General features: G+C 33.4%; 3 protein-coding genes across 3 annotated transcripts; 1 reads left to right on the top strand and 2 right to left on the bottom strand.

Annotated features, from left to right (window-relative positions):
- The first annotated feature begins 44,563 nt into the window (after positions 1-44,563).
- On the top strand, positions 44,564-68,511 carry LOC121410447 (synapsin-3-like). The gene is made up of 8 exons (XM_041602539.1): positions 44,564-44,575; positions 52,915-53,538; positions 54,021-54,251; positions 55,246-55,519; positions 58,210-58,267; positions 64,711-64,802; positions 65,763-65,919; positions 66,843-68,511. Exons 4-8 carry the CDS (start codon positions 55,278-55,280, stop codon positions 66,963-66,965), a joined length of 672 nt encoding a protein of 223 aa, XP_041458473.1. The 5' UTR covers positions 44,564-44,575; positions 52,915-53,538; positions 54,021-54,251; positions 55,246-55,277; the 3' UTR covers positions 66,966-68,511.
- Positions 68,512-70,587: 2,076 nt separating this feature from the next.
- Positions 70,588-86,390, bottom strand: LOC121410446 (metalloproteinase inhibitor 3-like). The gene is made up of 4 exons (XM_041602538.1): positions 85,356-86,390; positions 74,609-74,866; positions 74,054-74,175; positions 70,588-72,591 (listed from the first exon to the last, which is right to left on the bottom strand). The coding sequence occupies exons 1-4, from the start codon at positions 85,510-85,512 to the stop codon at positions 72,409-72,411; spliced, it is 720 nt and encodes a 239-aa protein (XP_041458472.1). The 5' UTR covers positions 85,513-86,390; the 3' UTR covers positions 70,588-72,408.
- A 6,063-nt stretch (positions 86,391-92,453) lies between these two features.
- LOC121410445 (metalloproteinase inhibitor 3-like) lies at positions 92,454-103,920 on the bottom strand. Its single transcript, XM_041602537.1, has 4 exons — positions 103,701-103,920; positions 103,048-103,252; positions 95,523-95,647; positions 92,454-93,697 (listed from the first exon to the last, which is right to left on the bottom strand). The coding sequence occupies exons 1-4, from the start codon at positions 103,839-103,841 to the stop codon at positions 93,482-93,484; spliced, it is 687 nt and encodes a 228-aa protein (XP_041458471.1). The 5' UTR covers positions 103,842-103,920; the 3' UTR covers positions 92,454-93,481.
- Between the last annotated feature and the right edge of the window lie 40,259 nt (positions 103,921-144,179).

The following is a 144,179-nucleotide window of genomic DNA, read 5'->3' as shown; positions in this document are numbered from 1 at the left end:
GAGCTCCCTACATTTGGTGATCTGTATGAAAAACAGATTCTTCTGAAGATTCATAAAATAATGCAAGACTCATCTCATACACTCCATGATCTGTTTAAGTTCAATCGATCTGGTGTACGTCTTACAGTGCCTAAAACAATACGATGCAGGTTCAGACAATCTTTTGTCCCTAATGCCATACATATTTTTGATAGACATGTGAAACGATAAATTATCTTTGCCATCACTCTTCTCTTCTATCTTTTTTTTCTGACTCTGCATCTCTTGTTATGGATACAATGATATTGGAAATAATAATAAATAATACTATGATTTGCAACATAAATTAAGTGCAATATTATATGCATAACTTAGGAAGTTATTACAGTTTACATGTAAGTTATTCCCAATTCAAATTCTAAGATTGTGAACATGGTGAAGCAGTGGTGTTCCCAATAAATGATGTACATGTACTTTAAATAACTTATGATCATAGAACTTAAATACTGTCCATTCTGCATACACTTGCAATTTATTTATATATATAGATAAAATAGTATAGATAAAATAGTATTTAGATTTTGCATGCATCATGCCGGATTGCCGGTTCAATTTACTTTCACTGACTTGCCATCCATACAATACAATATAATGTTTTTAAAAATTGCTCCTATCACAGTCAGCTGTAGGACTTGCATGTTTTATAAGGCTTATTTCTGGTACTTTTTTTTGTTTAAGGAATTCTGTCACTGTCCCATGACTTTCTGTTCCTGTGCCAGTTACAGGTTCTAAAAACTATTATCTCCATCTTTTGAGTGAAATACATACAAACATTTAAACACGACTTTAACTCTTGATAGGTTGTAACTATGTGTAATGTTGAATGATCAGATTTTCCATTCCTTATAAACAAGCGATTCACGTATCCTTGACTTCTCTGGCCCTTGATGACAAGATATGCTGTCTAAGATAAATGTAAAGCAAGTATTATCTCTTTTTGAAAATTATCTTTGAAAAAAAATCTTAATTGATTTGAAGTAACTGATTTCTGTGAGAGTATAGTGCACATTATATTTTGAAAGCAAAAAATAATGTAACTCGTAGTCTGTACTAGTACCCAGGTTGCCAATCATTTTGATAAAGAGATGGTAATTGTGAACTGGTTTTGTTACATTAGAATCTGCCAGATTACTTCATTGATATTTCTGAAGTACTTGTAAAGGAGGGATGTTGTTGTCAGAGGGCATGGTATTGAATCATCTGTAGTCCCTAGTGCCCCATCAACACATTCTGGTTGTTTAAGTTTGAATCAATATATCTCTTAACCTTGGTTTATCTATCCTTCCTGGTCCCTCTGCATAGAAGGGGTTAAGTATGGGACCAGAGGGATAGTGATGTGGCAATCTATGAAAGAAAGAGAAAGAGAGAGAGGGGGCAGGGGTAGAGAAAATTTGAATTTGCACACACACACACACGCACTCCCACAAAGACACTTTCACACAAACACAACCCCTTTTCAACCTCTCACATGCATACTTATAGACTTAATGCACTCGTTTGCATTCTGTTTTGGTATGGGTCATGTAGAAGGCCACTCACGTGGCATGTCTATCTGAGGCATCAGTGCGCTATGCTTAAGCGATGAGTTTACAGCATTTATTGATTATTAGTCAATTAGCAGTCACCGGGTGGAATCGGGTGGTTGGATGTAAGAAAGTGAAGGAGTAGGAGGGAGAGAAATAGGGTTCATGCAAGTGTATTATTGTACATGTGTGTGTGTGTGCATAAGGGTAAGAGAGATAGGGAGAGAGAAAGAGTGAAGGAGAGCAGAGAGATGAAATATTGTTTAGGATTGATGGATCAAGGAAGGATAATTGAAGAATTTTATAATAAGAAAAAAAAAATGATTGAGGAACAAAAACTTGAATTTGTATAGATCTAATGAATATGGAAATGGAATATATTAGGAATAGGTTAGTTAGTACCTTAGGAGAAATGTTATCAAAACAATAATTAGAAAATGAAAAAAAAATCATTGTAGATTGGTATGAAGATAGAAGCAAGCAAGGACATGTATTTAAAAAGTAGTTGATATGTAAAGAGAGAAATTGAGAGAGAGAGAGACAGAGTCTGATGTATTTGTATTTTAAAAGCCATTCATAATATCGAGGAGAAAATGTGATTGTATTTTGAAGGTGCCTAAAATGTCATTGTTTTACAAGTCAAAATAAAAGACAGGTGAATTACATAGAAAAGAAAATGACAAAAAGATAAAGAGAATTAGGGAGAGAGAAAAACAGGGAGAGGGAGAGAGAGAGCGAGGGATGTGTTAATAGCGTGTAAGGCTTTGTGCTAAATATAGTGTAAGGGGCATAGTAAGAGATGCTATACTCTATGAGATCCTACTCATAGCAGTGGCTGTAATGCAATTCATCCCACAGTAGTTTTTGGAGGTGGTGGCGTCGTCATCCCCCAATCGCTGAAAAGCAATTTACTCTTTTTTTCCTTTGGTGGCCGGTGTATGAGCATCAGAGTGTGACACAGCATTAGCTTCATAGTAGTATTGTACCGGTTCTCATGGACGCATGCTGGATAGTATAGTTTCATTGCATTCTGCTCATTTGAGGTTTCTCTTGGAGTCTGGTTGCACTATAAGTGTAGGTTCATATTGCCTTGGAATTCATTATTTTTATTCTGTGGATATATCATACAGCAGCTGAATATATTTCAAAGTGAGTGAGTATATATGAAGTGATGGAGTATTGTAGCGTTGTAGAAATTTGTATTATTATGGTTGAATTTTAAATTTTGTTTAATTTCAAAGGCCATGTAGAGCAATTTTTTTATGATCTTGTGTAGTGCATATACTGAAAATTTTCTAAATATTTTTTTCATTTTCACCAAATTCAAATGTCAAATAGCCCGAGTTCCCAGTTTTGTTTGTTGATATTGTTGCACCTGAAAGAACTGAAGATTTACTCATGAAAAAAATGATTGGTTTACTTTTCATGCGTTTAGTGATCACAAATATTTCAAGTGCAATCTTCATCTCACTTTTTCATTTTATTTATCTCCTTTTTCTCTCTGAAAAATCGATTGATTGACAGGTATGGATGAATTTCCCTGATGGTTTTCAATTGATTTCTGTTGTAATTCCTACAGATATTTGATTGTTGTCCCTTGCCAAGGTAATGAAAAATAGTGAAAAAACAAGTTGACATCTATAACTTAATTTGATCTCTAACTGGGTTACGTGATGTATGTCCTCTGGCGGGTTTACAGTCTCGATTCAGCTTGTACTGGAGTAAAGGCCAGCTTAATATGTATTGCTTGTCTTTTTTTAATGTTCCTCAAGAGTTTTAGGAAATTGTCTTTAGAAGTTGTAAATATTGGTTATTGTTATCTACTTACATTTTTAAAGAATAATGAAAATTATAAAAAATATTAGTGATAAGGGATACAATGTTATCGGTATGTCTATTGTTGATATTAGTATCATAATTGTTTTTCATCTTATAGACTGATAATCATTTGATATAAAGCAGTTTTGAAATGATATGACTAGGGCTGAGTCATAACGTTTTTATTCCATCCACCAGTGATTTTTTCAGTGTAGACCAATAAAGTGGTGAAATAAAGAAAAATGTCTTGGAAACCCAGGACTTTAATTTCCTTATCTAGATCTATCTACTAAACTTTCACAGGCAGCTATATTTCAAATCTTTAATCAACCATAGAACTATGGAAATGTGAGTACAGTGCAGGATTTCTCATTTTTTTAGCTTGAATTTTCAGACCGTAATGTTATCCTGCGAAATGGGTGCAGCAATTTTGTCATGGGTAACTCCGCTACAGAATTGCAGAGGAATAACAAAGAGTCATGTTTCATGTACATGTGTGATTGGATTACTCATCCAATTTGATACCTACCCTCTTCCATCCTATGATTCACAATGCACACATTCTAACCCACCCCTCTATGATATCTGATTTAGGGGTGAACATGTCCCTACAAACCCTTATCTCGTCGAAGGGGGGGGGGGGTGGTTGTCACTCTTCATATCTACCCTCTTCTTCCATCCCAATTTGCACAATACATATACTACCTCTTTCCTTCTAACATCCAAGTTAGATGTGAACATGTTTCTACATACCCTGGGAGAATCCCTCTCCATACCTACCCTCTTCAACCCTATGATTCACAATCCACACAACCATCCCTTCTTAATAGACATTAACATGTCTTGTACTAACCCTTACCTCATTGTCCACAAAGGGACATCTAGAGAATCCCTCTCCATAACTTAATAAATAACTAACACTTTTCATCATTCACAATTCACTCATTCCCCTAATCCCATCCTAATATCTCTGGTTAGTTATGTGTGTCCCAGCTAGCACAACCCTTATATGCCAAATAAAATGGGTGTAGAAAATCTTAAAGGGCTTTCACATCGAACTTTAAATGTCCCTTTTTGTTCCAGACATACATTGTACTAGTGGCGTGAAAAAAGGGAAAGGGTGTAATGGCTCCTCAGTTCTGTACAAAAGTCATGAAAAGGTATTCTGCCTAGGGAACTTGGTATGATAATGCTGATGGACCATCAGTGGTTGACTTCCAATTAATCTATTTGCTTCATAAAACCCCATATTTTTTGTCACCAAACAAATCCCAATCTTCTGAAACTGCAATATTGAAATTAATGTTAATCACCTGATATATGAAGAAATGTGCTCTTATTCATCTCTAAAATTATGGATATTTTTAGAATAGATTTGTTGCTTCATTGCATTTCTGTAAGACAACCAGATCCTAGTTATTATGGTTTTCTGTATGGTGCATGGGTAACAGCAGATGTCTATCCATGCTTGTACCTTCCAATTAAGGGACTAAATGCTGGTATAGAATGGTTGTGACATTGTTTCACACCACTGAGAATGTGGTTCCTGCTTTTATTTGACCATAAACAACTTATAAATGCATGATTAATCCAAGGCTAGTGAGCTATATTTTCCATGCCTCAGTAAGAATCCTAATTAGTTATTCAATGTAAAAAAAAAAAACCTAAAACTCATTTATTTTTTGTAGTTGTTTGTGTTACATTTGCTGCTCTAACAAGATCATAACTGCTCCAGACCTGACCTTTTGTTTATACCAACATCCTGAATACAGCACTGTAAACATGTAAATTCTTACAAATCTTATATTGAAGGCAAAATTGAATAAGGAAAGAATTGAATTGTCAGTTTTCTGGGTACTGTTACATAAACACTTGTTAAGGTAACGTTGACATTTTAATTATAGCATGGAAATGTTTACTGTGATTGGATACTAAGCTCTTTTACTATGGTAGTTGCCTAAAAAGCATAATTTTATATGCAACAAGAATTCAGTTGATCTACTTTATCGCAAAGGTATTGGTTCATATTGTTTATTCATCCAAAATCCACTTTAAACTATTACTGGATAAACTGATTTTTTTGTTGAATATTTTTGTTTGACCTTATAATCATTGTCCGTTTGGAGCTAGAAGGGTACACCAGAAGCTCTCTTCTATATCTTAGCATATCTTATTGTATGCCTTCTTATTTATACCTTGGTCACATTTGCTCTACGACGGCCATACGGCGGGTCAAAAACTGCCATTTTGTTGATTTTTATATAAACCATTTATATGTAGCTAAAACCGCTGTTTTATTGATTTTTATTTAAACCATGTATATGTAGCTATTACCAAAAATGTCTAAATGGCTGTGTTTGGCTCGCCGTAGAGCAAATGTGACTGAGGTATTATTAGACAACGCTTATATTATTTTGGTTTAATTTCTACATTAGATGTGAAACAATTCTTATATTGCATTGGTTCACTTTCTACAATAGATGTAAGGGAGCACAACTCTTATCGCATTTGTTCACTTTCTGTGTTAAATGATAAACAACTCTGATATTGCATTTGTTCACTTTCTACATTAGCTGTGAAATAACTGTCATATCACAATGGTTTACTTTCTACATAAGATGTGAAACAACTCTTATATCACATTTGTTCACTTTCTGCATTAAATGTGAAACAACTCGTATCGTATTGGTTTACTTTCTACATTAGATGTGAAACAACTCTTACATTGAATTGGTTTACTCTCTACATTAGATGTGAAACAACTCTTATATTGCATTGGTTTACTTTCTGCATTAGATGTGAAGTAAAACAACTCTTATATTACATTTGTTCACTTTCTACATTGGAAGTGAAACAACTGAAAACAATATGGGGCGTTGTGGCCCAGTGGATTAGTATTTTGACTTTGAAACATAGGGCTGTGGGTTTGAATCCTAGCCATGGCGTAATTTCCTTCAGCAAGAAATTTATCAACATTGTGTTGCATTCAACCAGGTGAGATGAATGGGTACCTGGCAGGAATTTATTCCTTAAAATGCAACCGTGCTATAAAAAAGGCTGCGGGGCTAAAGCCAGGGTAATAATATCCAAGTCCTTTGGAAGCAAAAAGGGACGTTATGACAAAATGCGGTATACAAGAACTGCATTATTATTATTATTAACTCTTACATTTCATTGGTTTACTTTCTACATTAGATGTGAAACAACTCTCAAATTGCATTTGTTCATTATTTGTGTTTGATGAATCTTTTGTTAAATTGGTTCACTTCATCACATTGGTTCTCTGTTTACAATAGATGTGGAACAAATTCTACATCTTATCAGCTCACTTTTTGTGTCAGATGTGAAACAGCTCTTATATCATTTCTGCTCAGATTCTTTGTGAGTTGTGAACAATTATATTGCTTCGTACACACCATCTATGATTTGGAATTAAATTAGGTTTCCTGCAGAAGCTTTTAGTGGTTCACATTCTTTTTACGTAGACATCACCAGGTTAAAAGTGGTAGTGTTAAGTTTTGGTATACATTTTTAATGAATGATATATTTTATCAGGTTTCTAATGAATGAGTTTTAACACTATTTATGCCAGGCAAATTAGGCAATAGTCATTTGAATTGGCTTTGGAAGTTAATGGTTTTATTCTTGATAAACTGTTTTGCTTCAGCTGTAAGTGGAAACTTGGTTATAAAAATGAAACCTTTTTTTTCTCTGATGGTATAATTCCAATATTGAATATTGATGCATCTTTATTGGCCATTTGCCATCTTACCTTAAGATCTTGCAGGTGCATTCAAATCTTGAAGCATTTGTTGTATTCAGTATTTTGAATAGAATATTTTCATCCTTTTGATATATTAAAGTATGCTATTGACATATAATTTCAAATTGATTTTTCATCTTGGAAGCTAGCAGTCTGAAACCTTTTTCACCTGTTAGAGTTTTGTAGATATTATCTCTTTATTGATTGTTATTAGAGGTCAGTTTCTTCAAGGCTGCCTGTTGATGGCAATATTTTATGATCTTAATAATTATGCCTCACCCACAGATGAAATGTTCATATCATTCAAGGTCAAGTATATTGGATTCATTGTATTGCTTGTCCCACATTCATCACCTCTCTGTGATTGTATAAACTGTAATGTTACCACCATTACTACTATAATTATACTAATATATCACCTCTACTGATTTTTACATGTAATAAGAAATTTACAAAATCTTTCATCAATTCCAAAGAGACTAAATGATATCAGGCAGAGCTCTACTCTAGTGCATGATAACAAGCATCAAAAGAATCCTCTTTCAAATACATGCAATCAGCATATGAAATTGGCAATCATCAAGATAGCAATTTTTTATTCCTATCAAAGTGTCTCGGAAATCATGCTTTTGTTGCTTTCAATAGACAATATTTTCTATGCCATCAATGGCAAATCTTGAGTCTTTGATATAACAAGGTACCTAGCAAAGTCTAATAAAGAAATCTATAGGGTCTTCATTCACTTGGGTAGCCTTGCTCCTGCATTACATGAATGCTATCTGTGCCTGTGTATTATCTTCTGGATGGAAGTGGCATATATCAGGAGAAATAAGTTGATCCCTAATAGAAAGTAGACAGGAGGATAGACTTTGGTATATGGGGTCTTACTCTTAGCCCATGGCTAAAATTAGTCTTGCTGGATTGAACAGATTTGGTGATATTGAATCAATACTGCCCAGATTGTCTGTCATTATGGCTGTTGAAGATGTTGGAGACCCTGCTCGTTTGAAAGGGAAGGGTTGATGTAATGCCTATTGAAGTGTAGAGTATAGATGCCTTGGGGCATCACTTGTTTTGAAGGTTCCTGTGATCTTATCTAATCTGAGCTGGGCCAGGTTTCTACTTACTTTGATATAAGGCTTCAATAGGTGTCTCTTTCTGAATTGATCTTATCCTGTTTGCTGTAAAATACTTAGATTACACAAGCTAGTTTTCAAAAATAAATTCATTTTATAAGAATAACTGTTTTTTTATATATATAATTCAAGCATTATTTTTTCTTGGTGAAATCTGAGAAATGGGGGAGGGGTTGTGAAATTGTGAAATTCCTGGAGTTATAGAAGCATTTTGAACTTAACTTAATATGACACTAGCTTTAAAAATATATATCATAGTTTATATAATGCTTCAGACTGCACATTCAATCCGCACTGACAAATAATTTGCTGTGAATTGCTTAGCTTACAAAGAGAGTTCTATGCTCATGTGTACAAAAATTTGCTAATTGCAATTATTATACACCATGTCAGCCTATCCATCTTATTATGTTGCATCAATACTCTTGGTTGTAAAAGATTGTGCATCATTACGTTAAGATATAAAATAGTTATTATTCCATGGAAATATGACTGATGTAGTAGAACTTTCTGCAGAAATATTTAAAACAGTAATTCTAACCTCAAAGCAACTTTATTTCATGATCATCAACGATTAGTTACACTTCGCTTGAATGCATGACTTGAATTGAATAAGCAAATACTGATTTGTCCACTCTTCACTTACGAGTATAGCCTATTTTATGGCTCAATTTATTAGCTGTGTGTTTCTATTAGAGCTAGATTTTATGGGATGTGTAATCTCAAGGGGAAGGTGTTTTAATGAACATATTTTGATTTAGCTACCATTAACACTAAGTATTCAAATTTCCTAAATTCTTAGTAGTTGAGGATATCAATGGAATATAAGTAAATGATACTCTTCAGGAGATTGATATCTGAACTGAAATAGGTTTTAAAATATGATTTGTTGGTGCCTCCTTCATATATTTCTTTGGAATAGCATAGTCATATGCTTACCTATTATATATTCCTCTGTTGATATGAGATGAATGATAAAGTAATCCATACAAAATAGGAATATGTTTAGTGTTTTTCTTGACATAAATCAAAGATATTTCTGTAACAGAAATATATCAATTCATTTACAGATCCCAAGGCTTAAATGAGTTCATGACTATCAGGGCCCATGCCCATGGATGCTTTTTGATTTGCTATGATACCCCTTTCATAGGCATTGGTGGTTCTTCTTTCCTTTTTAAATGTTTCCATTTATGCTGTAATGTGGAAATGTCCCCTATGGAAAGTGGCTTTTGCATTAATATAGTCTTTGCGGTAGAATATTTGATCTTGTTATTTTCAACGGAATGAGGTTTTTTTTCCAATGATATTTGATTGGTAGTATATTCTTTGAGTGATCATGTTGTAATATGCACATGATATACAAAGCCTTACTTTCTCTTAGTATAGATTATGTTACTGAATGGATATGGATGGCTTATTAAATCATGAATATTTCATGAATCGATTATGACTCATCTCATTTATTTTTTTCAATAAAGAAATTTTGTTGAGATAAAGGGCAGGTTTTTGTATACTCTGTTGCATGTAGTGATGTGAGCAACTAATAGTGCAGGACTGTATATTTTGATATTATCAGAATTATGTGATAGTGACAAAATATTGAATATTCAATAATGGTTTTATGATCATTTTGATATACAGCAGTAACTCGTTGGCCAAAATATTGTCGATTATGAAAAATTGAGCACTATTTATAGACCACAAATGCTGCTCTGATATTGCTGTAAACCAAATGAAAACTTTGTAAGTTAGTACCTAAATGCCTGCTCTTCATGGACAAGCACCAATGAAACCCTTACTTTAATTTACCCTTTCCCTGCTCTCACATGAACGTAATATAGTGAACTTTCAGAGTCTGTGATATACTGTAGTAACGGCAATAGTTTGCAGGCAATAATCACCATTCTAATCAAATAAAATAATGATTTTTTTATATAGAATTGCATGAAATATTGAACTCCTTTAGTTTTGAGATGGATAGTCATGTACTGGACATTGAATTTTATTTGCTAGTTTGTGTTTTACATTTTTGTGTTATGCTGCAATCATTCAATGCCTTCTTGCTTACATCTGTGCATAACATACACTAGCTTCACCTAAATAGCAGTGTGCATTCTTAATGTACAGATGGCATTTTTATGACTATGACCCCATCTGTACTTTCCATTGTTTATTTAAGAGGTATACTCTCCATCACTTATGATGAATAGTGATTGCAATGTTTAAGAATAATATTTTATTTGGCATTCAAGGACTGGTGAATATTTGATACATGTTTAAATCAGTCTCTACAGTTCTGAGATGTCATTGTCTGTCTTGAATTGTATGTTGATATTCTCTCGATTGATAAAGGCAATCCTATTAAAAATATAAGCAATATCGGTTTTCGACTGAGCACAGTCTAAATTTATACCTTCACCATTATTAGAAAAATTATATTACACATTACCCAACTTCTGAAATCTCTAAAAAATGACCTATATGACCTTTGAACTCATTACAAAAAAATCCTACTGGATCATCACATATAGTACATACCGTCGTATTGGTGCAAGAATGCCCTTAGCAAAACATTTTTAGTGCAGAAATGCCCTTATGCAATGCGCTTATGTGTGCTGCTAAGGGTGTTTTTGCGTGCATATGAAATGCATAAATGTGGGCTTTCTTGCACCAAGACAATGATACATTAGCCAATTCTAATGAGATCTGATTTCTTTCTGACTGTAGCTGGGAATAAAGGTTAACACCTTTCTGTTTTGCCCCTTTAAAGATGGAATTTATTATCTAGATTTCTAACACTTTGTGCAGGTATGGAAAAAGTGCAATCTTGTACGTTCCTTGTGAAGAGAGTGAAATATTGGAATGTGATCAGAATGTTAATCTATTCCTTGCCTATCCATGCATTGCTAATGGTTATTGCACAAGATTAAAATATTATCCAAGAGATCCCATGCATCACAAGAATATAGACATGAGCAACGGTACTTGCCCTTATGTATTCACAAACATGATGGGTGTGTGCTTTTATAATGTCATTTGAGGCAGAAATTGACAATTTTGTGATGTGAACTAGGTCTCATTTGATTTTTATGGTAATGGAAATATATTGAATCACTGTGCTTATTATTTATGCACTGTAAAAACTGTGGTGTTAAAACTGACACCAATTGGTGTTAATAGAGGACTACACCCTGAGGTGTCAAAATAACACCCTAGAGATTGAACATAACACTAAAGAGTGTAAATGTAACAACCATAGGTGTTGTAATAACGCCTATAGGTGTAAAACTAACACCACCAATTTAACACCGGTGTAAAATAACTGGTGTGGTCCTCTATGTACACCGGTTAACACCACAGTTTTTGCTGTGTGCTTGCCTAACAGGCATGTCACTATTATGTATGAATGCATGCCTTGCTCCAATGAGATTATCATGAATTAATCTGATGGATCAAATTAAATGCATAATGTACCTTGATAGGGGGCATGTGGTCTAGTGGAAAAATTAAGATACCTTTGGTGAGAACAGATGTAGATACTCTGCTTAAAAATATAGATTGGAGTTGGATCATATATATCCTATAATAAAACTGTTTTAGCATTTACAATTCATATTTTCTTGATTGAATATGGTTTTATTTAAAATAATTTTGGAATAATAAGTAGTGATAATTACACAATATAGAAAGGCACAAACAAAATGTGTTGTCTCAATTCTGTAGACTTTGATATCAGTATCTAATGTATCATTTAAACTTATGATATGTAGCATTTTACATGCATGTTTACCAGTCAGCTCTTCTGATTCAGGTTATTCTGACAAGTATTTAATCCAGATGATTGTGCCTTAAAAAGTAAAATTCAGAGATTAAACTGGTCTGATTTCAGATAACAGAGAACGTTCATATCTAAATCACATGCTCATGATCAAATAAGGATTACAAAAAAGGCACAAATGTTCTCACTGAAAATATCACTTTCTGCCTGTTTCTTTTCAGTTGACCAATTTATTTCACGAGAGATATAAATGACAAGACACCATACATAGGTTCTTGTAATTTAGTTAAGTGCCTTTGGTTGAGTGATTGAATAAACTCTTGTCTATATTAACCTTCTTTGGCAATTGATGTATGAGTATGATGAAAATGCATTGTAACAAACAGCGTGAACAGCACCAGTCCAAAAACAACCAGAATATTGAGATATGCTGTTTGTATTATTGGTAGAATATTATTAATAAATGATTTTAAGCCTGTCAGTACAATTGTTCTTGATGACTGGAAACCATGGGGACAAACCTATCATTCTCTGTATATATTAGGAGTTTAGAGTGAATTTGATGTCCTTGGCAGTTGACATGCTCGCAACACATTCTTTTGTAAAATATAAACTATTGAGATAAACAAAAAAAAAACTGTTCATGACTCTAAGCAAAGTGCCTCCATTACAGTATATCCCATTCTCATGTTAATACTTGTCTAGAGCAAGAAAGTATGAAGTTGCAGCATATATAGAGTGGAGCTTTCGTTTTACATCCTTTAGCAGACTAATATCTTCCCTAGAAGATAAACATACCCACTCATCTTATAGGGGTATATATGTTTCTCTCACGACTAGGCAATATATTTATCACAGCCCCAACTAATGTATATATATTACCGGTCTGCTCAAATCCAATTTGATTAAATCGCTTGACACGGTTCCTCTTCCTACGTGACCTGTCGGTTTGAAGTAAACCAGCTCCCAGAAGATGAGAAGGGAATTAAATTACAGCTTTTTTAGAGCTGAAAGGGCATATTGTACACCCAAGCATTGTGCTTTTTTAAGACAAAGATTGAGTCATGTTTATCAGGTTAATCACTTATTAAGCACTGACATATTGTTTTCTGTACGAGGGCTACCCTTTTTGTTTTGAACCCATAGTAATGTAAGGGAGTTATTATGTAAACAACTGGGGCTGTTTAAAAAGATTTTTGGTACTAAATTTCCCTCACCCCCTTATATTTTGTGCCATATTCAAATATCAATGTTGAAGATAAAATTACATGTACTTGAACAATAGGCAGTGTTTCTGCGTGAGCTTTCATGCTGAACAAATTTATGAAATTAAATGAACAAATACTTCATGATCATGTTTGTGAAGAGATAACTTTGATTGTAATTGTAAATAACCAGTTTGTAGTCTGTTTCCCATTTTCATATCGTAATAAAATGCTTAAGTGAAACTTTGTGCTGAAATAATGTCGTAATGAATTATGTCCCTCTCTGTTTTATCCCTTAGAAGTTGCAGTATGTCCGTTAGGGTTTATTGAAGGAGATTCTCTTATCTACTATCTTTATTTTAATCAATAAGTAGTTTGAAAGATCATATAAATCAAGTTATTTTTCTAGAACACTCATTACTGTGTAATTATCTGTTTATTATTTCACACATTTTAAGTAAGCACTATCAGCTTGTATATGGCAGTTGCCGAGTTTGAATGCAAGGTATTTTTAAAACTTTGCAATTCCTTGGTGAATGAGGAACTGACATGAAGTATATTATGTACAAGTGTGTAGGCTCCATTTCTATGTACGTCAAAATTGAGTCAAATCCATGAATCCCCCCATTATGTATGGTGTTCATTTATGGGTTTGTCACAAGAGATTCAGACACCAATATCCTGTTCTTTCTCTCATATATATCCCCTTCTATATCAGTGGATTTCTCGTTTTCTACATCTCTCAATGCCAAGTACAATTGCCATTCATGTTTCGTACCCATGGGGCCACATCATCGTGTCAGAAATGGTCTGGGGAAAAGAGTGAGTCATAGGGAACATTCAAACATAGATTCCACACGGATCAAAATGATATAACCATGATAATCTCTTAAGCTATCATTGCAACCTTGCCCAAGAAGTAATTACTTTGTACAACCAGATACAATGATTGAAGACACTTAATATACTGTCACCATTTCAATTTCTTTTCATTTCTCATTCTTTAACATTCTTCTTTATAAAGTTAGGGATGGTGTGTGTTGAAATGTTCTTTCAATTATCTCCATAGCCTCCTATTCAGGAAGCTTTGTTACCGTTTTCATGTAAAATTCAAGATATATACCTTAGGAATGAGGGTATCTCATAAATCTTTAATGATTAATTATCCTTTTTGTTGAATTGATTGATGCAGGGATCTGATAAATACTGCATGTAATTAGCATGATGTGAATGGATAGGGGATCAATACTGATTAGCATGACCCAGTAATAAAGACTCATTCTCACAGAGACGGTATCATGAAAGATCAAGAAAATTAAATCCAAAATGATCTACAGTATATTAGGTTCTCAAAACACTGAAGTATAATTTTACTGCAATTTGTATTGCTTCTGTCTCTTTAATTACTCTTTTTATACGCCCGTCCTATGGGACTTATTATGGTATCACATTCAGTGTCCGTCCGTCCATCTGTCTGTCTGTTCGTCAATTTATCCTGGTAAATGTTATAACTTCAATTTAACTTAACATAGGCTCATATGATACTAGCATGGATCCTAGGAAGACTTTTTATTTCGAGGTCAAAAAGTCAAAGGTAAAGGTCACATTGACATGTCATCTTACCCTTCTGCAATCCTTTCAAATGCGATGACTTAAGTTTAACCTACTAGAAACCTTGTCTCATATAGTTTGGGGTGTATGATACTAGCATGGATCCCAGAAAGTCTATTGATTTTGAGGTCAAAAGGTCAATGACACAGTGACATGTTTTCATCTTACCCTTCTGAAGTTGTAAATGCAATAACTTCAGTGTTACTTAACCAAGGCTCATATAATTTGGTGTGTATGATACTAGCATAGATTCCAGGAAGCCTCTTGATTTTGAGGTCAATAGGTCAAAGGTGAAGTTGCCACCTTCCACTTTTCTTGCTTGACCAATAGCTACACTTTCCGCATAACAGGCGGGCCTATTTTGAGCTCGCCTTAGCGACACTTGTTCATTGTTTATAGTTACCTTGATACTTTTTATGTTGCAAATTGATCATGCTATAAATAACCATTTGTGCTTAGTGTATAATATTCATTATGAAAAGTACATTTTAATGAATTAAATATGACCTGATTAATTAAGTGTTTAGGATCATGCAGGGAGATATTTGTGCAAAATTATTCAATTTTGATCATAAACCGGGGCACTTTGATTCAGGATGGCAATAACAATCATCTTGAATAAAAAATTGTTTCCCCCCTGTAGCTAATTTCGTTTCACAATTTAATATCTTCCGATTAAAAAAACAACTTCCATCAATAACATTAATTCCATGAAAATTTGCACAATAGCTTAACTTTTTGTACGCATTTTTCCTTCTATTCCCTACATTGTTCACAGCAATATTCATGAATAAATGTATGAACAATTAAAAAATATTATGCAGCCTTCTGTCTACTATGCTAGATGAAGAAAATTTGATGTGGGATGAAAGCCTTGGTGTCAGTGGGCTTTGATCTGAAGTTGATGTTAGAGGCGGGCAAGCCATTAGTAGGACTCCATTGCTTACCCCTTCAACCTATTACATGTGATATATGGCTTTCTCCTCCAATCCTTTGTCTGATCAAAAATTTCAGTACTTCTGGATGAAAAGAAAAAGTTGTTATGAAAGTAATACTGCAGAAATGGCTGGTCACACATTTATTCATTATTATATGATGACAAAATAATATGGTTAATAATGCTAGAATTTCTAAAGAATAACTTGATTTGAGTCAATGCCATGATGTATAAAGAAATATGATTAATAATCTTCGTTAGAATGTGAGTGCCTGAAAATTTTGCTTCAGAAAAAAATACAATACTATAATAAAATGTATGATATAAGCCCCTGTGGCTTTCATTAGATTGTGTGTCACAGTTATTATATTACACCATAATAAAATTGCAAGCCCCAGGTGAAAGCAAAAATAAGTGTGTTTCTATTTCATTACTTTCACTCTTAGTTACATGTCTTATCTTTCAGAATGTTCTTCAGGAATAAGCATTTGTCATTATAAAGCTTCTTGTATGGGACTTAAATATATATTTATCAACATGTTCTGTTTCCTAACAGATACTATTCCTTACTTCATGGGCTTGCTCATTATAAATCTCATTGCATGGGACTTAAATACATGTGTACATTTTCATATTCTGTTTTGTTTTCGATCATGTTTTTAAAGTTTTTATTTTAATTTACACTTAATTCTCAATAGCCTTGATTAATGCATTTCTTATGTTTAAGATCTCTAAAAGTAGTCAAATTTTATCTATCATGGATGCATGTGACATATTTCTAAGAGATGGTAGTTGAAAGATACTACTCAATGTGAAAGAATCTGAAATATTGTTTTGAAAAAAAAGTCTTCTGAAATGTCATATTTTTTTAATCAGGTATTCTATAAGTTTCAGTCAAGTCTTCATTCACTTTATTTATTAGGCTTTTTCTGTGACTTGCAGATCTGAATAGATCTTTCATATAGCATGTACTGGAATAATTCATTTGACCTGCATTTGTTAAGTCTTTATCAAATTAGGCCAAAAAATTGGAGGCAGTGGCTGAATTCTAAATGACCATTTCTGATATGGTGAGTGATACATGGTGGAGACAATGTTTTTTTTAATCATGATAGGGTAAAACTTTTTTCTAAGTCCATAGTAAATATATAAGAATTATTAAATTGATTTAAGCCAGAGTAATTCACTTAGTGGAGAATGATTAAAAATCAGTTTTTTATTGATCAATGAATTAACTGTAAATATTTTTTTACAGTATAGGCCTACTGGGTTGTCTCGGAGTCAAGATCACTATACCAGTGAACACTATATAATACCCCCATTACACCAACACTATGTCCATACAGTTCTCGCTACGTCAAAGAAAAATTGCCATGACGCAGTGGGAACTGCTGCAGCGTACTGAGAGCGTAGAGAGAACTGTTATTGACGTGGCAAAGTCTGCATGATCTCTGAAAAACAAATTTTCCGCTACGTGGACTTTGAACATGTCCAAAGTCCGTGTAGCGGAAGCGCCGTCTAAACTGAGTGTAGTAATGACGCAGTAAAGACCTACCAACAGCTTCAGAGACGTAGCAGACACCGAGAGAACATGGCAACAACTCTGTCCATGTCTACTGCACTGCCACTACGCGGCCACCACGTAAACTCGGTTGGCTCTACGTCCAAATAGAGGAAGGTACAGAAAGTCGCGCAATCTGCTGGATGTAGTCGGAACGTAGCGGGAACCGTTTTGACACAGCATGGACCGGCTCTGCACGCAGAATGAACTTTGTGGGCACACTACACACGCAGCATAAACGTCACATTAACGTGAAGCGGACGTAGCACACACGGGACAATTTCACATCTTTCGAGAAATTCAAAGTTGGCGCCACGTCCCAGGGTTTCTTCTGAACTTCGAGAACGTAGCGGGAACTTTGTCTGGTGTAAAGGGGGTATTACAAACTCTGGCATGGTTATTTTTAATATTCTGTCTGTCTATTGTAACTGGGTGGTCCATGCATAAAGCTGATATGAGAATTTCATAATAGAGTAGTCAATTGTTTAATGAATTGGAAAATAAAAAAGAGAGCTTGATTTTCTGTAAACTTGTGCAGATAACAGTACTTCAAAACATGTGAAAAACTAATTGATCATTAAAAAACGAGATTCTCTTGTTGATAACATGACCAATTTCATTTAATTTTCCAAGTGAAAAAAATGAGCTGAATGAACTCAACCTATGTTATCAGTGTGACAATCCCTTTTAATTGGCCTAGATAATTGGAACAGCGTGGAAATCAAATTCTTGCGGCAAAGAAGAAACAAAACTTGGTACATTTTAATGTAATTAGATACAACAGTGATATGTCAAAATGAAGCTTGAATTACAATAGTAGCTAATAAGATAGATTTCTGTCTGAGGAAATTGTCATGATTGCTGGATTTATTGGTGATAATGTAGAAATGTATTGAGGACAGTGAACTACCAGAATTGATACATTCATTTGCAAATGTGATGCATTCAACTACCTTCAAGGGTAGATTATAAAAAGTAGATTACATTTAGTACACTCAGATAATACAATATATCTTATTGAGAATATGATTATATGAACAATGTCATGAAAGAGCTTGTTGGTTTGGGGAATGAATGCATTTTGACAAATCTTTTGAGGCTTGTTAACAGTTTAATGGTAAAAACATGACCTAGCTTAACATGATAAGCCATTCAATACCTTCATGTTTTTTTTTCTAGATATTGTTCATAGAATAATATTGAGGCAGATGAAGTTTAGAACATAACAAAGGTAGATTATGAGCTGTTTATGAAAGTAAGGAAAACAAACTTATGGCACTTTCACTAGGAACTACAAAGATTACTCAAAGTACATCGAAGATGAATCCTTGGGGAATAAACATGCAATTTTTTTAGACGTTGACCAGGAGAATACTGGGCTTGAATGGTAGTTGTATTCTCCTCACCATTGAATCTACAGCTTAAGATTAATAAATCTTTTTCATATAAACTTGATGCATCTAGAGCACATATTGACCAAGTAATCCATACTTGCTCGTCAGCAACACTGATTCCTACTTCAGATATAAACTACCCTTTCATTGTGCTGTCAATCGATAAGAGCAAGACAATTATCAACAGGAAGTTGACCAGGAAATTGGACTACGCTGGAGTGAGAATCAGATATGATTTCAAGTCAAAGTTTGCTAAAATTATATATACCATGAAATATTTGGGAAGGTTGTGTGGATAGTATATTGTCTGCTGAGAGCTAGATAGGAGTTTGCTCTAAACGTTAACTAAACAGTTTCATTCTACTAGCTTTTACCACCTGATATCAACTCCATGTAATTCATATCAGAAGGTAAACTTATCTATATCCCTGCCCATTCATAAACATTTCATTATAAAAGTTTCACAGATTTCAGATGGACATTGAGCTCATCTTGATGCTTGCATTTGAAAAAAAAATTTACAGTCTGAAAGATATAAAATGGTGTTGGTAATATTTTGGAGATGATACATGTTAATGTAGAAGAAAGTGATGATCATAACCAGTGATGATGGGAACTGTTGAGCCAAAATTCACATAAAAGTGATTAACTATAGTCTCACATTATCCAAATTGCATGAAGTTATTATCTGAACTCTCTAGAATATTTTGGTGGCATATACTCTGAATAAATTGTATAGTATATATGATAAAATGTTCCACCCTTTGCTTTTGATAATGCCAGAATAGTGCCTGCATATTTGTCTTGGACTATGTCTGAGAGTCCAACACTTTCTGTAAGCAACTTTAACTATACATGTGAAATTGGGTTCAATTGATATAAACCCTTCCTTATTGTAGAAAAAAGAAAGAACTTGATATAAGCACAAACTAGCAAATAAATATTTATTTATTTATTCATTCTTATTTTATTTTGATTTATTTTTATTATTATTATGTATTCTGTTTCATGTTTTTTCATTTTTTATTTCATTCATTTATTATCATTTTTGTGGGGAGGGGGGGGGGGTGTAAACCAATTCCTTGCATTTTTTGATATCTGTGAGAAAGTGGTGATGGCCACAGCTTTACATTCATTGTGATTGCAGGGAAATGTAATTCTATGTTAATTGTTATGATGTTAAATTTGGTGCGTGTTATTAGATTTCAGTGGGAAAAATGAGAATAGGAATGTACTCATATGTGTATAATTCAATCATTGAAGTTGACCAGGTAGAGCCTAAAGTGGCACATAATACTTCAAAACTGAAAGTGCATTATTGGATGCAACAAGATGAGTTAATGTACTAGAAATACTCATTTGATCATTTTCAGCTTGGCTTGAGTCTGGCTACAAGTTTTTCCTGCATGGAGTAGTATTCAATATCAATCAATTAAAACAGCAGTCAGAGAGGTCAAGAATAGCAGAGGAGTTAGTTAAAGTAGTTTGATTGGATGGTGGATGGAGTAGACCTAGATGAGTTATAAGGAGGTGTGTATTATTTGAAAGAATCATTCAATGAGAATATTGATTGGAAAGTTGTTGACCATTACCCAGATGCGAACACTGGAGAAAAAATTCTGTCAATTTGATGGAAAGTAGGAAATGAATGTCAGAATATGATTGATGAAAGTTTTTGAAATGGACTGTTTTCAATCTGATGATTGAGAATGAATTGAAAAAAAATGTTAATGGAAGTTAGCAATAACTTACTGATAAAGATGGAGAAGTTTTGAAAAGAGGTTGATAAAATTAGCTGAGTGACCAAGTATGTTGACAGGAAAAGGGTACCAATTGTTAAAAGGGTTAGATTTCTATGTGAATTTGAGCAAGTAAGATTTCAGGAGTCTGTTTGTTAAAGTAGTAGGCAAAGAAATGTAGGATATTGGAGATGGCATTGATTAGTTTGCATTGCAGAGAGTTAGATGAAGGGATTTTGAAGAGATTTTCAATAAATAGGCCTAACCATTAAACAGCAATCTTAGGGACAAGGACATAGAAAAACCAAGAGAAATTGAGAGCATGGGTATGAAGTAGTTTGTTCCAACATCAATTGAAGATGGAAGGAGATGGGTCAGAGTGGATGGGGATTGGAGAGGGCTGAGAAGAGTTGGGATGGGGTGTATGTTCAATACAGATCAATGAAGCTTGGAGTCAGAGGTGGAAGGAAGCCAATAGAAGTAGAGGAGTTTGGCTGAAGTGCTTGAGATAGAGAAGAGGTTAGAGGGTTTCTCAAGGTTTAGAGGATGGAGGAGAAGTAGTTGGACATCAATTCACCAGGACTTAAAGAGTAAGATCAAGAGGAAGATTGGAAGAGTAATTTTGACCTGCAGGAGTGTTGAGGGGACAAAAAAATGTGGATTAACATTGATGATAAGAATTGGGAACTTGGATGCAAATATTCAGGATATCAGTGGATTTTGATTGAGGATCGAGGGAGAAATGCCATTGATATCGAAAAACAAACAAACAACTATGAAAAGATGTGCTCCTTTGAGACGGGTGTCACTCGGACTACTAATCGATCAGTTGGATAGAGTTAAAGAATTAGGTTTACTTTGAATTTAGAGGAATCTGTTTGAGGCATTAAATTGCATTAAATTGCCTGTTGTAATTCACTTCACAAATTGAGAAGGATCTTACTCAACCATTACAATGAAGGAAAGTATTAAATGTTTATTTAAAAAAAATTATAATTTGAATCCATTATTAGTGGTGTTTGGTATAGGTTAGGAAATGCGCCTTGTGTTGAATTCTATATACCATTATGCACCGTAAGTCATTTCTTTGCATAGGATATTCATTGCTTTTATGCAGTTTTGTTTTGTGAAACTTTCAGTGAGTAAATATATCTGATCTTTAATGCTTCCATTATGTTTTTTGGTGTCTGAAATTTTTATCTAAAACTAACAGTGATTTAAATTACAACAAATCATAATCCAATAAAATAGATAACATCAAATGAAAACAAAAGCCACAGAAGCCGCCACTTCTTGTAAGAATGTGTAAGATATACGGCAGATTGAACCTTCCATTCTACAGACAGAATATAGGCAGTCCAGTTTCATATAAATCGTAATGTCTGTAACGATTCCAGAGGGGCGCTCATTCTGTAAATTGATATCAGCAAACACCCTTTTGCATTAAACAGATAGAATGGTGATAACACTTTTCAATCTATCTGTATTGAACATTCATAGTCTAGTGTATAAACAAAATTATTTATAGATGTAATCATTTGGAAAAGGATTAAGTTGATAGAGGAAATTATGATCCAATCTCTTTTGGTAACAGCTTTATGAAAATATAAGATTCATTGTAAAAAGAGAAAGGATCTTTTTCTATGAACACTTTGTGCAGAAAGTATGTGTGCTTAAAAAAAATCATAAAATTGCATGAGCATGTATGCCACACTGTGCAGTCAATAATATTCCCTAACCATCATTGCTCAAGTGACATTACTGTATGTACATTAGTGTAGCAAGAAGTGTGACCATGGGAAGCAGGGGTGCTTGGGGTACTGCATGTGTTATTTTCCATAGGCAGCACCCCCAGCAATTCCAAACGGTGTGACAAAATGTAACCAAAGTGATTTTTTTTCAACAGAAACCTTTTTGTCTCACCTGCGAAGCAGAGTGAGACTATAGGCGCCGCTTTTCCGACGTCGGCGGCGTCAACATCAAATCTTAACCTGAGGTTAAGTTTTTGAAATGACATCATAACTTAGAAAGTATATGGACCTAGTTCATGAAACTTGACCATAAGATTAATCAAGTATTACTAAACATCCTATTAGAGTTTCATGTCACATGACTAAGGTCAAAGGTCATTTAGGGTTAATGAACTTAGACCATGTTGGGGGAATCAACATCGAAATCTTAACCTGAGGTTAAGTTTTTGAAATGTCATCATAACTTAGAAAATATATGGACCTAGTTCATTGAACTTGGACATAAGGTCAAATATGTATCACCAAATATCCTGCATGAGTTTCATGTCACTTGACCAAGGTCAAAGGTCATTTAGGGTCAATGAACTTTGGCCAATTTGTGGGTATCTTTTGAATTAAAATCAAAACTTTAGAAGTTTTTGGATCTGATTCATGAAACTTGGACATAATAGTAATCAAGTATCACTGAACATCCTGTGCAGGTTTCAGGTCACATGATCAAGGTCAAAGGTCATTTAGGGTCAATGAACTTTGGCCGAATTGGGGGTATTTGTTGAATTACCATCATAACTTGAAAGTATGTTGGTCTCGTTCATAAATCTTGGACATAAGAGTAATCAAGTATCACTGAACATCCTGTGCACATTTTAGGTTATATGACCAAGGTCAAAGGTCAATGAACTTTGGCTAAATGGGTTATCTTTTGAATTACCATCATAACTTTGCAAGTTTATTGATCTGACTTTTGAAACTTGGACATAAGTGTAATCAAGTATCACTGAATATCCTGTGCAAGTTTCAGGTCACATGATCAAGGCCAAAGGTCATGTGAAGTCAATGAATTTTGGCCACATTGGGGGTATTTGTTGAATTACCATCCTATCTCTGTAAGTGTATTGGTCTAGTACATAAAACGTGGAAATGAGAGTAACCAAGTATCACTGAACATCTTTTGCGAGTTATGGTAGTTTTCAAAGTCAGCAATGCTGCTATGTTGAATCGCGTGATGCAGGTGAGACGGCCAGAGGCATTCCACTTGTTTATTTTATTGCTTGTCGAATTGCTCTGGACGAAAAAGATTTATTTAGTGATAAAACCTTTTTTTTTTTGCATGTCAAATTTTTCGGGACAAAAATGACCTTCCTGTTGGAGTGAAACTTTTTTTTTCATGTCAAATTGACGTCAGCACCCCCAGTCAAAAAATTGTTCCCAGACCCCTGTTAAACAGGGTACTCGAGAAACATTTTTTTTCACAGTTTTTCAAGCTTGTATTTGTATCTTTGCGCTTTAATTGATCTCATTGATGAGTAAGATCTTAGAAATGAATGAAATGTAGAGTTTTGTCAAATAAATTGAGAATGATGAATCTAATTTGATGTGATTTTTATATCTGTTCATATCTACCATAGATAGGTCTGTAAGTGATCATCTATTTAGTGTCTATGATCTTCCTTGTAGTCTAATGTGTCAATGCTTTGTAGTAGTGCAAATTCTACTGTGTAAGGTGGGAATTACGATCTGGAAATCAAAAAGAATTTGAATGTTAGTGGTTAGCTATTCATTAAATAAATGAAAGATCAGGGAAAGAGAGAGAAAGGATGAAGAAAGAGAAAGGGGGAGCGATGGTTTGGTGGGAGCTTAGCATAAATATCTTATGATATTGCCCTGTTTAAGCATAATCAAGATAAAATGTATTTTCCTAGTAGCATGAAACTCCAGATATTTATGATAACATAGCTATGTTGAGATCGGTTAAGATGATTAGACAGGAAATGTTGATAATTATTTGAATCAATCTTCAATATCTTGGTTTTAAATGTCAAAGTTGTTGTCATGTTTCCTTGTATTATACTTCATTACTTATACATCCTTGACTGCAATTCATTTGTAATTTCTACATGGGCAGTTTAATTACATGAGATCAACCTTGAGTGCATTAATTGCAGTTTGGAAATTGGAATGATATCTCATGCATTCATCTCTCTATCTGATCAAACATTCCTGATAAATAATAACGCAGAGTGCATTGATATGCACCATCACACTGTTCTATTTAGGATCTTTCAAAGGCTTGTCTTAGGGATTTGAATTTCCATTAATGTATATGGACAACAAATCAATTTTTATAAAGTTATTTTTCCTTGAAGAAAATAATTTGTTTATTATTGAAGGTATATCATAGCCATTTTTGTTTGTAAAACTGAAATAAAGTAAACTGTCTTGGCTATATTGATTTAGTAGAACAATTATGAATACGGAATATCAAGGTTGATATCTTAATGCTTTAGAAATTATAATGTACAAGCAGGTGGGCTTTTAATGGTCATTACGTTAATTTGATTCTCAGCCAAGATGTTTCAAATTGAATGAGAGGGGATGGTTTATAATGAAGGATGGAAATCAAATTACAATCAGTACTTGTGATATTATGGATGTCTATAAAGTAATTGCTTTCATTCTAATTTAGGTCATAATATTAGCGTGGTCTAGGTATCCTATATTCATAATAGAATCACTCATTTACAGCAATCATAATGGCAAGAGCTTTATAACTTGATAATTACTAAAAGGAATAGATTGCTTATGTACAAACAGGAATTAAAAAAAAAGAGCAACAGCCTTTGCAATAACAAATTTATAAAATCTTGAAAATATTTTTTTTTACTTTTCCTTTTTTGCATTTAGATTTTTTTCTTCATTTCACTTTATTGGTATTTACATTAAGATATTGACCATCAGTAAAGGGTGAAGGGGTCAATGCAAAAATAAGTGGATTACAAATATTATTACAAATCAAATATTAAAAAACAATAATGGTAATGATTTAATTGTACTTAAAGATTAAACACCATTGCAACTTGTTTCCTAGGATCATCTTTGCTATTATTTTTAAGCAAAAAAAATGCTAAAATGTTGACAGTTCTATGGAAATTTCACTAGATTTGTATTCAAATTTGTGCAGAACATAAGTTATCAAAGACAAAGCTCAAATTTGAATCTTCACACTGATGTTGAAAACATATTTCTGTTCCATTATGAAACTTACTATAGACTTTGTATTACTTACTACATACACTGTCATGCTTGTTAGTGACCTTGATAGGTGCAAATTTCATAATATCAAGAAGTTCATTTCATTTGCTCCACTCTCTGGTATCTTATAACCACTTCTGCTACAACATTCAAAGAATATGTGTTGGTTAAAGTGAGTATGGGGAAAAAAAATTAGGTGAATCTTAAATGGGTCAAAGCAAGCTTGTGAGTGCAAGAAATAATTTTGGAGTGTTGAAGCATGGTTTGTTACCACTTCTGTCAACAGCTTCTATTGATAGGTGTACCGTATCCATTTCATTTTGGTTTTACAAGTCTTGTTAATTGGAGTGAGACCATACCAGACGAGTACAACCAGACAATCCTGGAAGTACAATCAGTTTTCAATTGACTGACCAAGGCCTCAGCTGGAAAAATATCTTATGATTAAGAATTAGTCTTGTCACTTTCAACATTTAAGGTACATGTGGTTTGAATGAAACTGAAACATGGGGATGGAATTTTCAGTTACTAGTAGCTACTGCAAGGGTTTTTTTTTCTTGGTTTATTGTTTAAGTCATTAGTATATACTATGAAGACTCTGTTGAATAGAAAATCAATATAATTTGTTCAATCAATTTTATTGTCTCAAAAATATTGACACATTTTTTATATCCAAGATCTATTGTAGCATTCCCTTATTTTGTTGGGTGATATTCCACTTTTGGATGAATGGAGGTTAGGTATTTATGCAGGTCAGAAAAAAATTCTCTGTCATTTTGGTTATTGCAAAATTCAGAAACAGCAAGTCATTTTCTGAGTTGCTCTGTAATTCAAATTTAGTTTTTCCCCATGAAGGCATTTCTTCAACTCTATTGACTTTCCCAATTTCATGTCAAAAGTTTTACTATTTAAAGAAAAAATATGAGAAGATTAAAATTTTGTTTGAATATTACTATCCCCCTTTTTTCTATCATGAAGTGTCCTAAACCATTGTTTCTACACTATAGCAATTTCCTGCATGTATGCATCAAGTGATTTTACCAACTTGCATCATGGATTATGCACATGAAAACTATGTGCATGATGTGTGTGGTTTTTCAGTGTGTTCTAAATCCCCTGGCTTTTCAGAAAACAGTTTATAAAATGCCTACCTCCCCTTCATTTCAAATATTGGAAATTATAAATTCGAATTGTGAGAATTTTGCACATCATAAATTGATAGAATTTCTGCATTAGAATGATATGAATTCTTTATAACTTCTTTCATTATGAGTGTCAGAATAACATCCAAACTTTGATTGAATGTCATAATAATAGTGTTTTCGAGACCAGCAGCGGTTTAAGCAGGTTCCGGTTTTGTAAAATCAGATATTTGCAGACATGGAGATGAGGCTATCATCACAAAGTAATGCAGACATGGATGATCTTATTTCATCTGCCCTAAATTGATTGATAAACCATGGAATCAATAATTAAGAATCTACTAAGCTCAACCATCTTATCTGCCATCCACACCACCATGTGAATAAATCATACTGATTAAAAATTGACCAAGTCCTCATCATATTACCATTAAAACTTCATTGTAGTCTAGATAGACATAATGGTGCTTTGCTACATGTCTAGGTGATGATGCTACATACAAAATAGATCCACTTGAAATCTCCAAGGAGTCTATCTAATGTTCATTTTAAAATTAAAGAAAATAAAAGAAAAGTGACTCAAATGACATCGTTGAGATTGGGGAAATCTTTAATTATATTCCTTACAATTTTACTCTTGTCTGGCAGATTTGTGTAAATAGACCGGGGTCCCATTGCATAAAAGTGACTATTATAGTAACTTTGCCATTCTGTGGTAAAAGGACCCAAAAGTCAATCAGAATCAAGGATTCTATGAAAGTTACCATTGGATGGCAAAGTTACTATCATATTAACTTTTATGCAATAGGACCCAGGTGCTTGTTTTATATAGTTTCAATTATTGTAACTTTGAAATAATGGTACCTATCATGGTAACAGGGCTTGGCTGTCAATCACAATCAAGGTTTCCATGGTAGTTCCCAAAATGGCAAGGTTACCATTTAGTTCTAATTCTCTATGAAATTGTCCCTAGAAGAAAAATCATTTTAAAATGATGCTCTTTCATATGAAAAGACACCATTGTGTGTTGATCAGAGAGAGAAAGAGAAAAGAGGGAAGGAATCAGTTGTATATATATATATATATTTTTTCCTGAATCATTCAATTACCGAAGCTAGAAAGCAAAACACATTCATATTTTCACAGTTGGATATTGTATCTTTATTGATTTCTGTGCTATGGAAAAAAAAACAAAGAACCTAGATATCATGGTTTGTCAAATCTTGTTGTCAAGTGTTTTCACATTTTGATCTTTTTTTAATATCAATTTCAGTTACCAAAAAAAGATGTAAAAAATGTAGCTTAGGGTCATTCCTGTATATCTTGAACCATGTTTCAAATTTTGTGTTACTCAAATTGCCTTTGTCAGTTGGCTATGTGAATGTAGCCCTATTTTTTTTTCATTGAAGCTCAGTCAACAACTGTAAAATCTATACTTGAGCCCTCTTAATTAGCATGCATTAAAGGCTATAGATGTACAGTGCCATGGCTCTTCTAATTGAGATGAAATTATCAAGCAAATACTGGCTGAGCTCTCCTGTCTACAAATCTGATCTAATTAACCAATCTGAAATGCAGGATAAAGGGGACTAATGAATATTCCAGTTAAAATCTTATTCTGGTGGAATATCTAGTCTTGTAATGCAATGAAATATATTGACTGAGGTGAGTTTGTACTTAATGGTCAAGTCCACCCCTGGAAAATGCTGACTTGAATAAATAAAGAATTTAAATCAAACTAGAATTTTAATTCGTCATGAGGACGAATTAGGTGATCTGTCTCTGATTTTATGAACATGAAGACAATCAGCATGTTTATTGAGATAAATATGATCATCATGATGAAAACTGAACTTTTCTTACGAAAAGAATATGTTGAATACTCTTGAAAAAGAGGGAAATGAGAATATGTGAAATACATGTAGGTGTAGGCGATACACATTGTACATGGTATAGGCTTATTAAAAACGATTTTAATCTACTTAATTGTGCGATATTTGAACTTATATACCTTGTAATGGTGATTAAGGAACATTTGCGAAATGTTAAAAAGAAAAAAAATTTATGTCCACTTTTGGGTTCGAACCGGGGACCCTAAGGACGCAAGTCTGATGCCTTACCCATTGAGCTACACGCTTCCCATAGACTTAACACATAAGCAAAACGAGAAGATCTGAAATCCAATTTTGCAAGTGAAATACGGGCATGATCCCGGCATCTGATCGGAAAATGGAGACCACATTTGCAATAGCTTACAATCTCAGCTACAACATACTCAAAGCTCAGAGAAAACCAACAAACAGAAATGGAGATATGGCTCGCGAAATAGAGGAATGTAAAATCCAGTTTTGAGAAAAAGTCATTTCCCATAGAGATTGCACACAAAATGAGCGAAAATGACATGCCTCTATAACTTGCCATTTTTCAGGATGATCCATTCCTTTAAAAGTGAATAAAGCCATTTAATTAGAAAGAGTTTGTCCTCAGCTACAACATATTGAAAACTGAGCGAGAATTGACCAATATTAACAGATTTAGAGTCAAATTTGCATAATTATGATGACGTCATAAGTAGCAAAATGGGAATTTTGAGTTCCGACGCCATTTTGATGACGTCATGATAAAATTTTGGGTCAAATGTGACATGAAATCACATTTCCCATCCATACTCTATTCGAATATGAAAAAAAAATGGGGGTCAACGGACTACCTTAAGAGCTATAATGAATTTTGTATAGGCATGTTTTTGCACATATATTGTCTATGGTTAGTGCGCGCGCGCGCGCGTGCTGTAAACTTTGATGGAGGCTAATTCCTTTATTACTTGTCGTAGAAGGTTGATCAAGGTATCAAATTGTTCAGAATTATATTATCGGTGCATTGATATGAAAAAAATGGCGATCCTATGTTTTATAGTGCCGTTACGCGCGGGAACGTGCGCGTAACCGTGCGCGCGCGCAAATTTTTGAAATGCTTAAAATGACCTGATTCGTACTCTGTTTTGGTCAAAAAGTGATTTTGGGCATTTTAAAATTTTGACGCGCGCATACGCGCACGTCGTGACCTTTACATGACCTTTGATGACATGGGCGGTTGACCCTTGACCTGAAGTTAATGTGATGTAAATATTGTTAATTTTCGATCATTGATAATGAAGATATGATTGATAATGTGATTTTACAAAATGGCGTCTAGATGACGTCATGATGACCTTTTGACCTTGAACTTGCTTTATACACATCACATGATAAGTCCCCATATCTGATGATATTTTGAAGATAATTGATGATGTAGATTTGGAGATTTAGTACTAACAAGAAAAGGGCGGAAAAATAAAAATAAATAAAGAAATAAAGAAAAAAGAAAATTCGTACGAAATTAATAGTTGATCTGTCAATTGACAGATCACCAAACTAGCATAGTGCTGACAATTTCATCAAAATTGGATGTAAGATAAGAAAGTTATGACATCTTAAAGTTTTGCTTAATTTTCACAAAACAGTGATATGCACAATGAGGTGAGTCAGTCGATGATGTCCATCACTCACTATTTCCTTTTTCTTTGAATTATACAATATTCATTTTTTATAGATTTGACAATAAGGACCAACTTGACTGAACCATATAGTATTGAACAATGCTAATTCTACATGTTTAGGGAGGAATTAATCGTTGTATCACTTGACAATGAGGAGAAAATTAGAAAATTTCATATAGTAAAATACAAAAGAAATAGTGAGTGGATGATGTCATCGTCTCCTCATTTGCATACCAACCAGGATGTGCATATAACTGTTTCGTGAAATTAAACAAAACTTTAAAATGTCATAACTTTCTACTTTTACATCCGATTTTGATGAAATTTTCAGTGTTATGCTTGTTGGATTTTCCTCTTTTTATTCAAATCAACTTTTTGTTGGGGTGGACTTGTCCTTTAAAGATAATTGAAAATAGTTGCAGTAAACACTGATTTCACAAGAAAGTGTGTAAAACCAAGCTTAATAGTCACTTTATCATCGAGGATCGAAATCTGGTACAGTTACATAAACTGAACTTTGTGAAATCTTGAAATCTACGCTGAAAAATGTTCCCACTGAAGATCACCAACACAGATAAGCTCACGTGGGACAGTGTGTTATTGATTTAAATGTCAGCCCGACGCTTGACCAGAATCCCATGCTTATTTGCTAATTTCTCAGCAATTACACAATTTTTTCCAGAATCCTTTGGCACATATTTTTTATTCATACAAATAGACAATTTGTGGTCATTTCATTGGATTCTGTACGAACTCATTTTAAAATCGTTACCACATCTGGCATTTATCTTTAATGTAATAATGGCAGCTAGTTTTAGAGATTGGAGATGTATCATGAGACAAGAAATTTGTTGCCTTTTGTTATATGTGATAGCTTTTATTGAGATTCCTAATCATACATGTATATGCCCAGGCATTTACACTTATTCTCTGAAGGTTTTTTTTTGTTAGGGGGGTTGTCTTAGGGTGCATTTATGTGCCATGTTTTACTCTAGAATCATGATTTCAAACATGATTCAAATCATGATTCTGCAGAATCACAGTTGTGTTTATTCAATAATGAAAATTAACGTCTTTCAAACCACAAAAATGAAACGGAAAAAAGGTCATTAGGAAAGACATTTCTTTATAATCACAAATGGAAAAAGGTTGTATAAACGCAATCGTGATTTGAATCATGATTCAATGACGTCACTGTGTCAGGCTTCTTCCAATTTGACTCTTGCCAAGCTCAAGGTATGTGCTATTAAGTGCTATGCATGCATTTCTTGTCACATGCATTTAACTTCAAGTTCTCTGTTGGTCATTGAACCGTCCACTGCTTTTCATTATTTTTTTGTCATGGCTTCAACTTCAAGTTCTAGTAAATGAACTAACTGGACAGGCAATGATCTCAGGTGTTGTTGAGTTAACAGGGTCAGTATTTAATTGGATCTTTGCTGAAATATTCTCCAAACACCGACAAAATGAATAGAAGTAAACAAAATGAGGTATAATCAGACTGATCTATGGAAGCAAAAGAGCACAAAACATGCAAGAAAATGTTGACCTTTACTTTGGGTGTTGGGTGAATCCAAGGAGAAACAGCATTAAAATGAAGGTCATCAAAATCCTAATTCTGTGGTATTGTGATTTGAATCACGATTCAAATCATAATTCTGGCTTGAGGTCACATAAATGCAGCCTTAGCAATATATATATATATTTTTACATTGGGTATCATTGGAGGAATCACCTTACAAATGAAGAAGGGCATTTACATGGTTACGGAATGACATTCAGAAACAAGTTTTTAGCATTCAAACAAAGATATCACCCATATTTAAATTGTTATTTGCAAAGAAATGGTACCTGACAGTAGTTGATGAAACCCACTTTTCAAAATGATAACATTTGTTATTTTGATCCACTGAATTAATGAGATATGAATATTCATAATCATGGTTACAAAGTGACATAAAATGGACATGCATATTTGAGGAGAAAACATATTGCTCAAACTCTGTGAACTTTAAATGGCTATCACAATGTTGAGTTATTAACTGGATTCTATGTTGTTCTAGCTTTAATATGCTGCATTACATAAAAAAATTGTGTATTTTTTCATTAATTACAACTTAAAACATAAACACATACCCGGTTACGGAGTGACATCTGAAATATTCACACACAGGCAACGTAAAATTAACTTGTATTCTAAAATTTTCTTTTGATATGATGTAAAATGAAACCTTCAGATTATCCAAAAGAAAATTCTACAAAACAAGCAATAATTTTCTGTTCAATTGAAATTAAGTAAAAAACAATATATGTAGTCCCACGTATAGAGTTTTTGTATGTTTGGGTTCTCCTACAAGGAGATGCGTAAGAAAAAAAAATTGTGGCTAATTATGTTTCCCTTTTGTATTTATGAAATCCCATATGAGTTTTAATAGAAAAATTTGATCCAGATTTAAAATAGAGGCAATATAAATTTTGGAAAATGTCCACTTTTCCTTGGAATTGCCCAGAAGTAAAGGATAACTGGAAAAATATTTACATTAAATTGAGTCTGTTAGAGCACAATTGATTCATTCTCTATTAGTTATTGAGTTTTCCACTCATATTCACTGATTTAGTTTTAAGTATTGGCACATGAATTTCTGTGATTTGTTACATTCATTTGTAATGCAGATTTTCAAATGAGTCATAAGGAACAGGTGTTTTGGGTAATGTTTTAATTTTTTTAGTTACCTCTACTTTACCAGATATTGGGTATCACAAGGAGGAACTTCCATGTTTGTTACTAGCTAAGAGCACATCAAATGATGTTCACATTTTACACTGTAATGAGTAAATAAGAATTTGCACTCAATGTCTTACCCATCTAACTTGCATGTTACCTTTTTAACCAATATTGGATCAATTCTTACTATTTTTATAGGTAGTTCATGTGTTTCTGTGATATTCAACAGATCTGTAACAGAGGTTAGTTGGGTGAGGTATGGTCTGATTTATAAGTCAGCAGAGCAGATAGTGAGGTCTACCTCAAATGTAAATCATAATAATACAGATATCTGACACTTTGCAAAAGAAAAAATTCACATTTCCAGGTATTGCCAAAGTTATGTGAAATGTATGTTTTATGCTTTCACATTTTATGAGGAAAAACTCAATTCAAATATGTAAGAAAAGGATTAAAAAAGTTACCCACATATTTTCATTTTTGTCTTATTATGAAACAAAGAATCAATTGAACTTGCAATTGAGATGGCTTTGTATCTAATGTAGATGTGAAGTAAGTTATGAAATGAGTTGATCAGAGACCATACTCTAAACTAAATGGGAAGGTATTCTGAAAGACATCATGCAGTTAAACCTTGGTTAACTTAGATCACACTTTTATGGAGTGCCACTTGTCAACTCATTTACCAATTGAAATTTAATCTTATGCTGCTACAAACAGTTGTCAGTAAATTAATTGAACTGTGAAATGGGAAGAACACGGAAATGCATTGATATAAAGAATTTTAAATAATAAATTGGTACATTACTAATTGCCACTAATATAGAAGAAATATTATGAAGCCAGCATTCTATAGAAGTATGGATTAAACTTCTAGTTTATGCTAGGATTAAACCTAGGAATAGCACCTTATATGTTCAGCAAGGTAGATAAACTTTTTGTCTTAGTGGAGTACTGTTGCAGAAATGACTAAGTTTGTCTTTCTTATCCTTATTCGAAATAAAAAAATACTTTATAACTAGAGCTCCTATAACCATTGACTCATCTGTCCTTCATATAGCTTTGGAATATATCTGCTATACAGAATATAGCTTTCAATGACTACAGACTCCATCAGACATTAAAGGTCTTTATGTTGTGTAAAAATAGAGCTGTGAATCTTCTTTCCATTTTCATCCTGTATTCTTCTGTGATGATTCAATGGTAAAGCAGCTGCAAACACAATGTTTGATTTCCATTCCATCCTGTGGCAATGGTGTATAACAACACCATAGGATGACTCCTTGGGGTAAAAAAAAAGAACCTCAACTTTTATATCTTGTTAACAGGGACATCTTATGTTGTATCACCTGAAAATTGGACTTGTAAGCACGTGACTGATGGTTGGTTTCAATTACCATTCATCACTATACATCACTGTTCTGAAAATTGTATGAAAGATTGCTGTTGGTACATTTGCATATTAAGTACATTTGACAAAATCAATAATAAAGAATGAAAAAAATAAGAACATAAAAAATGAAATAAAACTGGAAACATACATGGTAAATTTTTATTAAAAGGGTGGGAAATACGAAACATGCTAATATTTGAAAAGTTCATTTTAGTGTTAAAGAGAAAAGTAACTATCTTGATTATAGTTGTAAAGGCAGATTGTGTAGAATGTAGATAGAAGAGAAATGGGATATGTTTAGGAAAAGAAACCCTTTCAGTGATATAATAAAATATGTATATAATTAAACATCCATATACAGACTCTGGCTTTTGGTAGGTTTTCATTTGATTTGTGATAAATTTTGCTCTGTTATGAAAAAAAAAACTTATCAAATTTGAAAGGTATCTGTGCTCATGTAGTTAAATATTTCAGATTGATAGAGAACCATCTGAACAATTGTATTTTTCTGTAAATAAATTGATCAGACATACACTATCTTCATTTTCTACAATCCACTTATAAGAGAAAAGCACATGCGAACATTGTTAATAAGTATGTAATGGATAATGCTGAATGACACTCTATCAAAGAATCGTGCAGAGGGTGAAGATGTCTTTCACCCTTCACATCATGCTGTTAGAGCCATCAAGGGATATGGGATGTATAGTGAGTAAGTCACGTTGCAGATTCATACTATTCCATCCTAGGCGCCAGTCATTGCCTCAAGCATAGATCATGACCTGACATATCAAACCTTCCTTCAAAGTCTTAGCAGCATTGACTAAGGTCTAACCCTAAGATTTCAAAGTGGAATATTTCTTGTAGCTAGATGTTTGGGATGAAAGCTATCATGGAGTTATCTGGTAATTCTTTTTCATTAGATAAATTTATTTTTTTCAGGATTCTTTATTTTTTTTAGCAGTGAATATACTGAGTTGTTAGCTCAGGACCAGGAAGGGGGTTAAATTTATCATCAATGAATAGACCAGTTCATAGTTACTTCATGGGCAATTTTGGTCAAATGACCTTTCATTTCTTTCATCATGATAGGCAGATTTCAAAGCAAGATATTACGTAAGCTTGCCTTACATAGCAGGATGAAGAAATTGAATAGACCAGGTGACTAGAATAGCACACCAATGAACAAGGTATTTGTTGCACTCCTACTTTGAATGCATATCTTAGCATGTTGCACAATGTACTTGACAAACTGTGAAATACCAGTCGTTCACGGAAGCATTGTTGTTTATTTGTGGATGTAAATGAAAACAACAATTCAAAAGAATATATGAATAATCAAGACATCAAAGTTGGTGCTTATCTCATTAGATTTTAAAGCACCATGTCACTTTAGTACAAATGACCTTCTTCTGATCATGCGTAGAATCTTTTGATCATGCGCAGAAAGGAACTACGAACTGGCTTATAGGTGCGAGTCGGGAGCTGAATAAATCCTTAATAGAATTTAAAAAAAAAACATTCATGTCACTGAAAATAGTACACAATGAGTGAGTAAGGACATTGTATATGAGCAGCACATGGAAAACTGCCAACATGGCAATCATGTTGAGATCATGCGGTGTTAGCAAGCATGTTAAGGCCACCGCACACCTCACGACTGTTCGTGATCCGAATTTGGAACAAATTGCACTTTTCTAATTTTGTGAAAATGTGAATAGAACATATCATTTTATTTGAGGTTAAGATTAATTGAAAGAATACTAATATAACAATTTTGAAAGATTGCAAACCTTTATTTTGGATTAAAGGCCAAATTAGTTTCAAATCGTAGCCAATCATACGACTGCTATGACGTCATTACGACTAGATATTAAATTCGTTTTTATTCTAAGAAGGATGATAGCATAGTCACAGATTTGAACATAGATATTTGTACGATGATTTCGAACATTACACAGTAAGACATTCCAAGTCTCAATATTAGCATCAAATTCTACATTTTATTCTGAAATTGAGTCGCAGACCAATTGTAAGGTGTGTGGTCGCCTTTAGAAGCACATTGTTAGCACATACAATTCACTTGACCATGTGCTCAACATACATTGCACTGAACTTTGCAAGTCATCTGTGTTGAAGTCTGTGCACTCTGCTCTTAAGTACCCCTCCCCAAGTTGTCATTAGTGAGTTTTCGCCATCACAATGGATGGATTCTACAACATAGCAAATCTATTAAATCTTCCTGTCAAATCGCAGTGAACAGCTGAGATTACTTTGTTACAAACTGGTGAACCGGGACAACTGATCATTGTTAAATTCTGAGCTGACAGAAAATTGCAAATTGACATTAGTCCAGAGTCCAGGTCAAAATTTTTGTTTTGATTAGCCAACTTTGGATAAAGACTGCTTTGTCATGAAGGTATTTTGACAATTGATTTTCTATGTTATAGAATCTGTTCCCATCACAGTTGTGGAAACTCCTGAGAAAATTTTTTTGGTGGCTATGGCATTAAAAAAACAGATTTATGTACAACATGCACCTTGGCAGAGCTGCCAAGTAGTACAGATTTTCCGTATTTAGTACTGAAAAATGAGAAGAATACTGATGGTTTCATGCAAAATACTGATTTTTCAAGTTTCAGTTGTATGTGTTGTCCTATGGTATTTCTTTGAAAATACTGATTTCCTTGCCAAAATACTGATTTTCAGCTTTAAAAATACTGAAATGTTCTTGTTCAGGTTAGCAGCTCTGCCTTGGGTTGCGACCAGGGCTGTCACTGGATTCTTCTCTTCATTTGCTGCTTTTGAAGTTTAATTTTGATTATTATTATTATCATATCTTTGGAACAAAAAATTGCACAAATTAATTCAAAATCATGTCAATTACATCAGATTAAGAATCAAAAGAATTCTTTATTGATATATTCATGACATGCATTAAACTCCCTTTGATGTTTGTTCGCCATTTTGTGCTATTATTTCAAAAGTAGGAAATGGATCCATTACGGTATTAGAATTCAAATCTCCATTATTCATTTATTCCTTAGGGTGTTATTGAAAGCAGGCATCACTTTCAAATTTAAAACCCATAGAAATGCAATAGAACCATTGCCCCAAGCATTTTATTTCAAACTGTGTGTTGATTCTAGAGCAGCAGTGCCTGTAGGATGGAATCTAAGAAACATGTATTAAGCGCAAGAACAGTAAATTTAGACATAGTATTCTAGATTTGTGAAGAGTGTAAGGGTGTATGTAGGCATTTTCTTATTTATGAATTGTCATAGTGAACTGTTTCAATATGGCAGATGTAGGAAGAGTTGAAAGAAGATATTAGGGAGATAGATGTACACTTTACTCTAAACATATTTATACCCTCTATGGCATGGGGGTGGGGGTAGCAAGAGAGAAAAGAGAAACCGAAGACAAATTTGAGAGGGAGGGAGAGAGAGAAGGGAGAAGATGGAGAGTATTTTGAAGGAAATGCCCCTTTTAAAATAGCAGTGGCCTTTTCCATTGTGTGTTCTGCGTGCTGTGGCGGTCAATACCATGTGCCCTTGTTTTTAATCTCCAATGATGCATACGCTCTAGGGTGTTTGGTAAGTAAATGCACGATCAGTAGGAAAATCAATGCTGATTATCATGTCACTCACCCTCTTTGTGCATGAATACCATCCAAAATACTCCCTCAATAATTTATCTTTATATTTTTGAAAACCTTGAATAATTCAACTACTGGGGCAAAAATTTGGGTCTATTTGAAATGTTTAATGTGGAATACATTTCATAATTGGAAAATACAAGTATTGATAAGATTTTTTCAGTGTTAATTGCATTTGATTCACAGGGGAGTTTTACCAAATTGTGTGGTTTTAACCTGTTAAGAATGAAATGTTGGTATTGATGTTTGGTGCAAATCTGTATGATTTTTCTCTGTGTTTAATGAATGTAATTTCATATGTATGATTAAAGAATCAGATTTAATGGTGTACCAAGTCACTTATAACAAGTTTTGATCTGATCTGAAAAGTACCTGCAAGTAAATTGTAGCATTAACATCCTGTCTGGAAATACTTATTTATTTTTAGAAGGAAATTTATTTGCTTACTTTTTTAAAGCATCTTTACAGAAAAAATGTTTAACCGGGAAAGCTTTTATCAGCATCATGAATTATCTCTTGCAATACAGCTGGAGAAACCTGTTTCAATGTAAATTGATGGTTGTAGTGATTGTGACTTGTGTTCATGGGTTCAAAACTTCAGATCCCAACCTTGGGTGTTAATTTCCTTAAGTGTAATTCATCAATATTGTGCTGCACTCTCAATACAGCACTCTCAGCTGAGAGTGTTCTGAAAGACTTTTAATGAAATAAGTTTCAGTGCTGTGTAAGCAGTGTTTTCTATTATAATAGAATGTTTTTATAATTCATTAAATCATTGCATGAATTGAAATAAGAGTATTTATCAGTAGTAATTGTTACACTACCTTTTACTCTATCATGAAAATTGATATTTTGACATAGCTTGTATTTTTATAAAAATGGGTTAATTGAGAATGTGTGATTTTATCAGCTTTTATGATTTTGCTCTTCCATTTAATATAACGCGACCTTGCAGTTGAGATATTTCAACAGCCTTAATTGAATTTCAGTCTGTTTGACAATTCACCCTTATCAAGAAGGATTGGTTCATGTTGTGTCATGGGAATTTGCTTGAAGGTAAATGATTATTCACCTAAATGGGTTATTTGATCTGTCATGTAGGTGTAGAAGCATGAAATACACTCAGGAGACTATTTAAGTGCTACAAGTAGAACCTTAACAACACTCACATTCTATGAATTTTCAGTGCCTTATTTTTATATTCTCTAGGAAATACCTGCACTTAAACTGTCTTTATTAGATTTTATTGCTTGAATAGGTCATGTAATCTGTTCTGCCATTAGGAATCCATTTAGATGGTTCTAGGTAGTATATTTGTTTCCTTTATGTTTTGATGTTTAGTGTTCCTATTTCATCAAGTTCTAGGTTTTTCTACAGCAGTCATTGCATTTTGCAATACTCAACCATATTATTGAGATAGTGGGAAATATATTAAGGAAAGATTTGGAAATAATATCTAAGGGTTAAATTAATTCAGCCATGAAATATCATTCTCAGGCATAATTATTGGAAACTAACTCATCAGGCTAGACGATTAAAAAAAGAAATTCTTTATGCGTGATAAAATTAAAGGCTTTCTTACATTTTAGTCACTACTCTAGTTTATTATTATTCCATGATATGAATCTGTATATCCTTTAATATGTTATATCATATGGATTTATAACATTGAAAATCCAAGAATCACTGGTAACTTTGATCTAGGCATGAATTTGAAATGGAAATATTCTACCATAAGTATTATCTACATATTTACTTGTCCTTTTCTACCCCAATGGATTGATAACCTATGTATTTTAAGCATTTTCCCTGTGATCTAGTACTAGACATCATATCTTGGCCAATGCCAGGTAGCTATGACAACACTTTAGAAATAATTTTATGTTGGTATACTGTTTATGCATTGTTGATTTGCATTTTAAGCAGTGATCTAATAACCTCTTCATTTTTGTTGATAAATCCATCTTATATCCACTACACATTATCAATAAGACTTCTACATGATACTTGGCAACTTCAAGAATTACCAATCCACTGTGTGCAAACTGTATAAATGAACCTGCATGCTTGGCAATCTCTACAAAAGGCCAGAGCGTTTTATAGATATGAGAGTGAAGTACGTTCAAGATCTGAATCAATATTTGCTTATCCCCAAATGAGGGAGCCATATCTGTAATGTGACCAAGCCGACACACAGGAGACATTCCTTTGGTGCTTTTTATGAGGTTGTCAAATAGCAGATTATGCTGGAGATGGATCAGTGCTTTACTTAATGACAAGTGCACTTTTTCTTCAAACCATATTCACTGGTTGTATTTTGGTTGACTTTTATCTATTATCAATTTTTATCTCATTTCAGACATATGGTAAAAATGTTTTCCTACATGTATAACAATCAGTTACTTGAAGGAATCCAGTGTATTCAGGACATGTATATTATTTTCCCCTATAATTTATAATGTAACAGTTATTGGTTATATATAAGTAGTTCCCTTTATTTCATCATTCATGTTATAGTCTTCATCAGTTTGTAATCATTCTGTACAGCTCATCAATTCAATTTATGTGTTTACTTTAAAAATTATATGTGTAATAAGCCTGTGAATGACTCTTCTAAACTATTCATATCAATGTGTATGATGTTTTCTCATTAAAATATCACATAGGCTGATGAATACAGTGACGTATTCGCAGTTTGTGGTTTTGTGAGGCTTGACATTTCATTTCATATGATAACGTTTCATGAATGATTACCAGTGATCTACTGGTTGAACTTCCCCCAAATCAAAGTAATTTTTATTGATATGCAGCATTCGATTCCACTTGGATTCCTCTTGTAAGTTCTTTAAATATATCTCCTCCATCATTTCATGCATTTCATAATAAATGCACTCAAGTGGCATATTCTGAGAGATTAGTCAACCACAGTGTACTCAACACCAAACATTAATCAGTTTTTCCTTCTACATTGATTACAAATCTCATTTAGACACATTAGTTTCCCTTAGATCTCACATATAGTTTACTGATTAATACTTATTCTTCTCTGTATTTGGGATTCAACGTTTTGTTAAAATATGTATTTTTTGCATTTGAAATGCACATTTGGTAGTAAAGCCTCAATATAACAGCTCCCTATACTTCTACCACAATAAACATGTATAGTTGTTAATAACCCCCCCTTCATCCTATATTTAATTAGTCACTTATATCCGGGTAGAGGAAAGCTGTAAAGAATAATCTCTATTAAGCTTGGAGAGATCTCAACTAAGTTTTAAGTCTGAATTCATTTGACCCAGTGCTATACTTCTTTTTCCTGTAAAATGTATTCATATCTCATGAAGAAAGCATCAAGTCCCAATTCATATAGTATGATGGTGGTCTCCAAGTCTGCATACCTAACAATTTGAGTTAATATTTAACATGAATTTCTTGTTATTTCACAAAATCTTTCAGTTAAATAATGTTCTTTATATTATTTTGAGTAAGTGTTCCAAATATCTCATAAAAAGTTTAAAAGAAATACAGGATTTTCTTGGAAAAAACCTCGGGCAGTCATTGAAATTGAAAAGAAAATGGTACCCCATGTCTGCGCACCGATTCACTTTGCACTCGATTCGAGGATTTTTATGAGAAAGGCTGCATTTTGAGGTTGTCACATAAAATGCCCTAAATTCATTACTTTTCCACCATTTTGAGCCAGATTTTAGATAAATATCTGTCTATGTATTCCATGTGTAAAGTCTGTGTTCGTTGCGTATTTTCTTTTACTAGAATCTTGCAGATACGCCCTATAATTTCTTTCATGTCAATTAAAATAAATAAATATAAGCTTTATGGTATCAGCCTACTATACTGGCTTTGAGCTTGTAATGAGATCTATGAAATTTTTTTCCAACCTTATCAACTAAATTTCACTCAATCTTTTTGTATATGATTAAGCCTTGAAAATTCGATCTGCCAGATAGATTGATTGAAAATGTAGCTTTAAATATATGTTTACACAAATCAGATTTGAGGTGAAATAGTCGAGGGTTTCTCATTTGAACTTTGGAAATATGAATGTTATGAAAGGGCATTCTATGTCTCTCAGGTTTAGTTTTATGACCACCTGCGTGAGGTTATTGATTAGGAATCTCTTCTCAAGGCTCATTTTATGCTACTAGAGTAGTAGGGTTTTCTGTGATGTTTCAACCCTGTTCAGACTATTCTTAACTTGGTCTTATTTTGCTTGTTCAAGCAATTTTCCGAAAATATAAAAGCCCCTATTTTTTTTGTCTCACCTGCGAAGCAAAGTGAGACTATAGGTGCCGCTTTTCCGACGGTGGCGGCGACGGCGGCGTCAACATCAAATCTTAACCTGAGGTTAAGTTTTTGAAATGACGTCATAACTTAGAAAGTATATGGACCTAGTTAATAAAACTTGGCCGTAAGGTTAATCAAGTATTACTGAACATCCTATTAGAGTTTCATGTCACATGACCAAGGTCAAAGGTCATTTAGGGTCAATGAACTTAGACCATGTTGGAGGAATCAACATCGAAATCTTAACCTGAGGTTAAGTTTTTGAAATGTCATCATAACTTAGAAAATATATGGACCTAGTTCATGAAACTTGGACATTAGGTTAATCAAGTATCACTTAACATCCTACATGAGTTTCACGTCACATGACCAAGGTCAAAGGTCATTTAGGGTCAATGAACTTTGGCCGAATTGGGGATATCTGTTGAATTCCCATCATAACTTTGAAAGTTCATGGATCTGATTCATGAAACTTGGACACAATAGTAATCAAGCATCACTAAAAATTTTGTGCAAGTTTCAGGTCTCATGATTAAGGTCAAAGGTCATTTAGGGTCAATGAACTTTTGCCGAATCGGGGGTATCTGTTGAATTACCATCATAACTTTGAAAGTTTATTGGTCTAGTTCATTAAACTTGGACATTAGAGTAATCAAGTATCACTGAACATCCTGTGCGCGTTTCAGGTCACATGACCAAGGTCAAAGGTCAATGAACTTTGGCCGAATTGGGTGTATCTGTTGAATTACCATCATAACTTTGAAAGTTTATGGATCTGATTCATGAAACTTGTACATAAGAGTAATCAAGTATCACTGAACATCCTGTTCGAGTTTCAGGTCACATGATCAAGGTCAAAGGTCATGTAAGGTCAATGAACTTTGGCCATGTTGGGGTTTTTTGTTGAATAACCATCATATCTCTGTAAGTTTATTGGTCTAGTTCATAAAAAGTGGACATAAGAGTAACCATGTATCACTGAACATCTTGTGCGAGTTAGAGTAGTATTCAAAGTCAGCACTGCTGCTATATTGAAACGCGTGATGCAGGTGAGACGGCCAGAGGCATTCCACTTGTTTTACTATATTGTGGTTCTGTCCCTTACTTTCTTAGGTGTGGATCCAGGGGATTGAAGGAAGGTACACAGTATGTAAAATTTGAAAATTTAATAATGCATCACATAGTATGCTTTCATTGCCAACACAGTAATATGAGCGATTACTTTTGGGGGGCTTGTCAAATTTTTCAGACAAATTTGCACCCTGTAAAATTCCTACTCTCGATCCGCGCCTGTGTCTGATGACAAAAAGCAAACAGGAGAAATTGTCTTCAAATTAATCAATCTTATTTTGAATGCAAAAGGAATGATTTTGATTCTAAAAATATTTTGTTTAAGGGGAATCAAATCTGAGTGGAAAACTCTTTTTAAAAATGCAGAGCAAACAGATGTAAGTTTAAATGAAAACGGACAAAGTTGTTCATTTGTAATGTTTGTAAGAATTCGTAATGACAACATGTAATTATATGTATGTGCCACATGTATATTCATTTTCATTTTGATGTAGGGTATATAGGTGCACCTACATTTGTTCACCCAATACTCAAAATGACATCTTTAAACAAAACCTTACCCAGAATTATATTTGTTCTTCATTAAAACAGATAAAAATATTCTAAACATATTTTAATTACTGCCCCAAGGAAAAGAAGAAAACCACAAAATCCTGACAAAAAAGAACATGAATAAAACCAAATAGGGAAAAAGTTCTCATCCAGGCTCAATAAATCTATGAATTTAAATTTAAATAATTTTGTTGATTTTAATTTGTTTGAAACAGCCATAACTTCTTATCTCTGGTCCATCTATTTTCACTATTGAATAGTATTATGAATTTCTGGTCTTATTTTTCAAACTTTCATTCAAATCATTTTATAACCAAGGCTGGATTCCCATTTAAAGCACCCACATTTTGTCTTCTGGAAGAATATTGATTTCATTATTAATGTAAATGGTTTTGGTTTAATGGATGACTATTTCCTATCTATTTTTCCTATGTAGAGTAATTCCAATCAGTCAAATGCTAACATATCTTATCATCCAGACAGGATGTGCACCTGTGATACCTACTTTTACATGATGAGATGAAGAAACACTTTGATGTAATCATTTTGAGACTGGATTGATAAGTTATCAACAACACATGCACTGCTATTTTATGCTGGTTCTTTTTAAAAATGTTATATACTATTCTCAATACCTGATAATGCATTCATTAAAAAAGTATGAATACTATATATTTCAAAGTATTCCAGATTAAGAAAGCATGATCTGAGTGATAGATTCTGGAATTGCAGACATGATAAAGTAGATTAATTGCCCATTACATTTGAAATTCATGTCACATTACTGGGCACTGTCTTTTGTTGTAAAGATATTGTTAAATCATAAATGATAGTTATATGTTTGGGGGTAGTATATATCTAAAAACCCATCCAGTCTTCTTTCAATATGGCATAAATTGTAAAATGAAATAACCATGGAGTGATATTTTGGATGAGTTGATTAGTTGCTTAGCTTGCATGAAATCTGAAATGTCATCTGGTATTGGTATTAGCTTGAGGTGTTTTTATTAAAGGCCACAAGAGGTGAGAAGGGTTGGGCTTACCTTAGCCAATCTAATATTGTGCCACCTGCATTACAAAAAAGAGATTATGTATGGGCTGTTCAGAGCTGAAAGGCTACACCTACTATTTAACTGCCATTTAATTTGTATATCATACATTTTATTGAAATAAATCAATGTTAATATGTTGATTTGTGTACACTAATGCTAATGATATTGTGAAGGTAAGGGTGGTGTTTACACTCACTGAATTTCTTCAGAAGGACTTACTCACCTACTCTCCTCAATGTTATAATTTTTTCTTTAACATTATTAGGCCTGTAGACTATATTGATAAATTTCATATCAGTGGAAGGCTAATGTCCTTATAACATTCCATCAGAGGAAAGAACTCTTTTTTTCAAAATTTTATAATCATATGCTCTTTGTTGATGACAATACCTAACAATATTTAAAAAATTTCTATATAAAATGATGTCGTGATTTGCTGGGCTGCTTCACTCCCTTGTTTTTATGGTCTTGAATACTATAAATGCTTTCTTATCTATGACCAAGATGTATTGGAAGATTCAGCCCTAGAGTGAATTTAGCCTTTTGCTATACCAGTAACATAGATTTTTGAAAGCACAAAATTAAGAATATATGAAGTAAGTCCTCATGCATTTTTTTTTTTTTACAAAAGTCTTTTTAAAGCTTTTTCTTAGATGTGACTTTTTTTCTCTGGATAGCATCTTAATGGATGACTAGAGACAAAAAGAGACAGATACATTGAAAGCAGTGAATATGACAAGCCTGAAAGTATTTCACTTCTACATTCATAATCCTACTGACTCTAATGCACTGTTCTTGATCCCTGAGATGGATAGCAATCTTCCAGCCCTGTTCTAAGAAATCATCAGCAACATTTTTTATGAATTTTTTTGTGATATCTTGGTGATACTAGTGACAGACATGTAACATGGTAGCTACATACCTTTAAAACAAACGATAGTATTTAAATTTGCAGATATAGTAAAGAGTTATTCTATATTCTAGAAATGACTTTCATAGAGTTTCTCAAATTGACCTTAAAATTGGTTTAAGTAGTATGGGTGGGATCTTTTTATTAATCCTTTTACACCCAAATATTGCTGTGTACTTTAGTTTAATGGGATATGTGATATGTGAGTTTAGTTGAATATATACTTAAACAATATAGGCTTTAGAGATTTATGATAACCAAACTTCCATGCAATTTTTCTGACCATCCTGTTAGGTAACCTATTTTAATCTATTTTTCTATTTTATTGCTTTTAGTTTGTAAGACTATACGTATAAAGAGTTAAGAACATAAAGATGATACATGATCTTGAACTTATGTTCAAATTCTTCCAATGGTTAATGATGGCATTAATTTTGTTCAAGGGAGAGGTGGAAATTAACCATAATGCAAGCTTGCTTCAAATAACATTCTGAGGGTAGTGCATATTTGACTGTGTTAAAGGTGAATTTTAGCTTAACAATCACAAAATGAATTTCAACAAATTCATTCAAAATGACCACTGAAGGGTTTATGTTTATTAATAACAATGCTGTGCCAAATAATGCTAGCATGAAAATAACAATTGCTCATTAATTAGCCAATAAAACTTGCATTTTATCATTACATTGGCCTTTGCCCAAGCTATCGTAAATAATAGTATCCACACATGTGCATTAAATTCTAGATTTCATTATTTCACGGTTGGGTGCTTAAGCTATGTCAAAAGCTACTATATCTAGATCTATGATGATGTTTAAAAAGTCACCTTAATTCGAAAGACTCTCTTCCAATATTATTTCTCTTTACAACTACTCAGTTTTACTGTAATGACCATCTCTTCAATCTAACCTCACGTCCTTAACCTCATGATAGATGGCCATCTTCCTCTCCTATTCTTCTTCATTATTTCAAGTTCCTTGTTGAAATCCATTTACTCAGGTCCTGAGCAGCAGTGATTTCATTTGCCCCAGTTTATTTGCAAAGTACTCTAAAGGTAAATTTTAAGTGGTGCTTTCTTTAACCCATTGTTTACTGATTTCTCTAATACACCTATGCTTTGTATATGGACCATCCAAATTCTATGCACAATGGGTAAACTCTGACACGAGTTCAAATAAATTGGGTATATCAAGAATATTGTTTTGTTTTTAACTTTAAATATTCAAAATGTAGAGGAATATTGATTAACCACCATACTTCATTATTGTTCAGATGTGTAAGGTATTTTGCCATTGTCATAGACAAGTTTACTCTTGAAGTTTTATTTGTTGTTATATTTACAAGAAACATTTATCAGGATTTCTGTTTCTTCTCATTCCGATCATATTGCATCCTTTAATATCTAAAAATATATCCTGACAAATTCAGGCCTTAATACAGTCAATCAAATTCTTGTTGCTTAGGTATTCCTACTGAATCATCCAGAAAAAAATGAAGTATTTTTGGCATATTACAAGTTTAGTATCTATATTAAAAGAGACACACAAGAAATTACTTATAGATTATTCATATTGAAGTGCCAATGGGACTTAATTGCTCGGTCAAATTTGTGGTTACTTAAAGCACCCTGACACTCATAGGATAGTATGTAGTGATAGGGTGTATGTAGGACCTAAGGAAATGTGTAGTGAATCTGCTGTGGCCACATGGTGTATTATGTCCATGTTCATGAAATTTTTAGATAAGAAATTTATTTCTTGCATACCCCCCAAAAACGACATCATCGTATGAAATAAAATTTTAATTTTCACCAAACTGAGAACTATGATCTGTCAGATTAGTTTACTACTATGAGCCGGGGCCCCACCTTACAAAGTGTTGCAATTGATCCATCAATGTCATAATTTTTTCTTCAGAAAATTTGCTCAATGTGCTTTGAAAACAAAGAGAAGCATACTGAATTGTCCAGAAAAAACAGTGAATGTATGAATATACTTCATTTCTGAAAAATACAAGCATGTATTTTTGATGTTGACATTGCTGGCTTTCCATAGTTGCAATTGATTGGATTAATTGCAGCTCTGTAAGACCGGGCCCTGGTGTATAATACAATACCATTAGTGGAGAAAAGGCAGATTTCAAAAATAGAGAAAACATTAAGATACATTTATGATGAGAGATTTCACTTCCAAGATGTTTGACTGCGTAAGAAAAATAAAAAAAGAAAATTCCAACAGTTCAACGATAGATAACATCCAAACTTCCCCTGTTCTTGTTCAAAGTCCATTCTGCCCTAACAAAATACAAATCTTGTCACGTTTGCAAAAGACAATTTACAGAGTCAGTGACACTCTGTTTTAAACGAAGATGCCCCAAGCAGTATAAGTATAATTCATCATCTTGAGTTATATAGCCCTGTAAATAGATACAGTAGCAAGTAAATATTTAGAGGTATATAATTGGTAAAGAGAATGTAGAATATACACTAATACTATAGAGCACCCAAAGGGGTGCTTTATCTACATGATGCATTGCTGGTTGAGAGATTGATTAAAAATTGACGGAATGGTATGGACCAAGCTAGACGGATCCTGTCTGCTTCATCAGACTGTAATGAGATGATGGTTTTCTAGAAGAAACTCATTTTGTGATCCGTCTTAATAAAGCTGGCATGAAATCCCCAGAAGGCTTTAGCCTCTCACCATGCATGTGTAACTTTGATAACGTGCTTTTCTCAAAATATCTTTATTTTCTTACATGAGGCCTGAATTAAAGCTATTTTTCTTGCTGTTAAATATTTTGGATAAATCCTTTATATTTCTGTTGTTACAATCACCATAGTAGACATATTTTAGAACAGTGTATATCAATCCAAACATGTCATTTATGTAAAGTAGTTAGCATTTCTAATATTTTTCACAATGATTAACAAGTGTTTGTGCAGTGGTGTTATTTATATATTTTTTTAAATTGCTTCTAATCAAAATAATGTTTTAGGCCTCTGGTAATACTGTAAGTCTATAAAAGTCACATGTTTGCACTATTTGCAATTTTGAGTTAAATTGCTGGCAATAAGGTTGCAGATTTTTTTATTCTCAGTTGAAATTCTTTATTCCCTTTAGTCTTCTTTGAGCAAAATATGGTTTATTTATTATATAGATCATGATTCATATTGGTCTATGTCATGATGCAATAACTATTGGATTTTCTTGTCTTAGAAGACTCAATGAGTGTTAGATCTCTTCACACATTCATCTGTATATGTATTTATTATCATTGTCTTTCAATCTTTTGACTATTTTCTTTGTCTGATAAAGTACTAGCCAATGATCATTTTTTCATTCATCATCGTTGTATAGCAAGTATCATGTGCTTTGAACATAGTTGATTAAAACAACACTACTGTCTTGATAAAATGAGCAGCTGAGAATGTGTGCAATCATCTTAAACACCTCACACATTTGAATATGTACAGCCTCCCCCTGGAAATGTTGAATTATGAAATACAGCTGTCATTGTTGCACCTCTGTGAGTCATAGCGTTACATTCCACCTGCTTCTACTTTCTTCCATGTTACTGCTTGCTTTTTGTCTCGCCTGACAAAGTTTAGCAGAGACCTTGTATCACTTTCCTGTTAGTCTGTTAAAAAATGTTAGTTTTTTTTACAACTTGCTCCCATTGCTTTATTTCTGCATCAATTATATTCATACTTGATAATATGATCCTTTGGTAATACCACTTGTGAGACTATGGGAACGATTGGGTCAAATGTCATCTAGGGGTCAAATGATGAGGTCATGTTCATCTTTTTTTAAGGTTTTGTCCAATTTGCTCTCATATCATTTCTGCATCAATTATGCTCACACTGTGTACAAATAATCATCCTTGGCTAATACCACGTGTCTGCTGTTCAGAATGATGAGGTCAAAGGTCATCTAGGGGTCAAAATGTCAAGTTTTTGTTAAAACTGCTATCATTTTTTTGTATTTCTGGGTCAATTTTGTTTACACATGGTACAAATGCTCCTTGGGTAATAGCACATGCGCGCCCATGAGGGTGAGGGGTCAGAGGTCATCTAGGGGTCTAAAGGTCAAATTGCTCTCATTTCTTTATTTCTACATCAATTATGTTCACATTTGGTACAAATGATCCTTGGGTAATACAACATGTGTGTCCATGAGAATGATGGGGTCAGAGGTCATCTAGGGCTCAAAAGATCATATTGCATATTTTCTTGATTGCAAAATCAGGTGAGACTCATGCTTTGTGAACCATCATGTTTAAAGTTTAGATTATTTCAGAGATTCTGAATTATAGTTGGAAACCCTTCCAATTCGCAAATGACAGTTGTCAAATTAAATGGAATAGCATGTGTACAGTATTGTAATTTACAAAATTTGTTTCATACTTCGGATTTAGAAATCTTAAGTTTAACTAGTTGGAATGTTTATATGTAATATAAGACTGATGAATAAAATTGATGTTTTTCTAAGCCAGATTAAGAAGAACACGGTACTGCTTAACATAATGAAGGCTTTATGAAAGTTGTTGGATGTAGTAGTTTAATATCTTAGTGAGATAACACCAGCATTATTATGGATCACCTGAGACAGACTGCCCTGTTTCAACTATTCTATCATTAAGGGTCATTCACATTTGTTAAACTGCATATAACATCTAAAATAATTTGAATATAACATCAATCAATTTGCAAACAATACAGTTATTGGTGGTTATCATTCTTCTACATAATGACCAGTTTTCCAATCGCTGTCTGTATTGATTTGATATTGATACATTTCTTACCATGCCAGTCTCCATCAAACTAATTTGAATTGACGCCCTAGGAAGAAATTCTTTAATTGCAAGAAGGTTGGCATTTTGTTCCTTGTCATCATAGGTGGTTGATAGTTTAGATGTTCTTGCTACATAATCAGACTCACATACTTAATTCAGTGTTCAATGCATCTAAATAAGGTTTATAGTTGCTTATTGTGTCATGTCTGAATGGCATCATTGTAGGGGTAACTGAGGAAACCAGCGTGGGTGACAAATTACCTCATGCTTTATTGGTTAGAGAGACAAAACCCAATGGGCCATGGCAAGTTACATGCCATTTAAACATTCCATGGCTGTTATACCATGGTATATGGCCAAAGTCACACCATTTCAACTACCCATTTATACAATATGTGAAAGGTTAGGTGAAATAGAGTCATGAAGATTGGATCTCTGAGAGTATGATAGTCACTGTACTTTTTATTTCATTAATGCTTAGATGGTCTTAGGCTCTAACTAAAAAAAACCCATGAAACTACTTTGTATTATTGCATTTAGGTCACCTCCAAAGTTATCAAATGCAGCAAATATATCATATTAGAATAGCAGTGTACATCCAATCCCAACATCTAATCACATTGGATTTATAAGTTTAGGCATAATAAAGAGAATTTCTTTAAGGACAGAGTTATTCTGTGAAAACTTAGCATGGCATTTTTGTTTATTGCAAAGACTACAGACACATGTACATAATACATAAACAAGTAAAAAAAAATAAATCTTGAAATTGACAGTAAATTCTAATGCAATATCTCTGATGTGTCAGAATAATTCAGGCAATATTTGTAAATTATTTAGTTTTGCATATCTATTGTATAGTCTTATACCAAGAATATTTTAAAATCCTAGCATATTCATTTCATCTTGAATTTTGTCAGTAGAATGCCAGACTTTGCGCTAAGCATCTCATTTTCACCTCATTTCCTCCTTTCTCTCTGATAACAATATAATTGTGTAATGCAAACCTTACACACAGCCATTAACCTATATTCTACTCTCAAACAGGAGATGAATTATAAGAGATTTGGAAGAAAAATAAAGGCATCAGCTTAGAGAATCATGGAGAACAAGTATCATATGGGGCACCACACATTCCACAGGAATATGCAGGAATTGTTTTCACCCAATCAAACTAGTGCCATACAAGCCCTGTGTAACCTTGAAAGATTCATAGTGGACATTGACACTTGGTTGAAGTCAAACTCATTACTTTTGAACCATAGTAAATATGAGTTTTTATTTTTTTGCTCAAAGTTTCAACTTAACAAATTCAAAATTGATTCCATTTCTCTCTCAAGCAATGACATCCCCTTGTTAAAATCATGTCGCAATATTGGAGTTATTTTTGATTCTCACATGTCCATGTCCAACCAGATTACAAACATTTGCAGATCAGGGAAACGGGCCTTTGCACATGCAGGGCCTAGCCTGTGGAATTCTCTCCCACACAGTTTGAAAACCCAGACTTCAATGGCAACCTTCAAGGGCAACCTGAAAACATACCTGTATAAGATTGTTTTTTTGATAAACATTGACTTATTGTTCAGACATGTATTATATGTAAATAGTTTTTGTTGTTCTGCCTGAAGTGCCTTGAGCATCTAATCAAGATGGAAAGTCCGATATACAAATCTCATGTATTATTATTATTATTGTGTTTATGCTTATTTTATAGATTATAACTTTTGTTTTATCTTATATTAATTTTCATTTGTGTTTAGGTTAATATTATCATGTTTATGTTCTATAGTCTGTTTGTAAAGGTGGAGGGCTCTGATGTAAAGCAGTATCTATATCTGAATTGGACTACTCTCCACCTTATTTTATCATTTGCTATAAATAAAACGTAAATAAATAAATAAATGATTTTCATACATGAGATGGCAAGGTTTATTGCAAGCCAATGAACTTTGTCATTCCACGTATGGAAATCAATTACTGATATTTACCTTGCCTATACCTTGAATATCTATAGCTTAATTTTCCTCACATGCCATTGAATTGAAAAATCTTAATGCCACACATTAAATAAAAGAACTTATACATTTCTTTTTACAAAAAAACATAGTATACCTTTAAATAGCTTATAGGTTGATATTTGTATTTTTTGTTTACTCTGAATTTCAGCCATTTTCTTTATGAATATACATGTATATTGGAAGTATGATTCGTGTATCATATTAGACTTCATCTTGTGTATATTTTTCTCTTTTATACAGGTACCAAAGCTTTGAGGGAGGGAAAGATTCAGTCCGATGTATGTACTTCCCAAGGGTAATAATCACAGTCTTGCTTAGGACAACACTAAATTGGCAACACGTCTAGCCGATGTTTCTCTTGGAGCTCGTGAAATAGGCACATTCTCAAGCATCACATTGCCAGGCAATGAGTTGGCGATGACACACCTGTTTGCCAATGCAATGATATTGAATGATCCAGCGGTTCTAAAACTGAACTCTACCTTGCTTGTCGGTTTCTAATTTGATATGAACACATCCTAATTCATGGCATCATTGAGGAATGTCTCATGTTACAAAGAGTGAAGATATTTGATTTATGAATCAGTGTTGATTTCTTTCTTTGTGAAATCACCTCCAGCCTAATTGGTAGTCAATAGTGCACTCACATCAGAGGAGGATAAGGAAAAATCGCTTTGGGATTGCATTGAGAACCTTGAAAGAGTCTGACTGCAGATGGTCTCCAGGGACCAAAACGTCACAGATGGACAGAGATCATTGTATGCTTGCCAAGTACTTTGGATGGGAATATTAAGTGAGCATTGAATCACTCCAGGCTGTACATCCCTTTGAGATTTCTTTGTTTGAGCTGGAATACTTCAACAGGTACTTTACAAAACTTGTTTGTTTCTTGATCATTGATAGGGTCTCTTGTCTGCAATTGATTCTTCTTTCTTCATTCAGCATTTCAAATAGATTCAATTAACATAAAAAAACCTTGGGAAGGACAGCCAATTGTACAATTCCAAATATCATGAACAATATTGTTGATTTCATTTTACATTGATCAGCATATGATTACCACTATTTTTCTTTACTTGAGAACATTTGATGCACCAACAATGGTATTTTGAGCCATTAGAATCTTTAAAATCAAGTGTCTCTCCAATTGATTGGAAATAAATCTGTTTGTCTCACCATCAGTCTCCCACGCCTTACTCATTTTCCACAGGATCTCTTGGATTTACCAGGATCTATAATTTGGATATATAACAAAGGTTCTGTCACAGCTGCAAGACAATCAATTGAGAAGTCTGAAAACTTACACCAGGTAGTAGAGTGAGACAAAGTGTGATTTTTTTTGCAAGAAAAATGCTTGAAAACCTTCTGATTGATGTCTTTGTTGCTGGAAGGTTATAAGGATAAACAGAGGTGAGCTAAGATTGAATTACCTGCGTAATTGATTTGAAGAGGAGAGTTGTGATCATTGTATACATCGTACCCCCTGGCATCACTTGTAAGGAAGAACCCTGACAGCGATCCGAAGCATAGTGCATCCTGGGATTGAATTTCTTGATTGACATCTTTACATCTTAGAGGTGAGTTAGGTGTTTGTTTCTTCAATTTAATACTCAATGAGTCATCTCTAGTTGGATTAAATGATTTCCACCTCAGCAAATTTTACTAAATTAGTGGGACATTAGAAATAATGTGTTTTCTTTCAGATAAATTCTGATATAGTGTTCAACTTCAAACAGTTAAAACATTCTGTTAATGACTTAAAGAAGGTTTAACATTTCTTTGCAGCAATTGTATAGCTGTCTTAATGTAGATGAATGACTATCGTACGGAAGAATAAGATAGAGGAGAAAAACAAGAAAAAAGATGGAAAATGTAGAGGCAAATTAGGAGAAGAAAGGAAAATGATACTGATGAGAAAAAGGAGGAGGCATATGAAATGAGAGGATGATTTCTGTGAGAAAGAGAAAGAGAGAGAGTAAACATTAAAAAAATATAGAGAACAAAATAGTGAAGGAAAAATTAGAATAAAAGAATATAAATCAATTTAAATAAAAAAGCAGAAAAAAGAGGTGTAAAATCCATTAATAGCTAGACAGAAATCATGAAAGTGAGATTTTCTTGTAAAACAGAAATGTAGGGTACTGGAGAACAGTGACATATTTTCAACATTGAAAATAGGTTTGAGTGAGCGAGTAATGCATCATGAGATATTTGTTTATTGATGAAGCACTAGATTTGGACCAAAATAGAATCATTCTCAAGAGGCATTTTATCCTGATAAGTTCACATCTTCAGCTGAAGTACATTGCACTCTCTGTGTTGAGTACATCATATTCTATTTCAAATATCATTGCTCAGCTTTTTGCATTAATTGTTAATGTTTAATTTATTTCTATTAATTTATTTCTATTTTTTTAGACATTTTTTGTAAAAGTAAGATTCAATAAAAAAATCCAATGTGGGATGGATGCAAGATTACCGTAAATCCATTTTGTTTTTTATTGTATTTTTAGTCATTATATCATTGGTCACCATACATGTGCTTATTGTATTTCTTTTACTTATGTACAGCCTCTCTTCAAAAGTGATACAGCCTGACCACAATGATGAATTACCTTCGCCGAAGATTCTCAGACCCTAATGCAATGACCGGCCTTCCTGATGGCTACTTTCAGAACATAGGCCGAGAGGAAGTAGTTGAGAAGCGCACTGCCATCAGCACATCCAATAGCCCGACTATGCCTAGAAGAGACAATAGCATGGGGTTCTTGAGTTCTATTGCACCAAGACAAGAGAAAGGTAACCAGAAGACACTACTAGTGATTGATGACCCTCATACAGACTGGTGAGTAACCTCTTCTCAACTAAAGCTTTGAGGATATGCATGTGTAGGGAGAAAATAAATGACTTGATAAAAAAAAAAGAATTGAGCATTGACTTTTAAAATAAGGTTAAGTGAATTTTAAAGATTACTATGATATATACCCTTGCAACTGAAGTATCACTTTAATTTGTATTGTTTGATAAGTTGATCAGAAGTAGCCCTTTAAAAAGCAATGCCTCTAAGAGACAGAAAAGGGCAAACTTGGGAAGGGAAAAAAATTACATATTTCTAAATGCACTCAGTGGCATCTAAATTCTGGTGTGGGCATACTGATAAACATTTGAATTAAACTGTATACTTACAATATGTAAAGAGTTAAGTCGAACACCTTACCAAAAGTCTGCCCTGACTCTAAGCAGGAATCCTGCTAGATTGACGTTATGCATCTTTTTACATCAATTCTCCAACATTTTCCTATTGGTTTGGCTTTGATAAAATGAGAGGATTACCCATAGAAAGATGCTTGCAGGATTTCGGCATGAAAGACGTGGCTCATATTTTTCAGCGAGGTGCCTCTCTGAAAAGTATCAGTATCAGTGTGCATTTTAGATTATTCAAATCCTTGATATCTTTGTTTTAGAGAATGTTATATATGTTATCAGATTAATACATTTTGAAAAGCTTGGTTGTTTTATTGTAATGTATTATTTGATTGGACAGTATGTATTTATTACATGTTCATTTTATGATGTTGATTCTGTCTTAAAAAGATTTTTTAAAAAACTGTGAGATAACTATGACATGAATCACAAAAACATATTATGTAATATACATTGACTGTTTCCACAATGCAATCAATGAGTGTAGCTTGAAGCCTACAAAAGTCTGTAGAAAATGGAGTGTGTATGGCCTATGATGTTTGCAATGACTTGAGGGAGATTAAACAGAAACCTGGCAGAATCTTCAAAATCAAATTGCTCTGAACCACCATTGGGACATAAGTATCTGCTGAATACATTAACAAGTACTTGCTAAAAATAGAATAAAATATAAAGGTGAAAAAATGGTGCTTGTTGTATTATCCAGGGTGATTCATAAAAAATACTGAATTGCTTTAATCAAACTATCATTATTAGGACATTACTTAATTTATTGAACCACGAGAATTAGTATACTCAGTCAACAATATATGAATGAGTTTGTTAGACTTAGAAAAAAATTATGAATAAGATATACAAAAAAAGTTTTTCAATTTCTGCGTCATGTTCAACTTGAAGGATCTTTCGCTTGGTTTGTTGTTCTGCAATTGTATGCCATTCTGTTCCATTCTTTACTGTTAGTGTAGTAGTTTTCATGGTACACCATGTACCTTTTGGGGCAATAGTTGTTTGATATCTAGCTTGATAATTGTGTGATAACTGTATAATGGAAGTGTATGCTCTAAAAATTCTGCATTTACCCCCCCCCCCTCTCCCATACAGGGAATGATTTTCCTGGTATTACATTTCAATTTATTCCCCCCTTTTTTTTAACTGCTAAATAAAACGTCTTTTGGGTACCTTATTTTACAAAAGGATGTTACAGAACTTAGTCAAGATCTTTTCTATCATGACCAAAGATGCAAATCGAATAAAGCAAACTTATTCCCTGTAGTGACTGATAATAATTGCTGAAAGTTGTTACTACTTTGGTCCTTCATACTTTTATACATTGTGACATCTTCTTGGGGTGATATCAAATTAAAGATGTAGCATATTTGTCATATGTATGTGTGACACTGGAACTGTAAAGTTTCAGGAGGTTGCATTTACTTTTGTATGAATTAATAAGTGGTCTTGTGTCTTCCAAAAATGTGAATATTCCTACTTAAGGTAATTTTTAGCCATTTTGATTGGTACATCTGTTTTAAGATATCAGTGCTAAAAAATAGTCTTCGTATAAAGGATGTGTTGAATTTTGGAAATTTTGATAAATTGTCAGTTTATAATAAAACGTGAACCATTGCCTCATCTGAAAATTTCAATAAAAGTTTTCCATAGTAGGTAAGTATTTCACTGAATAAGCAATTATGTGTATTTCGGGAATCAGATTGATCTGTTCATTAAGTCAAGATTGTGTAGATTAGGGGCACATGATCCGAAAATCCATATACATAAGACGTTTAGAGTTCCACCAGAAGCTGTGCTTATGCATTGCGTTGTGTAATGCAATAGGTAGGGTTGTTTTTCTTCCCATTCCACTCTGTAATGTGATTTAGCTTTAAAATAGGGCAAAGGGTAGATAGAAATGTATAAGAGATGGGCAGCAAGGGGAAAAGGGGATGAGAGGGATTTTAGTTTTCAGAATTTGATTAAAGAATGCAGCAGAGTGGAAAGCTTTAAACCATTTGTCAAAAATTCCTGCCATCCTTTATTATGTGAAAGTTGAAAATAATGCTTTCCCCCTATCATATTTTGTTTCAGGGACACAAATATATTTGGCCTCCAAATAGGGGTGGAGCAGAAGGTTTGCTAGTGTAACATCCCACTCGTAAATTTTGAGAGGCAAATTAATTTCTGCTTTGTAGAGCAGCTAAATATCTTCCAGTATTCTGCAGTAATGTATTCATATAAAAAAAATTTTTTTTTTAAGTTGTGGGGTTTTGGAAGATATATCAGAATAAATGAATATATTTGAAAAAAAATGAGCATCCTCTTTTCATCTTTCTTTAGGGCCAAGTATTTCAGAGGGAAACTAATCCATGGAGAATATGAGATAAGAGTTGAGCAGGTAAGAACATTTTTATTAAATGTCTGCATGTCAAAAGTCATATCCTAGTGCATCTGAGAACGAATACAGGAATCATTTTTGAAATATGTGGGATTGAGAGTAGTGGGAGGACTCAGTTCTCTATCCCAGTCTAAAATCTACTTATCAGTACCTTTGATAAAACTTTATAGTTCAAAAAACGAGCAAATTTAGTATAATTTTATGCCTGGCTATTATTACTTTTTTACCTGAAACATTAAACCAAGTATAAAAGTATAACATCTCTAAAGAACCAGGATCCTGTCATATGAATTATTTATTGAATTCAATTTGATAATCACAAAATTTGACTCTGGTGTATGTGATTATGAATTTTGTCAAGTTATGATCAAGTTGATGTAAGGCTCATGTTATACTTGCAATTAATTGCAAGGTGTCTTAATATTTAGAAAGTATTTACACATTAGACTTTTTGATGGCAATATTGCAAAGCTTTAAATCTTTTCATATTTAAAAGTAAGGTGAGGTGCAAATTTTATTGTATATTAGTTTGAGCACAGATATGCTTCAAGACAACTTATGGAAATTAAATCAGTTTAAGTGACATTGCTGGAGCCTCTACACTGATTGGTAGTGACTATTATCTCATTAACATGGATAACTGTCTTTGTAGATACATGATAAAAAAAATAGTGTGAAATATTACTTGAGACTATACTTCTCTACATGTACATTAAGCATACCATGTGCCTGTTCTAATCTTTAGATTCTCTATTTTTTTATTGCAATGTACCATGAGAAACCTAATTCGAGGCTCGTAGTAGTATATAGATATTCTTCCATTTTACATCATACCAGTGAAAGTGTGTGTATCCTAGACATTGATAAAGAAAATTGTGATACTTGGGATGCTGGTGGCAATGTAATAATCATAATGATGTTGGTGCTGCTTACTATGAATGGAGATTATAATAGTGATGGTTGCTACTTCAGTTACTGCTGCTGCTGCTGCTGCTGCTGCATCTGATTGTGGCAGTGTTGTTTCTAGTAAGGATAATGGTTATACAGAAGGTGACCATTGTGATGATGATTACAGTGATGATAACTGGTAATGGTGGTGGTTCTAATGATGATGATAATGGTGATAGTGGAAGTAGTAGTGATGATGATTGATTGATCAATGAATTGACTGTTTGATCCCGGAGGGGCCACTTACATTGACGAGTGGATACCATGCGCGACCAAAAAAACACGTAAAAGGATGTCTTTTTCACGATAGGGCACGTTACGTACGTAACGTGATAAGGGTGTCAAAAACACAAAAATAATGAAAAAAGGGTATCTATTTCGCTAGGAAAATTACGTGTTTAGGGTCGAATTTGCGGGGATGATAAAACAAAATTCAAATGTTTTATAAAGGATGTCCTTTTTGCCCCAACACTTTGTATTTAGAGTCCGATTTGCGCGAGGTGTAGAAGGGGTCGTACTAAACCAAATAAGGTAAAGCCGACGACCGAAGGACCCGTAACAATGAAACATTCCTGTACTTGTTTAGGGGTTCATTTCAGGGAATATTTGCCAAGAGTATATCGTTTTGTTTCCAATACTTGTTAAGGGTAGTGTTTCACGTGCCAATACTTGTTAAGGGGTGCATTTTCAGATTATGAAAATTACGTGTTTAGGGTGCTTTTCGAGACCACATGGTCGCGCATGGTATCCACTTGTGAATGGAAGTGGCCCCCCCGGGTGTTTGATACATTGATAATTATGTTGATGATGTTGATGATGGTAATGATGATAAAAGAGATTTGGGTAGTGACTATTATATTGGTAATTATATTAAACTTCACACGAGCCTATGCCGGTAGAGCATTTTTAACACCCCTGTCCATTTAACAAGTGTCTTATTCATGTTTCAGCGTTTGTAATTTTTCCAGGTGGCAATTTCATAAAGCTGTTTGTAAGTTGAGAGTTACTTTAAGAATGACATATGATTTGTTCTTGTGGTAAATGGTATTACCATTAAATGTTCATTGGTGATTATTTATCGTGTAAGAAAGGTTCACAAGTCATTTTTAAAGTTGCTCTTGATGTACAGCTTTATGAAACACCCACCTGGTATGTTTACAATACATGCATAAAAAGATTAGATTGATGTATGTCAAAGAGAGATATGGATAGGGTAGGACAACAGAGAGACACTGATACAATTATTCTTGTGATTTCAGTAATATTGCTTATATTTATTCAAAATGTATCGTGGGATGAGAAATGACCAGCTAGCAATTATTTGCAATCAGTATATCTGTCGTGTCAGGGTATTATGAGTTTTTATCAGAATACTGAAAAATAGTACTTAGTTCATGTTATTTTTTTTTACCCTATTGAATAAATTGGAAGGTATTTGATATTCTCGTGCATAAATATATTATAAGTGTGATTCTATTCATTTACCATCATTCACAAATCAATCTTGTCCTTTAAAGTAAGGAGATATTCAAAAGTAAAAAAAACAAATAACTTACCAGTTTGAATCTTTTTATATTAATATGGTAAATAAAATACTTCCAAGCTCTTTGTGTAAAAATAATAGCTATTAGTGTGTAAAAGCAGCTTGCCTCTTCAGCACATTTCTCATTAACAAATCTCGATTAAGAGATTTTTTAATGACAAGAGAGGCGAAAAAAATAATCACCTATGTTCTTTTTTAATGGATTTATGATCCATTATGTTCTGATAAAATTAGGTGATGAAATGTTCAATAAGTTGAACGATTCTGCACCTTTAGAAACCATTGTCGGTCTATCAGTGAAAGTAATTTGAAAAACCCTAGGGATCATTGCACTAAATGCACTAAATGTGCCACCATTCTTGGTGATAGGGGCATATAAATATATAAGAAATTACACATTAATCATTCCAAGTATATCAATATGATCACACATTTCTACATTATATCTTCAAAACTCATATAAGATAATTTGGTTAAGTCTGTGTGTGACTGCTTAGCAATTTATTTTCTCTTTGTAATAACAACAGTACCATATTGAAAATAAAAACCTCTCCAATTTATTATTGCTTATTAGCATAATTGAAAATCAGCACTAAGTGTTTGGAATCAGTAAAATGGGCCATGGCAGATCAGGTTCTATTTCAATGACTTTTCAGAGTCTGGCGCCTGAACATGTAAATCACCCCCTTGTTTGTTTATTCAGAGACATTCAAGATAAAGGACTTCCAGCACGGGACATCCAAATGAAATATTCAACAGGATCATGTTTATGATAATTTATGGACTTATCACTGAACCCTTTGGTTAGGGTTTTGGTGGTTTGGGATAGTAGAGAGTGGATTCTTATGACTTGTACCTGTCTATCAAAAATAATATGAAGTTAAGTGCGATCATGCTCCTCTGTCTTTTAGAAAAGGTTTTACAAAGTGTCTTTAGAAAAAGCAGGAATCTAGGTATGAATTATTATCAATAGCTAATTAAAAAAAAGTTTGGGTGTTATGTTCAAGATGAACCACAAAAGCTGAATAGAAAATACTATGTTTTTAACATCAAATTTTTTCCTGAGATCCTCATACATGATATAGCAGAAAATGCTGTGATAAAATCCAGCATAGCAAGCTATTCGGAAGTTAAGAGCCACTTTAAAAATGACTGGTAATCCTTTCTTGTGGAAAATGGTATATTCATTTGCAATGATTAAGCGCGTACGAAAGGTTCACAGTCGTTCTTAAAGTTACTCCTAACTTACGAACAGCTTTATGAATCGGTCCCAGGAATGTTAGAGATTAAGGGAATTAAACAAGATAAGCATTCACTTTTGTCTGTAGAGTGTTTAGATATTATAATAAAGGTTTAAGGTTAATGAAATTCATTTATAAAGCTGATAAAATGGGAGAAGTCAGTTACAATTGAGGAACTGACTGAAGAGGTAAAAAGCAGCAAGCAAGAGGGAATGATGGGTGATGAATGGTCAACCAATAAATTGATGATGATTAATAACCTGAAAGCTTTTTGATAAAAGCTTTCCCATTATTGCATTTCCTTGGTACTTTTCTCATCTTGTATTTCCACCCTTTCAACTCAAAACCAAGGCACTGGTACCCTCTATTTCCTGAATGTAAGGTTTCTCATATGCGATCTGGTCTTGTTATTCAAATCTTATGCCCCTTTCATAGTTAGCTCTTCTAAGTTTGTCTTGCAATGTAAAATCATACCTAGGTAATGAAACTATTTGTGTGAATGGAGAAAAAAAAAGTAGTGAAAGTTTTGGGAAAATTGGTCATATGAATAATAAAGTTATGTCTGTGGAAAATGAGATCACTAAGACTATGTAAATAGTAACTTAAGTGATTATGACAAGTGGTAAAGACAGCTTTCCTATTTTCTTGTGCTTAATTGTCAGGAACCTATTGTTTTCTCATCATAACCATTTTTACCCTCTGGGTAATTAGAATAAAATGTATTGATCTGGGTAATTAGAATAAAACAGCTTATTGTTCTATATTGTTTTCTTTCTTCCTTTGTAATAATCTTTCTATTTTGACTTCTCATGACACATAGTCTCTTCTGGTGATTTTTTTTAATTAGCATCTGTAAATGGATATCAAGAATAATATCAATCTCTATAGAGTTACAAAAGAAATTAAATACTAATTTTTGGTTTAGTTTCTTTAGATTTTTTACTGAAACCACCTGATTCCTTTGATCAAAGTGTAAAGTTCTATTTGTTAACAAGTAATACTTCATTTCTATGATTTCATAAAAAGACAGAAGAGTTGTCACATGTGTAGAACGTGTATTTAAAATGAGAATAAAATTTTCTAGGATTTTCATTTTCTCTTACTTTGTCAATTGATGATTAATTTTTCAGTCTTTCTGATCATGATCATTTTTATTTTCTAAGGAGCATGTAAATTACCACTGTATATGCCCTTTAAAATATTGAAATGATACGCTTTCTAACTTCAATACTTCTCATACACAGAGAGATGTTGGTTTCATTAATCAAGACTCCAAGCTGTCTCAAGTTGATATCATTTTATTGGATGTAGGCCTAATCTATAGCTTGCCTTATATAGCTGTGACTGGGAATAATATGAATTCATTATAGATGTTCATTCAATATCATTTGATCCTTTGGTGAGGGATAAGATGACATTCAGTCCATATTGTTTAGATGCATCACTTTTGGTTGTGGATCATGTACATGTAAAATGATTGCAATGGAACTGGGTATGGTTTCATAGAATAAAACCCTCTCTGTCATTCTGATCACGGTCATGAAAGCTTTAGGATACAAAATTGTTATGCATTTTTGCATCATAACTGAATATCAAAAAGTAAAAATACATTAAGGAAATTGAGGTGAGATCATGTGCATGAACATTCCTTCCATAAATATTATATTTTCAATGTTAATTTTTATCTTGCATCAAATTATTAAAATATTGAATTATTTAGTAATATCAGTATGAGTTATCCTTCAAACAATTTTATATATCTTAATATAATTTTTTGAGGAAAAAGTTTATTTTACGTCTTCATGAAATGTGTATTCCTGTTTTTCGTTTAAGAAATAGAAATGTAATTACAGTCAAACTCTATACATGTATAGAACAAATTGTGTTAAATCATTAAATCCATATTTAAAGGACAAGTCCACCCAAACCAAAAGTGGATTTGAATAATAAGAGAAAATTTCAACAAGCACAACACCGAAAATTTCATCAAAATCGGATGGACAATAAGAAAGTTATGACAATTCTAAGTTTTGCTTAATTTCACAAAATAGTTATGTTCACATCCTGGTCGGTATGCAAATGAGGGAACTGATGACATCACAAATTCGCTATTTCTTTTGTATTCTATTATATGAAATATGAAATATCTTAATTTTCTCTTCATTGTCCTGTGAACAAAGTTTTATTTCTCCCTGAACATGTGGAATTGCCATTGTTTAACATTATATGTTTTAGTCAAGTTGGTCTTTATTGTCAAATCTGTAAAAGTTGAAATACTGCATGATTCAAACAATAAAAAACAAAAGAAATAGTGAGTGAGGGACATCGATTCTCTCATTTGCATGTGACTTATTGTGCATATAACTATTTTGTGAAAAATAAGCAAAACTTTAAAATGTCATAACTTTCTTCATTTACATCTGATTTTGATGTCAAATTTTCAGCATTATGCTTGTCTGATTTTTCTCTTTTGATTCAAATCAACATTTTCTGAGGTGGACTTGACCTTTAAGTCACTTTTTCAATCCTGTGATATAAGAATCTCCTAATGGTGATAATCATCTATGAAATAGTCCAAATCATGTATTTTTTCTCATTATTTTGTATGACTCATTTATTGACTGCCCAGTCAAACTCTCAAAGTGAGAATTTGAATTGTTTACAATCTTTACTTCCTCTATCATTTATTTCCCTTATTTATTTTGATACAGTGTGAGTTTTCTGAGTTAAACCTTGCTTCATACAGCGACGCTGGGGTGACCGTAGACATGCGAGGAATCAGACAGGGACAAAGAGTTGTCAGGTAACCATACCAACCACTTCAATCATTTCATAAGTGGAGTTCAATATCCTCAAAAAACAAACGATAATCATTTTAGGAATCTCTACCTGCAAATGTCAGGCTTGAATTGTGACAGAAATTTAAATAAATGAGTAAGAGTTTAACAACACCTTTAGTTTGCCTAAGTGACGATAAAGCCATCTATACAGGAAGCCAGATCATCTCACTTTATATTCCAGTCAGGTAATATACCAATGTTGTATAATTGCATGATCAATGAATCGCTGCCTCAAGAATGGAGGTGTTTTTAAAGATTTATCATTAATCATGAAATGCCATTGGACATTCACCTATCTTTAGGGGAGAAAACAATTATAGAAATATATATACCCACTTGTTTATCCCTATGAATACATGAGGACTATCGAGAGAATGTGTTGTATGAAGGAGAAACTATGTGTGGTAGTTGGCAACAGAGGGCAGTATTTCACAACTGATCTTGTCATGCATTGATTATATGTAATACCCTGCAAGATCAGCTTTCATGTTAGTTGCAGCTTTAAGAAAAATGTTCAACATTTCATACTCTATGTTTGTTGTTTGTCGCTCTTACCTACTCCCCATCACTCTCTCTCTCTTTCTTTATATGTGTAGTAGATACCATTCTGTCTATTAATGAAATTGATCTTGATCTGTCTCCTTTTCCCATTCTCTAAAATATAAAACAAAAATATTCTTATGCTTCAGAAGTGCATAAATCTTAAAATAACATGTGTGTTAAAAATGTATAATTTTTTTGTTACATGCAATTAGTGTGTGTAGGAATTCTATATTAAGTGGTGAATATCACAAAAAATCAACTCCTTTCCAGTGATTCAGGAATATTTTACAGATTTGTTTACAATTGACTTTCCTTTGTAAGATTTAAGTTTAAAAAAATCAGTTGGTCAGTTAAAACTACATATGTTATTGGTCTTTCAGAACATTTAAGCCTGATTTTGTCTTGGTACGCCAGCATGCTCGCAGTATGGAAGTACAGGAAGATTGGAGAAACCTTGTGATTGGATTTCAGTATGGTAATGTGCCAAGTGTTAACTCATGGCAGGTAGTCTACAACTTCATGGACAAACCATGGGTGGTAAGTTGTCATTATAAACGAAATTGAAATGTCAGAATCTTAAAATTACAAATACATATACACATAATGTTCAAGTCCACCCCTGAAAAATATTGATTTGAATCAGTAACAAGAATGACAATGAAAATTTCATCAAAATTGGATGTAAAATGTTGTTTGGTATATAAAGTTGTGATTATAAATTTTGAAGAAAAAAAAATTATGACAATTTAAAGTAAAATAGTTATTATATGCACGACTCAGTGACATGCAAATGAGAGTCAATGATGTCCATCACTCACTATTCCTTTTGTATTTAATTTTTTGAATTATACAGTATTTCAATTTTTTAGATATTTGACAATAAGAACCAATTTGACTGAACCATTAAGTAATAAACTATGGTAATTCCACCTGTTCAGAGAGGAGTAAAACTTTGTTTCCCAGGACAATGGGGGGGAAATTAGAATGTTTCATATTTCATGTGATAAAGTACAAAATAAATAATGAATGGATGACACCACCAGTTCATCATTTGCATACCGACCAGGATGTACAAATAACTGTTTTGTGAAATTAAGCAAGACTTTAAAATGTCATAACTTTATTATTTTACATCCGATTTTGATCAAATTTTCAGTATCATGCTTGTTGGATTTTTCTTTTTTTTTTCAAAATAACTATTAATTTAAAAATAACTTTTTTTTTGGGGGGGGGTGGACTTTGATATGAAAAAATGAATGATTTGAATTAACATGTGTATAGAAATCCATGTGTTTATTAGTAATGATATCAGAAATGAGTCAAACAGAGAAGGGAATAATTTCATCTTGTTTATCACAAAGGTATCTTTATAAAGACCCCCTTCATTTAAAAAAGGTGTCTGAACAGATGATTTATTATTCTATTATATTATCTTAGAGAATTATCTTCTTTTAATATAGTTTTCACAGCTGAGTACTCGCCAGGAGAAGCACGGCAAGGAGAAGTTCCCTCTCATCGACCAAGCTTTCTTTCCTAATCATCGGGAAATGGTAAGTATACAGGGGATAAAGAAAGCAATTTGAAGATTGAGGGTTTTGGAATGATAAAAGTGATTGGTAATAATAGAATGAACAACCAGCTAGAGGGAGGGTGTGTGTATGTGATAGAGAGAGAGAGAGAGAAAGAGAATGAGACAAAAAGATAGACAATAAGTAGGTAAATGTGAGAGGTAGGGAAAAACTAAACCCAGAAGAGAATACGTGAAAACAAGAAAGGAGAAATAGTTTCATGGAGAATGGATTTTCAAGTACTGTAGAACAAAGTGATGATTTATGAAGAGTATTAAATCAGCTAACACTTTTTAAAAATAGTTGTGTTGGTTAGCAGATCAGTGTTAACAGACATCATAAATTCATTTTGGAGAGGATCCCATGAAACTGTCAGTGTCAACAGAGGGCGATCTGTAGCAAGCGTGGATGTTAGCGTTAGAGCTGTGCATCCGGACAACACGTTCTCCTTGAAACGTAGGCAAAACAGAAGCTAGCCATCCATTATCTTGTTTAAAAAATTTTCAATAATGAGAGGTTGATGACAAGACCTGATGCAGGGATCCATAGCATCACGTCACTGTCATGCCATGCACCAACTCTGTGGTGCTCACCAATCAATGAACGGACGGACATTGCTTTCCCCTTCACTTGATGGAATGAGGTCAGCATACAGTGCTCTGCTGATTGGTTAGATTTCCTAACAAGGTTTCTGATTGGTCTAAGGAGATAAGGAAGACTTTTAGTGATAGAGTTTTCATTCAAGCCAAGGTCCTGTTTATATTTCTTAAGTCTAACTTTTTTTTGAGATCTGCTCCTTTTCTCTCTCTCCATGTTCATGTTAAGGCTTTCTCAATTCTCATCCTATTCATTTCTTTTTTGTTGTACTGAATTTTGTTTTATTACTCCACTCTGTTTATGTCTATCTTTCTACATTTCTAAGGTATGCTCTATTTGTGAAATCTTATATCTCATCTAGTGTATTGTCTGTCTCTTTACAGTCTTGATGCTTAAATTTTCTCATCTCTTTCTTCTCTCTTTGTTTCTCTTCTTTCTGTCTGCCAATCTGTCTCTCTTCCATTCTCTCTTTCCTCTTTCATTTCAGTCTCTCTTTCTCTTCCTATCTCCTTTCCTCTCTCTTTCACTTTCTTCTGGTTCATACCTCCCCTCATACACGTATGCCAATTAACCCCTCCTCCTATCCAACTTGCATCCCTTTATATATCTCTGTTATGTTACCTCCATTCATTGCCTCGTGCCAGACCCCATGCAGTCAGTCAACCAATGCTTTATCACCCCGCTCCACTGCATTCATTTCCGTTAAACCCCCAACAACAATTATTCATTTATCCCCAACTGAACATGTTTGCCTACATGTTATTATATTTGTATGATTATATCATAATTAATTTCTTGTATTATATTGATAATGCATAAGAAATGACTTTTTGTTACCAGTAACATACAATTCATATGTATTTGATTGATAAAGTTAAAGACTTAAAGTTAAACACTTAAAGTTAAAGTATGCAATATATGATGTTCTGAGGGTGCATGGACCATCTTACGAGGGAGATATGTGCACTATACAGAAACTTTATATTTTGATTGTTATTTAAAAAAACCCCATTATTTTACTCCAATAATTGATTTGATAGCTTTGAAACTGGTTTTATCCTGTTTCTGGTGAGAATTCAGTGGTTTCATGGTTTGCGCTCTTCTAAATTCATTTACCAAAATGAATTATACTTCCTGTTTTGTTTATCAAATGAGAACCATTGGTATTTCTACTGGTATGTCTATTCAGAACCCTTTGTTGAAATTATGTATGAGTAATAAATTAAAGTGAGATTAATTCATTTCCATCTCACTCACTTCTATTGAATTCTTCATGCCCAATTTAATATGATTATATTTTAAGAAAATATCTGAAAAATAAAATCAATTAACTTTAATAGCACAACCCTACTCTAGATTGATTTTGTGAATCAGTTTTGTTCTTTTAATGATAATCCATTTTGTATACAATAATAATAAACTTATATTTTTTTTTAGATATTTATTGTTTGCCTCATTTAATTTTCATGCCCATATTATTATATAGGTTGATATCTCATTTATATCCACATTAGTCTACTTAGACTGCTTTAGATAAATAAGCCACAATTTCATAGCTACTTGTTGTTGAATTTTGTTGTTGTTTCTCCAACATCTTTGGTTAAATCTTTTGAATATGAATACCCCATTACCCCCAAAAAAGAATTTCTGAATAGTAATAAACTTTGAATGAATCTAAATAAAATATCCGCAAATAACATGCCCTGAAATTATGTTTTGAGGATGATATAGTATAACATTATATTGCTGATTTACTCTTAAATATTAGTCTTTTTTATATCAAGATTAATTGGTCTTTGTGGATGGGGAAGGAAAGTGCTTTGAAAGCTGTTGAGTTAGCGTTAGGAGTCCCATCAATCAATGAAAGAAGCTCTTGGTTTTCTTTAAGCAGCGGCCAACACATGCTCAGATCAGCAGAGTTGATAATTAATCTAGTGTCGTTAATCATTGAAGAGACGGCAAGTGTCACTGACATTCAATATCAGAATGAGCAATGTGGAGATAAAGATAGGGTAGAGAGGGTGGAGAGAAATATTTTAAAGAGAGTAGGGATGGGTGATTTAGAGAGAAAACATTCAAAGGCAGAAAGGAAAGGCATGGCAATTAAAATTCAAATAAGCACCATGTCACAAAATATCATTGAGCTTGCAGGATGTATAATGAAATATATTTTCTAATTATATTTTCTAATTCTAAGTGTTTTTTCTTTTGCCTTTAGTGTCTTTAATACACAAACGTTGAAGAAAAATATAAAACATTCCCCTCATTTATGGCCTTTAAATGTCTGATGTATGAGAACATAAATGATGTACCATCCTTGTATTAAGTGGTTACTACATAACACCATTGCTCATTAAATTAGGTTGCCGTTGGAAGCCTATAGTGAGTCATGCATCTTATATGATTTATACTACACTGTTTTGCTTTGTTCTTTTCTTATATTCATTTAGTTTCTTTATGATGCATAGCAGACAATATTATGTTAACGTTGATATGATTTTTTTTTTCACATTTGACATGTTGCACTTCAAACCACGTTTCTTTGATTTATTATGTATCCTTTCATCGATGTTTGATCTCGTCTTCTATTTGTGAACCTTATGTTCATGAATATTAGCATCATATTGGTATTGCCTATTTTAATCAGTTTTACTGCCTTTACCATCTTAATTTCCTAGTAAAAATTGTGAATAGTTTTCTATAAGGGCACACATGCGCATGTAGGCTTGTGTATGCTAATTCACTTTGCGGATATATTTGAACATTATGCAAACATTCCTAAGTTACCCCCCTCCCCTTCTCTCTCCTGTTCACTCTTCAATTTTTCCTTTCTTCATCCTTATCCCCCATCTTCCTCTCTTTCTCTTGCTATTTCATTCATACACCTCATTACCATTAATCTTTTTTGCATTCAATAGCTTCTAGTTTGCTAAATAAAAAGAAGACAATAAAACCAAGAATTTTGTTAGTTTTTCCAAATGTTTATTTTTTTAATAAAAAAGAAGGTTTGTAAAAAGACATGATAAATTTTACTGATAAGTGCACAAAGCAGAATATACAACATGAATGAACCTTCACCTTCCGAATTGATCTAAATTTGGAACTTGTTGAACACTAATATGCACTGCATATAATCTCTAAGTTTCCCATGGAAATCTTGTTTAGAATATGCTCTATAGTACAATTCCATACCTTTATTATTGCATTATGATAACTATATCATTAAGCAGATCTTAATTTCTCTGAAAATGCAATTAAAGAGTACATTTATTCAGGTGATTCAGGTGTGCATTATTTAATTATAAATCTGTAGTATCCACCTAATTAGGTTGGTTTCAACATACATTCATTTGGGAAATATGTCATTGCTACATGTATTTTTAATTTGTTTTATTTTTATACAAAATATGAAATTTTAAAAGTTGATTTTCGCTTTTGAATTCAATTATTTCCATGGTGTTGCTTCAGTATTTTATTTTTCCATCAGCAATCTTTACTTTTTTTCTTTTTTAATTCTCCTACCTTCATATATGCCTCTCCATCATTTATTAATTTACAAACATCAAATAAAATAGCACAAACATCACATCACAATATAATGATTATACAGTATTTAGCACATTGCACATGGTACATGATAACATTGAAAAAAAAACATTACAAAGGTATAAGAAAGAAAATAAGAAGATTACTTGTATGATTTACACAAACTGCTATTTGTTTTTCTTTCTTAGCATGTTAAGTGTGATTACTGTCTAGTCTTTGTTCAGTCCCTAAAATAAACCCACATTGTACGCAAAGGTATGCAATGAATGATGGATTATTTAGAAGTTGAGGATTCATTTGATGTTTTTTTTTTCATTTTTAAAGAATTTTTCAGTGTGAATGTTTACAATTATTTTGAAACAAAAGTTGAGTTCACAATACTTTGTAATAAAAGCAATGAAGAATAGACAAAGCAAAATATGAAGAAATAGAAAAATGTGTATATAAAAACATTTTTTGTACAAAATTATACAATATACATGTTAAAAAACTAAACAAAAAACAGCTATTAAACATCTAATCTTTTCATCCCTTATGTACAGTTTGTGATACAAAATGTAAAGATTAATTGAAATCAAGGCATATTCACATTTTAACATGTTTTGAAGATATCTCAAATAGAGAAATAATGCATATGGTTATGAATGAGAAATGAACAATTTAAGACACATGCAGGTTATCATTTCTAATGCTGATTTTGATTTCATGATACCTAAATATTTTAATTAAAAATATCTGACTTCATAAAAAATAGAATGTGTGTCTAGTTTCACCAACTCATTCTTTCTGGGATGGGGGGGGGGAGTCTTTAGTTTTGATCTACTATTTGGACTTAAAGATAGATTTCCTTGACTTTCATAGTGAAGTGAAATCATGAATTTTCATAAATAAATCACCTACAAGAAAATAACAGGCTTCTGGAATGGCGTTGCTTTGAAATGCACAATTCTTAGCCTCAGACTGCTTCAGGAAGAATACTCCTTTTTAAAATATGATTTGTTTATTTCATCTGAAAACAAGTGAGGAGCAGTTCCTTTAAAGTGAAATGTGTAGTTATAAAAACCCTGCAGCCTCAGACACTCAGAGGTTTAAGCCATAACTTCAGAACCAATAAGAAAACTTGCTATCTCTTATTAATACTATAGTATATATATATACTATAGTTTAGATGAAAATTTTCATCCCAAACATATCAATTTGATCAATTTTATAAAGATCTTTGCCAGCTGAAGGATGAATGATGGTAAAGGTGTCATCACATGCTTAAGGTGTTAAACACTTGAGTGTAGAGTAGTGTTCAGTGTGTTGATCCATATCAAGGTGATTTTAAACACTGTTTTAAGTCTTTTGATTGATGCCATTGGCAGCCTTGTGCAGTCATTACGCATGCTGTATGTTGATTGGTACATCTACTATGCCACGCATCCCATTCACAACTAGTAGGTAAGGTGTTTGGTTCCGCTTCCCGACATGGATGCTGTAGTCCACAGGTATCAATCTAATCAAGAAAAAAATACAGCATAAGTTAGTATACATTTTAATACAATTCAAATTCAGATTTGTCATTTATGTGGTGATTTTCAACAATAACTGTAATTTTACAAGTGTATTCAAGTTGATATTTTTTTAATCTGTACATTTAAAACTGCATGTAATAGATATCATTTATTACATCTCTCAATGTCACAGTGACACAAAGGAAATCATATTGTAGACCAATCAAAGCTAAGATGTTATGTTGAATAGTATGCTGCTGGTTGGTATGGAATCAGTTTCATTGGTGTGAATAGGGCATTATCTCTCTTCTAAAACAAACAATTCTTCCAAGTCAAAACACAGACAGATATGATATCTGCTCCTGATATCACAAATGTCTTACATTCTCAGCAATCAAGAAATCTAGACTTGCTACAAGACTCAGTCACCCCTTCATTGTAAAAAAGAAAGTATTTCCACCAGTGAGTATGTATATAAAGAAGAGCATGCACGCATGATCAAGAAGGTATCATCCATTTCAGTCTTAAATTCAAGCTATTATCAATAAACCCTCTTCATCTCTCTTATCTGTTGATTTGATATTGGAATTCATCAAGTTGAAAACTGGAACATATTGATAATATTGTAGAACATTCTAAAAACACTTTTTTAGCTATCAGATTACTTTTTTTTTCATTTCACTCACTGATAAAAACTTTTGTTTTCTTCACATTTTTCCTTTTTCAAAGATAGACCATACTTAGTAAGTTATAGTGAAATTATTATGTGGTAAAACATAATATGTTATAAGAATTGTCTTATATTAATGAATATGAAATATGCTGTTTTACAATTCTAAAAGGGAAGTGGAGTAACATTTTGTTAGGGGAAGGATTGCAGAAACCCTTTTTTGGGCAAAGACAATTTGACCCTCATATTACCTCTTAATATATTTCTTTAGGCATATGATATATATATAATGAAATTAACAACCTAGTGACCTTGATGTCCAGTATTTGACATGTATTCCTATGCTCAGCAAGTAGATATTGCTTGATGCCATATCAAGACTCAATTTTTCATTAAGAGAATGTATGAGAGGATGAAAAATTGAGTTTATTGTATTTTAGATAAAAACTGATCTGCTGATAGTTTTGAAAAGAGATCAGCTAGATCTTATCAATAGTAGATGTAGAATCAGTGATATATTTGAAGAAAAAAGTGAAATCAAATCTAAACCTCAATTAAATTTAAAAAAATCTTAAGAGTGTACATGATGTGTTTGGCTTAAGCCAGAAACATGTGGTCTACACTCTGTCAAGCAGTAGGCTATATAAGGCTTTGTAATATACTAGGCATCCCGCTGAGCTCTATTTGCTTCAGGACTGGGCTTTGGTCCATGAAAATGTGCATTATACTTCAATAAAATTGTATCATAACATGTTAATACACTGACAGAGGATTGAAAAAAAAAATCAACTCACCTGACAACTACAGTTTTCAGCATACCAGTATCTGAGTCCTTTTCTTTGCTTTGGTGTGATGGTCTTCCATGAATGATGCCAATCACAGAATTCAAAATTAAGTCCTCCATGACCAAATGTACCTGATGATGAATAAACAATAAAAGGGATGAGGTTATTTGAAGATATCAAACATAAAATTATGGTGGTTTTCTAACTTAAATACATGTGTTTAATTTATTGGAAATGAATAAATGTTGCTCTTTTCAACTGGTATTTCTACATCTACTTTTGATAAGAAGGGGAAAAATCCTCTATAGTGTTCTAGATATCGAGAAATTGATCAAGTTTTTAATGGGATTAGATGGGGTGTACTTGCTTTATATGCAGTGTATTTGCTCTTACTCTTTGGGGTGTAGATTTGAGTTTTAATGTGTATAGTTTGTAATGATTACATTCAAATAATTTCAGACATTTTTAGGGGGACATTTTTTCCCGAAAAGCACTAAGAATATTAATAAGAGGAAAACAGAGTGTATTTGTTTAAATTTTATTGAATATCTTTTGATTACTTACCCATGATAACATAGATTTCATCATTAATGAGAGTTCCAACTCCGCATAATGAATCATAGAAAGGTGAATAGATGTTAACCGTTGTGGTATGTTTGAGTTTCTCAAATCCTTTATAAACTTTCTGGATTACCCCAGACCATTCCCTGCGTGACTGACTGAGTACTTCAATAGGTAGGTCAGGTATCTCCGGGTCGTTTATCTCGTATCGTTTTCCATTTGGTAGCTTCAACTTTTGCTTGAAAATTTTCACTCGGATTGCTGTGATACAGGAGAAAAAAAAAGAATAATGGGTTAGCCATGGAGAATACTCAAGTAAAAGAATTCCTTTGACAGCCAATAAGAATCGGCCAGTATTACTATGTTGGATGCAATCCATCTTCTCTTTTTCCTTTTTAGGGGGTTAAGTACTAATTTTTTTTTAGAACACCTTGGTTGGGCAATTGGTTTACACTTCGTAATTCCGAAGGTTCCGAAACACTTAAATTGCCTATAACCTCGACGTTCGTTAATCCGAAAATGTAAAAGGGTTCGTTAATCCGAAAAAAAAAAAAGAAATAAGGTTCGATGTTTCGAAGGTTCGTTAGTCTGAAAAACAAAATATGGTTCGGTATTCCGAAGGTTCGTTAATTCGAAAATGAAATAAGGTTCGTTGTTCCAAAGGATCATTTGCCCGAAAACGAAAAAGGTTCGTTAATCATTACGACTTCGGACTAACGAACATTCCCAATTACGAACGTCATTTCGTTTCGGATTAATGAACCTTCGGAATTACGAACCTCATTTTGTTTTCAGACAAACGAACCTCATTTCGTTTTCGGACTAACGAACCTTCGCAAATATGAACCTTCGGAATAACGAAGCTTCGGAATTACGAATGTATGCGGGGCAATTGTACATGCATGTGATAAGGTGAAGCAAAAGGGTGTGATATTTTTAACAACCAAACCATAGAAATATTTCACAGAAAAAAAATGAAATAATGAGAATGACTTGTAGTGTGCCAATTATGGTGCTACTGATTGTAAGTCAAATCCATGCCTGGAGGCTTATACACCCTTTTAATCAGTATTTTGCTCTCTAATTGCTGTCCCATGCTGGGATTCGGTTCACTTGTCTTAAAGTCACACTCTATTCAGACTTTTTATCGCTGCATTAGAGTTGCAGTAATCACAGCACGACACTGATACCAACATATGGGACTGTTATCCCCCTCAGGGTCAAGCGGTAAAAGTAAGGAATTTAGAAATAATTTTAATGAGGCTGTATTTCAGGAAAATGTAAAGTTATAACTTGTAGCATCACCAAAAATTGTTAGGTTTTTTCAGTCATAAATGTGTTTTTCAATCTACAATGTACTGCTTTTTTAATGAGACAGAAAAGAGTAGATTTTTCCACATGGCAATTTTAGCTTAACAAATAAATCCTGTAATGGTAATTCTTTTGGGACTTACCTACATATGTGGCCATTTGATCATTAGCCTCTATAAAAGGGTAATTAACAGTATGTTTTGTTTTTTGAGCCCCCAGATGTGTGTCTTTGTAGTTGACGTACTCATGAAGTGCAGCTCATTACTATCCAAATTGGGAATGGTAATCTTTTTAATAGATGTTTCATGCAAGATTGGTTTTAAAGAATTCAGAACCAGCAATTTTCATTGTTACCCCCCCCCTCAATTTTGCAGCATTAACATTGTATTGCTAAAAGTTTATATCTAGTATGTCTATAGGCATGCTTAAAACTATCAAACACAGTAAATCAAGTTTGTTTTAATTTAATAAAGTTACTTCATTAAAAAAAAAAATTTGCAAGGGATGTAGTGAGGGAAGGGAAAGGGGTTACAATGAATGCATGGGATTGTCAGGAGAGAGAAGAGAGAGAACTTTGCCATCATGCCAAATTTGGTAGATAATATTGGACTCCTTTTTGGAACTTACACCTGACCATATATGGTATCACTTCTTGCTTATGTTAGGACTCTTGCCATGAACTCTTGTATATAGCTCAGTGACCTGCTCTGGTCATATAAATTTCCTATTATTTGCCTCGAGGTATAAAGTATTTTGATGGTGCTAGCAGAAGATAAGCATTAGTTTTGTCTCCCCCCCCACAGAAGAAATGAAAAGATATTGATAAGAATTGCTGTTATGGAGTAATTATTTGAAATTTAAGACTTCATTGTCATAAATGGATTTGTGACTATTTCAGGATAAACTCATTTTTTATGAAACATACTGTACACCTATATATACCGGTGAGCTTTAAATGAAAGCAAAACAAATCAAAAAGAAAATAATGTGATATTCGTAGAATTATAACAAATTTTTATTACAAATTGAACCTTCCCAATGAATTTAAATTGCCCAGTTTTCTTATCTTTCATTCTTATAAACGAGTTATTAATAATGTACTGTTTCTTTGGTAAGGACAGGGTAGCCTATTCTTATCGTTTAAATGTGAAGGACATCATGTTTGATTATCAGATTTCATTCTTTGTTGTAATTCATTGTTCACAGCTTCATCAAGCACAAAGTTAACAAATATCATTGTCAGAAAGGTCCAAAATCCATTTTTCATGGTCTCTTTCTATTTACTTCTACCCAGATTTCTCTTTCATTATTATTGACTCTCGAGACTAATCCAACTGATAAATACCTAACTACCAGGTGCAACTTACTGCTGCTATTCAATTTATTTTGCATCAATGTTTTTAAATGAAAGGTTATGAATCATTTTGCTAAAAATCTTCCAAAACCTGTCATCTGTGACAAGCTCAATTGAAGATAAATGGTACCAGATCTGGCTCTATTCTCAAACATGACAATTGTCGGTGCAAATGATTTCCCCTGCATTTGAATCGTTGATATAAAAGATCTGACATGATTTGTTATTGGGTTTTTATAGATTTAATGAGGCGTGTGGCAAGAAGCGTCTTTTATTGGTAATTGCTTACCGGAACTATATCCTTTCTAAAAAAAAATATTTTAATTGGATTAATGGCTCTTATTGTGCAAAGATTTTAATATTGATCAATCATTCACACCACAATATTAGTAAATTTTCTAAAAACACAAGTCCTAATCTTGCATCAATTTTTTGATATTCACTCATTTCTCTCAAGCAAGCAAAGAATTGTGAGGATTTCTCTGGAATGCTTTTAGAAAGATAGGTTTTGTAAGTCCAGTCTTTTGGGCTATCTTTTCTTAACCTCTTTACTTATTGATATCTCCATCTGTGTTTACTACACACTATTTAAAGTGCCATACAAAATTGTTTAGAATTACACTTGCCCTCCCCACCCCCTCATATTAAGTAAACTGTATATTGCATATCTGGCAGGATAGTGATCATATTGAGCATAAAAATCAAGACAACCTTCATCACACGGTAGATAAACTTGACAATGGTATTCTGGTCCAGGGGTCGTAATGGTCAAGAGCGCTGATGATGTCATGTGAATGGTGGATTGTGGGTAAAGAATTACTGGAATGTAAGAGATAGCAACAATTGCCGCAGGTCACTTTTTGTGTTGATAGATCTCTTGTTTAAGAAATAATATCAAGGAAAGCTCTTCCTCACCTTCTTAAAACATTAAAAAGATCATCATTGGGTATCAAGTTGTATTTATTTTACACAACATATGAATATAATTTTCAGAGACAATTTGAAGTATATTTCATTTTTATCATAATTTTATCAGAAACAGTAAAACATATTGATTTATTATTTTCCATATAGAGCTAATCAAGAAAATTTTTCATTGATGAATTCAGAATAAAGCTTTTTCATAGATGATTCCATAATTTCTAAGATAATCCATAAATTTCCATTAGATACATCATTTAGTAATTTATTTTTCATAAAGGTAATTTTTTCCAAACACTGGTATAATATATGCATCTCTAATGTATTATAAAGTATTTTAAGCTCATGGATCGTGACTTCAGTCAACAGAAGGAATGGTCATCCAATCACTACATTCTTGGATTTAAGATCAAGTGTCGCATAGATTCTTGTGTGAGGTACGTGGACGTCACGCTACACCAATAGGTCAGTGATAGAGTTGAACTACGCTTGCGTTACCCTTGATTGATGGTTTCAAACTCACTATATGATTACTCCCAATATTTGATTTCAATCATTAAGGATTTACAAGGGATTACTGCTAAATCAGTAGGGTTGAAGTGTTAAAGGAATAGGGTTGTATTCTGCAGAACAGGGCAGCAAAAGGTGTTCAAATATTATTAAATATAACTGCTAATGGATGAGATAAAAGGTAGATATATCCCATCTTTTGGTGATCATGTCAAAAGAACATTAGAGCTTACAAAATTCATAACAGGAAAATGAACTTGATGTCTTTGTGATTTTTCAAGGGAAGGGGGCTAGAATTACATTTCCACTCAATATTAGAACAAAGCATGAAACTTTAAAATGTTTCACGATGATGGATTAAGGAGTGAGACCTTTCATTTTACACATGGTAAAATCATTAGGAGTAACACTTTTTGTTTGATGTGATCTTTTTTCACAAGCAACTGTTCAATCGTAGATGTACTTTCAATTCCATGTTAAACTGTTAGACAACCAGCCGATGGAAATTCTTTTTGTGCATTATCTACATTATGTTTTATAAAAGTTTATGAAAGAGCTTATATTCGAAACCACTTTGAAATGAATATCATAATTTGGCAGTGATATGCGCTATATAAGCATGATGGTATTATAATGTTTGAGACATTTGCAATTATTTCCTTTTAAAGTTATAGATTCTCAAAGTAGTGTGAATGTATTAGATTTGTAAACAAAGAAAATTGTGTAGTAAAAACTATTAATGCAGACCTGCCAACCTGAAAAAGAACATTTCAGTATTTTAAAGTTGAAAATCAGTATTTCGGTGAGGAAATCAGTATTTAAAAAAAAATAGGACCACGCATACAACTGAAACTTTAGAAATCAGTATATTACATGAAACTGTCAGTATTCTTCTCACTTTTCAGTACTCAATACTGAAAATCAGTACTAATTGGCAGCTCTGTAAATAATGTATATGGAAGCATGGTGCATTTTATCTGACAATGTATTAAGTGAGCAGGTTCAAACTCAGAAGGCTGTTAACAACAACAGTGATGGCCCACTTGAGCAAATATCCACAGCTGTTCATTTACTATCATCAATCTTCTACCACCATGGATGGTAATACTAGGAGGCTGTAATTAGAAGATGGCTATTAACACCTTGGCTTGTATCATCTGTTGCTTGTTTGAAGACAAAGATCAACTCCTGCATCATTGTGAAGTCATCTATTGTGCTACAAAGCTTTACTTGAATTGTTTGACATCACAAACCCCCACACATCCACTGCCCATTCATAAACTCCTTTGAAGTCACCTATTGCTGCCCTAAGGCTTAAAACTTAAGCAATTCACACTTCACTATTATCTTACACCAACCTCACAAAAAGACCCCTAAGTCATCATCTATGAATGAGTTGAATCTTTTCAGTCTTACAATAGATGCTTCCTTTATTGTTCCTTAAGTTTACCAGGAACTCCTTATAGCCTGTGTGCCATGTTTGCCCTTTGTAGTAATTAGTTGTGCCAGGAGTGGAGCTCAGTTATGAATATACACAAAGAGGAACAACCAGGGTGCTTGATATCAAAACTGTAAAGCAACGTCTGCTTCTCATTAAAACAAACCCACCCAGATCATTATATTCATTTTCATTAACATCACAATCAGCATTTGTTTCTGTTTGATATGATATTGGAGGGGGGGGGGGGGGTGATAATGTATTTCACTTTATTAAACCCCAACATCTGCAGACTGATAATGCCTTTAATCTTTCTTTTTTAATTAATTAGTTCAATCTACCAACATGCTTGTAAGTCAGTAAAGATATTGAAAGAGAAAGGGGTAACAAAATTGACAGATTGCTGGGGGAATGAGCAAATGTAATAAAATACATGCATCTTTAGGGTACAGAGAGAAAGCAAATGATAATCTTTGATCTGGTTAAAATCTCTTTATAAGAGTAATTGTCTTAAAATGGATTGGAGTTCTTCATATTTCCAAATCATCCATAATCTCCTGAATGGAAAGTTCATTTACACACATTAGATATGTTTTTATTTCTCTCTTTCCAACTCCCCTGAACCAATAGTTATTATCTAAACTCTTATGATTTCCCTCCAAAATGATATTTACTCTCTCACCATCTGGTACTAGGTTTGTCAATAAGTCTTGTTTGTCAAAGACACTTTATCCCCCTGTACCCCATCCCTTGGCTATACAAACAACTGCTGTCTATTGCAAACCTACTGCTATTACACAGCCTTCAATTCTGTTTAATTTAACACCAGAAGAACCAATATCAAGAACCAATTTTTTTTTTGGTATTTGAGAGGATAGCAACAATAGGAAACCTGTAAGCTGTTTCAATCAGGCAAAAGTGTTTATTTAGTTTTTAATCTAAAGATAGTTAACCGTTGTTCAACCCCTTGACTGGTGAGATCAGCCATTTCAAATGCACACGGAGCATTACTCTGTAATCATACAATTTAATGCAATGTAGAGTAGACCAAAATGATAAATATTTTCCCTCACTTCCCGTTTCTGGAGTCATTAGCTTCATTCAGCCATTTTGTGACATCAGTGCTCTTTAAATTTATGAGAAATGGGTTTTTAATAACTTTATTTGAAATGGAGCCAGTAGAATTATCTTCCTAGCCACTGTTCAGAAGCATCCTATATGCAGCATCCTCCTATGGGTTTATGTGGTTAGAGTGGTTTTAGATGGGACCTTTGTACTGTCTACTGTTCTTTTGTTTGGGATGATAGATAAAGATGGGCTGTCACAACATCAGCGTATGATCGTCAACCAATGTGAGAAGAGTATGGGGTAGAATGAATGGATGATGTTAGTGCTGGGGTGGAGTTAAAAGATGCCTTCCTATCATCTGAGTGTAGTCCAATTATTAGCCCCTCTTGAGAGACTCATTCATGAAAAATATCAGTGGAAAGCCAAGCAGACATTAACAGTGCTTTGAGTGTGGTCTTTGTGCTTGTATGGGTATATGTAAAATGAAACTGAATGAATAAACAAAGACAATTCTCTGTACTCACTCAGCAATAAGATGAGTCTATATCTTGATTAGATATCACATATGAAACATATGATTCATTTTATCTCAAAGACAACTGACAAGCTTGTATGTACAGTAATATAAATTCTCCACAAAACCCTTGCTTATCTTGGGATTTTAAATTCAGGATTGATTCTAAAGGTGGATGTGGTTATAATAAGAGCTGTTTGAATGTTATTACACTGAGACTGCTTTTTTTACCATCCTACCAGCAAGAAAGAATTAAAATTAAACAATGCAGAATTTATTCTTATGGAATAGAAATTGTGGTTTTATGCTCTACAAGAGTTGGAGTGACCTAGTGGGAAGTGAAATATCAATTTAATGTGATTAACAATTATCCTCTATTCTGAAGCCATACACTATATATCAAGAGTGCTAAACCTCAAATGACCCTAGCAAATTAAACTACAATGTGGTGAAACCATACAAAGGTTCGTTGGGTTAACAGGATAAGAGTACTTGTAGCAATCTCAAGATGAATTTGTTACATAGGACTGGACCATGTGGGAGTTCTTAGTTCAATAAATGGGTTAGGAGCACACAATTAGGACCATGCTGTGTGTTTAAATTGGCAACCAGTATGACATCACACCTTAAACCATATTCACCTTCACTTCCCCAGCTGCATACTAACATTCTTATCCACTCTGAATAAGACCTGAATGAACATCTGCTACCCAGGCTACCCCCAGAGTAGTGTCTTTCTATTAATCCAACTCTACTCATCTCAGTTTAGAGAATAATGAAATAGAATGCATAAAAATATGGATTTTTCTCCATCTAAGCCCCCAACCCCTTTTTCATTCCTTAACACACTGTCATCTATTGTATTATCTTGGCTTTGGTAGAGGCACGTGCCACCCCTAGCTTCAGCTCCACACCCTCCCCACGCTACCCCCAGACAATGGCCCATGCCAAGCGACAATTGTTTGGCTTTGATGACTCCTAAGCTCTGGATGAAGGGATGCAAAAAATCAATAAAAGACTGGCGTTAGGGGCGCATGCTGGTCACAAGACCAAGACACACTGTTAAGAAAAAATAATAATCTGATGGTCTGCCATGTATTATTACTGATCTTTATTTGCCCTAATGGAATTTGTTGTTTTTATAAGATTTGCATGATAATTAAGGAAAGGTTGTGGTTGTTTAGGTAAACTCAGAAACTGATGCAAGTTGTTCTTACAAGGTTTTACCATGGGATTAATCTTGTATTCCTTAAAGGCAAGATTAAGTTAGAAAGAGAAAGGATATGAAGAGGAGAGAGATACAGAGAGAACGAATTAATACAAATCACAAGGATAACAAAGTAAAAATCTAAAGTTGGGGAAGGAGATAAAGAGGAATAGGGGACAAAAACAGCCAATAAGACCACTTTGAAGTTGTTTTCATATTCAGAATATGGAGCTAGTATGATGCCTGGAGGCATAACTGACTGAAAAGAACCTCATTATCAGAGAGGAAGAAAGACCCTTGCCTTATAAAGAAAAAGTTTCAAACAGTGATCAGAAACCTGCAAAGTGTTTGTGAAAAAGCCAATTGTGCTGAAAATTTAGACATGTCAGATTTAAGCAAGTCAAAGAGAGACAGAAAGCCAGCATTTCTTTACAGTAACGCTTTTCCTCACAGTGTCTAATAATACCTATTTGGAGTTGTCTCGAGGGAATGGTTACACTTTCAATCATCGATTTTCAAACTTTTTGGAATGCAAAATTCCCTTTGTCACATGTAATTGAAAATAGAGTTATCATCATGAGTAAAGCCGAAAATTACCATTGAAGTGTTAAAAATTGAAGTGTTAAAAATATTCTGTAAAATCATGGACAGCTTTCAGTTAAAGGAATCTCATCTATTTTATCACCATTTTAAGATATTCAGATGCTTATTGGTGTAAATTGTAAGATTAAAACATAAAAATTTATGGTGAAAAGAAAATTTACTGTTTGATTTTTATGTTTTATAATAGATGATTTTCTTTACTTTTCAATTCTGATGATTTAGGGGAAAGTGAATAGCATCGAGAGTTGATTTTATGAGATTCCATCCTTCTAAATTGTTCCTTCTCCAATAAACCATAGAAATAGAGAATATGAATAGATAAATGATTTTACTTCATACATCAAGCAAAGTATTGTATGCAAACAATATTTTCTCAATATTGCCCCTCTTAGAAAAGACTTAAGCCCCAGGCAATTTATTGGATAATCTGCCCTCAAGTTAAACTCCCCTAATTTGAGTAATTGTCCCAGGACATCCTTGTTTTCACAATAACTTTACCAAAGCCATCTGCCTAGTTCCTGCTATTGAATCCATGTTTTTGTGAGAGGTAGATGTGAAAGACACAGAGGGGAGGGAAACCTTTGTTAGTAAGACTATTAACTGAAACCTAAGTAGTTTTAAGGAGGGTTTAAGATGGGGAGCATCAGAGACTCTGCAAACATAGTTGGGATAAGAATCTTAAAATCAAACATTGGTTCAATGAAAGAAGAAACTAGCAAATGAGTAAACTTAACTACAGTACCTTCCATAACAATTTCTACTTGTCCATCTTGTTCAATTTCATCTTCATTTGATTGAGAGTCAACCTTATCACAAATATGGTGATGACAATTTGCATTCTAATAATTCAGTTTTTGGAGTAGAACCATTTCTTTTATAAAGCTTAAAGCTATTAACAATAATCAGTCCTAATCAATCATCAATCCTTTATGTAATATAAATTCATACATATTTAGAATCTTTCATCAAATGTTAAGTATTTGTTTTGAGAGTGTATTTGATCAAGTAATTAAAAAAAGTGAAATTTAATGAAAGACAAAAACTGCATAAAACACTTCTTTGTCTTGATTTCTGAGCAAAAATTCCAAAAATATGATTCAACATTTCAAGCATAGTTGTCTCATTAATCTAAGAAATTTCCATTTTGATATGTATACATGTTATCATAATTATTAAGTCAGATGGTAAGGTGGAAATGCAGTAATCAATTTCCTGCTTAGATTAATGAGAAACTATACATATTGACCTTCCCAGTAGTAGTAGTTTATGCCAGACCAAATGCAATAATCCTTAAGGTGTGGGGTGAACATTGTGGTATCTTATTATCGATCAGAACTTGCACCTAATAATATGTTTCATTGTCAGAGTCTTCCAGTTGATGTGTCGGTGAAATTAAAATAAGTAGTTTGATTATACACCAACTTGGTGGACTGTACTTTCGTGGATAATAATGATGAATTCTCTTTAGATTTAAAAATAATTGAAAATCATATTTTCAATTTTAGTGAGGGATGCATATGGAACTCTTGCCAAAATCATTATTATGATTATATAATTGATCCGAAAAAAATATCTTGTCTGATAATTATTTGATTGAGAAAATCATATACTGCTAAAGTAACAGATTTTTGTGATGAGAAATTATTGATAAAACCATGAATAATAATGGAACATTTTTTAATGCTAGTCAGAGTCTTCTACAATCACAATTACCTGAAATTGAAAAAAAGGCTCTTGTATTATATCTAGTACAAATTTTGAAGACATTTTGTGAATGTAACAATGATGTTCAATTGGAGAGAAGTTCAAGTAAGTTTTACTCACCATAATCTGAGTCACAGTAATGCTGCTGAGGATGCTTTGGTAAACAGGTACAAGCTTGGACAAAGTCAGCTTCCAGAAGAAAACAAGACAGGAGTAAGATAATGAACATCACCATCATCATCATGCTTTTTCTTATTGCCGGACATAACACTTCCATCTTAAATCTGATGAGTTGTTTACGAGTGTCAGCTTTGCTATGGATGGTATACCTCTGAATATGTTCTTCAACAGAGTGTAACTTTAGGCGTGGAATTCTTCTCCTGTAAGCTTACACCTGATAGGCGTCTCATTCAAGTTTGGAAGAGATCTACTTGTAGCTATGACCGCCTTGCTTGATGTTTTCAAACTCAAGTGAAGGCGGGGTTGCCAATATTGCGATTGTTCTTATCCTAAGCCCTTCTAGCTCAGCTGGAGATGGCTTATTAGGCGGACTGGACCAAATGAAGTCAACATATGAACTAAATACTGATTTGACTTACTGAGTTAATAGAATGCAGTAAATCGGTATATATAATTCAAAATAAAAAACAGTTTGTTCTATCAGGATGCAATATTTTTAAAGATTTCTCCCATCATAGGCTTATACCAGTGACTGCATGGAGTTGAGGCTTGCTCTGACTGCTCTAAAAGCTAAAGTTGTTTTACTTTTTCTACTCCCTGCGATGAGATGAAAAAAGACGATGATAGGCTGCCAGTGAAGACAATTAATTCGGCACGCGAGGGCACGTGGGCCTTTGATAGCTCTCGCATGAATAACTCTCTTCAACCACAGCTACACTTCAAACAATAGTCTGGCCAACGCGTGGAAGTGAAAAAAAAAGTGGGAACAGAGCTGAATAAATGCTGCTGCACCCCTCTAATGAGTTACGATACTGAATGATCGGTAGAGGAGAGAGGGAAGAAGAGGGAGAGAGACAGGGAGAATGAGAATAGTCCTGGTGCTTAGCGCAAGAGCAAACCTCGCAAACAAGCACCCTGTTTCTAAAGTAAGTTCCCTTTGACTCTACCTAACCCAATGTAGAGTAGAGAACAAAAGAAGTCGCGTGGCTGAAGGATCAAAGGGCACATCAGACCCTAAGCACAATGAACTTCCAGTCGCGCTTGGCTGGCTGGCTTGTGGTAGTAGCATTGAACATTAAACCCCCTCGCTACTGCTACTATACCATGGTCTTTAGTATGCATTATCAATGCAGGGGGTGTATACATGCATATTTAGTAGAGTTTTAATGGGCTTTGGGCACGCGCCTATAGCACCTGGTGTGGGTCTTTGTTTACTCACGCACTCATGCCTGCTCAACCAAATAGACCCCCTTCCTATCTTTTATCATTTTATGTCCACATAGACCTCATAAATAGAGATAGAATAGATGAAACCAACCAGACAGGGACCCTTTGATGGAGTACATAACTATAGTGTGGTAGCTCGGTGCAGGTGCAAGTTAGATCGATGATAAACCATTTGCTACTCTGTCAAGGACTTACTTAAATTCAATTAAAACTGTAAATTAACATCTTATTTTTCAAGAATAATTTCTTTTATTAGTAAATTACATATAATTCATGGGTAATGGGAAGGGAGGAATGGAAATGGATAAATGACACTCAGTGGGCCACAACTAGTTGGTGGACACATTGGCAACCAGAAAAACAAGTAAAAAATGGGTTGGCCTGTAGCTTTTTCTGTGTGAGACATGTCATAGCTTGCACTTTTAGGTTGTCAAATACTCCCAAAATTGAACGAATGGGTATTTTTTTCTAAGAAAAGATATAGAAAAATAAAGAAGGAAAAGGATAAGTTTTTACAGTTTATTCACTCACGCACAGAAAAATGTAGTCATGACTTTTTAAAGGTTTGATACGTCACAAGCAGCTCCTCCACAAGTTGTGTTATATGTTTTTGAGAAAATGCTTTTTTCTGAAGAATTTGAAAGCAGTTTTATTTTTGTGATGGATCCATCACAATGTGAGTTTAGATACAGTATATCCACTATCAGATGGTCCAGACACAGTATTTCATACCCCATTCTAACAGAAAATATTTTTATTCACCATATTCAATTATAAAATTATAACTTATGGAAACAATATTATATTATGTATTGTGAAGCTGCTTGCATATAATGTCACAATTCTTTTTTGAATGAATTTGCAGGGTTGGCGATTTTTTTGATTTTTTAAAAAAAATAAAAAAAATCGGATTTATTTGATTTAAATCAGATTTTTTTGATTTTTTTAAAGTTCCTTCGAAAAAAAAGGGTAATTATCCCCCCCCCCCTTACTCTTACAATGACATCAATATTGATGTTATACATTTCACCCCTAATATTGTTCTTAACCACATATTTTGTAATTAAAATCCAGTAAAAATGGACAATTAAAAATAAATTTGAGGAATCATGTATCTGAACTTAATTCTATCATACATAGGCCTATGAAGGAATATTCCACAGGGAATTCCCAGTGAGTAGAGAAAATTCCCCTCTGGGATTTTTCATTCAAATATTTAAAAAAATCCAAGAGAAAAATCCCTTATCAAAACTGCCAACAAACCCTTTGCCAATTACTAGTATTCATGTATATTGTAAGAGAAATAATTCAAATCAATGATTTTTTTCAATTAGTCACAGCTTTACAATAGTCAAAGAGAGACTACAACTGTATATGTTCAGGATCTTTTTGATAAAAAGCTCTTCTCTTGCTACAAATATAGATGCAAAACTCTCAGTTTTGGAGAACAATATAGGAGATAGCTTAGTCAAAGGGTGACTATACTACATTCTGTTACTGTGATTTTTTTACATTAATCTACAATTTTTATTCCCATATTCTCTACAAAAAAATCTGTTTGATCCATGAAGTATGAAAAAAAATCTACTTACTTTTAACTTAAAGGATAAAAACTGCAAAACTGCTTAAATTACAACATATGTATTACAAAAAGAAGTATTTTATTTTAAATGAGACACAGCTTACAACTGCCAATGATTGTAACTGAAGTACCTGCATCTTAACGTTAAAATACAGTGTTAAATGTTTATTCTGAGTTTTGCAAATTGTTGTTATAGAGCTATTTCCATTATTACATGCAGATACAAAACTTCCATTATTTGTAGCACTGAACATAAAATGGGCTGCAGTGACTTAAAAGGTTTATAAGAGAAAGCTTTTCTCAACAGTCAAATTATGACTGTACTATATTATGTTAATGTGATTTTTATAATTATGTTATTCAAAACATCAAATGTATGATAAATGTAACAATACGAAATAAGAGGCATGTTAAATATGGTGATTACATGCAGGTATCATTTTTTATTTTACACGACAGAAGTAGTTATGTGTAGGCGAAGGATCAAAACTGGAAAACTGCCAACAAACCTTTTCTCATCGACTTTTATATATTATATTTTTTTTTTACAAACTGCTCTCTGAAAAGTCTTTGGATTATGTGAAAACTTTACGTTAAGAAAGAAATTGACTAATAATAACTGACAAAGAATGTAAAATTTCAGAAGAAAAAACTCGACAAAATTTACAAAAAATTAGTACCTATTGACAACATACATCTGTAGTTTTCAAGGAATTACCTGATTTTATTAATTTGATTTTAATTTGTTTTAAGTAGATATGAAGACTTTGTTGATCTTTTATTGATAAAAAGTTAATTCAAAGTTTTTCAGTTGACTTGAAGAATTAAAACTGCATTGAACAAATACTTTGTCCATGATTTGTACATGTTTCAATGGAAGTGATTTAAATCAATGATTTTTTAAAAAAAATCATGGTGATTTAAATCGCGATTTAAATCACGATTTAAATCAACGTGATTTAAATCCGCCAACCCTGTGAATTTGTATCAAACCTTCAGTTTTTTTGTCCTATAATTTTTCTGCTTTTAATAAGCCCATTAATAGTGGAAGAATCTGAATTAAAGGTTTACCATTGTATATGCAAAAAATAGTATATTAGAAATTGATAATTATTGCCTGTAATTTGGGAGTAAGTTTAGATATATCCTTCATTTTCCTTTATTGAATTTGTCTCATTCTGATATTCAATTGTTATTCAGTTGCAGATCAATGGGTGAAATGAGTTTATAAATCAAAGTTGCATATCACCTCTCTTTCTACTTTAATCCTCAAAGTACCCCCTTTTACACAAGTTCCATAGTTTGCTAAAGCTTTGCCTTTCTTCATTTAAAAAAAAATTCCCTTACCCCCATCTGTTTATTGATACTGACACTGCATTTTCTTCTCTGCCTCGTCACTCTATGTCTCTCTCTCTCTCTCTCTTCATGTCTATGTATCTATCTATCTCTCTCCCTCATTGCACTCTTGTCTTTCTCTCTTTTCCTCTTCACCTTTTCATACTTCTCATCTCCCCCTCCCCCCACTCTCTGCCTTCCATCTTACTCTTTTCCTATTTGCATGTGACAGCAAGATATTCTTATTAGATATATTCAGCTAATATTTTCTCACCACTTCAAGATGGTATCTAACATCTATCTTCAGAGCTTTTGTGCATCACCAACCCTTTGATCCTTTTCCTTTATGCCCATTACAAATCTTCAGACCAAGATGTGAACTAATACCCCTTTCATAAACCCAATTATGCAGATAATAGCCGCATAATTTGGTTGTAAAATCGGAGGAGGACCAGAGTTATCCGCATCATTTTGATGCTGCTATAATCCGCATAATAGCAGCATCGGGACCAGATTTTGACTTTATGAACGCATTTCCAAAGTAATGCGGATAATTGCTATGGTGTGGTCACAAGGTCACCCTTTTCCAACGCAACCCCATCGGAGGGGGCGTGTGCAGTTGCCATGACAATTATCCGCCTTTTTCAGGTCGGGCGCTCCACGCTCGTAAAAAAAAGTGTGGATTATTTTTGGAGTTTGTGAACGCAATTTTTATTGAATTATCCGCATTACTCTTAGGCACATAATTGGAGGATGGATTTATGAAAGGAGCCTTCCTTGGTAAAGTTATTGAATAAACATTACAATCTCCAGCTGTTAGGTCTCCCCTTCTTATCTCCATACCATAGGCTTTACTAGAAGTTTACCTGCTAATTTGTTTCTACTATGAATACTACGCTATTATTGATCTCCAGTAGTACTGTTGAAAATTTACTAGATATTGCCAAGCAGGTTATTAAATTAAGTGGGGGTATTTGCTAACCCTTTCCGAATATCCCCAAATTTGAATATGTATATATATAAACAGTAAATAAGATCATTTTAATGGATGGAGTGAAATTAAATGAACAATGCCAAAATTATATCAATAAATCATTGATCAGAACTTTCATTTATATTCATGCAACTATGAATATATTTATACCATAAATTTTCCATTGTAACTTTGATAGTGAATTTACTGATCATAATTTGACAAACAAACTTTGGATTCAGGCGTTTGTTAACAACATGAATTTAATTCTGGATGATGAACCAATATGATTAGGGCCGTCTGCACCATTTCAAGTTTTCAAATTAGCTGCTATTTCTTATCCAGCAAATTATCCCAATCTAAACAATCTCAAGATTATTTGCAATGGAGATGCAATTATCGCACTAGTTCGTAGGATTAATCTCGAGATTGCAATTCCAAGTCAACTTGGGATTATTTGCAAAATAGCACGCTATTTTATGAATTATTGTGCTAATTTGTAGGTGCAGACGCACTCGGGATTATTTATTCACAGCGTCAGACCATAATGCATCGATGCCCCACTCGAGCAGGAATTGCTCTTCTTGCAATGGTGGAGACGGGGTTTCTTGAATCTCGAGATTAATCGCGAAGAGGACCGATCGGGTTAAAATCTCAAGATTGAGCAAACTCGGGATGGTGCAGCACCGGCTATTGAGAATCTGATATATACCACCTGATAACATGTCAACAATCACATGATGAGCTGTGTGTAACTTGTGAATGGCTGTATACAACACCAACCTGAATGAAGTTTTGATATTTTTTTTTCTTGGTCTACAAATGCAATGTCAAAAGAAAGGAACACAAAGATGATAAAGATCTATCAAAGAACATTTAGTTTAATTGAATATTTTTAGAGCAAGCAAGACATTGACAAAGTTGAATGAGACAAATATAGACACATTGGTTACTTGGCAAAACATTCAATGAATTTCAGCCAATTTCACATATATAATCCACTTCTAGTTCTCTGGTGTTAATAAGAAATATATATTAATTTGCCTCTTACTATCTTGATAAATGCCAACCAGATTGAATTAGCTCATTCTATTATTATGAATATGAATATTCTTAAAATTATATGAGTGAATAACATAGAATATGCATTAAAATTGGAAATGTGCACAAACAGGAAAAGGAAAAGCAACACATTTGAAGAATAAGACAACTTAGAAGGGATTTCCTTAATTTTTTCACAGAGGTTGATAGAGGTAGGTATGAACATGATGAAGAGATGAAGTATTATTTGTACAAGATGATCATTCAGCCAAATAAATTCTATTTTGTTTTTCACTTTCAGCTTTGATCATCTTTTTTAATCAGCACATGAAGATGAGAGCTATTTATCCTATCATGATATACAATATACACACTGGTTTTTTAAAATGGTGGTTATTCATATGAAATATACACATTACTTATGAACATCACAAATTATTTAGAATATATACATGTACTACCTTTGATATGATGCTCATCAAATCGTTAAATTCTTCTTTTTTTTCTTGCAATCAATTTTGTCTTAATCAAAGACTGAACACTTTTATGGAAGACAAAAAAAATTATACTCTAGATGAACCAAACACTCTGATTTACATCAAAAGAATATTCAATAAACATACCAAAGAAATAAAATAAGTAATATTTACAACAAAAAGTAGACATCAAAAGAAATAACAACAGCAGAGGAAGCCTTTGTTTATATTCACAATGTTCAATAAATTTTTAATACTAAAATTTTTTTTTCCTTATTTGAAGTACATTTGAATATCAGATAGGAAGATATTGGTTAAAATGAGATTTAACATTATACCCATACACTCTAAAGATCAAATGTGAAATCATCATATAAATTGGCCTAAAAGTATGAATTTTAAAAAAAAAGTAATCACTTTCTGTTCCTTATTCAACTTAATGGTTGGTTCTAAAATTGTGTCTTTCTTATTTTGTTTTTAGAGTGTATATGCTAATAGTTTTGTACAGCATTTTATTACAGTTCTTCATAAAATGTTGATCATATAAATAAACTTAGTCATATTATAATTTCAGTTAAAGTTTAATAATAATGCAAAGAACTTTTCATTCTTGACAAAAAATGAATATTTCTGAATTTTCTTTCAGACCTCATTTCTTTTATTAAAGGAAGACCATGTGTTGTATTTTGAGGTTAAAAATCAATATCAAAATGTGAAAAAGGTTGTAGTTTGATATTTGATCAAACCCAAAAATATGAGGGGTTATAAGCAATAAATTTGAAATATCCAATAAGAAAATTCCTTTCTGTAGTTGAACATCATTGTGGTATAGAAAAATTATGAGCGTGCTACATTTAAAGTTGTATTAAACCTCTTTTCCTTTCTTTGTGTCTGTTCAATTGAGAGCAAGTCAACAAAAAATCAAATGACATTTATGACATCTATACTTTAAAGTCTAATAATACCTTTTCACTAAATATACAGTACCTTCATTTGTTAAAGAATAGCCAAAAGTCTTTGACCAATTCCCTGTTAATCTATTCTGTGCAATTAGAAATATGATGTATACAATAGAGTAAAAAGGGGTGTTAATGCTATCTAGGAGTTCACACTCTTCTAGTTCTAGCTCTCGGCAGTTAATTTTATTACTTTTTCACATAAAAATAATCCAAAAAAAAATTTCTGAATGGGTGTCTCCCAGTTTTCATTTTTATTGTGTGTGTCTAAAAAATAAAATGGTTTATTTAATGATTATCTAGAAATTAACAGTTTAAAAGTTGATTGTTAGAGATGATGACCAAACACTGAAATCTTCAAAGGGGAGTGTCCATGAATAGTAGATTATGTACATTGTACACAAGAGCACTTCACTCCAGCATGATGAAGAGAATCAGGCATGATGGGTAAAAAGAGGGTGCCCTCTGTTGGTGGTTTATGGCATAAATCCTCGGCTCTGTGTCCTTCCCTTAGCTCGTCTCCTCATACATCGGCGCATGTCTGTCTTTCCATTCCAGAAACACTGTCCACTTGCATCTGGTGAGCAGTAAGCGTATTCACTCTCACAATCATCCCTTAGGTGAGCCAAGTCCCACATACACACACCCGATACAGGCTCAGTCGGGCAGTAACGACCGTAGCAAGGCGAAATCTGATAAAAGAAACAAATATTAAGCTAATGGTTCTCATGAACTTTTTTTGATAATAGGGTTGAGTTCTTCACTCTCAAATAAAATAACATCCTCGGATTGCTGCACTTATTTGTTAAGTTATTACAAGTGGATATTTTATGGTATTTCTTCGAATTTTGATACCAATTACAATATTTCCTTCTTCGTCCTTTATCTTTAATGCTTGGTGAAGGGTCAACATTGGAATATATGTCGTTGATTAACTTGTCTGTCAATACAAATTGGTTGATTAAAAACTTTTATATAGCACCCCGTTGTTAGTATGTCTGTTAATCACTTTGAAGGGGAGGAAGAACTGTAAGAGCTAACAAGACTTTTTCTGTCTCTCCACAGGAGAAGTACACTCTTTTTCTAAAGATTTAAAAAGTATATTCCCGTCAACAGAATATATCTGTCATTTTGACCCACCCCCACCCACCTAAAAACTGAAATCTCATGACAGCTTTATGATTGTTGATGAGCGATAAGGTTTCAGAATAGATTCCCCATGGATTAAGGTCAGGATATAATTAGTGTATCATTAAGAATGACTTCCTCCTAGTCCCTGGATAATCTGTCTTTCTTACTGACATTGTATCATGTGTCTCCTGGACAGGATATCAAGACCACAACGTGCCACATTTAGCCACCTGTACTTTTAACTTTCTCAACTAGGCTCAACCAGCACTTGTTCCATTTCTGGTTCCATTTGCCAGCTTTTATGAAATGACTATACATTAAATAGTGTTTACGTTCTTTGTGTTGTTGGCGGTGTATTAAATTATTTGTTAATTGATTAGTTAATTCATTTATTCATGCGACTGAACATGTGATTTAAAGATCGTACATTTTCAGCTCAAAATCAACTCTCATGAAATTTCAGTTTGTCCCTTTGAATAAGAGCTGTTAATTATCACTGACTTTTTGGTAATATTTCATTTTAATATCTGGCAGGTATAGCAATACAGGATGCTTACATACTGTATATAAGGCTATTTTTTTCTTTCAACCCAAGGGAAGATGTAGTTGAATGTCAATATGCTTCCCTATGAACTATCAGTTGACAGAGAGTGAAAGCTCAATAAGGGCTGTTCAAGAAGTTGACATACTCCCTCTTGTGATGGAATCCAATACATTGTGGTTTATCCATGAACAGTAAGAGGTGCACTCATAGCGATTTAAAGATACATTCCAGTTGTATTAACAATCACAAATAAAATTAATAAGAATTTAACAAAATGACCGCAAACTGCTAGTCTATACAAATCAGCATTTTAGAAGAAAAGCAGTAATTTCTAAGTAATTTACGAAATAAGCATGATATTGAATTATTGACTGGCGTATTTTTTACAAAATGCACGGACCCACTTGTACTTGTCTTGATTATTTCCAGCTCACTTAGATTTAAACATAATTTTTCTTGCTCCAGTCATTTCAGAACTCAATAAATCTGGATCTATAATGATATGATTTCAATTGAAAGACTCTCTAAAAAACTATTGCCCATTAAAAGTACTAAGAAATACTCAGGCTTTTAGGAATTGAGGATTATGAATAAAAGGATGACTAAAATTTGACTTAAACATTAAAAATTGTTGCTTTTTCATAAACCAGTCTTGTGTGCAATTTATACCTCCAAGGTGCCCTTAATGAATTAAAATCACCCCAGTGACACTTGCTTTAATTTACTCTGAAAAAAATCGTTTCTTACATATTTTGAACAATAGAATATGGATTTTTTCAAAGTTGTTCTTATATTTATATACTGAATTGTTACAAAGAATGGTAAAGCAGAATAGCACTTACTTCACATTTTCCACATTGTAGTTTGTAGTTGTGTTTGATTCCTTGTCTTTGTCTCTTTGTTATGTTCTTGTATCCCTCCTTCCAGTTGCATGATGAAATTCTTAGCTCAGCATTGTAAAAGGTTCCTGAAAAAGAAAATTTTCATGAATATTATATCTCTAGTTGATAATTAATTTGTCTCTACCAGTTATTACTTGGTAGCTTCAGAGAAAATGTCCCCTGGCTGAAATTGATTCTAGTGATTACCTTTAATCATTGTCAACTTTTGTTGTGTAGACCAGATGATATTTTGAGTGTATTTATTTGCATGTAACATATAGGATCTGAGGTTTTCTGGCTCTATGCCTAGAGAATGCAGCCGAGAGCATGACGTCAGCTTTGCTCTTCGGCCAGGTATGCCTATGGTCGACGCCCTTACTATTAAAGGTGAATTTAACTTGTAATTATACAAACTATGTAGGGATTCCCTGAGAGTTATCACTTGTCAGATACATTAAGTGCGTTAGCATTTATAGCATTGGCAGAGAATGATATACAAATAGCGAATAGGCATGAGTGCGATGGTGCGAGATTTCGCATGAGGTGAAAGAAAGATGCTCTATTCAACGAGGCGTTAGCCGAGTTGAATAGAACGTTTCTTTCTTTCACCGAATGCGAAATCTCGCACCATTGCACGAATAAGAATATTCGCTATTTGTGTTGTGCAACGCCTCGGAATCTAGCGAAAATATGAAAAAAAGACAAGTTTTTCCCTCCAGTAATCTATGAAAAAGGAGCAAAAATATTGAAAGCGAAAAGCAAAATCCCACAAGCGCACATGATCTTGGACAGCATTGCACATTTAGCCAGCGGGTTGTATGCGCATCGTCATCTTATTCAATGAAATCGCATTGTGACGTCACCTCCTAAAGCTGTGCGATGGTACATTTTGGACGGTACATTTTGGATGGTACGTCTTGTGTGCAACGGTACGAATGTGTGACATTCAGCCTCCCATTTGATCGCGTACAACAAGCTAAGTAGGCGTTGTACATTATATACTAGCCCATGCAGATATCATTCAACTTGGTATTACTTCTTGCTTTGATGAGTTTATGTCAGTATCCTGTTAATCAATTTTTTGATATGTACGTCAGTTGTCAGTAATATATAGTTTGCTTGTAGCATCATCAAATCAAATTTTGTCACAAATTATTAAGGAGCTAAATGTGATTGGATCTTGAGCGCAAGAAATTCTGTACTAAAAAACTATTAATTTTCATGGTGGTTTATTGGTAGAGCGCTCGCCTCATGAATGGGGAGGACGCGGATTCGATCTCTGGCTGAGTCATACCATAGACTTTAAAAACGGGACCTTTTGCCATCATGTCTGGTGCTCAACTTATGAGAATGGATAAGGGTAATGATATGCAGGGGTGTGAGAGTTCAGCTATTTAGCTGATTTCAGCTATATTTGTTCTTAATTGTCAAGCTTATTTCAGCATTCTTTGTTTTTTGTCTGTAAAAAAGTATAGGAGCTTTTAATTTGTTGTTGCTCACACCCCTGGATATGTGATGTTTCATAGGGCCCCCTAGTAGAGCAGTTTTATAACTGAAGTGGCTACCCTTAGTAAATAAAACATTATTATTATTATTCATTATTATTATCATTATCATCCTCCATTCTTCAATTTTTTCCATATGCTCGAACTTTGATAGAGATCATGCTTCTTGTCATGGTCTTATCTCATGTTCTTCCACTTTTTTGCTCACATTTTAGTAACAGTTTAAAATTGGGATAAATCTAAAGGTTATTTAATTTTTAATTTTTGAATTAATTGAAAAAATATATATACTATTGTTTCATAAAACATTTTCTAGAACTTGACATATGCAGTAACAATTACTGCATACAAAATCCACAGCCCTTGCCTCTATGAAGAGAAGGGTAAGGATGCAGTAGATTTTACAATTCTATTGTTTGACTTCATGAGAAATGTTGGCGCAAGTCAGAATGATGATACTTCATTAGTGTCTTAATGTTGACAGCTCAAATTTGTGCATTTTTGAAGCGTTATTGTTTAAAATCATAATATCATGTAATTATTTTAATTATCGAGCATGTTGACATGCATGCTGTATTTGTCAGACACAGAGCAATATAATTGTCATAATTTCTATGTTTATTCCTGAGGTGGTGGGGGGATATGAGCATTATATCAGGCAAAATCTTTTTAAATTCATATCTTCTCTAAATTCTCCCATACTCTTTTTAGTAAATGACAGAATGACAAATTGGCAGGCACTATGATGGCAATCTCCCTCTCTCTTTCTCCGTCTCTCTTAGCAAGATCTTTTGAGAGGTGTAACCATCTGTTTATGATATGAATATGATCCAATCAAGAACAGCTGGTCATGATGATGAAATGACCATCCCTCCTGTTTGAGATAGTGTTTTGTGTGAAGAGAGATGGGGTAGGGGAGAGCGAGAGAGAGGGGTTTATAGAGGATGGAGAATGACAGAAAATTACAACGTGGAAGAACAAAAATTAAAGGAAATATAGGTAGGTCAAGTGAATTATAATGGATTTTAGAGGGGAAACAAGAAACCTAGAATCAACCAGACTGTTTGCTTTTTATTGTAACTTTTAGTTACTCCCCAATCTTCTTTGTAAAATTGAAAAGCCTCAATCATCTTTTATTCTGTAAGACTAAGAATTAATATATTTTCCACACAATAATTATTAAGGACTTAAAAGAGAACTTTCATTAGCTCAGATATGAAATGTAGATTTATTTTAATGAATAAGAACTAAACACTATTTGAATTTCGAATATTTGAAAATCGTAAATGTTATTTCTTCATTGTATTTACTGACATTTTTTTTCTTGGGCATTCTTGATTTATCGGTTATCACATTCTGCATGAAGTAAACTTGACACCATGAGAGAGGAAATTTATGAGACATCATGATTAGGAGGGTGCAGCTGGTTTACAAATAGGAAGATGGAATGTTGTAAAGATAGCAGACCTCTTGTTAAAGGTACATTTTCAATTATATAAGACTAGATGTAATTAATCAACTGCCTTTTTGAACCAAGAATATTGCATAAAAGTTCTAAGAAAGTATTAATTAAAGGTTCTATAATTTAGGAATGATTTTTGGGGAAAATTTTGCTCCTTCAGTCAGATCAAGATATTTTTAAACTCTACGGACCTGTATTCTGAAGTCAGGTTTAACTTAAACTCAGGTTTACAGTTGTGGTTTAAGTATGGCTAGCCAATTGGTACATAAATTACTAGCAGCAGTGATATCATATTTCAGCTCATTTAGCTCTCAAATCATTCATGATTGTCTATAAGATAAAAAAAATTATTGTCTTCAACATTGATGAATCGGGAAAGAGCACAGTAAACATACAACTTATTAACAATTTTGACGCTTGGCTACCCATAATTTTAACACAGAATTAGACCATGGTCTAAGTTAAAGCTGACTTCAAAATATGGGCCTATATCTTGTTTTCATTTTGAATTGTAAGACACTGGATTTTGAGTCCTTTGACTGCTGGATTCTGAACCAGTTCTATGAGCAAGAGGGATAAATGATATATTGAAAGATGAGCTGCAGCACTAAGCTTAATGGGATATGATATAGAGAAAACAACAGGATAAGAAAGAACACATTTGCTGCTTAACTTTGTAACTTCCATGAGAGTATCAGGGATCATCAGCTCACTCAGTCAAAAAGTAGTGCAATTTAATGAAGAAAAGAAAGAATTTTCTCAAGAATAAGTGATGTGGACTAGTCCCTTTGATCTGGAATTATTTAAATCAGATCTGATAAATTCTTAACTATGCCAGAATAAGTTGATTTACTCTCTATTGATGTGAATATGGTCTTTAAAAAGAATTAGTTGTGTTAGCTGTGTCTTTTTCCCCTGCCACTTTTTTTTTTATCCCAAGTACAACAACTACAAACCATAAACAGAACACAGTGCACTTAGAAACACTAGTAGTAAGCGCATTATAAATGTTATGTATTATTATTATTAACAAAAACTTAGTAGTCAGTATCTTAATTCCAAAAATTTCTTTAGTAATGTTTTCTGTCATATTTCATATCATATCAGCACACTTTCATTTAAGGTTTTAAAGAAGATTCTTGGTCTAAAATTGAGGTTTTGTTTGGTTTCATTCATGGTTATAATTAGTCAGGTAATTTTACCATTTCTTTCAGGGTAGGGTATAATGTTGCTTCTGAAATGAACCCTGGTAGACGTTTGGGGTCATCAGTAGATGTTTCCCCTTGAAATGAATATTAAATCACTCCTCTCCAATCATCATTATTTTATCTTTAGGTTAAAGGGAAGCTTTTAATTATGTGATGTTTTTAAACAAATTCTCTTACTTAATGCTTAGCGATGAAGACCGATTAAATCCCTTTCCTGTCTAGCCAGTGTCCAGTCAAGCCTTTTTTCTCAGAATGTTTTCCCCCATTACAAGTAGTTTGCCTTTTTCCTGCAGAAGGGTATGTATGGTGGCACGTATTCCATTTATATCAATTTTTCCACCTTTTCTTAATTTGAAAAATGGATCATCATCTTCCACTGAATGCAAAAAAATTCATTATTTAATTTATATGACATTTAAAAAAGTTCTTTGTCATTTGACATTGACTTTGGTTTGATTTGGAGAAGAATTTGCGTGCATGCAGCACAGCTAAGCAAGCGCTGTCTGTTGATTGTTGCATACATGTATGTAATACACATGCAAACACCAGTGATTTTATGTGTACATGTAGTGTCGTTAGTCTAGGTGAGCGTGCAATGGACAAAATCGTTTGAATCCAAAACTGCACGATAAATAGATCCAAAGCTGCATGATGATAATTGTAAAATGGGCTGTATGATCGATATCAAACAACTAATCAAATGACAAGGATCTATTTATGTGTCATATTAATTGATATGAATTTTATAATTGAATTTAGAGAACCTCATTGCAGATATAATCAATTCATAATCAACTTTACCAAAAATGTAGATAAAAAAAATCAAAATTTCTTCTTTTATTAGTTTACAATATTGGACAGACTTCTATATTCTTAAAGCTCAGTTCAAATTTGAGGAGAGATATCTCGACACCAGCCACAAGAAAGGTCAAATAACGGAAGTTTGTACGCTTCTCTGACCGTCTCCAATGAAGTAGGACACTGAGGATGAAGGCAAGATGACGGATTAGGAATCTTATATTACAGAATAACCCTGGCTAGATGATTGATTCTAAACGAAGGTACCAGAATTTTCATGTCTTTTCAATATGCATGATTCTCCTCTTGGAGTTAGATACCTATGAGGTCTTTACCACCAAAGTGAGACAGTCTTTAGGGTCAGAATTTACCTCAGATGCCCTTACTTAGATTGTGAAAATATAAGGAATCTAAAAAAAGATTTAGATAAAAAAGTAAAAGTAAACATAATTATGAAAATAATAATTCACTGCCCTTTATTCACTTTCACTTTCTACTTTATTGTAAGTGTTTTGTAGTGCCACAAATACAACAAAGCTACTTAGTCTTCTATTTCATCTACCTATTTCCCTTAGTGTTCATAGTCCTTTTGTTATGGTCAGATTTTTGTGTGGTGTTATTAATGATAGTCACATCTGCGGTACTTCAATTGTTTAAAACTTTTGAACTTGTTAATGGCCATATAGATAGTTTAGATATCAAAGGATGGGGAATTGGGAATAATTCAAATGGTGAATGAACTGATAGGAGAGAGGGAAAGGAAGAGCTACAAGGGGATTGCATGAGAGAGAAAGAAAGAAATGGACTAACAAGGGTTCATGCACTTTCAGACCGATACACCATCATCATCATCTGCAAATGCCATATTTACATTTCAGAAATGCATACGATCTGACTGTATTGGTATGTGCCCCTCAGCCATGCGCATCACTCTATGTTGTACTTCATTAATATTTGATTAAAGGACAGTAGTTCAGGTAAATGAACGTAAGCTGGTGAATATATGATATTGTGTTTATTCAAAATAAAAATTGTGATCACGTTTTAAATTAGGATGATTTCATTGGTACCCATATAGTGGGAAAGGAGTAAAGGATTTACCTTCCTGAATACCGTGCATTTGATCTCCTATCAGCCTTTTTAACCAGTCAATGTTAGACTATGGTATTGAGCTCGGAGGTAGGAGTAACTACTCTCTTTATTAAAAAAATGACTCATGTGATTATCAAACTTTCTTTGAATTATATAATGTGGTTTTATTGATAATTATGATTGGAGATACAATAGCATCACCCTCCTCCCCATGACCGAACCCCCTCCCTGTTGATTATCTCATGTGGTCATCCATACCCACCCTTGCCCTTCTTCATTCTCCCCCTCCCCACCAATCTCTACTCCTGAATAGATTTGGACGTAACACCTCAGAAAGTTGGTCTTGGTTAAGTGGTTTTAAATGTCATGGGCATACCATTGTAGAGTCCCCATCCATCATCCGAGGGATAACTGGTCTGGACTCACCATCACTATCATCCTCCCTTCATACCAGCTTCAAGCTATCCTTGCTTACCAGAGGGAAAACTAATGATCACAAACAATAGAATTCTTAACCCATTTATACCAGTGTATATTTAGTACAAGCTATTAAAGCACAAGGTAATCGTGGAATGAGTGTCAATGATCTCTCAATGTATGACAAGAAATTTTTTTGCTGTGTGGTTAGATAAATCTTTGTAAGATTGTATGTTCATTTTTAAGGATTTGATTACAGACTGAAGCTGATTTTCTTTGAAAGATTTGTATGCTTGTGTGGTGAGCACAATGTATGCTCATCGATGCACAATTAAAGGAAGTTAAAGCGATCATTGATATTATACAGTATGTTGCAATAAAAACTCTCTATTACTTTCTTGACCAAAGTCAAAAGTGAAAGACGTTGGATAAGACTAAGTTGAAAATATATGTCACATTTCATCAGTAATTCAAAACATTTGCCTAAAATAACTCTCCTAATGAATGAAAGTATCTGCCTCATCTGAGAATTTGATATCTTATGTAGATATGAGATTATAGAAGTTTTTTCAAATTTCTGAATCCCAGATTGAACAAATTACAAGAGGAACATTTGTAACATCTGTATGAATTCATTAATTACCTACAGAAATCAGATTAAATCCATCATGGTGCTATCACATTGGCTGTTAAATGTTTGACATTAACATCAAGAGCTATGTCCTAAATATTCCATCCTTTAAAGTAAATTCCAAGAACTAGATGATGATTTTAAATAGTTCTAATCTGTGAATTTTAGCGAGTTTAGTCTTCTATTGTGATGTAATGTGATACAATTTTTAACCATAAAATAAATCAATAATTTTCATGAGGATACCAGCTAATGTTAGCAATTCCTTGTTCATGTTTATCACTATTTACTCTTTCTATCAGTCCTGGGGAGCCTTAAATTTGCATCCAGTTTACATATGATGACCGAATTTGTGGGTAATGACAATACATACCTGCTAAAATGTAGACCTGTCCCACTTCTAAGTCTGTGACTCCGCATGCTGCATCAATGGCTGCTGAAGCAATCTTGGCAATAGACTTAGGCATCAGAAGATCATCTCCTTTATAGATCTTTTCAACCTTGACAGTATATTCCAATTTGATTGGTCGATTCTCCTCCATGTACTTAGGCACCTCAAGACCAGCTGGCACTCGCACCTATAAAAAGAAAAAATATATATATTTCAAGATAAAGAAATCCCCAAAAGTGATGATCAGTATTCATTTTCTAATTCGTTTGATCGACTTGAAAGGTGTTGCATAAAGATATATACTTTGTGTCATTTGATTGAAATAATTTTTTCCATTCTTTATTTTTCAAACAAATTGAGAACGGCAGTACATGAAAAACTGTTGCAATTAAGATAAGTTATGTGACAGATTTTCTCTGAAGTATGACAGTCCAAACTGATATTTCCCAGAATGATAAGTAACTGTGTTCTATTAGTTATGTGATTTTGAAATATGCTTTATAATAGGGATGAATGAGCTAAAAGGTTTGAAACAATTATTTAAAAACTCCTCTCCCTCAACACTCGAACGGTATCAAATAAAGGAAATCAAGCCCGATATACTTAAAAACTTGTAAGATTTTTGAGGTCTTTACCTGAGGTAATCTTGGCATAGCAGCCAGATTCAATGAAGCAGCCAGTAAACTTTCACTCTGTTCCAAGATTGGTCCTTCATTATCAATACCCCAATCAGAATCTGAGAAGGAAACTTCACTGAACGATGAAGACTCAGCCATTGGTTCTGGTTGTGGCTCAGGGTATATCAGTTCCTTGGTTGTAATTCTCGCTCTAATAACTGTCAAAGAAAAAAAAACAACCTTTATTTAAATATATGAAGTTTTGATTTAAATCTCGTACTTGCAATTCTATGGATTGGATTAACATGTTTCAGAATTATGGCTCCTATTGGGCACTTTTATTACAGCCATGGCCCTAATGTCTTTTTGCAAGACATTGCCATACATGTACATATGCCACACTCCACCCAGGTGAGGTAATGGGTACACACATGAATTTATTCCTTTAAATGCGTATTACCAGCTGTATTAAAGCCAGAGCAACAAAATTGTAAATTATTATGTCTCACCTCTGACAGACATGAACCCTAAATGTCTGTAAGGTTTGGTATGAAATTTGCCAGCAATACTACAATATGAGAACTGGGGTCCATTGCAGAAAGTAAAAAAAAACAATCACAAGTCCCAAATGCGCGCTGTTGATTGGTTGAAAATAAAGTTGCGCATGATTTTTAGAGTTGTGATTGATTGCAACTCTTTCTGCAATGGATGGGCCCCAGATCTGTAAAATGCAGGCATAATTAATATGATACATATTGCAGTAGGTAAGTATTTAAATTGTATTTATTTAATTTACTATGTATTTCTTATGTATGAACTTGGTACAGATTATTATGATTATTATAGCCTTAATTCAGATTTTAGGTTCAGGCAGTTCATAATATAATATTCGAAACTGTCAGAGTATAGAAATAAACTTTTGACCTGGAGAGCTTATATGTCCTGAAAACAGTTGCTAGATACAATGCCTTTGTGGCACATTTATGTTATATGTATAAAAAATTTAACATACTCTTTATGAGGAGTTTTATGGACATGTCTCGTGAGATGGTTAAGAATGATGTGTTCCAAGATGTCATCTTTGGGATATGATAAATGTGAAACATGTGGTGTCTTCCTTTCCTTTTACTTTTCTCTAGATTATCCTTTGACTTCTTTGTCTTTGTTTACATTATTGAACTTTACTCTCTCTTTGGATATTAGGAGTGATTTTATCACTTCCTGGTATTTCATCAAGACAAAATGGAGATAAATTAATATAGGAAGATTACTCATGGGATTGTTTACCACTTAGACAGGCCTATCTTTTTGTGCTGTTTGTGGCTTAATCATGAGTTCCAGTCTGATTTCCTCAATGACTGATCATATCTAGCAAAAGAAAATTATTCTGGTCATTTAAATACCATGCCATATGCTTTTAATATGCAGACTTCATTCTGAGGGAAAATGCCGGATTCGATTTCCCTTTTGAAGGCGATACCACCACTATTGTCTTATAAGAAACCTCAGTTCAGTTGAATTTCAATTTTTTCCTGACTGTCATTTCATTGTGGTGTGTGAGCTGCCAAAACTTGGATATTTAATAATATTTCATGGTGAAAAGCATTTCTACCTAACAATATATCCTAGTAATTAAGATAACTGTGACAATAAATGACTACGGTAATCATTGTTAGTAGTCAAAAGAGAAAATGGAAATGTCCTCATCCGGTCTTGCATGACACAACATACTTGGATTGCTGTTGGGTTTCCGTATATAAATCTACTCTCTTGCTTTATGCATTATGTGGTATGTCATAACATTGTTACTTCCTAAAATGCCTGCATCACCACTATACAAAATCAAATCAGCGCATTATTTGTTTTATAAATTAGTAGGTACTATAGGTTTGTAGTGGAAAATTTCTCAAAATGTCCTTGGGATTGCACTAGTGAGGCCACATCCGCTTTCAGTTAAGCATAGCCAGTGTGATATACTCTTAAGTATGTTCATAAACATTCTTCCCCTTTCTTCTTTGAAAAAAAATCATGACACCTCAGTTTTTAAGGGCCCGAGGTAATGTGATACATCCAACCTTTTGTGCCAAACAATTTGAGGCTGAAATAGTTTATAGTGAAGTATCAACACATGATTTGCATATACACTTGCTATTGGCTACATCCTTTTTTCAAAATTTTTATAATACAACTTCCAACACGATTTGGTACAACTTGATATTACTGTATAATGTTGATGCATGTCATTGCCTCATTCACTTTTGACACATTGGTTGTAAGGCATAATTTATGAAATTATATTAGCCCCATTAATCAGAGAATGATCTGGGGAAAAGCTGTCAAAACTTGTATCCTATGGAAAGTACTTTGCACCATAAAGGACATATAGATTTCATGATAATAAACTGAATCATCACCATTTCCATGCCTTATTGTTATTAGAACCTTGGTAATGTTGCAAAGGGCAAAGACTAACCATCTTTCAAGTGAGATTCCATTCTTCAAAGTCATGCAAGTTCTTATTGTGAAGTGTGAGAAGTAAATGATATAAGACAAATAAAAAAAAAGCTTCATGCCAATCATAAATGAATTAATATTTGTTTTCTATTTCAATGCTTTTGATCTGATCCTTCTTCATACAGCAATAATTTATTAGCTTATTGATAATATATGTTAATGAGCTTTGTGAAAAAAAACACATATTTCAAGAAACAAATGTGACAAAATCAAATGCCTGCTACTTTTCCATTTACTTTAATGACGTCAATTGTGACATCAGCACCCTAACGTTCATTCCGCTTGACCAAATAAAGTGATTTAAAGTGATGATTAATTTATTGAATTATATTTGTCTGATTGCCTCAACCCCTGGTTTAAAAGGTGTCTTTCAATTCCTTTCAAAGCACGCTGTAAGGAGGGTGTCATCTATTTGAAGCCGTAAAATAGAAAGTTTGAGTGAGAGTCTGGATAGTTAAGATAATGGTCTGTTCATATTCTGTAGATATTTTAAACAAATGCACAAAAAAGCAAAAGGCACACTACACATTATATCCATTGATCATTATTGAACCCTTTAATCTAGAATATAGTTCAAACCCCATATTGTTAGGAAATCCGAAATCCTCTTCTGTAATATTTTTAATAAATTTTTCTTCATAGCCCCATAGGATCACATTCTATTGGATTCTCCATTTGGAAATCATTTGTCATTATTTCTATCTGTCAATATCACTTTCCCCATGCTTGATCTCCTGATAATCAGGAAATAAGTTCTTTATATGTGAACAGGTCTATTGACATGATTATGATGATGTGGGTGTTAGAGCAGCCCTTCCCTCTCTCATCGCGTGGTAATAAACCCAAATGTCATGTTAAAAATACCCTCCACAACCCACCACCAGCACCACCAGTTCCTCATTAAAACTCTATTCTGGGCTTTTCATTAAACAAATGAAATCATTAAAGGTTTACCAACAAATCAACTCCAACCAAATGGTAAGATGGAAAGTTTTAGACGTTCTATGTCCCACTCTATATCTTCCTGGTCTATTTTGATACCTTCATAAGTGGTAATTTGGAAATTTGCTAAAGAGTAGAGAGAGAGAGTCAATCATTTAACAAATTTTGAAAATTACAAGTTTATTTTGTAAAATAAGAATTGGAGAAGAAATATTGACAAGGTAGTTATGTGGCATTCATAACATTTAAAGTACTTGCAAAACATTGTTGAATTATGTTTTCTTGCCATGCCAAAAAATAGAATCACATTTCGTCACAGGAATAATGACAGTATAGAGAAATTAGAACATAGAGGAGATTAAAATCTAACATGATTTTCATGCTTCCTTTTAGAATCCATAGGTAGCCAAGTTTACAGGTGAAAGTGTTTGTGCAAATTTCCTGCTTATTCTATCCCAGAAAGTTTCTTTATTTATCCTACACCGAGCAACAATATACTATCCAAGTACATCTATGACATGTTCATGACATGGCGATCACTGATGTTGAAATAAATTCAATATCTTTGACATGATGATAAATAAACAAATCTGTTATTGATTCGTGTTGAGTTGTAAAATGACTATATAAATACATATTGAATTTGCTTGTTTTCACTCTATACATATATTATACTTTTTTCTATGTCTGACATTGACCTGTAAATTATTTTATGTTATTTGATCTCTTAAAACTATTCAGCTATATCATGTAGTGTTATTTTTCAACTCCTAACAGAAATGTGAATGCTTAAAAGAAATTGATACTAAAAACAAAAGTCTAATTTATAGTGAGTGTGTTTCTGCACGATTCTAGTTAGAAAAATCTATCAATAAGATGGAATATTTGATATATGTTTATAGCCTGAAGTCAAGAAGGAAATAAGGTCATTACATCTCAAATTGAGTAAATATTTGTTGGTGTTGGAGTGTATGATCAGAGTTGCTGTGGAGTAGAATGCACCCATGCCAAGTTTTATCCTCCCCAACGGAACTCCATTTTTCAATGTGCAGATTGTCAGATCTGATTACAGATCAGGAATATGATGACATTTGGTTGAAAAGAACAGTTTGCTAGCTAAATTTTGACTCCAAATTGTGTGAAAGATAAGAAGAGAGATAAAGTCCTTTTCATAAGTTTGTTAAAGCAAAGGTATGAAGTCCTATCCATTACATTAAGTCTTCAGTCATCTTGATAAGTTATGTCATGAAAGAATTCAGCATTTAGATAGATCTGTGAATGCAATTCATATTCACCCCCTCTTTCCTCCCTCAATACTTTTGGAGATAATAATCATTCTCTAATCATATATGTTTGTAGTGTATTGCACACAGTTACAGTACATGTATGTTATGTGCATCCCACAAAAAGGGAAACCATGATTCCCAGTTATTCACTTTGTCAACATAGCCAGGCAATTTATGGGTTTTTTATTTACATAATCCTCAAATTAAGCTTTTATTCTTAATTTTGACACCAGACATGATATCAATAGTTTATGCATAGATGAGCATGAGCAAGAAGATTTTGAAAATTTGATTCTTTCACTAATCTCTAAAGGAGAGTGGATGCATATCCACTTGTGAGTTTTTGCAGAAATTATTTCTGACATGCCACAGTAATTATTAGTTTTACTCTGCAATGCTTGAACAATTCACAAAAGGTGGTTTCAGACCGCCTCGAAGTTCACCAGTTCCAGGTATTCTCTGATCGGGAAATTTAACCCGATCAGAAAATACCAGGTATTTTGGTAATGTGAAAGCAAACTATGCGTAATTTCCCCGAAAGAAAATATCCGCCAAATAGTAGGTACTTGGCGAAATTACGAGAACTTTCGCGGGGATTTTTCCACTGTCGCAGGTATTTTGGCGATGTGAAAGCAAATTACAGGAACTTTTAGCCCAGCGTGTCGTTGGGCGCGGCGGCGTGGGTGGCTGCTGGGCTAGTGAATTTGAATCTCGCGCCTTGCCTGCTTATCAGACCATACTGCGCATGCTCCTAACTTCGGGAACTTATCCCGAAGGGTACGTCGCGGGGCGGTGTGAATGCAGGAATAATTAATGGGTATTTTTTAGTCAAAAAAAGTTCTCGTAATTTAAAGGGGATTCTTGTGATCGAGGCGGTTTGAAACCACCTTTCAAAGAAAAGGATAATAGTTGTGTGCAACTCTTGCATGATACTGTTTATGAATGTTCCCATTTTCAGTCATGCACACATCCCCTTTTTCATAATGTTAGACAATCAGGGGCTAAACTGGGTAGTTGCAGTGATCAAAAAAGTCTTTAAAAAGCCAAGGTCTACAAGCTAGTTTGTGTAATAATCTCAACAGAAATAGTTACACCTTAAGGCCTGGTCCCACTGGCCGACAGACACAAAACATAGTCATAGTGGATACAGTGGACAAGCAAAATTTCGGGGTGGCTCCATCTGTTTTCATCCACTCCAGACGACAGACAAAATTGGTGAACAATGAAATAACAGTGGACGGATGCTCGATGGATATAGAGCATCCAACAGGTATGCAAAGAGTACACAACGGATACATAACGTTTTCCAACCGATGGCAAGATTCTTTTATGTTTGACATCCTCTCTGCATCCGTAAGTCTAGTGGGACCAAACATTTAGCATCTGAAATAGCTATTTAACTCAGGTCATGCAGGCTCAGCACTAATGTTAAGTGTCGGTATTTTTATGTTAGAACAAAGATCAGAAAGATGTTTACACTTTCATAGATAACAATGTTGAGATTTTCAGATGTAGGGTATAAACAACAAAGAGAAAGAAAATCATGCTTGCACTTTTGGAGGGAATAAAAGAGACACAATTTCACAAAATTGTATGTTTGATAAGAGATTTATATGTAGATATTTAGAAGAAACTCTGCGGTATCTAAAGGGCCGTCTGCACCAGCCTGAGTTTTCATATTAGCATACGCTATTTTACAAATTATCCTGCTAATTCGCAAGTGCAGACGCACTCAGGATTTTTCATTCACAGCATCAGACCATAATGCATGGATGCCTCGCTGGAGCAGAAATCGCTCTTCTTGCGATAATGGAGACAGGGTTTCTTAAATCTCGAGATTAATTGTGAAAAGGCTGATCGGGCTAAAATTTTCAGGATTTGAGCAAACTCAGGCTGGTGCAACATTGCCTTAAATGTAAATGTCTTCCCTTGATTGCTTTTTTCCTTATATATTACCCAATTTGATTTTCAATTAACGTATTATTTTTTTGTCAGCATGTATCCTTTTCAAATGAGAATATACAACAAATAACAGGTATGGACCATTGAAGGAAGATAATTTAGGATACAATATCTTAACTTCTTTACTTGTGTACTGACTTTAAATCTTTTACAAGCCTGTAACCAAGAGGCCAAGAATTCTCTATCTGCCAATGATTGTTGCAATATTGAATCAATCTGACGAGACAAATGTGTTCACTTATCCAAGACATTTTTTTCATTCCTCTTATCCTTGATAACGTTTGTGAAAAGCCAGAATAAACATAAAACACATTTTAAACAACCTTTCCACAATGCTTTTGTCACTCTTGTATAGTGTTGTATCTGTCACTCAAATTTGCTGTCAAAGTCTTATTGTCGTTTTTTTTATCACATCTATCTGTTCATACAAGGCCTGTGAATTATCAAAATTGAAACTTCCTATATCATAGAAATTTTACATAATTCACCCTGATTCAGACTTTTTATGATAAAACCAGATATACATTCCTACATGAATACAACCTTTTTACTTATAATATTAAGGTGTTTTATTGCACCTAAAGTGTGAGAGGGGAGAGAGAGAAAAAAAGATTAGTATTCACTCTTTTGTTTCCACTAGCCAACATGTCGTAAGTGTTACCCAAGAGAAAATGGATTGGTTTTACATTTTAGGATGATTGAAAATAACAGAAAAATTTCCGTTAGATAGGGTGTGAATTTTGGGGTAACACTAAGAGCTTGAACTATATATCTTGAAAACTAATGTTGAAGTACTTTGCTGTGTTATGAGTTTAAATAAGTTGTAATCAAGCCACTTATACCCTTTTTACACATGCTAAAATTTCCTTAACCCCGTACTATAGGTGGGGCTAAATAGCCATTTAGCCCCACCTATATCACGGGGTTAATGTTACGTTAATGTTATGTGTTTTTAATATTTTCCTCATCGACATTTTGGATATGACCCGAATGACCACTCGGTGCGCTCGTAAATATTCAAGAGCTACCACTAGTCCGGGGTAAGCAAGTTTCGTTTGTGAAAAGCAAGCATTCCTTATCCGGGTTAGCAATAACAATTTGGCATGTGTAAAAAGAAAAAAAAATAGTACGGGGTTAAGGATAGTACGGGGTTAGCGATAGTCCGGGGCTTAGAAAATCCTGTGTAAAAAGGGTATTATAGTTTGAGAGCCTGCTGATCAAGAGACAAATATGGTGGTAGGCCTATTGGGAAATTTTCTATTCTACACCTTTATTCATGTTTTTTTTTCCAGAATAAGCTAGTATATGCTAATATAAACCAAATACATATTTGAAAGGTGTAGATTTTATCATCTTGTTTTGTATTAGATATACGGAATATACTTTATTTTTATTGGTTATAACAGGTTCAACATTCAATTTTATTATGATTATATCCATTTTTAAACATCTGTCTTTTCATCCCAAATTTTGGAACTTCCTTTTTTACTTAGTGTTGACATGTCAGGATCCCTTATAAGAATGTTCATTGGACTTTTTGTACCTGGACGTACATGTAAAAGCATCTATACTTTGCAAAATCCTCTTAATGAGCTCAAAATGTATGAAGTCTAGAAGCAAATATATAGGCTTACATCAAAGATCTGAATAAACAATAAAGTAAATTTGAAATACACATTTAAGTGTCCTAGTAATGTGCTAGTAGGTGACATATTGTATGTTGTATTTACCCTTAATTTATGAAAATAACATAGCCTTGAAGAAAATAATCAGGCATAAAATTACCCTTTTCTTTTTGATAAATATTTTCACACTACCTTGCATTTAACATGAATCCAATAAAGTTTATTTTCAAAAGAAAAATGTCTCAATGACCTTGGGTTATACACATCAGTCTGATTCGCTTGATGGACACATTTACTTGTCATTGTATGAACATCGCTCCGATTAAAGAAATGGAATATCATAACCTTGAAAAAGGACAAGAGCATTGTCCTTAGGGGAAATCTAGTTAGGTCCAAGAAAATTGGTAGGATTATTAAATGCACTTACTCTCTGAGTTATGAAGTTTTCTTTTAGTTTTGAAACACCATAACAAGGCTATTGTGATACACCCTTGACAGAACATTAAAAAAACAGGATTTCTGGCACAAGTAACTTGGAGAACTATTGGAAACGATTGAAATCAAAATTGAAACTGATACATCGTTTATCATGCAGGTCCCCAGATTGCATAAAACTATTTTAACTAAGTAAACTTCAGATTAAAGAAACAGTAGCCTACATGACTCAGATGTAAGTTTTAAGTGATCGCAAAACATTAAAGTTCTTTATCATTTCCTAATGGCTTAGTACATCTTTATTCTATATCTTGATATGTGATAATTAATACAAGTCTTCTATTTAGTCATAGCCTGAGAAAGATGTGAAGTATAACTGCCATGAAAATAATATTGCTTCAAAAAGTTTCAATGAAAACATGAAATGTGGGCAAATCTCACTATTTACTTAATTTTTAAAGCATACACAAAATACTGAACTTTTCATGGTTGATTGTTTATATTTTGAAATAAAAAAATTCTAGACTTTTATTAAATGTATTACACTGCCTTTATTGACCTAAAAGGCAAATAAATTTAATCAGCTAACATATTTCATATTTTTTTGTAGCACTATTAAAATAGCTGCATTACTGCATTAATGCAATACTTCATTTGTTTCTTTTTCAAAGATTATTATTTTGGCAGCTGTTCTCTAAGATCATGTTTTAATATCCTCAGTGATATAAAGTTGATTTTAAAATGACTTTTGAAAATAAAGTTTTCCTCCAGTAGACATTTAATGTACCTCAATATAAATTTCACTAACAGAAAGAGTATCAGCAGTAAGACTATAATGACCTTAATGACATTTATCATTGTAAATAGTGTATTGCCTTTTATGTGTATCATCAGGGGAGTAATAGGGATATTTTACTCTCACAATAACAGGGAGAGGAATAGCATTTGGATTGCACTTCATACAGTCATAAAGAATGTAAGAATTTATAACTTTGATAATCTTTGGAGAGCCGGTATGTTTAGTCTAGTTATGGTTGTAGGTTGGAAAAAATACTGAGTGAATGTATTTTAGTTCAGATTTATTAAAGTGTAAACATTTACTTCTTAATTTTGATTGCCTTATGTAGTATTACTGCACTCATGTGCTCCCTGTTGCTCTTTGTGTGTGGCCTTTGAAGCTATATGATCATGGAAAAAAAAGAGTCTACTAATAGAGCAGGTAGCAGCAAGGGTATCTTTTAAGAACTGAACTCCAACAAACATTTAACCTCGCTCATCTTTCAAACCCAATAGATTCCTGACAAATTGCCATCTCCTTCTTTCACTCCTACCTCATCACTTCTAAGCCTCTTCTCTTTACATTAATTCAAAGCAATTTGCTGCGGTCAATAGCACTGAATGGCGGTAACTTGAAGTTCAGTGACGGTTAGAATGACCCCTAATTACAGGAGTTTTGAACCCTATCATAGAGGCGAGCATTCCACCCCTCTCATGGGAGTTGGTAGGGGTGTGAGATTGTGCCCTAGTGGCTTGATCTTCCAATTCAGTCTAGTTAAAGTTCAACTTGGAGAAGATGATTAAGTTGTTTACATGTATAATGATAATTGGTTTTTATTTAAAATGCTTTTTATTATGTGGGATTGACTCTATAGCAGTAGATTCAATCATAGACTAGATGCAAGTATTGTACACAAAGAGAGACTTATTACCAAATTTACAGTATAATCTAAAGTAATTACAATACAGAAGAAAAGAGTGCATTTCTTTAGTATGAAATAGACCTTTTTTATTAGTGGAAATTGAAGCAAAGTTCTTTAATCAGATGTAGCAGTGTAGATTTTAAAGATTTCAATGAGATTTATGTGGGTGTTCTTACTGAACTTAATGTTCCATCGCTATCTTGTCACGTTTCAAATCCAAAGGGAATGTAATGTTCCTGGTAGTAATAGGTCAATGTGCTCGTAAAACCATTGCTTTTATTTCACTGAGTTTCTAAACAGAAGTAAAAATCATTTGAATGGTATCAGACGATTTGAAACTAATCCTAGAAAGTTTATCTTTTCTCGTTTTACCAATCTTGATGTTTCCTCTGTGGAATAAAGAAGAGATGAACTGTCATGTTTCCATATGTTACAGGATGATGTGGTTGTGATGTTGTTTACATTTTCACATACCATGTACTCTATACACATCCTGAGGCTGGTTCTACAAGGTTTGTTCACATATTGCCATATAAACTACGCTTTTATCCTCAAAACTTTCAACAGTGTTGCATAAATCAGTAGCAAGTATATATATATACAGGATACATGCCCAGACAAACTTATTTGTCTTAGAGTTACTAGATTAAAAGTATTTTGCACTCAATATATTTTTTTGCAATGGTATTAGGCCTGACATATGTGAACAAGATTTGGTACCTCTAGACCTGACCAGCTTGGTTTAATCCTACAGACTGATCTAAGATGCATGTCCGTGAAGAACTCACTCCACACCAACCTATTTCTTGTACTATGACCCCTTTACACTTGTCCTAATGATATAGTTAAAAGATATATGTAATAGCATACAGTAATGCTGATGCAGGCCAACAGATATTACTTTTCTGTATGACCTATCATATTACTTAATAGGTACATGTGTTGGTAAAGGTTTTGTAATGCCAAGTGATCCTAAATACCTAAATGAATTTTCTTGACAAAGCATGTACAAACAATTTTTTAAATTTTTGAAAGCCAGATATTTCCAAGACAAGTACAATGTCCTCATATCCGTCTCTTATGGTTTGGAAGTTTCTCATGTACCTCTCAATATTTCTTGATTTTCAAGTTTATTTTTAGGTTTTTCTATGTCTATGTTATGGAATCCTGGTTGAAATACACTACAGGAAAGTTGAAGTCATTTTGTAGTGTAATACTAGTAACTGGACAGATTTTCAGAGGAGAAAAAAAGATAGGTCAATATAGGTAGAATCTCCATATCTAATACCCCTTTCATACTGCCCTCTTCATTTTTCATTGGTGAACTTCACCGGCGAAGTTCTCTGCCTCGCATTCCTCACTTCACCGGCAAAGAAAAAAATGTACCCTTTCGCACTGACATTTCTTCCCCGGCGAAAGTCAACGGGCTATTGCAGAATAAACGAAAGAAAATTGTAAACGTTAACCTATTACAAAAGGTATAAAAAAACTAATTACAACATATTTTGGAGGTATTACGAGAAAAACAAACAATATCACCTTGTTTTTATATTTTAGCATATTCTATACATGTAAAAATTACTTTTTAATAATTACTGTTAGTAAATAAAAAATATGTTAGAGGGTATATACTTGGCCATAGTATTCAGCTGAGTTTGCAACTATCGCGCGCAGAATCTCGGTACAGGGGACTTCGGGAGAGAAAAAAAATTGACCTCTGACATCATTAAAGAGGAGATGTTCTCCGGTTTGCTTTCATACTGGCCTTTTCACTTCGCCGGTGAAACAGTTTCACCGGCGAACTTCACCGGTGAAGTTTTCCTGTGTACCTTTCATACTGGACATTTTCCCCTTCGCTAGCGAACTTCGCCGGTGAAGTTCGCCAGTGAAAAGGCAATATGAAGGGGGTTTAAGTATCTCACCAAAAACCAGTCTCTTGCATTGTGCACCTTCAGAAAATTTACATGTACATATCACTCCTTGAAATTGGAACCAGAAGCATTCATTTCAAAAGAAGGGGAAAAATTGTTTCATTTAAGCCTGTTTAAAGCTTTTTAAAGCTGTTTAAATATTATTCGCTATCTGATGTGATATGAATAACTAAAAACAAAAAGGCAATATGAGAAGATAATAATGAACTTAGGAAGAGGGAAATGAATATTGGTCCAGCAAAGAGATAAAACAAGGTGTGGCTTGATATAGTCCTAGGCCTTATCAGAAGTTTTCATATGACCTATAAAAATAACAATTTTAGAAAAAAACCTGTGCCATGTAAAAATGATGATGTGAGTGTATCGTTCATAATCTAATGTTTTGATAATTGTTAAACTTTATCTGGACATATATTGCATGAGTATAGTGAATGGACATACTGAAAAAATAATCAGTGAAGTAATATCTCCTGGTGAACAAACGTGGACCAAGTGTTAAAAATATGTAAAGCATATGTTGCATAAAATTCAAAACATAGGGTCCCTCTGGGGAAAACAAATCTGGTTAATTTCAAGAGGATGTCACATAATAGGTATGTTATAAAACATGAAATACCAGGATTTCTATACATCCTTGACACTCATATTTTACAGGTGTTCAGGTATTATTATTGAAGCTTCAAACAATGTATTCATAAGAAATGAAGAATTTACATTTACAACAAAATGTTTGTGCAAGTGGAAAATGAAGGACTTTTGTGCTTACGAATCTGTGACGAATTACACGAATTCTGAAAAGCGGACTTTTGGTTTGATTTTCATTGAAAAAATGTAGATATCTTTAAATTTTAGACCTTGGTGAAACTGGAACATTTACTTGAAAGGAAAGGGACTATTTCATATGAAATTCATAAAGTAAAAGAGCTCCTTGCTGGTTACTGAAAACAAAACGCTTTCTACCTTTTACTGAGATTCAAGCACCCCCCCCCCAAAAAAAAGAGGGGGGGGGGAATTAGAGTTAAGCATTTCAAGACAAAGAAAAGTCCATTGAATGAGGATTGAACCCTGGACAGTTGTATAGGTAAATCAGTAAGAACCTGCACCAGAGAGCCTCCACTTAAAACAGCATGAAGGAGGCATTTTTGTTAGAAGCAAAAGGTCTTTCTTGCTCCAAACAAGCCAAATGTTGTTGTATGGTGCCATATAATTGCATGGGTGAAAGAACACCCATTTCATGTCACAGTGAAGTAAAATAGCAATAAATAATGAGAAATTGATAGAAAAATAACATTAGGCTTCAGAGAAATCGGGAACCAGTTAACACTTGACCCCAATTTTTACAAGCTGTCATGATATACAAGACCTCTTATATCTGGTGTGCTTGACCTAAATGTTTTCAGAGTACTATGGTGGCTTAAGGAGGGGGGTATGGTTGTGTTCAATAAAGTAAGTTCATGCTGCTGATCTTTCATGCTAATACCAATTTTTATATATATACAAGAAATTAAAGATCATCTACTTGTGGTTGATTTTTTTATACATATTTTGAAAGTCAAATAAAGGAATATGTTGCCTCGTTTTTGTGTAGATAAATTCAACATGACCTATGATTGACATTACGAATGCAAAATTCTATCACTGTCCTGCTTCTAAAAATGTCACATTCAAGTTCAAACAGCTGCTATAATGTTACCTTCTATTCACTAGTATCTGCACTTTAGTGGTTTGTTGGATGAAATTAACCAACAAATGAAGGAAATTGGGAGTAATTCAGCATTGTTTTCCTTAGGAAATTCACTGGGAAATATTGTGGAAGTTATGAGGTGTTTTAACGAGTTTCAATGTCAAGAATTCTGAATGTTTTGAATGGGATGTTGAGTTTCCTTTATGGTTTAGGATTTACCGAAGCATGATAGCATGTCAGCCTGATTCCCGGATGTGGTGCAAGTGAAAACTCAGGATGTATGAAAGATAAAAGGAACAGAAACTCAACATTCCGGAGTATATATCAACAATTAAAACACTTAGATAAAGACTGATCAATACTTGCGAAAATATCTGTGAATGAGAAATTTTCATAAAATTCTTATGAATTTTACGTTCTAGTTTAATGATGCGGGTTCATTTGGTAAAAAAAAGAACTTCATTGTATAATTTCAGTAAAGCCTTTTTAAAACCAATGTGTTGTCTTTTGTACATTTAAACAATGCCCTTGCTGATGGTTGAAATATTTGCCCATTAAAAATATTTTATGAAATGTTTTTTTTTTCAGAATTGTTATATTGTCTAAGGGTACAGAGTTTATCGCTTCATAATGGGTTATAACATCTAACTTTGAGAATCACATTTCATTCATTTCCCAGGCACTGACCTAAAATTCATATATATATATAAACAAAAAAGGAAAAGGGGAAACCTTGAACCCTGAAAACAACATGTTTTTTAACATCACACCTTGATGTGAAATCTGTTAATCTAGTCATGGTAGTCTCATTTGATGAGGAGCTACGCCCTTCCTGATAGCTAGCCCCCGGCCTTCATCCTGTCTCATATACCAATAATGGATTCTACACTCTTTCACAGATGTATAGGCTTTTCACTCTTTTTATTCTTAAAATCATTCTTATAAAATGAATTATATGTTTCATTAAGCTTAAAATATGATAAGTGAATTTTATCAATTTGATTTAGAATAAATAAAAGAAGTATGCATGGGACCGTTGCCACCTTTTGGTAATTTTAGGATCAGTCATAAATATTCCACATGGGAATATACAATTATCATGGACAATATACTGCACATATTTTTAACACCCCCCCCCCAGTTTAAACATTAAATTTTTTTGCAATTCTCTGTTCCATCTGTCATTGTATGAGGCCTTTCCATGAGTCATTCCCTAAACCAACTTTCATCTCCAAATTTCCTCAAATCCCTAAGAGAAAAATCCTAAGTGACTCTTGAGATTGTATTATTTAAGCTAAGACAAGTCTTGACATCACAAACTTCCTTATCACAATTTGCAAATCATCTAATTACTCAAATAGATAACTTCTTGATGCCTGAGTGGTTTTCAAACAAATTTGGTTTACATCCACATGTCTTTAAAGTATCTCAGATTTGAGCTTAAACTCTAAAAGTCTCAAAGATTTCCTGAAATAAGTGTGAATAATCAAGATAAGTTTACAGAAATGACTATGCATTCTGCTGATACCTCTGTACCTATCTGTCACAGATAGATGCATTAGGAATCTTTTTATCTGACTGTATAAGGAAAAGATGGATGTGGTATTTCATCAAATTAAATAAGTGTTATTCCAATTTCCATAGTCTCGACAGACTTGGAAAATGTGATATGATATATATTTTTCAAGAGAGGAAAGATGAGGAGGGTGAAAGGGAGAGAGTAAGAGGGTGGAAGGAGGGAAATAAAAAAAAAGGAGGAGAAAGAGAGGAGGAATAGGCAATGATGGAAAGCCAAGACATTTTAAAAGAATAAGACAGAGGAGGGGATCATCTTAAAAGATATTGGTGGACTGTCGCATAGAGCATAGACCTCATGGAGACAGTTGGATACCGGGACAAAATAAAACTAATACCATTTATTCACCACCCGATGAGTTGTTTGTCAATCCTATAAGATTGATTTTTTTCTCTTCCTTCATGCTTATTCCATCCAATCAGTGTTTATACAATATTGTAACAATTTTCATTGATAACAAATAATACTGGACAAAGGCTTCGGGTATTTATATAAAAGGATGAAAGAATAATATAAATGACCAGGGACCAAATGAAGATTGATACTGCTATTTACTAAAGAATTGTGTGTGGGGGGGGGAATCTATTTTTGTTTGAACATGGTTTGAACTGACCACAACTGCATGCTTTTGGGTAGTCTAAAATAAGTATGGTATAATGGGTGATTTTAAGATAAAATCCTCCTGGAGGGAGGGGGGGGGGGTAGAGCACTCAACTTTATCCCTATACAAGTAAGCCTCCATTGGTTTATGAAACCCTCTTTAAGTCATAATTTTTGTTTGTTAATAATGCATCATTTCATTTTCCACATGCTTTCTAAGTACATTTAACACTAATTAATTGTAAACCCTATAAATCTGCTCCTTTTCAAGAAGTTTTAGATCTCACAAAAATTGAGACTAACATGGGGGAAAGCTATCCTCAACATAGGTGAATATACTCCCAAAAGATGTCTTTTTTCACTGTTTTTATTTTCTTTTAAAAATCTCCAAATGTTTGCATTTTCTGGCAACCTAAAGGTGCGATGCGCATTTTGCAGCATAATCAGGAAAAGGAAACTCACCTTTTTTTTTAAACATTTCCTGGTCATGCTTATGTACAACAATATCAATGAGTTGCCCCCCCCCTTTCCCCATGGAAATTTATAAAGATGTATGAATGTATCTGTAAAGTATAATCACTCATTGCCAATTTGCTCTCACAAATTGCTGAATACACAGGTCTATTAACCTTGTCTTGACCATGCATGTTTCAATTTTAATAAAAAGAGGCACCCAAATTATGACAGCTCTAATGACCAATTTCCTCTTCAGTTATAGTTGTGTTCATATCAAACTTTTAAAGCAAGTATCTGTTGAAAATACCTTTGAAAGTGTGTATTTCTCATTCTCACTTTTCTCTGGCAAGCAACTTGGATATTCATGTTATGTTAAAGGTATTTGTAGTCTTGTTAGGGGAAATTTTGTCCCCCCCCATCATTGAGTGTAAGACCTCTGTTAAATAAAATGCTACAGAAAGAAAATAGGCAGATTGCCAATAAACTGTTAATGATCATGTTACTTGAAAAGTACAAAATTCCATTTGTGAGATAACTTATAATTATTCTGTTACATCCTGCAGTTAAGCACAATGTGAAGGCTAAAATTTGCACTTTCACATCAACCATTGGTGTAATATTTTGATGGACAGAAGAAGTTGAATAGCACACCATAGTATTTATTTCCAAGTGAAACATGATTAAATTCCTTTGAGTGTTTTTTACTCATGAATTCAATAAAATATTTAGACAAAATTAGATTACAATTTGGCGGCCTTCAATCTATGAAGAGATTTGTTTTTACAATTGCATTAAACTGTTATGTTCCAAAGTGATGTTTTGTATCCTCATCGTTTCATTTCCCTTTGAAAAGAGGATGCTAGATATAACTGATATGGCACCATGTATTGGATAATTAAAAAGATTGAAATCTGTCACATGACAAGCAACACATGTCTGTTACATCCCTAAAAAGGATGCCCAAACCAAGAATTACATAACTCAGTAGACATCTTTATTAAAGCACAAGGGCGGTGATTTGACGTTGGTGTGAAGGAGGTACCATTATGCTTTTTTTTTTCTTTTTTTTTTTTTTAGAAATTAACATGATTATATTAAGTTTCTGGCCTCTGCATTATTTGCATCAAAGGAAATCTGTTAATTGTCAATTGCTCCTGAAGCCCCTGCCTGTCAAATTACTAATTAATCCCCTGTCATTTCAGCATTGTAGTTTATATTCATATTTTTAAATTCCTTTTCCTCCAAGAGTATGAACAAATACTGTTAATTACCCTTCATCTCTTTTTTTTTTTAGAAATTAGATGGTACAATGATTGTGACATATTGGATTATTCAAGCTATTAACAGAAAAACAAATAATCTAAAAATGCCAATATACTGATATGGTTGTCTAATACTCCTGTAATAATGACCCTGTGGTAATGTCCTGTACTAACCACAATGATAACCTAATTATCAGACCTAATGTGATACCTTAATATACTTAAAACTTGCACAATTTCAATGTGTGCAGCAATAACCCAAACCTAATATGAATATAAGAAATAAAATTAAATTTCACCTAGCCATTTCAAAATGTGATTGAAATGACCTCACAGGGTTAGGAATGATGGGAGGTATCAGATGGTGTATTTGAAATAAATATTCAAAATCATCAATCTCATATGATCAAAATAGTACAAATATCATATATTTATGAGTTATAGATCTATTGGTTCATTTATTTGTGTTTTAAATTCAGACTAACTTGTTTATGATTTATTGCTGAGTAAAAGCAGAGTTATGTATTGATTCATGCATTTTTTTTTCAAGTAAGGTTTAGTTTGGTAAATAGTTCCGGAAAAGAGATTTTAATCGTAGGGTGCCTTTCCTGCAACAGGAACAATATCTGCCATGATTGAGGTGAATTCACAGCAAGAATCACCTTCCTCTTCTGGTTTACTCCCTTCCATTCTGTACTGTTGTGAACTTTTTATATATTATAATTCATTGATCTGTTGATTCATCATCATCTTTGTGATTCCAACAGAAGGGCTGAAATATTCATTTGAACAGCAGTTTATTATCAGCAGTACACATATAGAGCTCTATTGGATTAGTAATTCACTATAAATTTGGTCTTAATATTATGTGTTTGTTGTTTCTGAGAGTATTGTGCACTTGAATGAATAAAAAAATATTGAGCATTTGTAATTTTCATTTTGGTTTCCTTAGAGGACAAAATTTATTATGGTTAAATGTTTTTTCTCCCTTTTTAAATGATGAAAATAGTTCTCAGTTAGTCTTATAGAAAAAAAAGTGTTTGCAGAAAAAATTTAATTTTCCTTTTGCAAATTTCAGATAAACTTTAGTGTATCTATAAGCACTTGTTGATGAAAAGCAATGAAAGTATCTTTATATGCTAATGTACATCATGTAGAACATATGTTAATGAAGGCGAGTTTCTTTGAGAAGTCCATAAATATTGATAAATTTGATGACAATTTCTGCAGATTGCACCAAAGCACCTGTCATTACGTTTATACTCACTAGTAGAAAGTACAATAGTTGTTATAAGGTGACACTAATTGCTTTGGTTTAAGGTCATTGAAGTAAAATATTGGTAATTTTGGATGACATTTCTCAATGATAATGGCAAATTAAAATGACTTTGTCTTCTACTTCCGTTGGTATATCCTTGATTTAAGGAGACATATCATAAGATTATAATGACTTTGAATCCTTGTTTTCCTGTCCCTCGTGGTTCATTATTAGGAGGCACGTTTTCTTCCTTGACATTCTTAATAGTATTGATATTGAAGCACTGAGGCCCATATTATGAAGTCAGGTTTAACTTAGACCATCTAACTCTGTGCTAAAATTACAGAAAGCCAAAAGTTCAAAAATTCTGTTTATATTGTATATTTCTTACATTTACAATCTTGTATCCTTTTGCTTTCATAAGGAAGATAAAAAAATACTTCAGTTATCATTCCCAGACAATCATGAACAATTTGAGTGTCATTTGAATTAATAAATTGTATGTCTATTGTTAGGGATTTGTGCTCCGATTGGCTCTCAATAGTTAAACCACAACTTTAAACCAGGGTTTAATTTAAACCCAGTTCAGCATACTGGGCCAGAGAGTTCATGTGGAGAGAATTTTATATCCATTAAATACTTTGCACTCCGTGTAAGGGAAGGACAATTAAGGTACAATAATAAATGGACTTTACCACAACAGGAGGAGGAAGATCAGGAGGGAAACATAAAAAGACAAGATGAATACAAGGGAAAGGGATAGGATGTAGGAGATACATGTAGGTATAGGTAGAGGAATTGAGATGAATTAAGAAAATGAGAGATATTAGTGGTAGCAGCGATCTTAAGAAGATTTGGGCTGGTTAGAAAGGAATTAATCATGATCAAAAGGGAGGGGGCAGGGGGTAATATGTTGCATGGAAACAAACGGAGTAGACTCTGCCTTAATCCTGCTGTACAACTTAGTTTTACTTTCAACCTTGGGTCGGATCAATCCATCCCCATAAATAGATCAATACCCCTTCACACTCACAGGAAGGAACTTGCTGTTTTGGTCATATGACCATGCTCTTGTACCCCTTCTTCCCCCTTTACAACCATATTTCTGACATCCTCCAACCCCACTATCCCACTCCTGACACCATTATGTCTCCTTTCACGAGATCAAGAGGATTAATGTCAAATACACAATGATTTGCAATATTCAGGCTAGCCAGGTGGATCCATAGGATTGAAGGTTAATAGTGCATTGATATAATAATGTATATACATATATGATGTACAATGAACCTGATAGGTCTATATGGCCTTGTTTTACTTTTGGATAACATATCCCCTTTACTTTCATAAAGTACAACAACCTTGATTACAAAATCATTCATTTGACCTTTGCTTAACAGTAAACTTGTTAATGTCAAATCTGTCAGATATGAGCATGCTTTAGCTTTGTAAAAATAGGTCATTTGCTATACTTGTATGATTGATATACATCTGCAAAAATTATTCTGTTTACATGCATGTTTTATTGTAGCCAACTTTATTTTGCAGTGACAACATTTGCACAATGATACAATGTCCAGCCCGGATGTGTTGTAAACAAAGTTTCATAAGCATGTGGTAAATATGTTTTAAATTCTAAAAGATTTAATGATAGTATTATGAATAAGAGCATGATACTTCATTACAATCCAGATGCAAAATCTCATAATATTTTTACTATTATTCTATTTCAGAAGATAAATTGCAGCCTTATATTGATGGGTTTATTGAGAAAAAATCATCAAAATCCCTTTTCTATTTCTGATAATTTAGATTTTTGATTAAAAAAAAGATTAAGGAAATATTCGGAGCAGCTCAGAAATATTAGAAAGACTTAAGGGGTCAAATAATAATTACTTTGTCAGACCTTTATATATGTTAAAGGAAATATCATAAAATTCTTTACCCAGACAGAGGGCTGACGGAGCTTTAGATTTTGTCTATTTTTAAACCCTAGACCTGTTAAGAATCATCAAGGGATGTATTACAATCCATGCCATCCCAGTCATGTCTGGTGTTGGATTTATCTAAATTTCCTTCTGAAACAAATACAGTTGTCCATTTTACTTTGCCACTTGTTGACTGCATCCTACAAGATGTTCAAATATATTCAATGATTTAGCTTTATATCAACATTAAGGAATACTGTAAAAAAATTGATGTAGATTCTAGGTCAGAATCTCCAGAGACAGGGATTTTTGTCATGTCAAGATAGAAAGCATTGGACTAGATAGATAGCAATCAGAACAGACTGGAATGTATGCAACTACTGTAGTATACTATGCTATCTTGGACCACTTTCCCATCAAGCTCAAATTTTGGCATGCCAAACATTCCACCTAACCCATTTTTTCATATTTTCAAGCTTTGGGTTGGTCAATAGATTTTCACAATTAAGAAAATTGACCTGGCCAAAACATTTGGTTGCCCCTGGTCAGAGCTAAACCAGTTGGGCAAAATGTTTTGGCCAGCCAGACATAAGAGGAAAACAGTATCTATATATCAAAAGACCGCAATATTTTTGTATGGAATAATGAAGAAAAGCTTAAAGTAATTATAGTGCTGAACCATATTTATTCTAAACAATTTTAACATTTGAAACTTTTTAATCTGATCATGAAAAGTTTACTTCAAAATAAAGTAATTGATTTGAACAAATTTGATTACATTTTGTGATAACTTTGGTAAATTTTACGATCATCAACATGCACATCATTGCATTTTTTCTTCTTCAACTAAAGAAAACAATTGATTTTATAACTGGCATTCCCAACCAGAAAACATAATTCTTGAGCATGACTTGATGCCCATAGCAAGTTAGGGGTTAAACTAATGAATGTTATTGGGAGTAATGGGTGATTAGTGTGGAGTCATACTGTGTTGAATGTAAATATGATATATCATTGCCAGTCTCTCATCTGACATTAACCCAGTGTAATTAGAGCATGCATAGGATACATGAATAAAGGCCTAATGGACATTTGATGTCGTTTACAGAATGGTGTCAGCCATTTGGGAGCGGATATAAAACCCATCATTTTGTTTGTCAAGTTGTTGATATGTTGAACGTAATTACACAATGTGTAACCAAAAAAAAAACAGCCCCCCCCCCTACTCCATATACCTCTCCCCCCAAAAAATTACTTCAAACTGCTTTTGTTGGAGTATCATTTTTGTGGTGCAGCTTCACTTTGCTAACCTCCAGGTCTGAGAACATTATTGTTAATCCAGTCATTCTCATGGCTTTACATTATATATTCATTTATAAAACAGTGATTTTACATACTGCAATATTGTTTTCAGTAGTACTGTATAAGCTGTTATTTTCGCGAATTGGCGATCAGCCGCGAATATAACAACACCTGAGAATATTGACACATTTCTTAGGCAGTGCCAATGTCACCAACAGCAAAGCTTTGCTATTGAAAACTCCTATGAAGTTAACATTTGAGATATGCACCTCTATATCTACAAAAATAAGCCTTAGAAAGTACAGTTAGTGATTCAAAAAGTTAGCTAGAATATCACTTTTTTAAGTTCTCAAACAAAATCAGAGCCTAAACTATTTTCTAACCTTATTCTATCAATATCTATACACTCACTGTAATATTAAAATGTATTTTCCATGAAATAATTTGATTTTATTGTCATCTGATTGACTCTGTACACATGTTATTGCAGCTATTTGCATACTCATGAATATTCATAAGTCACATGACCAGTGCTTTTAGAGTTGAAGATTCTGTTCACAAACTTCCACATTTTTACACTGTTACCAACTTTTTGAAAAATGAATCTAACAAAAGACAAATTCCAAGGATTGCTTCACCCTATAGATTACAGATGAAACTGTGGGATGATGAATTTTCAGATCTAAAGGTATAATGAGTGAAATTTAAGCCACCATTTTTTCCACAGTTTGTAACTGTTTTTACATGGACATATTTATGTATAAAACACACATCAGCATGGTGATTGTGATTAGTACAGATTTGCACTAGTTTTTTCTTTTTTGAAGTGCTGTGGAAATGCTTTGTATCTTCCTATCGTGAATTTAACACACTGAGTAAATGTTGAGACCACTGTCACAAAAAATTCTGTATACGAAAATAAATGCTTGTACAGTATCAAAAAGTAAGTTTTTCATCTTGACAAAATTAACGTTCTTACTTCTGAGTGGAATTATACCGCTTTTCTATTACCGTGTTTACACAGTGACACGGCTCGGGGGTTGGACACGCGAGCCGTGCTCAACACGGCAATTTAATGCTGTGTAAACGCGATCAGTGTGATCCGCGAGCCGTGTCGAACACGGCTTTTTTGATCCGCCAAAATCGTAGGTTTCAACCCGCGAGCCGAGTCAGACTCGGCAATTTTTTCGTGTGTAAACAGAAAGCCGTGTCGAACTCTCTTGACCAGGTCACTGCGCGCGCTTTCACTTTTGGCATTGTTGTTGTTCGCACGGACAAGATTCGATTCCGGCGGTGAATTTCCCGCGTTTAATTTGCGACGTCATAATTCTTCTTCCGTTCGAGATCCGCGAGCCGTGTTGAACTCGCCATTTTATATGTACGTATAAACGCGATCTCTGATCCCTTCTTCGCAGTGTTCAACCTGGCTCGCGGATTCAACACCCGAGCCGAGTCAATGTGTAAACACGGTATTTCTTGGATCACTTTTGAGTTTTTGCATGTTAATCATTCACATAAAAATGGTTGCTTCTGTCAAATTCAGACAATGTAAGTCATGAGTCAAGTCTGTGTTGAACTCTATTCAGTGCGTATCAAAAAAAGTTTACACTTTGAAAAAGCCCTGGGAATTAAAAAATATACAACATGTGGGTAATTTTTTCACATATAATTATGGGTTTGGGTCTCATCTATCCAATGAAAGTAAAAGTTTTGACAGAATGTTACACTTGAGTGAGCACTGTCCATTTTTGTAAAGCTCGCAGAAATCTGTTTGCGCAGAAATGCTTGTTTTCACGCTGTGTCAAGGGGAAAGGGCGAAATCAAACTTACCCTGCGAAGCATTTCTCATAAATTTCCCTAGCACTTTTAAAACGGATACATTCAAGCATTTTGTAACAATTTTGCCGCCCAAATTTGAAATTTCAACACTTAGTAAGCACAACCTTTACCCTTTTTGTGCCAGCTGGATCTGAGGACATAACTGAATCTGAACAAAAGTTTATATCAGATATCTCCAGCATTTTTCACTAAGTTCTTATCATTTAAAGTTGGTTTACATTTCATTTTCATTTAATACTTGTTTCTCCACACTTTTCCCAAGCTTGGCAATGATCAACAAAATGAAAATCAAGCCTAAGCCATTTCATGTAAATCACAGCTCAGTGTAAAGCAAATATCGTCACGATGGACTCGTTGTGTGGGGGAGTGGGATGGGGCGCAATGCACTCTTCGAAGTGTTTTGGGCAAGGAAACAAGTTTAAAAAGGTAAAAGATATTTTCCTATCAATTTTACTTGCTGATTTCCATGTGTTCTTCATTATTAAGGTCTACTTTTATTCGCATAACTATTTCAAAGTTCTGCGCAAATCATTTTTCACCAACTTTTCAAAAGTAAGTGGTGCTCACTCAAGCGGAAATATTTTTCGACAGTTATATTGTCATTTGCTTAAATGGATCTGTACCAATGCTAAAATGTGGAAAAATCGTCAGGATATTACAAATATATAATTTTACAGGATTTTTTCTAAGTGTAAACTTTTTTTTGATACGCACTGTATCGTGATATGGCATCCATCAACGTGTTTCTGAGTATCCTTTGCCATTGCTGGATGTATCGCGTGACAGTTTTTTTCTGCAACGCTACAAGCACGTGTTCTGTATTATTGAATAAGAGGAGGTATTTTGTGTTACCATTGACTATCATACAAGCCAAATAGGAATGACTTATACCCCGTTCATATTGCGCTTTTCCCTGACGAAGTTCACCAGTAAAGGGGAAAGTGTCCGGTATGAAAGGTACACAGGAGAACTTCGCCAGTGAACTTCTCCCATTCTAGAGGTGGAGAACTTCACCGGTGAATCTGTTTCCCCGGCAAAGTTTGCCAGTGAAACAGCTAGTATGAAAATAAACCCAGAGAACTTCTCTTAATGATGTCAGAGGTCATTTTTTCCTTCCCCGAAATCCCCTGAACTGAGATTCCGCATGCTAGCTAGCTATTATTTCCGTGGCTAAATGTAGAAGGCCACCTTTTAGTAGCGATTCGATCATTCCATAGAGTTAAATACTCTTGCACAAACAGTTTGTTTTTTTTCTCAAACAATATTTATTATAAAAGCGTTATTTACATGCTGAAAATGCACTTAAATTATCAGAATACTTTTGATTCTTTTTCTATTTTGCTTCTAATATTTCTAGAATATGTTGTAATTTTTTGTTACACCTTTTTGTAATCGGTAAGAAGCAATGTTTACAATTTTCTTTCCGTTCGTTCTAATTCTGGACGTGCCGAGTGAGCTGATCAGCGCAGCTGCTGAGAAGTGTTTACCGTCCATCATCTCCAAAACTTCACTGATAAAATTAATTAGGTATCTGCAATTGATAAGGAAAGAGTACAATTGAATTTCAAATTAAAAAAAACGTGCACTTTCATTTGCACTTACTTCTGCCCGAGCAAATCACCCATCGACTTTTGCTGGGGAAGAGATGTCAGTGCGAAAGGGTACATTTTTTTCTTCAGTGCCAGAGAAGTTCGCCGGCAAAGTTCGTTGGGGAAAATGAAGAGGCCAGTTTGAAAGGGGTATCAATCACTTCCAATGTATCCCCACAGTGATTCACATTTAACGTGACTGAAAAGAAGTTTGTGGTTATGTTTACTGTTAGCTTTAATGAGTTTGATTGATAAGATAAGTGACAAGAAATTTTCTGAGCCCTTTCTATTGATAAGCCTTTACAGAGTCATGAATGAGGAAGATAGCCATCGATATGAACAGGTGGAAAGAGGCAATACTTGGTGAGTAATCATTCTAAAACCCCATTTCCGGGAGCGGAGAATAAAGAAAATTACTGGCCGAGGTATATACATGAGGGAAAGTGCAAATGTGTCATTCTTCATTTCTCATGAACTACCTTGCATTGTGTTTTCATTGGGGGCTACTATGTAGGTGTTACATCGTTTAACATTGAATTCACTTAATAAGTATGAAACTGTTGAGAACAGTATGGACGACAGTTCATCATTACTGGATGAAATAAATTATTGTAATGATGGGTATACAAAATTACCCAGTACTTGGGGGCAATAAGTTTGGCCTAAATGAATAGTATTTGGATATTAAGGACTAACATTGTTGTAACATGAACCATTTCTTCTTTAAACAAAAAATTTATGATCTTAAAATTGTAGTATATCAGAAATGTCTTTAGATTGCTGAAGACATCCATAGGCACAAAGCTAGAGGGTAAGGTGTTACCCATAATGGTCAGATTACAGGAAAGCATTGAGAAATTACTAACCACCAATTAGATAATTATGAATTCTTTTTCTGGTTCTTAGTGATTGGTGTGATCTGCGTCAATTACTCAGAAGATAAAACACATCAGCCAGGAAAGAGTAGATCCTATTACTCTGGTTAACGACCTTAGCTCCAGGAAGTTATAGATACTCTGAATTTTCCCCTGAAGATTACCATCACAGTGATATCTGTATTCCAACCCTGAACATCATGGATATATCTGGCAAGAAACCTGGTCCTTTGACAGCACAAGATTATTGACTGATAATATATCAAGTATGATTGATAATGTAATGTTGATATTGAATGATATTTGTAGAGAAGGATGAACAAAATAGTGGCCAATTAAAAATCAGTTTAGTGGAACTCAATGGCCATATTTACCAAACACTTTAGACCTTCACTCTCCTTATAGGCAACACACTTATTCCCCAAAATGCTTAGACCCAATCAAAATTCTCCCTTCTCCTCCAAGAATTTCTGATCCTTTGCTTCCTGCTTCTTGGATTTTGAACCCTAAAGCTGAGGTCATCTTCTTTAATATATGGAATTGATCATCGTTCATTCATTTTTTTCTATTGATGATATAGATTTAAACATTCAACTTTGGAGTGTTAGTGTCAGTATAACTAGATTAATCAAGAGAGTCATTCATGGTGGAATAATTGAGTAATGTTGGGTTGTACTTTAGGGAGCTGACTTGACGCGTTGTGTTTGTTGTCCTGAGGCGTTGTACGTCTCACCACACTCACGCAACGCTTCGCTTGGACACTAGCGGTCATGTAGGTGCAGTTCAATGCTTCCCCCTGTCCTAACTAACTCTTTCCCCTCCCATCTCTCATCAAATTCGTCCAAGGGCAAAGGCAGTCGAAACTTCTTCTTTTCCCCCTTTTTTTAACTTCAGAGTTCACAGTTCTACACTATAAGTTTTTCTGTGGAAACCTAATTTGAACCAAATCCAGGAGTTGAGAGGTAGTTCAGTCCATGCCAGAGGCTCTCTGTGATTGCATTTTACCATTAGAGAATGAACTTTGACAGTGAATTCACAATGGTGGTGATCACTATACATGCAAGACAGCAGAAGATTAATCACACCATTGTGGGCAGTTGGGGGCTAAAGCACCATTTTTATATTGATAAAAATAACATTCTATGAGGAACAATAAAATGGATTCAATCTATTGAATATTAAAGAAAAAATATTTAGCAATAAATTTATGATAGTTGTTTCTTCTCTTTCCCATTTTGGGTAGTTTCGAGGTCATGTTTAAGAGTGAAATAAAGCTCCTTGAACAGAAGTCAATGCACTACATCTCTACACATGAAGAAAATAAAGTCAATCAATATAACATGGAATGAATCATCATGTTATTATGAACATAAGTTTGTTGTTAACAGAATGAATACTGGAAGATGCTATTCTATTATAAAGATTTATGGAGTTTCCAGCAACTGAATAAAAGGGAGGAACATAACACATCATGGCCAATCAGACCGTAAATGAGTTTTTTCACAGAAAGAAAACCTTGCTATTTCCTTTTTTTCAAAATGTAGCAATAAGTATTTTTCCTGCTGGTGGAAAAGTAATGAAGTATGCACAGTCAGAGTCCACCCCCCAAATGCCGGAAAGAAAAATCAGATTTTCTGAGATTTCTAAGAACCAATCTTGTCATTTTAAAGCTGACAGGACTAGTCAATAATTTGTGGTGTAGTGAATCATGTATGTACCTAGTGGTGGTATTGGGTTGGTGTGGACCTCCTACCAGTCATGGTAGCCCCTATATATCACACACATGCTGTTATTTTATTTTACAGTTTTATTTATAGCTTTTGATAAATAAAAATAATTACAACTAACAATATTTATCATTGATCTTACATGAAGAACCCTGTAGTATCATGGAAAATGCAATACAATGTTCCTTCCAAAGAGACCATGATATTATTCATTTTTTGTTTTCATTTTAGGATAAACAAATTAAAAATTGGATGTTTTAAAAAGGAGTATCTTGCCTCTTCAAAATTTCTGATGCTTTATATTTTTGTCTCTCCATATCTGAACAAGTCTTAATACTGCAAATCATTTTTTATCAAGTGACCAATGAGGATAAAATAGTTTTACCCTGATTTTAATAAATATATTTGAGCTAAGCTTTTTTATGTTTGTCATATCACAACATTTTAGAGTTGACAATTCTACTTGATTCTATGATTAATTTACTACCATTATTTAAAAAATCAGATCCAATCATCTGCTTCTCAAAGTAAAGAGCTAAACTTCAATTGATTTTATCAAAATAAGTGTTTCTGTCACTCGAACCCTCTTATGATGGATCATATGATGATATTATTATTATCATTATTATTATAGTTGTAGTAGTTTTAGTATTAATAGTATTAGCATGGTAGTGGTAGTAGTAGTAGTGGTAGTAGACGTAGTAGTGATGGTGGCGGTGGTGGTGGTAGTAGTAGTAGTAGGAGGAGGAGTGTAGTTGTGGTATATTCATAGGAAGTAAGTAGGCCTAATATTCATATTTTACATTTAGTAGTATTTTTTTTTAGATTTGATATCATTGAAGATTCTTTTCCCTACAGTCTTAAAAATAGAATGAAAAAAGAACCCCCAAGACATCAACACCACTCTTCCAAACATGTAGAGGGTGTTAGAATGTGTAGTTTTGGGATGCCAGACTCCCCTGTGAGTCTTCTATCCCAATACCTAAAGGAGTCTACTCTCGGATCCTCTTGCACACATCAGTGATTAGTTCAAAATATCAAATCCATGGGGGTCATTTCATACTAGACCAGCTTTCCACCTAATCCTTTATAGAAGTCAATAAACTGAGCATGCGGTTTCGACCACTGAGTGAAATGAAAAAGACAGAAGAAATAGAGTTCTGCCAACCTCCTAAACTAATTTTGGAGAAGTGGTATCTATTTCAGAAACGATGATGCAGAATACTATTTTCGATGGGAGATTGATGAAAAATGTTATGTGTCGGCCAGGAATGAAATCTGTTCTGCATTGGTGGGGCTGTTTACTTGTTTGTGCTCCCAAGAAAAATTGTGGAAATGATACAAATTGAGTTAGAAGCATTCTAACCTCCCGATGAAAAAGGAATCTCTAGGTAGCTTATACAAATTTGTAGAAAATCAAAGATTTGTATTGATGATATGTGATCGTCTTATAATTGGAATGGGATTAAGATTCATCTGATTGAATGATGAATTGAGTAAAGTCATTGTTATGTAGGTTAAATGAATGAAGAAGAGATGGATTCATAATTGTGAGCCTAATATAAAAAGATCTCAAGTACTCAAATTTCTCTTCGGTGTCTCATTGTGCATATAAGGGAAGGATACAGGTAAAGTAAGTTGCTCTTTTGAAATACATTTTTTTGCAAATAAAATTCCATTCTTTCTCCAGCACTATGCCAATACTTATGCCTGTAGTATATATGGGCATCAGTGGCCTGTTTCAGAAAGAATTTTATTCAAATGCATCTTAAAAGATCAAACACAATTTCTGAATGCATTGCTTCTAATTGGTTGAAAATCAGCTTGCATTTGACTTCTGGAGTTGTGTTTGACTGCAACTATTTCTGAAGCTGGCTGTACTTCTTGTACTATATATTGGTTTGCATCATTGAGTGTTATGTTTATTTTTTCCTAATTCAGCAAAAAAGAAAATGATCAGAGATAAGTTGACAAGATTCAATATCAGCTATAATTTGTAATGTATACAATATCATTTATGTTGGTTAGCTTTATTTATAACTCTAATTTGCAGGCTACAAATAAAAGCACAAATTATCATTAATGAAGAAAAACAATAATTTATACAAATCAGGTGGATAAGTCCATTATGGGGGGGGGGGGTAATTGTATGTAGTATTGATAAAGAAATATTAAACAATGCTCATTTTAGTTGATAATATATTTTATAATATATCCCTATAGAAAATATCTCTATCTAAACCAAGTTTGATATAGTTCATTATTCTCTTCTTACACAAAAACAACATTTCAATATTTTCATATATTTTGCAAAAAGTTTTTTGATTCTTATATATCACTTGATGAATATCAAATATGATAACATAGCATGGGTAATACTGCATTATTAAATTTGAATGCAGTAGTGTCAGTTTAGATTTAATTTTGGAGAGAAAAAACTATCTTTCAAATAGATAATGTAGTGGAGAATAGTGATGATTATGAACTTTATAAGAGGAAAATATGAATTTACCATATGCTGATCTGCAATAATGATCCTGTGGATGAGATGGTTGACAGCTACATGAGATGGTATCCTGAACCAAACAAACCAACATGGTCACCAGGAGACACAATGATCCTGAGAAATACATCTTGATGATTATCCTCTTCAAGAAAGATTTAAAGATATCACCAATTAGATGAACTTGATAACCACCAAAAGATGCTCAGTCTCTTCTACCAAACCTCCTTCCCGGTGCTCTCTTTCCAAGTTAGTCTAAAAAAGATTCCTTCAACTATATAATCACCATAAACTGAGTATTCTATTAACACCTAAAAAGGAAAAAAACTTCTTTCCTGAAAGGCTGGTTTCTTATCCAACTTTTTTGAAAACTTGTGTCGCATTAAGTAAAAAAATATCCAGAAAGGCAATTTGCCTATTCTCTTTTTATCTGTTCACTGAAAAGAGTGAGACAGAAAAAGGTAACACTTCTGAAGAGAGACGGTGAGTGGATCGGTGGCATGTGCGCTATTGTGATGCAACTGATACAGGCTGACGAGTAGCAGAGATGTCATATACACTTGTAAAGTTAAATAGGAAAAAAATAGAGTGAGCTGGTTGAGTGACTCACACGTTATAAGTTTGAAGCTTTGTATTGGTGGAGGTGACAGGAGAGACTAGCCTGTTAGCCACCACTTGATGGCACTCTACAGGCTACGATGACCACCACCTATTGGCAAGATCATGCACTGAAAATTGGTGTAAGAGAGTGGGAGAGAGAGAGAGAGAGAAAGAGAGAAAATAGATGGAAGGAGTCGGAATATATTGATTGAATGATTGATGTTGTAAAAGAAGAAACAGTATAGAAAAATATGGTATGTTGTTCAATATTATCAGTTTTCATTAAATTTTTATCTATTTATTTGATGTAATTTGTATAGTATATTTTAGGTTTAAGGTTCAGGTTTAATAGATAATTTAAGCTAGGTATAATGTATAATTTAGTAATTTCATATTAGTAAAGCACATAGAGGGTCTTTTGCATATTAATGCGCTTTATAAATTTCAAATGTTATTATTACTGTCATTATTATTATTGTTATTATATTATATAGTTGTAGATAATAATTCATATTTTTAAGCAATTTGGATATAACTTCATTCTGTAAACCAGTTTTTATCTATTTATTCTGTCTACCATTGTATCAAAGGAAATTGTTTTATATATCTTTTCTTTGAAAAAATGAGTGCTTTCAAGTAAGCATTAAATCAGTTCAAACAGACCAGATTCATGAATGAAAGGTAAATAATTTACTAATGAACAGTAATGTATTATGCTCGAACCCTATGATATCACTGCTCTTTTTCTCACATTTAATCACTTTTCTTAATCATATAACAGGTGCCAATATTCATCATTTATAGTAATACAAAAAGTCCTGAGTCAGTTTTTATTACAGATTAAGATGATAATTAATTTTAAGATGACAGAAGAAATTTCAACTGAACAAACATGATTTATTTTTATCATATGTTAGACTAAATGCAGGGAAATTCAGTCAGTTCTGTTGTTACATTACATCTACATGTATTTCCTGTTTATCTCTTTGTTTAGTTTATGTCTTCTTACTTCTCAGTTTTGAAGTTATCTGATCTTGAACTTGTACCCCACTTTCTTTGATTTTTTCCCTCTTCACCCAGCATTTGATTTCAGAACACTTCAAAATATTTGTAATTTATGGTGAATTATGGGACTATTTCCCTTCAAGGCAGTCACACACGTAGGTAATAAAATATGACCTGCATTTCTGCTCGCTTTGATCATTCATTCTTAGATTAGAAAGCATTGTTATTAAAAAAAAAGTATAAAGAGCTAAATCTTGGAGGAGGAACAGGGGATTTTGGGAAAGGGGAGAAGAGAGAGAGAGGGGGGGGGGGAAGGATGCAGTATAAAACTAATTGTTACATCTATATGTAGGGATGTGTTCCACAGGGATACACTTTAGTACCAGCTCTGGTGTTATTTTTCATGGATATGTATGGATGTGGATATTGTTTTGAACAAAAGGTAATGCACAAAATTGTTTAGAAAAGGGGGGAAAGCGGGTGTAAAAAATGAAAGTGTAATAATAGAGAAGGGGAAAGGTTGAAATAATTGATTTGTTAATCTTTGTAAGCCTGTTAATATTTTCTTATTTTGAATTCTCAAGAGTGTGATATCTAGTATTTATGCTGGGCTTTAAAGGCATTCAGTTGTCTGAATTCCTGGCATGCCAAACTGCATATGAAATCCTAATTCTATTTCACTATGGCATTTAGATCAAATTGCTTGAAATAAGATGGCAATTCTGTTCATGCATTGCAGCGACTGAACTCTTTCCTTTTTTGTTTATTGGTCAAATTTCTCTGACAGTTCGCCAAAATAAGTCTAAAAAATAATCTCCCATTGTTTTGGGGAAAACTATGAATTGTGATTGAAACAGCTTTTGAATTTTATATTGACATCATCATTACATATCTAAGAAATTGGTATTAAAGAAAAACACTGAGTGAACCACCTGTTGTTTCTGAAATGCTTTATTCTAAGTCTTATTCTTATATTCGAAATTACTGTTTATACAACTTTGAATTTAATTCATCAGTACCTTACTTTTCTTTTCTTCCATGCTTGTTGACTGCTCCAACTTGCTGTTTCATGGTTCAGGTGAGTTAATAAATAATTATTTACCCCCCCCCCTTTCTCTTCCCCATCCAGAGTTTCTAATCTTATGAGATCTAACATTAATATGAACCTCTGTAATAAAGGAAGGCGTGACATTGGTATCAAAGATAAGTGTTGAAAAGTTCACATAAATTTTAACTATAAATACAAGGTAATTTCAGTGGTTTCAAATGCCTGATGGTGTGTATGTATGTATTTTCCCCTTAGAATATCTTCCAGTGGTACTCTCATTTTTTTATTTGGATCATTTGAAAATACATTTGAAATGATCTCATTGCATAAACTAATTTCAAACTATTCTGCAAATTTGCTGTTGATGCAACAATGAGGTGCTGTCAAAAAGAAATTTAGTAACAGTCTTGCTGAAATCATATGAGTTCATTTTTCTGGCTCCAAATACATGTAGACTGCATCAATTAGATATAACTACATGCTATAGGCATATAAAGAATACATCCATGAATTGAATTTCATTTTCAACAGATCATGTATTTATATTTTAATATATCACTTATGATATTTGAAAAGCAGAGAAATTTTTTGAGTTTAATGACCTCGTCTATACCACATTATTAGAATGAGTCATCAATGAAGCTTATTCCGCAATCATGACAATGCAAACAATATGATAATGGAATCCTAATGAGAATAATAAAATATGAAATGTATTCATTGGTCTGACATAGTGTTGTCCTTGTGGCTGTGTATCCCTGAACACTTTTTTTAAGGTGTGGACTTTTATTTTAATGTCATGATTTTAAATTTGTGGTAATAAACTTAGAAAAAGTTCATTCTTTGTATCCTTACCATTTTTTTGCTGTATTTGAAATAAATGATTCACTGGAGATATAAATATATAATGGTATTGAATATAAATTGCCCCTATTGTTCTGAAAAAAAGGTTTTGTTTTTATATATTGAAGTTGGTTAAAATCAATGTCTAGGTCAGTTATCTTCAGATCTTTAAACTCAAATTGTTTAAACAATATCTGATGTGTATTTTTGATTTTTTTTTATTCTAGCTTCTCACCACTATGTGATCTGCAATTCTGCAATCATCTAAAAAATGGCTAATAAACAGCCATTTGTAGTTGATTATTGAATTTTAGCTTGCTTTTCTGACATGTTACATCAATTTTTTTGTGATTACTATTATTGAAAAATAACAACAAAATGAATTCCATCCATCTTAGTTATAACATGACGATAATGATTCAAATGCAATTGAATTGGTCATAGACAATCAATGTTACTATAACATCAAGATCTGATACAATTACAATGATCATTCCAAGATTGATGTCACTATTTCAGTTGTAACATGAATTTTAATTGCATGATCCTAACATAATGGAGAAACAATGTGATTAGTCACTCGGAGAACATTGATACACGTATACTATTCTTTCATTTTCACAAAATACCTCAACAATCAATGTTTTCTCTTAGTGTTTGATACTTCTTAGAAAATAAGATTTCCGTTGACACAAAACTTGCATGACCTACCAAATAGCAATTTGTTGAGAAATTATTTCCCAAGGGCAAAATATTTCGGAGTAAAGATGTTTGTGTACATTATAAAAGATAGAGGTCAACCCCCTTTATTTGCAAGCAATTCTGTTATTCCAAATTTAGCGTTTGAAAGAAACATGAACACAATAGTTGTTGAGACAACTAATCCCTCAAATCTAAGTTGATATGTAAAGAATGTAATTTTCCCTAAGTAGTTTATTGGTATAAGTGCACTGATCTCAGTCTCTTTCATTTTTGAACAACATTGTATTTGCCCAAATTGCTGATTATTTAGTTGCAATATATTTGTTGGAATCAATTAACCAGTTTTAATTGGTTAACCAACTTTAAATGCTGCATATTTCTTCTCCTTCCTCTTTTTCTTCTTCTAATCATCATCATCATTATCATTATAAGTTGCATGGAAATTAATTCATAACATTCTTATTAATTTTAATTTTTAATGAAATGTATTTGAATTTTGAATACTGAAAAAGAACACAACTCAAATACAGTAAACATCTTTCAAAAGGAATGAATATTTGCCAGTCATTGTCCTGTCTCTAATTTGATTTTGTCATTACAAAATATTCTATATTCTGTTTGTTGTTTAATAGTGAATGAATCAAATTGACAAAAAATGATCAGTTTAGTTAAATATCATTCACTTTAAATAATTTCTTTTCAGTTCATATCTGATTACTTTCATGTAAAAATTGAAGGAAATTATAAAAATCATCAGATTCTGTGTTTTATATAAAAATGAATTAATAATGTAAAATAACAGATTCCAAAGTTAAAAAATGAAACAAAAAGCAGAGGATATGCACTATGACGTACACATACCAAAGGAGAATTATCTAAACCGACATTTTGATATCAACTAACCAATTATTTAGGGGTTGTAATAAGGTCATATGAAGAGAGGTATTCTGTTAATAGAGACCCCTTCTGTGCTGAAATGGAGTAACTTGCTTCCCTCCTGGTGAGATCTTACCACATAAAAATAAGAAAAAGAAGAAGAAAGCTAACATAGAAACATCAAAATAGCAATACTTTTGAAGACATTTCAACCTTAATGTATCTTTGTTTTCAAATGGTTTAGATTTGTCATGAATTTGAAACTTCCAGCGCACAGATTTTTTTTTTATCAAACATCAAGTTAACTCTTGTTTTGAATTGGTGATGTTTGCATTGTTTTTGTGATATGAATTTGAATTGGCATAATTCCCTGTTTCCTATAACTTGATGGTCCTTGTAGGAAGCCTCACAAAGTTCAGTTTTCTATTGGTTAATATGAATGATGTTTATATTAGTGCCTTGTAAGTTGCAACTTTCTTACAGGGCCTAATCAAAATTTTCAATTGGCATATAAAATTGTGTTATTTAATGGATGACAATGATTTCATACCCATGCATTTCAAAAGAGAAATCTTCAACTCCAGACAGGACTGTTTTATATGAAGTAAAAAATGTATCAGGTATTCTCTTTTTTCAATTATTATTTTACAGCAAGCAGACATTTTTTAAATTCGTTATTAGTTCATCTGAAGCTTGAGTTATTACAATGGATTTTCCTCTTTTTTGCACTGTTTTATTTTTAATCTTTGCTACACCTAAACTTATCTTTAATATAGTCTAAAGGCATACAAGGAGGTTTCTCATTAATGTTGCATTAAGGTCAACAGAGTTCAAGTTTCCGTTGATTCACTCACATACATGTAGCACTATGTAATCCTCCTATGTATGTCTATGAGGTCATCATGTCTAAAGTAGAAAAAATAAAATAAAACAATTTTCATAAAGTTTACAATTTTATGTTTTCTTAAATATCAATGAAGCAATCGATAAAGAAATAGTTTTAATAGTGTAGGAGGAGGCATATTTCACAGTCATCTTTTAGGGATTATGTGAGCAAAGAGAGACATTTCGGTTCTTTATATGATTGATGTGTTGAAGGGAAGTAATTCTTAATTCATAAATATCACACAAGTTTAATTTGTCTTATTGTGACAGGGTACGTGGGATATTCTGTTATGTTTGAAATAAAAAAATAATAATAAAAATATCCTTGTCCAAGTTTACAGAATACTTAAATGAATTTGACCATATATCAGAGTTTGAAAATGATGTCTAATTTTAGGCATTTTTTCAACCTTGATTATTGCAATCAAGATAAACTTTGGAAAGAGAATATTTTCTAACATCTTTCTTCTTGCTTCTCCCCTCGATTCTTAAACTGTGTTAATCCCAGCCATAATAAAGAAACCAATAACACTTTCTGCACATGCCCAACTGGTAACATATAACAAAACAAAAATTACCATTCTGAAACAACAAGATTATTTCAATAATATGTAAGCCTGACAATGGTTTTCTTCACTTTAATTTTATAGGTTAGAATTACTATTTGGTTGCATATGTGGATTCTTGTTATTTCTTTTCCATTTGAGCCCAATTATGATACTTGATATTGATATTATGTTGATATTTTTTTAATCATAAACTGATATGACAGGTTTTCAAGAGTCATAGCTCAACCCCCATCTGTAAACTTAATGTGCATATGACATGACACATAAAGCATGTTTTTTGTGAGGCATTACGGTCAAAACCAACCAATTAGTGACTAATTGACTGTATTGTCAGTGTCCATATTACTATTACTTTTGAGAAATAAATGCTGAACATCTCAAATATAAAATGACAATGAGCAGGTCAAAGCTCACTTCAAGGTTCCTTGTTTGACACCCCTCCTTGCTGCATCACTTAATTGCTATCAGCATAAGCTCATCGTCATGATATATTGTTCTCAGAAATGAATTGTCCAATGTGCATTGTCATTCTGTTACCATGGCAACACCAATTGTTGACAGCAGTGGATGCTCCCTTGGTATTATGGGAGAGGAAAAGTGTAAAAGTTTGGCAATGAACATTTCTAGGTCTATTCAATTCACATTTATGCAGGTAATTCTTTTTAAAAATCCAATCTTTAACACTTCAGCTTATAGAAATATGAAAGGGAGAGCTCTATTAATAAATATGATGTGAATATAAGATTCCAATAAATTGGGCTGCACTGAAAGTGTCATGTTTTTTATACACATTATCTTCACAAGATATCTAATAAGAACATCCTCATTTACAATATATTTTTTTTCTCTTAAGAGCATTTATTTTTTTTAAGGAAAGTGTTTTTTCATTATTGAATTTAAATGCTTATTTTCTTATGGAGTATGGTAGATTCATTACACAGACTGATGATATGAAGGGAATATTATAACTTGCATGTTTTTGTTTCCAGTCCTTGAAGATTATAGACACAATGTCATTTACAAGCAGGTGGTTTTATTCTCATGATGAAGGATCACCTCATCTTAGGTTTATGCTTTCCTGATCAAGTAATGAGGCAAATCTAGTTTTGAATCATAATTTCATTAATTTTGTAATTTCATTTTTTCACTTTCTGTCTGTGTCTTCAGTTAGTGTGTGGGTGTTTATGACAGTTCTGCTCCACTGGTCTTGTTGACTAATGTATTCTCCATCATTCAGGAGTTAGATACCCGTATGATATTTCCAAAAGGAAGTGGATGTGTGAAATAACATCAGAAATGGGTGCGCTTGAAGTTCTGTCATTTTATTTTCTCCTTAACTTTTATTTTAAGTAATTTTAAGCTCAGAACTTTATGAGTTATTATTTGCATTTCAAAAGAATCAATAGTGATGATTTCCTTATGAATTTGTCTTTACTCCTTTTTGCTCCTTTATTCTTGGAAAATGTTTTATGAATGTTCACGTATCTTTTTCTTGTAACAAAAAGAAGACAAGTCAAACATGTTTGTCCAATATTCTATCATGCTTCTGAGAATTTCTATGATAAACCATTCTTTTATCTTTAGGGATAGATGAATGATTTATGAGTTTATGGAATTATAACAAATCTGAAATCTGTGTCAAGTAATCCTTAGTGATCATTGTTTTTTACTAAAGACATTTTGGATTAATCGTGTAAATGCATCCCTAATGTCCAAAATAATGAGGTTTTTGGACCGCACCCTAAAATGATGAGTGAGATGCAGGATAGGGTTGAGGTTAATTTCACCAGTCCTCCTATGGGATGGTAGGGGGTTGTTGGTTTTCAGGTTAAGTCATTTATCTTTTAAAAAAAAGAAGCTAAATGTGATTTAGAGCTACGTTTTTCTATCGTTTCCTATTATGTCAAAATGTGTGACATGATTTAACTCTTCTCTTGGATGTGTAAGGACCAACCATAATTCTGTTGTGAATGATGAAATGTGTGTAGAAGAGATGTTGTGGAGTGTATTAAATATGTTTCGCTGAGTGTAGAGGTTATGTTGCTGGGTGTAGAAGATATGTTGCTGAGTGTGGAGGATGTGTTTGTGTTAATATAAGGTGATATGGCAGTTGATGAGTGGTATCTGGAAATGTATTTTCTTTTTGGTCAAACTTCTTTAGTTGATGTGAAGTTTTGTGAAGTTTTGTTTTTGTGTGTGTGTGGTGAGATTGAAGTTATCATCATAATAATGTGATATTTTTGAAAAATTAATTAAAGTAAAATATGAAATTTTGGGAAAATTAGATCCTCAAACCAAGCAACCGTTAGCTTGAGCACAAGATGAAGATGCATATTAATGCTAACAACACTAACTGGTTTGAAATGATCACTGACTGCATACAAAAATAATATTATAGGACTAAGGTAAAATTGTAAGCAGTGATCTGAGAGATTGTTAGATCAGAATGAACTTTAAAATTGACCCAAGACCCAGGATCTTAGCCATAGGATGACAGTATAATCATCCCCCTTTGATCACTTGGGATGAAATAGTATCCTCTAAGATGAGAGACATAGTTTAGAGATGTACGCTTGATATTTCATCCTCCCATCTGCTTCCTGGTTGGTTTAATAGTTATGTTCACATGACAGTTTATTTCATGTTTTTCAACTTCAGGTTTAAATCAGGAATGTCTATTGAGTTGAAGCAGAAACTAGACGAAGTCCATTTCATTTCTATATGTTTGTGTGATTGACTCTGTGAGCTTATGATCTAGGTAACTGTTGTGTGAACATTTCAAATGTTCACTCTTATAGAAATATTGCTTACATATTTACATGAAAACTGCAAAGGGATTTTGATATGTGTTAGTTATGCTTTAAATATCCTTCTCCTAAACATGCAACTGCCATGTGAACAAAGCTATTATATTACCTAAAAGTTACAAAAGAAATTGGAAGATGACTACATAATGTAAGTAGTTTGAATATTCC

The sequence above is a fragment of the Lytechinus variegatus genome, chromosome 3 (genome assembly GCF_018143015.1).
Source record: "Lytechinus variegatus isolate NC3 chromosome 3, Lvar_3.0, whole genome shotgun sequence".
In the NCBI taxonomy this organism is placed as follows: Eukaryota; Metazoa; Echinodermata; class Echinoidea; order Temnopleuroida; family Toxopneustidae; genus Lytechinus; species Lytechinus variegatus.
The sequence above is the reverse complement of the archived record's forward strand: the minus strand, read 5'-3'. Positions and strand labels throughout refer to the sequence as shown.

Coding starts and splice junctions, on each gene's coding strand:
- LOC121410446 (XM_041602538.1), bottom strand. CDS start 85,512: ATGGAAGTGTTATGTCCGGCAATAAGAAAAAGCATGATGATGATGGTG. Junction 74,867..85,355: donor TTACTGTGACTCAGATTATG/GTGAGTAAAACT, acceptor CCTGTATCACAG/CAATCCGAGTGAAAATTTTC. Junction 74,176..74,608: donor TGAAATCTATGTTATCATGG/GTAAGTAATCAA, acceptor ATTCATCATCAG/GTACATTTGGTCATGGAGGA.
- LOC121410447 (XM_041602539.1), top strand. CDS start 55,278: ATGATGAATTACCTTCGCCGAAGATTCTCAGACCCTAATGCAATGACC. Junction 58,268..64,710: donor ATGAGATAAGAGTTGAGCAG/GTAAGAACATTT, acceptor ATTTTGATACAG/TGTGAGTTTTCTGAGTTAAA. Junction 65,920..66,842: donor TCATGGACAAACCATGGGTG/GTAAGTTGTCAT, acceptor CTTTTAATATAG/TTTTCACAGCTGAGTACTCG.
- LOC121410445 (XM_041602537.1), bottom strand. CDS start 103,841: ATGGCTGAGTCTTCATCGTTCAGTGAAGTTTCCTTCTCAGATTCTGAT. Junction 95,648..103,047: donor ACAGGTCTACATTTTAGCAG/GTATGTATTGTC, acceptor TTTCTTTTTCAG/GAACCTTTTACAATGCTGAG. Junction 93,698..95,522: donor TACAATGTGGAAAATGTGAA/GTAAGTGCTATT, acceptor TTCTTTTATCAG/ATTTCGCCTTGCTACGGTCG.